The 115,612-nt window shown below is 54.4% G+C and overlaps 8 protein-coding genes and 2 long non-coding RNA genes across 15 annotated transcripts; 2 read left to right on the plus strand and 8 right to left on the minus strand.

Annotated features, from left to right (window-relative positions):
* Positions 1 to 9,033: 9,033 nt before the first annotated feature.
* MPV17L2 (MPV17 mitochondrial inner membrane protein like 2) lies at positions 9,034 to 12,005 on the plus strand. Of its 2 annotated transcripts, none has more exons than XM_067733237.1 (5): positions 9,034 to 9,297; positions 9,926 to 10,096; positions 10,798 to 10,874; positions 11,035 to 11,163; positions 11,367 to 11,498. In XM_067733237.1, exons 1-5 carry the CDS (start codon positions 9,111 to 9,113, stop codon positions 11,394 to 11,396), a joined length of 594 nt encoding a protein of 197 aa, XP_067589338.1. In that variant the 5' UTR covers positions 9,034 to 9,110; the 3' UTR covers positions 11,397 to 11,498. The 2 variants fall into 2 exon arrangements, with proteins under 2 accessions (XP_067589338.1, XP_067589336.1); XM_067733235.1 differs by having other exon boundaries at positions 9,040 to 9,297; positions 11,484 to 12,005.
* A 53-nt stretch (positions 12,006 to 12,058) lies between these two features.
* Positions 12,059 to 17,690, minus strand: RAB3A (RAB3A, member RAS oncogene family). The gene is made up of 5 exons (XM_067733234.1): positions 17,531 to 17,690; positions 16,157 to 16,384; positions 14,895 to 15,013; positions 14,140 to 14,264; positions 12,059 to 12,899 (listed from the first exon to the last, which is right to left on the minus strand). Exons 2-5 carry the CDS (start codon positions 16,382 to 16,384, stop codon positions 12,709 to 12,711), a joined length of 663 nt encoding a protein of 220 aa, XP_067589335.1. The 5' UTR covers positions 17,531 to 17,690; the 3' UTR covers positions 12,059 to 12,708.
* Positions 17,691 to 21,197: 3,507 nt separating this feature from the next.
* On the minus strand, positions 21,198 to 42,110 carry PDE4C (phosphodiesterase 4C). Of its 3 annotated transcripts, none has more exons than XM_067733238.1 (15): positions 41,912 to 42,110; positions 30,600 to 30,791; positions 29,876 to 29,912; positions 29,717 to 29,790; positions 29,434 to 29,486; positions 29,022 to 29,134; positions 28,848 to 28,941; positions 28,147 to 28,310; positions 27,849 to 27,947; positions 27,256 to 27,420; positions 27,071 to 27,170; positions 26,283 to 26,437; positions 24,276 to 24,398; positions 23,837 to 24,019; positions 21,198 to 23,310 (listed from the first exon to the last, which is right to left on the minus strand). In XM_067733238.1, exons 1-15 carry the CDS (start codon positions 42,079 to 42,081, stop codon positions 22,921 to 22,923), a joined length of 2,112 nt encoding a protein of 703 aa, XP_067589339.1. In that variant the 5' UTR covers positions 42,082 to 42,110; the 3' UTR covers positions 21,198 to 22,920. The 3 variants fall into 3 exon arrangements, with proteins under 3 accessions (XP_067589339.1, XP_067589340.1, XP_067589341.1); XM_067733239.1 differs by lacking the exon at positions 41,912 to 42,110 and adding an exon at positions 33,795 to 33,981; XM_067733240.1 differs by lacking the exon at positions 41,912 to 42,110 and adding an exon at positions 33,207 to 33,740.
* Positions 42,111 to 50,208: 8,098 nt separating this feature from the next.
* CIST1 (colon, intestine and stomach enriched 1) lies at positions 50,209 to 54,081 on the minus strand. Its single transcript, XM_067730257.1, is given in 3 exon segments — positions 50,209 to 50,381; positions 51,444 to 51,694; positions 53,984 to 54,081. Coding segments are annotated over 3 exon segments (522 nt in total).
* Positions 54,082 to 54,953: 872 nt separating this feature from the next.
* On the minus strand, positions 54,954 to 80,581 carry IQCN (IQ motif containing N). Of its 3 annotated transcripts, XM_067733242.1 has the most exons (6): positions 79,557 to 80,581; positions 76,702 to 76,803; positions 66,031 to 66,092; positions 62,499 to 64,483; positions 61,303 to 61,461; positions 54,954 to 55,936 (listed from the first exon to the last, which is right to left on the minus strand). In XM_067733242.1, the coding sequence occupies exons 3-6, from the start codon at positions 66,071 to 66,073 to the stop codon at positions 55,037 to 55,039; spliced, it is 3,087 nt and encodes a 1,028-aa protein (XP_067589343.1). In that variant the 5' UTR covers positions 66,074 to 66,092; positions 76,702 to 76,803; positions 79,557 to 80,581; the 3' UTR covers positions 54,954 to 55,036. The 3 variants fall into 3 exon arrangements, with proteins under 3 accessions (XP_067589343.1, XP_067589344.1, XP_067589342.1); XM_067733243.1 differs by lacking the exon at positions 76,702 to 76,803; XM_067733241.1 differs by lacking the exons at positions 76,702 to 76,803; positions 79,557 to 80,581 and adding an exon at positions 75,353 to 75,425.
* Positions 58,530 to 59,461, minus strand: LOC137222274 (cuticle protein 16.5-like). The gene has a single exon (XM_067733246.1). The coding sequence runs from the start codon at positions 59,458 to 59,460 to the stop codon at positions 58,678 to 58,680; it is 783 nt and encodes a 260-aa protein (XP_067589347.1). The 5' UTR covers position 59,461; the 3' UTR covers positions 58,530 to 58,677.
* A 139-nt stretch (positions 80,582 to 80,720) lies between the features above and the next one.
* JUND (JunD proto-oncogene, AP-1 transcription factor subunit) lies at positions 80,721 to 82,562 on the minus strand. The gene has a single exon (XM_067733244.1). It carries the CDS (start codon positions 82,420 to 82,422, stop codon positions 81,385 to 81,387), a length of 1,038 nt encoding a protein of 345 aa, XP_067589345.1. The 5' UTR covers positions 82,423 to 82,562; the 3' UTR covers positions 80,721 to 81,384.
* A 3,777-nt stretch (positions 82,563 to 86,339) lies between these two features.
* On the minus strand, positions 86,340 to 90,152 carry LOC137222275 (uncharacterized). The gene is made up of 3 exons (XR_010942396.1): positions 90,133 to 90,152; positions 89,069 to 89,407; positions 86,340 to 87,170 (listed from the first exon to the last, which is right to left on the minus strand). It is a non-coding gene; the product is annotated as an uncharacterized lncRNA (long non-coding RNA).
* A 6,535-nt stretch (positions 90,153 to 96,687) lies between these two features.
* On the plus strand, positions 96,688 to 98,674 carry LOC137222277 (uncharacterized). Its single transcript, XR_010942397.1, has 2 exons — positions 96,688 to 97,215; positions 97,900 to 98,674. It is a non-coding gene; the product is annotated as an uncharacterized lncRNA (long non-coding RNA).
* LSM4 (LSM4 homolog, U6 small nuclear RNA and mRNA degradation associated) lies at positions 98,426 to 110,519 on the minus strand. The gene is made up of 5 exons (XM_067733247.1): positions 110,391 to 110,519; positions 106,307 to 106,348; positions 104,096 to 104,194; positions 101,036 to 101,219; positions 98,426 to 99,080 (listed from the first exon to the last, which is right to left on the minus strand). The coding sequence occupies exons 1-5, from the start codon at positions 110,391 to 110,393 to the stop codon at positions 98,989 to 98,991; spliced, it is 420 nt and encodes a 139-aa protein (XP_067589348.1). The 5' UTR covers positions 110,394 to 110,519; the 3' UTR covers positions 98,426 to 98,988.
* Positions 110,520 to 115,612: the final 5,093 nt, after the last annotated feature.

Raw genomic sequence — 115,612 nt, forward strand, 5'->3', positions numbered from 1 at the left:
TAAGCCAGAGAATGGTAACTGGAGCCAGGCAAGGCCAGAGGATGGGGCAGGGACCTTGTCTGGGGAGTTTGAAAGAATATGTTCACTGGGGGGGGAATCATGGCGTTTCAGGGAAGGGGAACCAGTGTAAAAAGGCCCAGACAGCAGCAAAATCAGGAGTTAGAATGGCAGGCTGAGGGACTTCCCTGGTGGCGCAGTGGGAATCTGCCTGCCAATGCAGGGGACACGGGTTCGAGCCCTGGTCCGGGAAGATCGCACATGCCGCAGAGCAACTAAGCCCGTGCACCACAACTACTGAGCCTGTGCTCTAGAGCCCGCGAGCCACAACTACTGAAGCCCACATGCCCTAGAGCCCGTGATCGTCAACAAGAGAAGCCACCACAATGAGAAGACGGCGTACCGCAGCGAAGAGTAGCCCCCGCTCTCCACAACTAGAGAAACCCCACGCGCAGCAACGAAGATCCAACTCAGCCAAAAAATTAAAATAAATAAAAAAATAAAATCTCAAAGAAAGTCCTTCCTTGACAGGTTTCATGGGATTTGCCCTGATTATTTTACACAGGTGCAGCAGGTGTTCAGTTTGCTTTACTGGAAGTTTCTGTAAGGAATCTCAGGGTGGACTTCTAAAAGCCTCTATCATTTGTTAACTGGAGATAACAACTCGAGTTTCACCTGCAGTTTCATCTGTGCCTTTTGGTGAATTTCTCTCTTCTTTGATGTCCCCAAAGTATGGCAAGGATCTTGGTTGGCCAGGCTGGACCTGTAGGGCTGACCCTCAAGCCAGGGACAAGCCAGTTTTCCCGTGAGGGTTTTGTAAGCACTGGCTCCCAAAAGTCCAACTTAGTTTCTTGAAACTGGCTGGTGAAACTGTATCTGGAAACAGTCTGTCTTCCAGGAGGTGGAGCTTAATTCCACCCCCCCCCCCCCCAACACTCTAGCCCTGAGAGTGGACTGGATTTTGGAACTCAATTCCAAAGAGTAGGGAAAGGGAGAAATGGTAACCTGACAGTGGAGTAGAAACACCTGGCAGACGTCCCTTAATCACGTGAGCCAGCTGAGCCTCACGTGACCCTGGTTAACATCATGTGATCCGAGTTAGAGGCACTGGGGTAAATCATGTGATATCACACGCACCATCTGACGCAAGGAGGACACCACCTCTGTGGGATTCTCCCCAAAAACCCAGAACCCCAGTCTAACCACAAGAAAACAGCACCCGAACCAAGATGGAGGGACATTCTACAAAATGTCCCACTGGTCCTCTTCAAAAGTGTCAAGGTCATGAAAAACAAGAAAAAACCCAGAAAGAATCACAGACCAGAGGAGCCTGAGGGGATGACTAAACGCAATGTGGTGGGATCGTGGCCAAGTTCACACTTGAATGAGTAACTGGAATTAGGATTGATAATGCTGTCCTGTGGTTCCCTAACATCAGCCAATGCACCTTCAGGAATTTGCCAAATAGAATTGTATCACAGGGACTTCCCTGGTGGTCCAGTGCTTAAGAATCTGCCTTCCAATTCAGGGGATGGGAGTTCGATCCCTGGTCGGGGAACTAAGATCCCACATGCTGCAGGACAACTAAGCCCGCGCACCACAACTACTGAGCCCACGCTCTCTCGAGCCCACACACCACAACGAAAGATCCCACGAGCTGCAACTAAGACCCAAACGCAGCCAAAAATAAAATAAATAAATAAATACTAAAAAAAATTTTTTTTAAAGAAATGTATCACAGAGCTAAAAAATACAACCAAATACTGAATGTAACAAAAAAGAAGCAGAGTGGCATGGACATATATACACTACCAAATGTAAAATAGATAGCTAGTAGGAAGCAGCCACATAGCACAGGGAGATCAGCTCGGTGCTTTGTGACCACCTAGAGGGGTGGGATAGGGAGGGTGGGAGGGAGACGCAAGAGGGAGGGGATATAGGGATATATGTGTATGTATAACTGATTCACTTTGTTATGAAGCAGAAACTGACATACAATTGTAAAGCAATTATTCTCCAATAAAGATGTTAAAAAAAAAAAAAAAAGCAGACCTCACAGATATAGAGAAGAAGCTAGTGGTTACCAGTGGGGAGGGGGAGGGGAGAGGGGCAATATAGGGGTAGGGGATTAAGAGGTAGAGACTGTTAGGTATAAAATAAGCTACAAGGATATATTCTACAACACGGGGACTATAGCCAATATTCTTTTTAATTGTATTTTATTTATTTTATTTTTGGCTGCGTTGGGTCTTTGTTGCTGCACGTGGGCTTTTCTCTGGTTGTGGCGAGCGGAGGCTACCCTTCGTTGCGGTGCGCAGGCTTCTCATTGCGGTGGCTTCCCTTGTTGCAGATCACGGGCTCTAGGCGCGCGGGCTTCAGTAGTTGTGGCATGCAGGCTCAGTAGTTGTGGCTCGCGGGCTGTAGAGCACAGGCTCAGTAGTTATGGCGCATCGGCTTAGCTGTTTCGTGGCATGTGGGATCTTCCCGGACCAGGGCTCGAACCCGTGTCACCTGCATTGGCAGGCGGATTCTTAACCACTGTGCCACCAGGGAAGCCCAATCTTTTTTAAAAAAATATTTATTTATTTGGTAGCACCAGGTCTTAGTTGTGGCAGGTGGGCTCCTTAGTTGTGGCACGCAAACTCTTAGTTGTGGCATGCATGTGGGATCTAGTTCCCTAACCAAGGATCGAACCCAGGCCCCCTGCATTGGGAGCGGGGAGTCTTATCCACTGAGCTGCCAGGGAAGTCCCACCAATATTTTATAATAACTACAAATGGAGTATAACCTTTAAAAGTTGTGAATCACTATATTGTATACCTATAACATATCATATTATACAACTATACTTCAATTAAAAAAAAAGAAATGCATCACAGTGAGGGCACTAACCAAGCTCCTTTTTAATTAACTGACTAGGGTACTTATGCCTACAAAATCCCTTCTAAAAATTAACACAACACTGTAAATCAACTATACTTCAGTAAAATAAGTTTTTAAAAAATCCCTTCTACAATACAACATAACGTCATATTTGCATTTTATCATATTCACAAGTTCTACCTACACTTGAGGAGGATGTACTGGTGTACATCTGAGGCAGAAATCTTGGGGCCATATCTTAGAATCCTGCCTCTCACACCTCCTGGTGTAGAAAAATACAACAAAACATAGCGAGAAGTAAAAGCCTTCTGAATTACAGACCAATAGGTATGCAGACAGAGTTTAGTGGCTCCAAATCTAAAATTCCAACCATGGTTCAAGAGGAAACACGGTGTAGGGGAAATAAAATTTAGAATTTGATTTTGGGAAGTTTGTCCAGAATGTCAAAGATTTGAACACTAGGTTAAATTGAACACTAGGTTAAAGTAACACTAGGTTAAATGAAACAATACTTAGTTACCTATTTAACCAAAGTGACAATAAAAGATGTGACAGGCAAATACAGTAACATAATAAAAGAAAAAGCTCCAGCTCTTTTGAGACGACTCAGTTTTCCTAATTAAAGACTTGATAAAGACAACATTTTGATAAAACAGAATCTTTGTTTTCTATATGAATTACTTAACAGGTAAAGAAAAATCTCTTACAATAATCCAAGAAAATGTTATTCTTTTAACAGAGAAAGAAAGTCAAATTCTAGTTTTGCATAGTCACATTATTGATATTAAAGCTCATTGTTGATAACCAACAAGGACCTACTGTACGGCACAGGGAACTATACTCAATATCTTGTAATAACCTATAATGAAAAAGAATTTAAAAAGGAATAGATAGGTATATATGTATGTATAACTGAATCACTTTGCTGTACACCTGCAACTAATGCAACATTGTAAATCAACTATATTTCAATAAAAACAATTTTAAATAAAGCTCATTTTTTAAATTCTTATAATAATCCATTTAATTTTTGCCAATTTGACCACACAAGATAAGATTTCCTCTTTCTCCCTCTCCAACTTTCTAAATCCATTTAGGTTTTTCTCCTTTATTTTCCTCTTTTGTATTTTGAGACAATCACTAAATACCCTTAAACAAGGACAAAATTACTCTTCTTTTTCCTTCCTAAGAACGCATCCTTGGACTTCCCTGGTGGCTCAGTGGTTAAGAATCCGCCTACGCAGGGGACAAGGGTTCAATCACCGGTCCAGGAAGATATCACATGCCGTGGAGCAACTAAGCCCGACTGCCACAACTACTGAGCCTGTGTGCCACAACTACTGAAGCCCACGCGCCTAGAGCCTGTGCTCCACAACGAGAAGCCACCACAATGAGAAGCCCGCGCACCGCAACGAAGAGTAGTCCCCGCTCGCCGCAACTAGAGAAAGCCCATGCACAGCAACGAAGACCCAACGCAGCCAAACATAAATAAATTACATTAAATACTTGCTAATTAAAAAAAAAAAAGAGCGCATCCTTCATACCTCATACTCTTTCCTGCAGAAACACATCTTATTTTCCGTGCACACTTCACATACAGAGTTTTTTTTCTGTAACTTTATTATTCCTAGCAGTTTCATTTACTTACATTGATTATAATTCATAACCCTAAGTTCCAGTGAAAACTAGGAAGCAAGCAATTGTAAACTGCCTGTGGCCATACCAACATTCTATAGTAGATTAGCAAATTTATGAATACATCATTTCATAATTTCTAGAAGCATATGCTTCCTTATAATACAATTTTTTGATGTGGCAAAGGACGTGTTTACTAACGGAAACATCACTAGTCCCTTTGTAAAAGTTAAGAAGCCAACGAGATAAACTTATGTTTAGTGATTAATATTTCAGTATTTTCTCATATTTGAAGATTATCTACATATTCAATGAATATCCACCATTTCACTTAACTTAGTATAAGGTTTCAAGTTTCCAAAATGATTCTGGAAACTTTTTTTTTTTTTTTTTTTGCGGTACACAGGCCTCTCACTGTTGTGGCCTCTCCTGTTGCGGAGCACAGGCTCCGGACGCGCAGGCTCAGCGGCCATGGCTCACGGGCCCAGCCGCGCCGCGGCATGTGGGATCTTCCCAGACCGGGGCACGAACCCGTGTCTCCTGCATCGGCAGGCGGACTCTCAACCACTGCGCCACCAGGGAAGCCCTAGAAACATTTTTTTTTTAATTTATTTATTTTTGGCTGTGTTGGGTCTTCGTGGCTGCACGCAGGCTTTCTCTAGTTGTGGCGAGCAGGGGCTACTCTTCGCTGCGGTGCACGGGCTTCTCATTGCGGTAGCTTCTCTTGCTGCGGAGCACGGGCTCTAGAGCGCAGACTCAGTAGTTGTGGCGCACGGGCTTAGTTGCTCCGTGGCATGTGGGATCTTCCTGGACCAGGGATGGAACCCATGTCCCCTGCATTGGCAGGCAGGTTCTTATCCACTGCACCACCAGGGAAGCCCTAGAAACTATTTTTAAGGAGACATTATAAAACAAAATTATTGTTGAGAAGTTCACTTATAAACTTTTATCCTATTTACATTTATTACTTAACTTGTTTTTAACAATTATGCTTAAATTATTCATGAAAATTTCATGAGTCATTAAATAGCTAGCCACAATCTTGTTATTTTTCTTGTTGATAAATCAAGCAAGTATCAAAAATCACAGAAGAATGTAAAAAGTTAAATAGATGACCTCCTTTATTTTAAAATTTACTATTGTGCTTGATATACTTCAAGCAATTAACTTTTATTGTCTGTTTTGTTCTTAGTTTGAATTTACAGTTTTATAATCTAAACATCTAGTAGAGACAGTATGACTAATCAACTTACATAAGCACTTTTTTTAAAGCCAATTAAATAGAGCTCTTTTACAAGTTAATTTTTAGCAATACTTCCCAGAGGTAGAAGAATAGCACATGTATATAGACAAACATAAACCTAGAGACAGAAGCAGAGATCTTATAACTTTTATTTTTAAATTTTAGCCATGAGACAGGTACAAGAATTTTAAACTCATTATTGAAGAAAAAAAAAATTTGGATCCAAAGTGTGTTTCTGGCAGATGGATCAAGTTACTAATATTTGTGAAGAAGCCTTTTTAAACTTTTTTTCTTGCCGGTGTATTTCCAAATAGCCCTCTGAGTACATAGTTCCATTTTAGCTTAGGAAAGAAGAAGGCCTTGAAAATAGTTCCAGTCAGGCTCTGAATGTCTCCAATAAAGCCAATTTCTGACATCGAGTTCCTTTTAAAAAAAAAATCCTTTCAATACCTTATCATCAGGTTTCAGCCCAGACAAACAGTAAATTTTCCCGGCAGTATTGAACTCCCTTTTTTTTTTTTTTTTAACTTCTTTTTTTAACCAAAAGCATACCAAGTGATTCAAAACCAAAACCAATCAGGCTTCTATGACTAAACCATAGAGGGGTCCCCAAAGAGGGTGCAAAAAAGGCAGCTCTCTCAAGTTCCACAGCCACTCCCAAAGATGGGCAGAAGAGAGAAAGACTTAGACAATTCCCCTCAGAGGCTGGCAACAGTGGTCCAGTAGTCGGTAGGACCCTAGCCACAAATGGGGTGCAACCCACATTTCTTTCTGGCCATCTACATATTCTCAGGGCTCTCACCTGATGGTTGGACATGTAGGACCAAAACCAGCATGGCCTAGCAGACAGAAAGCCAAGCCAAGCTCTCGGCACACAAGTCTCTGGCTGAGACTGACACACAAGACAGATTAACAGGGGAAAAGCATAAAAAATTTATTTACATGTACGTGGGAGTCTTCGCAAGAAAAATGAAGACCCAAAGACTTGTTATTTACTAGGTTGAACAGAGCGTCAACTGCAGAAAAGCAACTAAAATACATGGGGGAGACTAAAGGAAGATAAGAGTTATTTCAACAAGACCTGTTTGTACAGATTTCTCTCAGCTTTGACTCCCTGTCTCTGGGGATAAGAGGGTTTCTTCCTCCCAGTAGAGGGAGGGCACCTTTGCCATGGGAATTTTATTTCCTGCTTTCAGTAAGAAAAAGGAAAGACCAAGAGCCCTTCTTGCATCTTGCAGTCTTACTAATGCCTTTAACTCAAAATAATCAATCTGCCAGAGGAGCATATTTTGCGGTGGCATGTTCTGAAAACTCCTTCAACAGAAACACCCAAAATCACAGGTCTAGACGTCAAAAGCTGTTCCTCCTGGTGGGCACTCAATTCTTAATGGATTCTCCATTGCTTTTCAGCCAGTAAACCAGTAATACATTGATAGAGATTGCCAAATGGTCAGACCATAAAGCCAAATTCCCAGTCCCTGATGCCTCTAATGCTGGTGACATTACCCATCATAAAAACATCAAAAACAAGGCACCTATCTAGAGAGAGGAAAACACAGATGAGAAAAATAGAGAATCAGCGAGATTCTCTTACCTCTTGGAGTTGCCAGGGCTTCAGCCACCATGAAATGCACTTCTCTGCTGAAAAAGTTGACCTGACTCTGTTTCGTGAATCATAATTTGACTTTTCCCCCTCTTTTAACCATTTTGGAGGTTTTCCACAAAAATGCAGTAAAATCTGGAACCTGGAATACCAGACTGAGTTACTTGACAGCAGTAGGAAGTGTTGAAGGATAATTTTCCCAAAAAAGGTAAAAATCACGACTCTCATACAGAAATAAAAATGAGCATGTGTTAAAAATTGTTAACTCGTTGTTAATAAAGGGAACTAACTGGTCAGGCGTTAAACCCAATTCAAAGAAGAACCAAACAACAAGACAAAACAAGCACAGTAAAATGCATGTGCAAATGAAGGCAAAAAAATGGGGGGTGGGCGTCTCTCCACTCAGCAGAATTCATTTGCATGTCTATAGGGAAGAATTATTTTTCCCTGTTATCAGTTATAACCACAGGGTTTATAAAATATCTCCCATAGAATCAAAATCAGAAAACCCTGAAGGGTGTCCTCTAACAAAGAGGAAAAAAATTTTTTTGTAAAGAGTCAAATAGTAAATAGTTTAGTTTTTGCAGACCATACAATCTTTGTTGCAACTGCTCATTGTAATGAGAGTAGACAATAAAGAAACAAATGGGCATGACTGTGTTCCAACACAGCTTTATTTATGGATTCGGAAATTTGAATTTCATATAATTTTCACATGTCCCAGAATATTATTTGGATTTTTTCACCGACCAATTTAAAAAGGTAAGAGAATTCTTAGCTCGCGAGCCTCACCACAACCGGCGCCGACAGGATTTGGCCCACAGGCTACAGTTTGCGACACCCTGTTCCTGTAGGTAACGCATAGATTTCCATTGAAACTCACATTTTCCCCTCCAGGAACACAGGAAATAACAAGGTGATAAAACTGTCCCTGCAGCAACACAAAGTTGCTGTGAAATGTCTTAATGCACGTCATGTGCCCAGAACAGTGCCTAACGTTTTAATTATATTATTCTTGAACTGAGGTCAGATACCCAGCAGTCGTCAGGACCAAGGTCAACGTCTACACAAGGATCCCAGCGGCCTGCGCGCGCCGCAGAACTGTCGCCCCGCCCCCACTTTCTCGAGTCTCTGCGGGATTGGACTTCCGCCCCGGTAGTCATGGCCACAGTCCGATCCCCTTTTCAGGAATTTCGGGAGAATCTGGAAATCTGGAGGGCAACTACAAGAGAGAACTCGGTAGAGTTGTTCAAGATTGGCCATCTCAATGCGGGACGCAGGACGACAGTCAATGATTTGCCAGCCTAACGATAGTCAGCGAGGGTCTCCGATTGGCCAGTTCAGTACTGGGCAGGCAAATAAGGGTGTGGAGGCGGTTACCCATAGGCCAGAGCTGATAGGGGCGGGAAAACGAGGTTAGAACGACAGCAATTGGCATGCGCGGTGTGACACAAAGCCTATTTGCGATTGGCCCGTAAGGCGCGGAAGGCGGTGTGCGGCTTCGTTCGGCAATTAGCCTCTAGACGGGATACCGACTTTTGATTGGCTAATACCTCTCGGGGCGGGCAAAGTGAAGAGGTAAGCGGTCGGCGATTGGCTGCAGTGACTTGGGGAAAGCATGCAAATCACGAAGGCAGCGTGCGATTGGGTAGCACGGCGCGAGGCGGGGATCCGGGACGCGGGGTGACTGGAGATTGGCCGGCATGGGCAGGGCGGCCGGGTGTGCCGGTTCCTAGGTCCCGGCAGGCGATGGCGTCCGGCGGCTGGTGCTGGCTGCGCGGCCTTTGGGCCGCGGGGCAGCCCCTGTTCCAAGGCCGTGCGTTGCTCGTCACCAACACGCTGGGCTGCGGCACTCTCATGGCGGCCGGGGATGGAGCGCGCCAGTCCTGGGAGATCCGCGCCCGGCCCGGCCAGAAGTTTGACATGCGGCGCTCAGGTGAGGGGGCGAGTGCTGCTGGCCTTTGACCCCAGAGGATTTTTGGCCCCAACCTCAATTCGGAGACCTGTGACCCGGACCCGCGTGCCGTGACCCATGACCCGTGACCTCAGTCCCTGGCAAGACCCTTGACCTCAGCGTGCACCCTAGACAGCCCCTCCCTGATCTCTGTCCCCTCCCCCCTCGGAGGTCTTCATCCCCTATCATACGTGGGGTTTCTGTTCGCTCCCATCCTGAGGGTCAGGTCCCCGCCCAACCCCTGGTCCGCTTCCCTCTCTCTTGCACTGAGAGATCTAGCGTTGAGCACAGGATGCTGCACCCGGGGTAGTCAAGGGCGCAGCGTCTGGCCCCAGCCAGCCTAGGATCGCGCCCTGGTCCCACACTTCCCTACCCGCTGTGCCTCTGTTTCCTCCTCTGGAAAGCGGGGCGATGGTAGAACACTCTGCCACGGTGGTGAGGGAATGAGGGAAGAAAATGCAAACGCAGCTCTTGGAATGGTACGTGGCAGTGGGGCTAGTAATGGGTTGGGCTCTGGGAGAGTGTCAGGCTTACCCAGGTCTTAGGGAGGGAGTGAATTGGGGGCTTTGCTGGCCTAACATGCACCCCCTGACTCTTGGACTGCCCACAGCGAGCATGTTTGCTGTGGGCTGCAGCATGGGCCCTTTCCTGCACTACTGGTACCTCTGGCTGGACCGCCTGCTCCCTGCATCTGGCTTCCGTGGCCTCCCAAACGTCCTCAGGAAGGTCCTCGTCGACCAACTGGTGGCCTCTCCCATGCTGGGCGTCTGGTACTTCTTGGGTAAGGAGCCCCGTGAGCTTGGGTTTTGCCCCTCATAGGTCGGGAGGGACAGAGCCAACTTTGTGTTAAGGATGTGTAGACCCATTACTGATGCACCTCCTGAAGGCTGGGGTACAGTGGTGATAGGACAGACTCAGTGGAGGCAAGTGTCAATGGCAGAATCACAGAGAAGGATGCTAAATGTAGGAAGGATGAAGACAGTGTCTGATGGGGCTGCCCTGGGTTGGGAGAACGTCCCAAAGGAGAAGACACTCAGCTGAGACTTGAAGAAGGAGCCAGCAGGCAGGGGGAACAGCCCACGCAAAGGCTCTGAGGCTGGAGGAAGGGGAGCTGAGACTGACGTTGACAGGGCACAAGCATCCTAGGACCGGTAATAAACTAGCCTCAGCCTCAAGAAGGGTGTGTGGCGTACGCATCCCTCAGGGTACGCGATTATTCACGACAGACCTCTCTCCTCTCACTTGCATCCCTCAAGGTACGCGATTATTCACGACAGACCTCTCTCCTCTCACTTCTCCCCGACTTGACTTGTTCTGTTGTTTAGCCACCCTGCTGTGCTGCCCTTCCCACTGCAAGGCTTTTAAATGTCCTGTTTCCTCTGCCTGAGACACTGTTCCTCAGGGGTCCTACCCCACCCGCTCTACTGTCGTACTCCGTACTCCCCAGCCTCTGACACTCTCATCTCTTGGTTTCCTTCCTAGGCCTTGGCTGCCTGGAGGGCCAGACCCTGGGCGAGAGCTGCCAGGAGCTGCGGGACAAGTTCTGGGAATTCTACAAGGTGGGCGTGCCTGCCCAGGCCCCGCCTATCCTTCATCTCCGCCCCCTTGCATCTGTCCCTCCTCTCCCTTTCACAGGCACCCCCTTTCAAAGCCCCACCTCTCACAGCCACCCGGCCCCGCCCGGCCCCGCCTCTCACTGCATTCCACCCCTCCCCGTAGACTGACTGGTGCGTGTGGCCTGCTGCGCAGCTGGTGAACTTCCTCTTCGTGCCCCCCCAGTTCCGAGTCACCTACATCAACGGCCTGACGCTGGGCTGGGACACATACCTCTCCTATCTGAAATACCGGGTAAGCGCAGTGGGCAGACCAAGTACCCAGGGGACTCCTGGGGGGCCACATGTGTGAGCCCCAAATGGCAGTACAACTACGCTCCAGGGTGCGAGTCTCTTGTGCCCGGGACAACCTGCACCCCATGGTGGGTGGGTGGGTTGCTGATCAATAGCGGGGTGAAGACCAAGCCCACGTCTTCTGTCTGATGTGACCTCGGCCAGGTCCCTGCCGCATCTGTCCGGCAAGGCTGACCCCAGCCCTGACGGGTGGAGGAGGGTTCAGTGAGGAGCCCAGAGGGATGAACAAATGCCTGTAACCAGATCCTCTTGTGTGGACAGATCCCAGGCCCCCCAGCGCCCCCAGGCTGTGTGGCCCTGGGCACTGTGCAGACTGAGCTGCCCCACACTGCCACCACATGCCAGCCAGGGCAAGACTGACCCTCAGCTGACCAGCCGCCTGGGCAGGAAGGGGAACGGACTGCTGGGCCCAGTCCTAGGCCCACCCTGATTCCTAGGCATCCGGTTGGGCTGCCCCTTCCAAGCCCACTGCCGGGCCTCCGTTTCTCCATCTGGAACACAACCATGAAGATGGACCGTCATCCCCCAACCCTTCTGGGAGAGCCTCAAGTGACTGGTGACAGACGTTCCACCCTCAGCACTGGGCCTCAGCCAGCCAGCTAGTACCAAGCCCTCAACACTCCTGCGGGCTGGACTCTGGGACCAAGGTGGGGACATCGCCCATACACTTGGAGCAGGGCCCCCAGAATTTGGAGCCTTGGGTGGGGTATGTAGCCTCCAGTCTCATCCTCTGTTCGTGGACTATGGAAGTATAGAGAATTAAATTCTCTTTGTAATTGAAAATCTTGTGGATGAGCAAAGCCAGCACTGGCAGGCCGGCGCTCATAGGGACACTGTGTCGTCCATTCACTTTATTGGGTGTGTGTAGTGTTGTCATGACATCTCCTGGGGGGACTGGGGGGCATGTTTGACACTCATGACATCAGAACAGGTCTGGTGAGAGGTGGTGTCCCAGGGTGGTGAATATCCACAGCAGCCCCCACCCCCCTCCAAAAACAGGTACAACCTTGGGGGCGAGGAGCCAGGCGGGCCATTTCCTGGCTCTGACACACCCCGTGGTCCACGTCGAGATGCCTGCAGTCACCTGGACCTACCGTGTCACAGCCAGGAGGCTGGCAGGTCTGGCTACCTTGCATCATGCAACCAGACTGCGCTGGGGTGTCATCCGGCCCCCACTTAAAAACTGATAACTGTTGATGGGGGTGAATTTATAAAAAGGTGGGGTCTGGAGAGAAGGGTGAGTGGTGAGTTCACGGGGCCACAACACGCCACTGCAGAGCGGGAACAGGGCTGTATGTACAGGGTGGGGCACGGAGCAGGTGGGGTGCCCGAGCCCCTGGGGGACATCTCCAATAAATAAATAAATAAATAGCTACGATAATAAATAGGGTGATGGGCTAAATCAGGGCAGGGGACTCACGCCCATGGCCAGTAGGGGCCCTGGCTCAGGCCCAGAGGGCGGGGCCAGGATGGGGCGGGGCAGCTCTCAGCAGGCGCAGTCCTGGTGCGGGGGCGCCTGCTGGTCCGTGAGCTGTGGGCCCTGCTTGGTGCCCGTGACTGCAGGATCGGCTGTGTCCAATGATTCGGACATCTTCTCGCAGATGACATCCACCAGCCGCTCAAAGGTCTGCTTGACATTAATGTTGTCCTTGGCGCTTGCCTCAAAGAACTCGAACCCTGTGGTCAGGGAAGGGAGGGGTGAGGACCCTGGTTCCCCCACGCCCAGAGACACTTTTCTGAGGGCAGGTAACACCTGGAGATTCCCAGTGCCAACTGCATGTTAAAGGCACTGACAGGTCCCTTGGGGAAGCAACACTGGACTGAGTCAGCCTTTATTTCCTGCACTCCTTTCTTCACCCTAAAACTATCCCCTCTCATTGTCCCCAGAGCCCTGGTAAGACCCACTTCCCTGCTTCCACCATCCAGCCTAGCCCTGGCCCTGGCGGCATCTGACATTCAGACCCAGGCCTTCCCCTGCTCACACACTCTCCATGGCTCCCTATTGCCCTCTGAAAGGTCTGGCTCCTCAGCTCGTGCTTCAGGCCCTGCGAGATCAGCCATATTTCCTCCAAGTGACCCTCATGCTGCAGTCACATAAAACTTTGCCAAAAGGATCTTTCCCATGTCTGGCCTTTGCCCACACTGTTTCTTCTGTCTGAAAGACCTCCTTTTTCTTTAAGTACCAGATCCAAGGCCCACTTCCAGGAAGACTTACCTATGCCAGGCAGAGCCTGGCTCCGCCAGCTGAGGTCCTTTCCTCTCTCACAAAGCTGGAGGCCTCTCAGGGGCCCAGCAACACCCAGCACAAGGCTGAGCAGTGAGAGTATCAGAATGAATCAGAAACTTCCTGCAGAGCAAACTCCTAAGCATCCATCAGACTCAACCTCAAGGGGCTTCCCTGGTGGCGCAGTGGTTAAGAATCCGCCTGCTAATGCAGGGGACATGGGTTCAAGCCCTGGTCAGGGAAGATCCCACATGCTGCGGAGCAACTAAGCCCGTGCGCCGCCACTACTGAGCCTGTGCTCTAGAGCCCGCGAGCCACCACTACTGAGCCTGCGTGCTACAACTACTGAAGCCTGCGTGCCTGGAGCCCGTGCTCCGCAGCAAGAGAAGCCACTGCAATGAGAAGCCCGTGCACCGCAACAAAGAGTAGCCCCCACTTGCCGCAACTAGAGAAAGCCCGCGCACAGCAGTGAAGACCCAATGCAGCCAAAAATAAATAAATAAAATAAATTAATTTAAAAAAAAAGAGACTCACCTCAAATGGCCCCTGGATCAAGGCCAGCTTGCAGAAAGTATGAATCATCTGGACTCGAATCCTGGCTTTGCTGTGAGACTTTGGGTGTGTCTCCTCCCCTTTCAGGGCCTCAGTGTCCCTTTCCTAGCCTGTGGGTGTCCAGCCTCACTGGGTACTCACCCAGGTGGTCAGCCAGCTGCCGACCGCGTTCCGACGACACCACCCGCTCATCCTCCATGTCACATTTGTTCCCCACCAGCAGCACCTGGGCATTGTCCCATGAGTAGGTCTTGATCTGGGTTGACCTGGAGGAGGTGGTGACAGAGGAGGGTTAGGGCTTGGAGAATCTGAGCTCTGCCCCCCTCTCCCCCTTCCCCCCATCCTCCCCCCACTCCAGCCCCCACCTCCCATTAATTCTTTAATTCTTGAGGGAGGCAGGCTCGATCCTCCTCCCTGTCTTTGTCCTGCCAGGAACACTCTGCAGGTGTCTGCTCCCACAGTTCACTGCTCTTGAGAGTCCCTCTTTCAAGCAGCTTTTCCCATCCTTCCCAGATACCCCCCACCCCCAGAGAAGGATTCTCGCTCTTAAACAAATTCAAACATTTTCTCAAAATGTATCATTACTCTAGTCAGAAAATGTCAATGTTTATATCCTCTAACCTATGCAAACTGTCTTCATATTTTCTGTCCCTCCCAGATTTTTTTTTCCTGTATGTTTACAGTTTCATTTTTCCACCTGAAACCCTGCTTCCCATTATTTTGAGCTGATGCCACACTGTTTTAATGATTATAGATTGATAGCAGGGCTGGGACCCCAATATTGTTATTTACATTTCTGCCAAGCAGCTGGGGCTCCCTGATCTCTGCCTGTACCCCAGGCTTTACACCAAGCCTAGCTCAGAAGACCATCTGCGAGCAGGTGGGGGCACGCTCACCAGTCCTGCACCGCATTGAAGGACTCCTCGTTGGTGATGTCGTACATGAGGATGAAGCCCATGGCGCCCCGGTAGTAGGCTGTCGTGATGGTCCGATACCGCTCTTGCCCCGCCGTGTCCTGGGGAAGAAGAGACAGGGTGTCAGAGAGGACACACACGGAAACTCCTCAGAGTGGGTATGAACTCTGAGATGGTCAGGTCCAGCGCCCTCGAGGCCCAGAGGAGCAGGGGCTTGCCCAGAGGCACAGTGGGTCAGGGAGAGTGAGCTGGCTGCCTGCACTGGGAATGTGGTACCCAGTCATCCTAAGGTACCTACAGAATCGTTCCCTCATTCAATCAACACATGTGTACCTGTGCCACACCCTGTGCTGGGCACTGGGGACACAGCTGTAAACAAAATGGACCAAAATCGCTGCCCTTGTGAAACTGACAATCCAGTGCAGGAAACAGACAATAAACCTGTGAAAAGGTAGAAAATGTATCGTCAGAGGGTGGCAAGGACTGAGGAGAAAAAAGCCCGACAAGGATGGGCAGCGTGGGCTGCCTTCAATTTTAAACTTGAAGGATGAGGGAGGGAACCATGTGGGGATCAGAGGAAGGACGGTCCAGGCAGAAGGCACAGCCCGGGCAAATGCCCTGAAGTGGGACTGCATTTGGTACATTTGAGGAGCAATGAAGAGGCTGAGACAGAGATGGAAGGAGACATGAGATGGGGTGACAACAGGGGCAGACTAGGCAGGGTCTGGCTGCCTGGAGGGGTGCAGGTTTTACCCGGAGTGAGGTGGGAGCCGCGGAAGGACTGTGGGCAGGGAACGAGCAGTTCTGACTTGGCATTTGGCAGGCTTCCTCAGGCCTCGGGGGCGTTGAGGAAAGTGGCCAGAAGACCCTGACGGAGGAGCCTGCTCCTGTCCCAGGGAATGAGGTTGGGGGTCAAGATCCCTCTCAAACCTGATACAGACACACATGGAGGAACTTGAACACGGGGAAACTGAGGCACCAAGCAAATGATGCATCTGATGATGTCAGGGTCAGGAGAGGACCCAGAATTTGCTCCTTCCCCACCCCTGAAGAGCACTGATTAGGCACTGATGGAAGAACAGGGGCACTCTCTTCAGTGCCTCTAGCCCCTTGTACACAGTAAGTGCTTGATAAATGCCCAGTGTGTAATGAATGAATCTAGACAGGAAAGAAATAGGCAAAGCTGGGGCTGCTATTCTCGGGAGGGAGAGTGATGAAGCCAGAAGCCCCCCAGCTGGACCCACCCAGATTTGCAGCTTGATCCTCTTATCGTTTCGGTAGATGGTCTTGACCTTGAAGTCAATGCCTACAGTGCTGACAAAGGCAGGCGTGAAGGAGTCGTCTGCGTAGCGGAAGAGGAAAGACGTCTTGCCCACGCTGCTATTTCCAATGATGAGGATCTTGAACATATAGTCGAAGTTCTGGTCCGAGGACTCCTTCTGCCCATAGCGAGAGTCTGTGGCGGATGCCATCTGGGGGTGCGGAGCGTAGACGAGCGTGAGGGGTCTCCCTCCACCCCCAAACACTCAAGCCCAGGCTCAGGATGGAGAGCTCCCAGAGGGGGGCGGAGGTTACCCTTATCCCATCAGGAGCCCCAGTAGTAACGGTGCAGCCCACGGCAGAGGGCGGGCCATGACCTTGAAAGGCCCGAGGTTTCAGGGGAGAACCTCAGAACGCAGGGGATAGAGACACCCCTGCAGCCCCCTCCAGCACGCCTGTTCCCCAGGTCCGGCTGTAACCTAAGCACTACAGCTGCGCCTGGAGGGGTGACTACGGCCGGCCCCGCCCCCCATCAATCATTCATGTTCCTCAGAACTGAGCCACGCGGGCGCACGTGCACACGCGTGTACGGTACCACAGGGACGCGTGTCCGCAGTCCTCCTCCCAGACTCCCAGGCTGGGAGAGCTCGGGCTGAGACAGCTACATCACGTGATAGGAGCGGGGCGTGCACACGCTCACGTGCACACAGCAGGGCACACACTCGGACACGCTCGTGCATATCTGAGCGTCGAACACACTCGGTGCACGGGACGGAGCCTGTCTGCTCACCGACATGCATATACAAATGTGCAAACCCACCCGTGCGCACTGCGTCCTCCACCCGTGCAGCCGAGTACACGTCACCCACACGGGCACGCATCTCCGTGCACATATGCACATTGCTGTGCACGCACACGCACAGTCCACGCGTCTCCCTCCACATGCCTGAAACACGCACAAACTTGGATCGGGACCTCCAAGGGGTCACACGAGAATACCCTGGTACACAAGCAAGGGTACACACAGATCCGCCCGCACAGGCGGGCGCGCACACGCGTGTGCACACCACACGCACGCGCACGCACGGAGCCTCCCGCGCGCACAGCTTCCCGCAAGGCACTGGTCTCGTCTCCCCTCCCCCTCCGCCGCAGAGCCGGGGGTGGAGGGATGGGGGTGGGGGGTGAGGATAGGGCAGGTAGAGGAAGCCGGGGCCCTACCCCTCCCCAGGCTCGCGACCGCCGCATCCTTCCCCTCATTTAACGCCGGCCAACTTCGTCCCCCTACCCCAGCCCATCAGTCAAATGAAGGTTATGTATGTGCTCCGAGAGGGAGCGCACCGGACCGTCCGGGAGCTCACCTTGCCCTACACTGATGCGGCGGCGACCCTAGCGGCAGCGACTTTTTTGGCAGCGGCGGTGACAGGGCCCCCAGTGCGCTGATGTGGGGCTGCGTGTCAGCGGAGGCGACAGCAGCGGCTCAGGCCCCTGCAGTCCGCGGTGACGTCCTGCACAGAGGGGCGGGGCTTCATATGCAGATGAGGTCGTGACGCCATTCTGGGGAGGAGCCACAGATGGGGAGGTGGTCCACGGTCGCACGCAGAGCCGGGAGGGGCGGGGTTCTCACGCAGATTGACATGAGAATGGGGCGGGGCCCAGCGAGCTCATCCAGTAGCTAGCAGAAGCGGTGCGGGAGGGGTGGAATCGCCTGCCGGCTCCACCTCTCTTTAGCGTTAGGGAGGCGGGGCTACGCGGCGCCTCCTCATTGGCTTAAGTTCTCGAGCGACGGGCTAAGTAGCCAATCAAAGATTGTCACGCCCTCCTCCTGTCCAATGGCGGTTCCCGAGCGGTTGAAGGGACGAGAGGTTGAGGCCTGGGCTGAGCCTGGGTCTTCTGGGGGTGTTCCCCTTCCCCGCCCCCATGCACCCAGGTCGGAGACTCAGGAGGTCCCCTTTCAGTCCAGGGTGCTGTGACCTCTCCTTAAACGCTCCCTATTCCCAATTTCAGAAAAGAGGCACAGAGGTTCGAGAAGATGCTCCACGTCTCCTATTTATTGGGTTCAACATAAGTAGAAAAGAAGAAAAAGCGGAAATAGGGGTCAAGATAGACTCCGTCTAATTTCAGCTGTAAGACCCAAAAAGAAAGAAAAAAAAAAAAAAAGAAAGAAGAAATTGGGATCAAGAGAGTCACCCTTCCCCACCAATTTCCAGAAAAAAGGAAGGGGCTAACGAACGCTCCAGGAACCCCTTTCCTTCCTGCCCCCCATTTTCCAGAGAAAAATTCAACGAAATGCAGGAAGTAGGGCAGAAAAACGGCCTGTCCCTTAAACTCGCAAAGTCTGCGGTAAAAAACCTGGGAAACAGGGAGGATACGAGCGAGGTTCAAAGACCCAACAATAAAGACAAGGGGTGGGAGATGCTTTACTCCTCCCTGGTTCCTGAGTTTAAAAAGACAGGGACAGAGAGTCCTCCCTCCTCCATCCTGGCAAAATGAGACTCAGAGATGGAGACTTTGGGGTCCAAGGTGACCTGTCACATCCGTCTTCATGTGAAAAAGTCAGAATTGGGGGAGGGGAGGAAGAATGAGACCTTGGCCTCCATTCCAGGTCTCTGCCCTGACCCCAACTCCGGTCCCCACACCCGGCAGGGGGCGTGTGGCCCCAGGAAAATTCTGATCTCCCTGATTCCTCCTCAGGAGACGAGGGGCGGGGCTTGTCTTTTTTATAAAAAGCTCGCCAGCTGCAGAGGCGCCTAGAAACCAGAATAACTTAGCGCCTGGAGGCCGCCCACTCCCCCCACCCCCGCCCCCAGCGCCCCGGAAGTGCGGAGACGTCCCTCCAGCTCTCCTTGCAGTTGGGAAATCTATTTTTTTCTAAGGATAACATTTTTGTCCCTCCTCTTCACTCAGACTATAAAAGTATCACAAACCCACTGCGGAGAGCTGGGAAGATTCAGAAAAAGATAATGAATAAATATAAATCCACCTCCAATCTCTCCCCACGGGAAGACCAGCAGTCGAGTTCCCGCTTTGGGGTGGGGGATTGGGGGGGGGGGCTCCAGGCGCTGCCCAGGTGGAGGGGAGGGCGTGCAAGGCAGCTAGGCTCCCTGACCTCCCAAATGCATGCTTCCGGGTTTGTACGTGGGTGTCGATCGGAAATACCCACTTATTTTTTTCCCAAAGGGTAAAGGCCCACACCAATGTATACGAGCTTCTGCACAAAGGATTTTGTATTTTATTTTATTTATGTATTTAATCATTTATTTATTTGGCTGCGCTGGGTCTTCGTTGCTACACACGGGCTTTCTCTAGTTCCAGCGAGCAGGGGCTAATCTTCGTCGCGGTGCGCGGGCTTCTCATTGCCGTGGCTTCTCTTGTTGAGGAGCACGGGCTTTAGGCGCGCGGGCTTCAGTAGTTGTGGCACACAGACTCAGTAGTTGTGGCAGACGAGTTTAGTTGCTCCACGGCATGTGGGATCTTCCCGGCCAGGGCTCGAACCCGTGTCCCTTGCATTAGCAGACGGTTTCTTAACCACTGCGCCACCAGAGAAGTCCCAGGATTTTGTATTTTAAAATAAAAATAATGGAAGGATTTATTGTTAAGAATAAGCATAAGGCTCTGGAATTAGGGATGGTCGAATTGGAGGTGAGGACTACAGACTTGAGGGGAGATGTTCTGTGTGGTCCGAGCAACAGAGCTGCATAGGAGAAGGGCCCCAAACCCTCTCAGATCCCATCCACTACCTCATCTTTCTCCTCTCCCTCCTCGAGGTTCCAGGTGCAACCTTGCCTCAGGGCCTTTGCACCTGCTGTGTCCTCTTCCCCAGATATTTCTGTGCCTGGCTCTCTCATCCCCTTCAGATCTCCAATCAACACCCACCTCCCTCCAGAAGTTCTGATTTCACCATGTCACCTCCTATCATGTCACCATAGTTTTCCTTCCTGATACCTCCCCATTAGAAATGATCATGTTGACTTATTTATCCAATAGCCAGCTGTGAGCTTTGAAAGGCGGGGATCGGTGTCCCCAGCACCTACACCTTTGGACACAGTAGGTGCCCTGTGATGGTATGACATGAATGAATGAACAAATGAATGATTGGAAGGAGCGTGACTTTGGCCACTGAGGTTAGGGAAGACCTCTCTGAGGAAGTGACATTTGAGCAGGAATCTGAAGGAGGAGAATGAGCTGGCCACTGGGAGAAGTGGGGGAACAGTGCTCCAGACAGCAAGAACAGCAAGTTCAAAGGCTCTGAGGCTGGAACTCACTAAACATGCTCGAGGGACAACCCCTCTCCAGCTCTGTGAGGAAGGGGGGCCAGGCAATATTTTCTTCCTCAACAGAGGGCAAACTGAGGCCCTACGAGTCACCCTAGGAGTTCACAAGGGCTGAAAGTTCCCAGGGGCCCTAAAGATCTTCTCCCACCCTCCTCTTTGGGTCTAGAGTGGGCCACAAAGGCAAGGATTATGTCCCTCCGGAAGGACCCTAAACGAGAGGAAATGGGAGACCTGGAGCATGTGAGTGACTTCTTCCTCATCCCCTCTGTGAGCCTCAGTTTCTATACCTGTGAAGAAAGAGCTCAGGACATGCTTTCCTCAAACAATACCTGTTGTTACAATTCTGTGATCCTCACGAAGAGCACATTTTACCCGCGAAATGACAAAGGCTCGGGGAGGTTAAGAGATTTGTTGACATTGGCAAAGACTGCCAGAGAGCTTCCACCAGTGTCAGCCTGGGGTGGGAGGGGGAGGGTCAGGAAGGACTTCCTGGAGAAGGGGATGCTGAGCTGAGACCCAAAGCGGGAGGATGAGGGAGAGAAGTATTCCAGGTAGGGGGCACAGCATGTGCCAAGGGCCTGAGGTGGGACTGTGCTTGGGGTGTTAAAAAAACAGTGTGGGTAGCGTGCAGTCAGTAAGGGGAAGAGGGAGGAATACCTGTGGCCCAAAATGAAGGGGGACATATGAGTGTTCTTATGAATGGGTAGAGAAAAAAACAGAGGGAAATAAGGTGAAATGCTGAAGGCAGATGATCTGTGGGTGAGGTTACAGCAGAATTTTATTTTCGTCTTTACATGTTTCCATTATTTTCGGATTCTCTACAGTGACATGTATTACTTGCAAGGTGGAAAGGATAAAATATATATATAAATAAAAATCCCATAAATCTCTGCCTTTTAAAACTCCCATAAATCTCTGCCTTTTAAAAGTGTGGAAGGAAATGCACCAAGTTCATGATCCAGATGCCTTTAATTCTCCCTCTGTGGCATTTGATCATTAATTGTGATGACGATGAATCATCAATGGAATGAAATTATTAATGAAATTATTTAGGAATGAAGCCTGCTGTTCTTGAAGCCAGGGGCTGCTGTGATGACTTGTGCCATGTATAAATCATTAGACACGCGGGGAGGGAGGCTAGGGGGTGGGGGGTGGGGTGGGATGGGGCGATAGTGAGGCCTCCGGAAGCGAGAATTGAATCTGAGACTTGAGCACAGAGCCGCCTCACCTGCTCTGCGCCAGGCCGGCACCCTCAGGGTGAACTCAACCAAGCTGGGTGCGGGAGAGACTTCTGGCAAAGCGAGGAAGGGCCCCGAATTCGCCCCGCCTCCCCGCTGTGCCTCCAGCCACCAGGGGGCGCCGCTGGCTAACGTCTGCCCCCCAGCTACAGGGCCCTGAGCCCTCAGGCCACAGGACCTCTCCGCTCCTGTTTCCCCATCCGTGAAACGGGCACGGTACTAATTATGGGTGATAGAGTTTATTTAAACCCAGAGAATGCCCCATATTTCTAAGATATTTCAGGGAGGTCACAAACACCACCCTCCAACCAAAGTTTACCCAAGTACTAAGGATCAGGCCATGGAGGGGAAACTGAGGCCCAGAAGGGGCTGTGACTCGCAAGAAAGCATCAGAGGCCTCCTTTTCCCTACGGGGAATCTGATACAGCCTCAGAATCAGAAGATCGAGAGACCTTCCCTGGGGGAGAAGTCTGTGTTGCTGTTCTAGAGAGGGAGAAAGTATAAGGGAGCCAGCAGGGGGTCCTGGGACCAGGGAGAACTAGGATCCTTAGACCTGAAGACAGAAACCACAGCAACTTAAAGCAACAGCCAGTGCACAAGCAATGAAGGCTAAATCAGTCTTCAGAGACAGTTCCTGACACACAGCCCTCTCTTTCATGGCCCCCTATCACCCCCCACCAGAGCTCCAGAGCCAGAACTGGGTCTGGATGAAGCTCTGGTGCTGAGAATTCTCCCATTCAAGTTCTTGTTCTCTTGTAATGCGCTGCCTTGCAGATGAAGGGGAGGTGTCTCGGGGAGGGGGGAACTCCTTGAGGCTGACTCCCCACCTCCTTGTGCAGGGCTAACCCAGAGGCACATAAGAGGCACAGGCCTGGCACACAGTAGGTGCCCGGTAAATATCGGATAAAGAATGAAAAAATAAAGTGATTGACGTGGCTGAAGAGTGACCACTGGAGAAGATGCACAAGGGGCCTGGCAGATACTCCCTTTCTACACCAGGGGTTGAAGTCCAGGAGGGAGAACTCAAGGGCCCTGGAAGCGGCTGCCCCCAGCCCAGCTCCTTGGAGAGCTCTCTCAGCTGAGCTCAGGGTCAGAATGGATCCCGCCAGGTGCCTCCAATTCAACCCTGAGACCTGTCTGTGGCTAAAAGCCTGATTGTCTCCCTCAGTGGGTGGGGAAGGCAAAGCAGGGGCCACCTGGGACCTCTTCCTGGAAAGTCTACACACCCTTCAGGGGCCACTAGGTGCCCAAAGGCTCAGCCATCACATTGCCCTCATGGTCCACACAGGGCTTGCCCACGGTCCTCTGGTTGTCCAGGTATAGGGCCCCAGGGTCTGGGCTGGCCTCAGGGGACAGGAGCTCAGTGTCAGGTGACTCTGAGGCCTCCCCACCCAGTGCTCCCTCCTCAACTCCCTCCTCCTCTTCTGCCTCCTGCAGAGTCAGCTGAAACTGGAATCTGTCGGGACCACCCTGCTCGGGGCTGGTGGGCTCCACAGGGCTGCGGGGGATCTTGCTCTGGTACCACTCGCGGTTGTCCTCCAGAGTGTCCAGCAGGTCCTGTGCATCTGGGTGTACCAGGTCAGCCCACGTCTCCCACAGTGGGTGGGCGATGTAGTCAATGAAACCCACCTGTGGGGTGATACAGAATTGGGGGATAGAGGTTGCTGGGTGGTGAGTTACCATGGAACCTAGACCCAGTCCAGCCCCCAGGCCTTTGCCCAGGTTGTTCCCTCTGCCTGGAATGCCATTTCCCAACTCCTACACATCCTTCGAAACCCTCTTCAAATAACCCCTCCTCTTGGAAGACTCCTCTGCCCCTTTTGAGCTCCCCCAACCCCTAAGTCTTTCCCTCTACCTCAGCTCTGACTCCTCAGAGCTGGATGAATGTGTCCCCCAGACTGGGAGCACCTCAAGAATATCCTATGTCACTCAGAACAGATACTTCCAAACTCCACAAGTGAGTGAAGATCTCTCTTTCGACAGCCCAGAGGAAATACATACCAGGCCTGACTCTGCACAGCCCAGTGCAGACCCTTAGGCCACATCCCCTCATTTGCCAGCCAGGGGTCAAGCCAGGACTCGTGGGGTCAGCTCAGCCACTCCTTTCCCTCCCACCTCCCCAGTGCCCACCAGCTCGGCTCATTCACCCTCAGACCTGGGACTTCTCCACTGAGGCCGTGTGCTTATCGCACATAGGGCTGATGTCCAGGCCTGATTCGCGCTCACGGTCGCCCTGCTGGAAGAACTCAGCCATGATGCGGTCTGTCCACTGGCGGTAGAGCGGCAGCGGCTTGGTGGGGTTGCTGAGGTCGGCACAGTGCACCAGGCTCTGCAAGACCTGGTGAGACCGAGGCTCGGGAAGGCTCAGGCCAGGCCACCCCAGGCCTGGTACCCACCCCAGAGGCTGGCGCCATGGACATACCCATCTTACAGGTGGGGAAACTGAGGCTGGGCAGGGGAAAGGGTGGTTAAGGCACAGCCACGTGACCGTATGTGCCTCCATTTCTCCAAGTTGGGCACGCAGTTGGCACTTCATAAATGCAGTTGAATGAGAGTGTGGAAACCAAGACCTTAGGGCTGGCCCAGCCACACACCTGGATGTGGTCGGAGTAGTTGTCTAGCAGCAAGACTCCAAGGCTTGTCACCTTCTTGGTCTCCACCATGGTCTTGAGGTCAGCCAGGATGTTCATGTGTTTGGACATGTCTGTGGCCAGCACCTGGGGGAAGGTGAAGGAGGATGGCAGGTATGAGGATAGCGCCTGCCCCACCCCCACTCCCCACTTCCCAGATGCCACACCCACTTGGATCCACAGCCCTCTGAGCCTCAGTGTCCTCATCTGTCAATGGGGGCATGTATCAAGATTTGCTGTAAACCCAGCTCACAAGAGAAGCTGAGTCAATAGTCCCTTCTCGGGCTTCCCTGGTGGCTCAGTGGTTGAGAGTCCGCCTGCCGATGCAGGGGACACGGGTTCGTGCCCCGGTCCAGGAGGATCCCACATGCCGCGGAGCGGCTGGGCCCGTGAGCCATGGCCGCTGAGCCTGCGCATCCGGAGCCTGTGCTCCGCAACGGGAGAGGTCGCAACAGTGAGAGGCCCGCGTACCAAACACACACACACACACACACACAAAAAGTCCCTTCTCCAAGGTTGCTGGGCTTGTGGGGTGCATCCCACATGTGGGACAGGGCATGAGGGAGGGAGATTAGACCTGGGGGTTGACATGAAACACGCCTGAAGCCCAGCAGATGACTTGGCCAGTGCAAAGGTCCTGAGGCTGAATAAGCTGAGGAACATAGAGGAGAGAGTTGTGGCTAGAACAAACGAGTGCAGGAGCAACATGGGAGCAAGTGAGGGTGACAAGAGTGGGGAGGGCCTCAGGGAGGAGCGGGGGATTTATCCAGAGGGCTGTGGGAGCCACAGGTGGACTGAGTGCTCCCCAAACCTTCCTGTGGCTGCTGCGTGGCCGGGAGGGCTGTTTTTAGCCACCGGAAGGGAAGTTCAGCTCTGAGCACAGCTGCTTAAAAATCATTTAGCTGGACCCATGCGGACCCAGCCCAGGAATGACCCACGGGCTTCTCTGAGAATCAGACCGAAGTCTCAAAACTTCTCCCCAGGGGACTTCCCTGGTGGTCCAGCAGTTAAGACTCCATGTTCCCAATGCAGGGGGTCTGGGTTCGATCCCTGGTCAGGGAACTAGATCCCTCATGCCGCAACTAAGAGCCCGCATGCCACAACTAAAGATCCTGTATGCCACAACTAAAGATCCTGCATGCCGCAACGAAGATCCTGCACACTGCAATGAAGATCCCTCATGCGGCAACTAAGACCCAGCACAGCCAAATAAATAAATAAATATTAAAAAAATACTTCTCCCCAAACCTTCCATCTGGACCAAATGATGCTTCCACTGGGAGTGCCCACTGCCCAGAGCCCCCACTCTCCCTCAGCAAACTTTTAGTTCCTCTTCACTTGGAGCCTGGTTTCCTCTGAGCCCTCCCCACATGCTGTTCCCTCTGCTGGGAACACTCCTCCCCACCCCATGGTCCTCTACACTCTTCAGGCCCTGACTTCAGTGTTCTCTCCTGGGGAAGCCCTCCTCAACCTTGAGCATCTCTCCATCACAGCTCTGTCTACAGGTCCCCCATCATGGTTCTGCTTGTGGGCCCCCCATCATGGCTCCCACCTATGTGTCCATCTCCCCCACAGACTGTGAGTTTCATAAAGGCCAGAATTCTAATGGTCACTATCACAGGACAAGCACAATGGATGCCCAATAAATGCTTGTTCAATAAATGAGTTGATGCATAAGACCCCAAAACGTACTGGTGTCTCCCAACTTGAAAAATATCAAATGCACAGACTTAAGGGTCAGAAAAGTTGCACCTGAAACCCCAGAAAGTTTCCACATTGTTTGCACGTGAATCACATCCAAGACCTGATTAGCCTGACCAAGGGCCTAGTCACCCCTACCCAAGGCTTGGACAGTCATTGCCCCATTTTACAGACCAGGAAGCTCGGACTCAGAATGGGGACATGCCCTGGTCCAACTGAACCCCCAGCCATATCAAGATCGCCCCACCCCATCCATCGTTGTTGTCTCACCATGTCGATGACCATCCTGCGCAGACTCAGCCGCTGCTTGGTGGTGAGGTTCTGGAAGATGTCACAGTTCTCTGCCTGCAGCAGCTTGAAGCCCACAGCCAGGTGGTGGTTCTCCAGCATGGAGGTATCATTGTACATAAGTGCAAGCTCTGAGTCTGTAGGGGAGGTGGAGCACCTCAAGACCTGCCCACCCAACCCACTCCACCCAAAGGCCGGTTCTGTACATTCTCGGTAAACTCCTACTCATGCATTGAAGCCCCAACTCCAATGCCCCATCCTCCAGGAAGCCTTCTAGGACCCTGTCTCCCCCCGTGGCCCTGCCCTGACTCTGCAGGGCTGGGGGCATCTGTGTTTAGCTCTACCTCCTTGAGACTGGTGACTCCTTGGGGACTTGGCATGGCAGGAGACAGTGCTGTGTGCTGGTTGAGTGAACTACCAAGTCTTTGTCTTATTAGACCCTGGGATCCTCAAGTGAGAGGGCTCCACTCTTATCTCCAGCTCTCCAGGGATGTATATAAGAGGTACCCAATAATTGCTTGTTGACTGAGTTTTTCTGACACCACAAAGGATCCTAAACTTTAAAATCTCAGTGGGCCCAAATCAGCTCTGTCACATTTGTTATTCTCTCATTTACTGAGTATCTACTGTATATCTGGGTCTGCTCTCAGCACCTAAGGGAGGGAAGATTGTGGCAGTCATTTCACAAACAGGGAGACTCAGAGCAGGAACGGGACCACCTAACATCACTTGATTGACAGGTGGCGGCAGGGCCCAGCCCCCTAACTCACTGGTGTTAATGAGAAACTGATTGGAGACCCCAGGATGATCCACATCATGGATGGCGCTTGCAAAGATGGCAGCCAGGACTTCCAGGTCAGTGAACACGGCCTGAGTGGGCACGGAGCATAAGAGGTGAGGGGCAGGCTCTCTGTGCCCTGCACGCACCAGGGCTCCTGCAGCTGTAGGGCCCTACCTCAAGCGCAGGTGTGGCCAGCAGCACATGTGTAGACTGGGCCACGTCAGCGGCGTGTAGGCTATTGTGGTAGGCCACGTCGTTGTGGTAGTGACCCTCCAGTGTCAGTAGGTAGGTGGCAAGTGTGTCTGCTGGGATCCGAAATGTCTTGAGCAGGTCCCGTTCCTGGTGCATCACAGGGCCCCAGTCAGGGCCTCGGCCTCTGGGTGGCAGCACACACTATTCCTATGCCTTCTCTCCTGAATCCCTATCCATCTCTCAAGTGCCCCCTCTTCCAGGATGCCCTCCCTGCTCTCCCTCTGAACTCCCCTGGTCTCTGTCCTTCCCCTCTGGCTCATCTCTGACCCCACAGTTGTTCCCTACAGACTGGGTCTCTTCAGGCCTGGCCCAAGGCTGAGGCTTGAGTCTTGTTGCCAATCAGCAGTGAACTTTTAAACCTAACAAATGCCTATCCATCCTTCAGTGCCCCTGCTCAAATGACCCCATTCAGGGATGTTAGGGAGGATTTGAAGAATATGTGTCCCCTGAGGTCCTGAGGTAGGAAGGAGTGCAGGAAACACAAGGGTATTAGAAGCCAAGGGCAGGGGAGGTACCTGAAAGATGCTGAACATGATAGCTGTGAGGGGCCGGTTCCCACTTAGCTCTGCCACCTTGAACACATCAAGCCCCCACTTCTTGGTGTCTTCCAGCTCCTAAAATGTGAAGGACTGGAGCTTAACTGCAACCCAACTTCCCCAGACTCTGGAGCCTCAACCCCCATCCCCAGGCCTCAGGTCCTACGCTGAGCCCCACCTGGTCAGTATATAGGTGGGCAAACTGAGGCCCCAAATAGGGTAGCCACACAGAGCCAGGATTCAAACCTGGGTCTCAGCATTCCTATTGTAAACCCACCTTGGCCAGTTGTCCCTCCTGATCAGTCTGGACCCCAAAGCGTGGGACAGTGGCTGCAGAAAGGCTGGTACTGTGGGGGAGTCCACGCAGGCCGCTGATCTGGGACATGGGCCTTGGGGGCTCCGTGGGGGTCACCCTGGGCAACTCCACCTCAGTCTGCTGGTCTGTAGATGGGGCAGGGTAGGGCTCAGAGAAGTCAATTCACCTGCTAGGGTTGGCCTGCGTGGCCTCAAGTACTGGACCTTGCCAAGCCTCAAGATCAACCTATTTCCTTTTTACCTGGACCAAAGTAATCTCAGAGTAAAGTCCTTTCTGGCCTGTAGATACCCTTCTCCTCTGTTCAAGGCTGATCTCAGTGACCTCTTCTGCTGGACATGGCCCCTGGGCACCTGGAGCTTAGTATTTTTCCCAAAACAGTCAAATGTCCTTTCCGTCTCCCAAGCTGGAGACCCAGCTCTGTCGTTCCCTCTATCTCCTCCTTGGCAAACTTCTACTCACGCTTCAAAACCCTAACTTTAATGTCCCCCTCCTCCTGGAAGATCCTTCTGTCCCTCCCTCTGGTCCAGCCCTGCCTCATGGGGCTGGGGGTGTCCGTGTCTGGTTCTATCTTCCTCAGTTGAAGTCTGTAGCAGAAGTCTTTCCTTCCCTTCCCTCTTCCTACCTCTGTAATGTGGCCTAGTCAGTGACCCACCATAGCTCACCCAGGAAGGTTCGGGATATGTACTCAGACACTTGGTTCCCAGAGCTGCTGGCTTCAGACAGGTGAGTCAACTCCCGGTTCAGCATCCACTTGAACTGCAGGGGAAGGTGATGTCAGTGATGATGGGGGCACTGTGGACATAGGCAAGTGACCTCAGTTATCTGGCCCTACTAACCTTGTTGGAGGCCATCTCCCCCACCGAGTGCCGCGCCTGCAGTGTCTCCAGTTGATCCAAACACCAATCCAGCTCGTCCAGTGTCTCCAAAGCCAGCTTCTGCCCAGTGTCCTCTGGGGGCCAAGCTGGTCAGGGGCCTGCCCCACCCCTACTTGGGAACCCTGTGTCCCTCCTGCTCCCATCTGTGCATCTGGACCCTGGATGCCTTCCCAATGAGAATGAGGCCACTCAGGACCCCAGGATCTCCGCATCCTCAAGGGTGTTTGGGCGGGGTGGGGGGGTGGCGGGGTGGGGTGGGGGGGAGGTTTACAATTAGCACAGCCCAAGGATTCATGGGCTGGGGAGGTCCCCATAGAGAGGAAGTTCACAGCTGTCCCACAGTGGAAGGAGGGGATAGCAGCAGGCGCATTACCTGTTGGTGGAGGGGGCTGACTGCCAGATGGGGTGTTCCCGACGCATGCCTGCCTGCAGTACAATCGGCTCAGGAGCGGCCTGCCCCACCCATAGGGCCCCGCCCCCCAAGACCTCCTGGCCCCTGCCCCTCCTCCTCTTCCCCCATCCCCGAATTGCCAGCCGCGCCCCTTCCGCCCGTGCCCCGCCTCTGCTTCGCCCACCTTGTCTTCTGATCCCGCCCCTCTCCGCCAGGCCCTGCCCTTCTCTCCGCCAGGCCCCGCCCAGCCCCGCCCCCTGCGTACTTGGCTGCCCCGCGGCCTTGCAGGTGGGCAAGGGTCGCAACGTTGCTCCGAACCGTCCTCAGACTGGCCAGGACCTGCGAGGGGGGGTGGCCAGCGTTGGGAAGGAAGGGTCGGCTCTACCTGCCCGGCACACGGGAGAAAGGAGAGGTGGGTACCCACCTGGGCAAAGGGTGTCACAATCACGTCTTCTCCGTGTCTGCGGGGAGACCAGACATCGAAGGGCGGTCAGAGGGAGCCCTCCCACACGTTCCCATCTTCCAGTTTTTTCTGGGTTTTTTTTTTTTTTCCTTTTTTGCGCCACGCGGCATGCAGGATCTTAGTTATTGAACCCGTGCCCCCTGCAGTGGAAGCGCAGAGTCTTAAGCACTGGACCGCCAGGGAAGTCCCCCATCTTTCAGCTTTTACCCACACTGTGCCCTCAGCTGAGGGCATCCTCCTGTCCCGACTCCCTCTTTTGGGTGTCTTCCTAGTAGTTCCTGGACTCCCCTCACCTGACTCTTCTCTGAAAGCAGCCACAGCCCCTCTGACCAATCACTCACTTTATCCCCATCTCACAAATGGAGAATCTGAGTCCCAGGGGCAACAGGAGTCTTAGTAGAGGCAGGAAATTATTGCTACCAGAAAGCTCAAATCAAAGTGTACGTTCGGTTGCTGTTAATTGGACTTAATGTCACTGGATTGCCACCCAACCCCAGCCTAAAGTGAAGCACAGAGGATCACTGGATATCATTCTTAGCATGTCCTACTGAACAAGCAAATAGGCAAACTCCTACATAAACTTTAAGGCCCACCTCAAACGGTCATTTGAAGGAGGTGTGCCGAATGGAGGAATAAAGGAAGGAAGGAAGTAGAAAGCGGTATTATCCCCCAGCCTCAGACTCACAGGTCGCTAGCCACAGAGGAGTTCCGGGACATGGTCTTGGACGAGAGTTCGTAGTCACTGTCTGAGCGGTACAGGAAGGACTCCCGCCTCTGGCTGTGCTGGGCAGGAGCTTGGATGACCCGGCCAAGGCCAGACCCAGCCTGATGGTCCAGGGCGCTTCTTCCGCATGATAGCCCATTTTCCAGGTCCAAGCTGAAGGAAAAGGAGTCACAGTCAGAGCCGAGGGTCCTGGCATATGGATGCTGGGTCATGGCCTATATCAGTTTTGTCACAGCCTCCCTGGGGCCACGCGGTGGGCTGGGCAGGAGTGGCCTGCAGCTTGTCCATCTGTCCCACGGTCACACCCCCACTCAGGGACACTGCCGCGTCCCTCACGCCTCCATCTCCACCTCTGTACCCCAGAGTCTTTTCCACTGGGACTAATCTGGACTCCAGGACGTGAGGTTCAGATCTGTCTCCAAGTGGCTGTTGTGACCATGGGTAGGTCTCAGCTTTTCTATGGACATCAACAACTTTGTTTCTAATATGGGTGTGGTAGTCTTCATCCCCAGGGTGCTTTTAGGGAGCTTTTTAGGGTGCTTTTACCGAGCACCTGAGGAGAGCGACAGGGCTCCCGTATTACTAAGGAGTAAACTGAGGTCCAAGTCGCAGGGTAAGTTCATGGGGATTGGAAACGACTTCCTGGGCTTTCCTCTCTGGAGGGGACCTGGGCCCCGCCTAGACGGGGCACACACGAAGGCTCCTCACAGCCAGGAGAGGCCCCATCCCCAGCCAGCTTTGGCTACGCCCTGGACCACCTGTCCCCTTTCCCCAGCTCCAGCCCATATGGCCCCACCCCAATCTCACCAACCATGCCTCCAGCTCGCTCTGGCCCTATCCTTAGCTCCCCAGTTCTTCTGCTTTATTTTTGGCCTGAACGCTCTGCCTGTTCTCTTCCACCTCTGGGCCTTTGCACAGGATGTGTCCTCTCCCCAGAGCACCGTCCTCCTCCTGTTCCAGGCAATCCCCAATCGCCCCTCCCATCCCTCCCTCCAGCCACACTCTGACGGAATAAGGGGGATCTACTACTCTCATCCTTCGAGTCAGAGGTCAGAGAAAGAGTGGCAGGGGGCATGGGGCTAGAACAGAAGTGTGGGAGGGCGAGTTAGCAACCAGGGAGAGGGGCTGCAAGTGAGTCACAGGTTTCTGAGAAGGGAGCGGGCAGGAAAGACGGAGACAGGAAGACGCCAGGGGCCGCCCCCTAGACACGCCCCTCCTGGCCGAGGGCCAGTGTCCACCTGGTCCCCCTCTAGGTCACCCCATCCCAGTCCACGGATGGGATCGGCGCCTGCCGGAAGATTCCGAGCAGGGAATTCGGCTCAGACCGGGTTGGGGGTGGGGAATTCGGCAGGATTCTGTCCGGTTCAGCTGGATTCGGTCCGGCTCGGTCAAGTACGGCCAGGTTTGACTAAGCTGGGTCTGATCGTACAGGATTGGACCTCTTCCCCTGAGTTCTGTCGGGTGAGTTCGGTAGAATTCGGCTACAACCGACCGCATTCGGGTAGGTTCGGATGCGTTCGGGCGTGTTCGGCTACGTCCAGTCGCGCCAGGTTTTCGAGCAAGTCCGGGTGGCACTCGGGCCAGGTCGGGCATATTCGGCTTAGTCCGGCCTCACTCGGGTGTTCGGCTATGTCCGACCGCTCTCGGTCTGTTCGGGTTCTGGGTCTCCTGGAGAAGCCCCTCAAGTCCAGCGTTTCTGAGTTCCCGCTTCGTGACGTCACCCGGAGGGGCGGGACTTCTTAGCTCTTACCCGGCCTCCGAGTGTGCCCGGTGACTGGAGGAGAGACACTCTTGGGGGCGGGCTAGTGGCGGTGGATACCCTAAACCTGTGCTCAGAGGGGGAGGCCTGGGAGTGGCTACCACCTACCCCTCCCTCTCATCTCCCCAAAAGTTCTGGGAAAAGCACACCTATGGATGAATAGGGAAACTGAGGCCGGGAGAGGCCACAGCGTGCTGGGTTCGAATCCAAGTAGCGAGCACGGAGAGTTAAGGGCTGAGCCGGGGTTTTGTCGCTACGGGGGAAGCTGTTTTTCTTTCTGCTCTAAACTTAGCCGAGAGCTGCTGGGTCAGGCCGTGGTTCCATGACGCGGGCAGCGGGGAGGAGCTCGCACCGACTGTGGGAACGGCGCGTCTGTCCATCTGTTAGACAGGTAAACTGAAGCACAGGGGCCTCGGAGAGACCTGCCCTCGCCCAGCCTCACGCCCTTGACGTCCTCGACGCCCCTGTGCTCACTCCGGAGCCCTCGGCGGGGACCCCTCTTCGCAAGCTTCTGGTGCTCTGGGGGCGCTCTCCCGGACCCGGGACCCCAGTCTCGGCCTGAAATGGCCCATCAGGGACCACCGTCACAACTGCCCCCCTCTCCACCAGCTGCCACTGGCCGTGTGACCTTGGAGAAGGGACCTTTAGTCTCTGAGCCGCAAGATGCCAAATTACCAAGTGAGAAAACCGCACGAGCCAAGCGCAAGGTATGAGACCCAGTCGGCGCCCACCAGCCCCACCTCCAACCCCAGCCTCTGCCCTGCGACCCACGATGTGACAGTCGCTTCCTGAAGGGCCTGAATTCGAACCTAAAGCGGCGGAACGAGTCCTTGGAGAACGCAACCGAGTGGGGCTGCGCAGAGGCGGCGCTCTGCGCGGGTGCGCAACAAGCTCTCTTTCACCGCGAACACCCTGCCTCAAAGGCCTCCATCAAATCACTTCTTCCTCCGCGGAGATCGAGGGCTTAGTGTGAGGCCACCAGGCCATCCCGTTGCTGGCGCCAGAACGGATGGCGGGGGCAGACCAAGGGGAGGAGTGACCCTCTTCCCTCCACCTCCAGGACTCTCAGCCCGCCTGCCCCGGGTTGGCGAGGGTCAGAAGGAGACGTGAGCCTCAGCCCGTCCTGCTCCAGGCCGCACAGCTGGAGAGGGACAGACGGCTGGTCCCCTGGGCGTGTGTCCAGGCGGTGGGTGGAGGGAAACAGAGATGGAGAGAGACAGTCATCAACTAAAAGAGACAGAGATAGGACAGAGGGAGAGAGATACCGAGAAAGGGCAAAGAGGCAGAGCCTTTATGCCCTGACCCCCAACCTGGCCCCAGCTGTCCTTGACTCTGCCCTTCCCACCACCAGCCCGGCTGTTCCCATGAGCCATGCGAGGCCCACTGTCTCGCCTCACCACAGCGGATGGGCCACGGTGAAGCGCCGCTGCAGGCGGATGCTCTGGTTCACCAGGAGCTTCCTGAAGAGCCCGGGGGAGCCGCGCGGGGAGCCCCGGGGGGAGCTGGGCACAGGGGCCGGGGCGGACGCAGGGGGACCCTGCATCGCCAAGACCGCGTGGAGGCTGGACGGAGTACAGGCTGCGCGGGACCTTTTCTGGACAACCACGGGGGCGGGGCCCGGCGGGGAGAGGGCAGGAGGCGCACCCGCCCCGCCTTCGCCGCAGGACCGCTCAGGGACGCCCTCACCGGGACAAATGGGGAAACCGAGGCACTGAGCTAGACGGGACACTCTCTGCTTCCCCTTTGGGGGAGCCCAGAAACCGCATCTTATACCACTTCCCTCTGCCACCATGGCCCCCAGTAGTGCAGCTTGCTCAACTGATAACTCGGCTGAAAAGAGATACAGAAGTCAAAAAAGGAAGCGCTCTCCATTATCAGGGAGTCACCGAGACACAGAGTTTGCCGAGGGGCTGCCCAGATCCCACACAGTGCTTGCAATACCCCTCTACCCATTTTCCAGATGGAGAAACGGAGGACTGAGCCACCAAGGGGCTGCTCAGAAACTACAAACCCTTAATCCTCTGTCAGGTGGGGAACTGAGGCTTGGAGAAAAGCGGTAACAGACGCGTCTTCACGGCAAGGCAGCTCCCCCTCTTCCTGTCCCCCTCCACAAGTCCCCACATGACCTCCACCTGCTCTGACATTCCCCAGGCCCTGTCTCTGGATCGTTTCCCCTCTCCCGCTGTCTCTACTGGACAAACATCCGTACTCCACTCCTGCCAGGCCTTCCGGTCCTGTGAAGCTTCAGCTGCCACCGCCCACCCCAGGAAGGACCCTTGGAAAGGGAAGCCTTGCCCCTGGTATCAGGCGGGGCTGTTCAGGGGTCTGTACCAGCTGGCCTACCCTCAGAATGCTGGGGTTGGGTGGTCTTGCCCCATTCTTCAGAAAAGGAAACCAAGTCTCGGAGAATGTCACACTTGGAGGCAAGACCCAGGACACCCACCTCTCAGGCAGAAGCAACCGAGGCCCACCTGAGGCCACACAGAAGCTATGGGCCTGACTGTGTCCTGCTGTGGGATAACAAGCCCCCTGCCTGGGCCTTGCCCCAGGGGATGGCACTAGTTTTGGGAGTCCCAGACAAATGCCACCCAGGTTTCTGGCAATCCTGGGGGGATGTGAGATACTATTTCGGGAGATCAGGGCTTCCGTGGTGAGACCCTGACCCTCCCCTGACATCTCAATCATACTATGGTCCCCGTTGCATAGATGAGAAAACGGAGGCTCACAGAGGAGTCACACTGGGGCTCAGAAGGACAGAGAGTCTCAAGGGTCTGGCTGGGAACCCCCTTCTGTCCCTGTGGCCCTGCAACCGGACACCTGGTGGGAATCAGACTCTCTGTCCCCAAGACAAAAATACCATCTGTAGCTGCTGTGGCTATACCTAATTATAGCTTGTCCCCAGGGGATAGAGGCCGCCAGGATCAGTCTAGTGGAGAGACTGGGGCTGGGTCCAAGGAGCCTTGACACCACCTCAGCCCCATGGGGGAGACTCACAGCGTTCTCATATCCCCAAGGAGAGACTGAGGAGATGCAGTCCTTCTCCTGAATTCACAAACATAAAATGGAAGGTTAAGGCTAAACACATGGGTACGAACTGAGCACTCCTTGCTCTCCCGGTGCTGAGCCAAGGGCTGTGCATGTAAAAGTCATTTTATTTTCAGAGCAACTCTATAAAGTGGGGACTATTATTCCCATTTTGTGGATGGGGAAACCGAGGCACAGAGAGGTGTGCTCATTGCCTGAGGTCATTCAAGCCTAGGTTGGCAGCCTCCCCAGCCTCTCCCAATGGCTCCATCTCCTCTGCAGTCCCAGGTGCTACTCTGACATTAATGCTTTATCAATAGTTTTAATATTAATGTTTCATTAATAGATTCAACTTTAAATACTTTATAACCAGTTTTAACGGTAATGCATTATCAATAGCTTTTTGGATGGAGAAACTGAGCCACACAGCCAAGATTCAGCATTCAAAACCTGGCCTGCCTGACGCTGGGAGATGACCCCAAGCTTCACTCAAGAAGGGGCAGAGGCCAAAGGAGGGGTTGACGTGACTTTGTTTCACCCTAACTTTGTCCCTGCACGCTATGTGACCTGAGGAGGTGCCCAGCAGCCTCTAATGTCCTTAACATTTCGGTGTCTCAATTTCCCCTATTTGAGCCTCTTCCCTGGGCAAGCACTTGTCTCCTCTGCCACCAGGTGGCCCCCGTGAGACAGGAGGTGGGTGCTGTTACACCCATTTTATGGACAAGTATACCATAAGTCTGACGCTTTGCACATTCTGTTCCTTCTGCTTGGCATACCCTTCCCTGCACTCCTCCCGGCTGACTTCTCTTTACCCTTCAGGCTAAGCTTAGATGTCACCTCTTCCGAGCAGTCCTTCCTCACCCCCTACCTCCAAAAGCTGGGTCAGAAGCCTCCTCTGGGCCCCACGGCACCCTGATCTCTCTCCATCACAGCACAGATCACTCTGTGTTGTCTCCAGCTGGTATGAGTCTGTCTGGAGAGGAGAGATGACTTGCCCACGTCCGCCTGAAGAATCTAGTTATCTTTTTCTGTTTTTCTAAAAAAAAAAAAAAGTTTTGGCCCCACTCCAGGACATGTGAGATCTTAGTTTCCTGACCACGTATCAAACCCGCACCCCCTGCCTCGGAAGCGCAGAGTCTTAACCACTGGACAACCGGGAAAGTCTCCCTTTGAAGAATCTAGATAGAGAGAGGAGGGTGGAGGCTGAGTCACATGTGCAGATGGTCACATGGGTCAGATCTCACCCTCCTCTGCTCCACGTCCTCCTGTGGCTCTCCATTGCCCTCACTTCTGAATCCATACCTCCCTGGACGCCTGTGTGGCCTCACTCCTGCCGGCCTCCCCAGCACACTCCTCTTGGCTCACTCTGCTTCAGTTTCATCATCCCCTCCCCACTTGCTGTTTTTCAAAGCATCCAGGCTCATTCCTATCCCATGCCCTTGCCTGAAGGCTCTTCCCCTGCTAACTTTTTTTTAAATTTATTTGGTTGCACCGGGTCCTTAGTTGCGGTTCACGGGCTCCTTAGTTGTGGCATGCGAACTCTGAGTTGTGGCATGCATGTGGGATCTAGTTCCCTGACCAGGGATCGAACCCAGGCTCCCTGCACTGGGAGTGCGGAGTCTTAACCACTGCGCCACCAGGGAAGTCCCCCCTGCTAACTTTTTTGTCTTTCAGGTCACAGTTGAAGCGTCACCCCCTGCAGGAAGCCCTCCGTGACCAGCCAAGTAAAATAAATATTCTCAGAACACCCTCCTCTCATGGGTACAATTTCACATTTACTGTCCTGATTATTTGATCTGTGTCTGCCTCACCTGCCAGCCCCTTGAGGGCAGGACCAGGTCTGCCTTGCTCCCAGTTGTGCCCTCAGTGCCCAGCACTCAGTAGGTGCTCAGTAAATGTTTGTGAGATGAATAAGAGCCTCCCCTCGCACCCTCCAGCCACACTGATCTGTGTTCATGTCCTCATATATCTGATCCTCTTGAGTCTGACGCTTTGCACATTCTGTTCCTTCTGCTTGGCATACCCTTCCCTGCACTCCTCCCGGCTGACTTCTCTTTACCCTTCAGGCTAAGCTTAAATGTCTTCTTCTTCCGAGCAGTCCTTCCTCACCCCCTACCTCCAAAAGCTGGGTCAGAAGCCTCCTCTGGGCCCCACGGCACCCTGATCTCTCTCCATCACAGCACAGATCACTCTGTGTTGTCTCCAGCTGGTATAAGTCTGTCTCTACCTTTAGCCTATGAGCACCTGCTTGCCCTTGGGCTGTGGCCCCAGTACAGGGCCTGGTACATGGTAGCTGCTAAATAAATGCTTGCTGAACAAGATGCTCAGACCCTCCCAGACCCATGTGATCCACCCGGGGTACTGGGGAGGAGGGCCACAGCTGAGGACCGTGCTCTGGCACAGACCGTGCATGACAAAATGCAGAAATTACGGGTTTGTGTTTGCATCTCACTGATGACACAGGCTCAGGGAAGCACCACCGCTTGCTTGGCAGTGCACAGAACATTGGCCTTGAACCTAGCTTCCCTGAAGGCTGAGCCTCTCCCACCACATCAGCACGTATATGCATGGGCAGGACACACACACACACTCACAGGAACACAACCCACCACTCCTGCCTTCCAGAGCCACGTGGTTCTCCCCCGAGATGGGCCCAAACCTAGTCTCTGTTTGTTCTTTCTTGAAGATGGAAAGTCATGAGTCACGGGGAGAGAGGGGAGGAGAAGCTGAGGGCTGGAGGGTGGAGGCAAGGGGCCTGCTGGGTCACCTAGGAAAGCTCCAACCCTTCTGGGCTGTGGGGCCCTTCTGCCCCAGACACCAGCCAGGGCTGCTGGAGGGCCAGGCTGGGGTGTTAGGCCAGGCTTGTTGATCAAGAAGTCTGTGGCCCCGGGAGGTCCAGGGACCAAGGCAGGAGAAAAGTCCAGAGAGGAAAGAAAGCGACTCACCCAAGGTCGCTCAGCCTGGCCTCAAACCCAGGGCTCTAGATCTGGCCTGATTTAGCTCCCCCTCCCATCCAAGGAGGGCCTGGGACTCCTGGATCCTGCTCTTTGGTGGCACTGAGGCCCCTCTGACCCCACTAAGGCCCTTGTTTTTCTGTGTTTCTATTCTGTCTTTGTCTTATTCTGCCCCCCTCCCTCAGTTTATATGAAACGGGAGCAGCCCCTCCCCCACCTCTACTCCCCTCTTCTCCACCTCATTCTTGTGTGGAAGAAACATCCTGTGCTCAGGCTTCCCAAGAGGCTTCCCTCTGACAGCAGGGGACACGTGAGTGTGTGCGTGTGTGTGTGTGTGGACACGCCACAGAGGAGGCTCCTCCCCCAGCACAGCAGACAGCTTGCCCTGGCCCTCTCATATACCCAACCCAAGCTCCCCTGAAATGCTTGCCGTGGCCACAAACCCACAAACACCCGAGGACACTCCAGGGTCTGGAGGGCCCTTGGACACCGAACTGGATCAGAGCGAGGACAGTCGCGCCCAGCCACACACACGGGCACCACAAGGGGAAACACCCAAGCACGTAGGTAACTGGTATACACACACCTGAACACATCCCCATCACCCACAGACACACAGCCAGCTGTGGACACTCACACAACAGATAGGAGCACACACGGGGTCGCAACTGCTCAGATTCACACGCATTCGGATGCAACGGCACTTGGGCACACCAGGTCACACAGACCCATAAGCGATCATGGCACTGCCACCCCCCAGCTCCACCCTCCTCTAAAGCGCCAGCCTCAGTCAAGAGGCAGAGACCCCCGCCCCTGGAAAAGCAAAGACCCTCCCCTACTCCCGCCAGGCCCTGCGCGCCCCTCCCCCACTCCGCGGGAGGGGCCTGCCCCCGCCCACCTACCGCCTGTGGAAGGAGGAGGGCCAGGAGCGCAGCGACTTCTCGAGCGCCGGCCGCGGGCTCAGGTCCCGCTCCCTGCGGCCCACAGACTTGTCCGGGTCTGAGTGGAAGCGCCGCTGGATGAGGATGGGGTGCCGGGGCTGCCGCCACAGGTGCATCGGAGCCCTGGCTATGCCTTGGCGGCTGCGAGCGCGGTTCAGCTCGCGGGATGTCTCTACCCCTTCTTGGACCCCTGGGGTCTCCATGCGACCGAGCGGGGGAGCAGGCAGAGAGCAGGGCGCGGGAGCGGTCCCCGGGAACGAAGTGTCTGAGCCCGGGTCCGGCCAGAGCCGGGGGTGGAGAAGACAGAGAGGAGCTGTCCGCGCCGGAGGTGCTGAGGCGGGAGAAGGTAGACCCAGGGGCTCAAGGTGGGGCTGACACCGAGGAGCTGTCCTTGTTGAGAGGGTGCTGAAGGATAGATAGCAGGGGAAGAAGAACTTGGGAGTGAGGGTTGAAGACAGGATCTGGGGAGATCCCCAGCGCCAAGGATGGCCTGAGGTCCCTTCTGGTGCTGAACGAAATAGGATCAAGACATGGACTTGGAGTGAAGACAGAAATTGTCCTCCCGATTGCTGCTGAATGGAGAGCGGGAAAACAGGGGCTCTGGAGACCCCCAACACCAAGGCACTGCCCCGACTCCTGATGCCGAAAGGAAAGAAGGCAGTAGATTCAGGAGCTCCGGGTGGCTGAGACAGAGAGGAGCTGTCCGCGACCTGTCGGTTCTGAAAGGCAGGGCAGACTGACCAGGAGGTGCTGAAAGCAGTGGTGGGTCCTCAACCCTCCCCCATGACTGTAGCAAAGACGAGTCTGGAAGCAGAGTCAAGGGCTCAGGTCTTCAGTGGTAGGCACAGATGTCAGCCTCTGCTGAGGAAGGTAGGCTTAGTGGTTCAGCCCCAGATGGGGTCTCTCTGGGACCTTAAAACGCCCATACACGCAGGGCAGGAATCCGGGATGTAAAGAGAGACGGGGGAGGGCTGTGGCAGGGCTCTCCAATGCCTGGGATGGGCACACAGAAGCTGCCTCTGGTTGGGATTGCCAACAGTGGGGGTGGGTAGAGAGGGGCACTTATTTATAGCCACACTGACACCCAGATCCTCAGCAGAAATGGTAGGATTTCATTTGCCCTGTGACACCCTGGGCCCCACCTCACAGTCACAATTCCTGCCCTCAAATCCCAGGCCTGCCCCTCCCTTCCACAGTTCTAGAAACTCAAGGCCCTGCCCACAAGGCATTCTAATCTCAGGGGTAATTTCCTGGGAAGTGGCAAAGGGAGGGCGAGAATATTTTAGATCACGGTTAACAGAAATAGACATGGACAAGAGCAGGGCTGAGAAGGTGGGTGTGGCTGGGGAAGGGAAGCATTTGCAGCCATTTGGGAGCAGAGAGCTCACAAGGACATCTCAAGGATATTTCCCATGAAGACTGTCTACCCTCTACCCCAGTTCTCAAGGCTGTTTCCCATGAAGACTGTCTACCCTCTACCCCAGTTCTCAAGGCTATTTCCCATGAAGACTGTCTACCCTCTACCCCAGTTATGTCCCCAAGTTGGAGGAATGGAAAATGCTTGGGCCAGGGATTCAAGCAGACTGAGCTCCAGCCCCAGTACTACCACATCTTGCTGGGTGATGCGAAACAAACTGCTTCTCTCTGTCCTACATATGGCTCAGTCCCCTACCCTCCAAAGCTGACAGTGGGAGACAACTTGGTCCAGTGGTGGGAGATGTGGGCTCTGTCACTGGCTGGCTGGCACTTTCCCTCCACAACCCTGTTTTCTATTCCAGAAAATGGGGATAATGATGGTGTTCCCACCTCTTGGCATTGTTGCAAGGATGAAAAGAAATGTCCCATGTGAAGGGTCAACGACCAAGAGCTGCCCATACCAGTCCCCGCTCTCTCTCACCCCCTGCTGGTGTCCACCAATGCCTGATGTGTCTACTTCAAAAATAACCTACTTCTCTCTAGCCCATGGCTCCTGTCCTGGTCCAAGCACCACTGCCCAGGCCTCTTCGTTGGGCTCCAGCTATTTCCACTCCTGTTCCTGACACTTCTTCCTACAGCAGTCACAGGGAAGTTTTTTAAATGCCAATCTCACACCCCTGAAAACCCACCCATGTCTCCCCATTACACCCCATGAAGTCTTGTGTGGTCAAGCCCCTGCCCACCTCCCCAGGCTCCCCTCCTACCCTCCAGCCGCAGTGCACCTGATCTTCTTGAGTCCAAGACCTTGCACATCCTGTTTCTTCTAATTGGCACACACTTCCCTGTGCTCCTCCTGGCTGACTTCTCTTCATCCTTTAGGCTAAGCCTAGATGTCACTTCTTCCAACCAGTCCTTCCCCCACCCCTGCACCCCCCCGCGCTGGGTCAGAAGCCTCCTCTGGGTTTCCACATTGCCCTGATCTCTCCAGCTAGTGTGAGTCTATCTCCACCATCTCCCTGTGAACACCTACTTGCCCACGGCTGTGTTCCCAGTACAGAGCCTGGCTCACAGTAGGTGCTTAATAAATGCTTGCTGAACAAGTTAAAGAAAGGTTCAGCTAGACAGAGTACTCTCCCTCTCCTGGGACAGGGCCTCTTGACCCCCCACATGCCTCCTCACCTGCCTGGGGCCAGGCTGTGGCTTTGCTCATTCCCTCCAGCCTCGATGTTGAACACCACACAGGCACTGGGCTCCACGTCTCCAGTGGTCCCGAGACGGCTCGACAGTGGTGGCAGCAATGGGGTCCCTGAGAAGCACCTCCGGATGACACCACTGCCAAGGGGATTCATGGGGGCCAAGCCAGAATCCGCCGACTCCCAGACTGACTGGGGAGAGAGTGACAAGATATGAGCCGGTTCCCAGGCATGAGACCTCTCTGGGACCCTGGGGACCATGAGACTCTGAGACGCCCTCACCCAGATTCCTGGACTGACCCGGAGAGTTGTGTATCTCAGTCCTACTTATTCCCTGAATGAATTTCCTTCTCTGAGCCACAGTTTCCTCATCTATGAAATGGGGATGTGGATCTCACCTTTGCAGGATATGAAGAATGCCTGGCCCACAGTAGGCTTTGCAAAAATACTTATTTATCAATCAATTAATACACAGTATATTCATTGTTTATAACATTATATAATATATGGCCAGTTATTATAATAATACGCACTGTAATTGTATTCTAGCATAGTATATTATTTATTAAAATATAAAAATAAGATATGCAATAAGTAAACAAGTGAATAATGGCAGTACCAATAGGTAATCTTTCTTGTACACTCATTCCAGATAAGTGGTGTTCTAAGGGTCCCTCATGGGTCAGCTCACAAGAACACAACGAGGCCATTTTATACAATTATCCTCATCGTACAAACAAGAAATACCGAGGCTCAGAAGTTAAGTAACTTGCTCAAGGTTGCCGTTGGTAAGTAAATGGTGGAGATGGGATTCTGAATTCTGAGCTTTGGTGACTCGTTTCTTGAAGGAAGGACTTAACAGGAAAAATTAAATGAGATGGTGTTTGCAAGCATGTGCTGGGTAAACACTTGGGACATTTAAAACTCAAACAGAATCGGGATGAGTTGATGAGTCGGGAGTGTGCGCTCTCCAGCCCAACAGATCTGGATTCAATCCATGCCATGTGGTCTAGACCAAGAATGCCTCAGTGTCCCCATCTGTGAACCAGTGATGAAATCCAAACAGATTCCTTGGGGTTGTTGATAAGAAAAGGATTCGGCCGGCATGGGCCAGTCGTAGGCTGGGAGCTGTCCGCAGTGCTGACCCCAGGCAGTGGCACCAAAACTGGAACCCACAGCCATGGGGGTAGGAATGGGAGTCAAAGGAACAAACATGGGAGAGGCAGAGCTCAGAGCCAGCCTTCTCCTGCTCTGCCCCTGCACCTCACAAGTGAGTCTGTCTCCACCATCAGACTCAACATTCAGATGGGGAAACTGAGGTCCAAGACCACAAGGCTAATCAGGGAAGAGCCAGGGTAGGGGGGTGGGGAAGAAGATGAGAGAAGGGGACATCAGTTGAACCTCTACTATGTTTATTTCCTTCCTTGTGAGGTGGATCTTCTTATTCCCATATCACAGAGGTGGATGTTAAAGCTCAGAGAGGAAATGACCTGCTGAGGGCCACACAGCTGGGGGCGGCTCATGTTCCCCCTCTCCCTTCAAATCTTTGCACGAATCTTCTCCTCCTAGGACCTAGGATACCTGACTTTTCCCTGACACACACCCCATTTGAGCACTACCGTCACCACCCTCTCCCAAGGGCGCCTGAATTCTAACGCGAAAATCGAAGTGTTCCATCCTAGACCTCCCCAGGGAGGATTCCTGGCAGCCGGGAGGATGCGCAGGGAAAGCTGAGGGTGGGGTGTATGGAGACAGTGGGCCCCTCCCAGAACAGGAGGCTCACTGAGATGTCAGCTGTCTGTTTTCTTCTTGAGGAAACTGAGTTCCAGATGGGAAAACCACTTGCCCACATGTATATTCATTCATTTATGCATTCAGTACAAAAAGATAATTCGTATGGTGCTGGAAAGAAAATTAAACTATGTTAGAGCCTGGAGAGTGATTGGGGGAGGGGCCAGTAATATTGCTCAGGGGTAGTTAGGGGCCCTTCTGAGGAGATGACTTTGAGCTGAGACTGGAAAGAGGAGAAGGAGCTGGCCAGGAGAGAACTAGGAAAAAGCATACCTGGCAGAGGGAACAGAATGTGCAAAGGCCCCGAAGTGGGAACAAGCTGGTGTGGTTTGATGAACAGTGAGGGGAGGCCGGAGCGGAGTGCGGGGAGGTGGGTTGGTGGGGAATTGATGTGGGACCTCAGGGGTGGTTCTGGGAGTGGATTGAGAGCTTTCAAGAGATGCCACTTGTGGGACTTCCCTGGTGGCGCAGTGGTTAAGAATCCGCCTGCCAATGCAGGGGACACGGGTTCGAGTTCTGGTCCCGGAAGATCCCACATGCCGCGGAGCAATTAAGCCCATGCGCCACATTAACCTGCACTCTAGAGCCTGAGAGCCACTACTACTGAGCCCGTGTGCCACAACTACTGAAGCCCACGCACCTAGAGCCCGTGCTCAACAAGAGAACAAGAGAAGCCACCGCAGTGAGAAGCCCGCGCATCATAACGAGGAGTAGCCCCCAGTCACCGCAACTAGAGAAAGCCTGCACGCAGCAACGAAGACCCAATGCAACCAAAAACAAGAAAGTAAATAAACACCGATGAGTTTTGTTTTGTTTTTTTTTTATATAAATTTATTTATTTTTTGGCTGTGTTGGGTCTTCATTGCTGCGCGTGGGCTTTCTCTAGTTGCAGCGAGCTGGGACTACTGTTCTTTTTCTTTTTCTTTTTTTTTTTTTTTGCGATACGCGGGCCTCTCACTGTTGTGGCCTCTCCGGTTACGGAGCACAGGCTCCGGACGCGCAGGCTCAGCGGCTATGGCTCACGGGCCCAGCCACTCCGCGGCATGTGGGATCTTCCCGGACCGGGGCACGAACCCGTGTCCCCTGCATCGGCAGGCGGACTCTCAACCACTGCGCCACCAGGGAAGCCCTGGGGCTACTCTTCATTGCGGTGAGCAGGCTTCCCATTGCGGTGGCTTCTCTTGCTGCAGAGCAGGGGCTCTAGGCGCGTGGGCTTCAGTAGTTGTGGCACGTGGGCTTGGTAGTTGTGGCTCGCGGGCTCTAGAGCGCAGGCTCAGTAGTTGTGGCGCACGGGCTTAGTTGCTCCGCGGCATGTGGGATCTTCCCGGACCAGGGCTCGAACCCGTGTGCCCTGCATTGGCAGGCGGATTCTTAACCACTGAGCCACCAGGGAAGCCCCCGATGAGTTTTTAAAAATTAAAAAAAAAAAGGGGGCTTCCCTGGTGGCGCAGTGGTTGGGAGTCCACTTGCCGATGCAGGGGACATAGATTCGTGCCCCGGTCTGGGAGGATCCCACATGCCGCGGAGCGGCTGGGCCTGTGAGCCATGGCCGCTGAGCCTGCGCGTCCGGAGCCTGTGCTCCACAGCGGGAGAGGCCAGAACAGTGAGAGGCCCGTGTAGCGCAAATAATAATAATAATAATAAAATTAAATTTAAAAAAAAAGAGATTCCACTTGCTTTATGATTTTAAGAAGCCTCCTGTGTCTGCATCAGGGACCATTGGGGGAGGATAGAGGCTGGGGCAGCATCTGGGTGGGACATGGGCCAAGGTCGGGCCCATGAGTGGATGCGGGACGTGTTTTGGTGGCTGAGAGATGGGCCATAGCCATAGCGTGTTCAAGAAGATTCAAGGGTAACTCGTGATTATGATGGGTGACTTGTCACACAGTTCTCTGGTTGGGTGGGGCCACCATGACTTAGATGGGGAAGATTTGGCAGGAAGCACCACGATCTGGTGAATTCAGGTTCCACATGGCCTCCAGGGGGAGCCAGAGGAGGCAGTTTGATGTTTGGGTCTGGGCTTGTGGGGAGCCTGGCTAGTTTTGGGGTGAAACAGACAAGACAGGCCCTAGGGGGAGCAGTCGACAGCATCTGCAGGGGCTTGGGTGGTGGATTCTTCAGCAAGCCCCGACTCCCAGGATCTAGCCCAGCTGCTCCCTCACCCCCGGGGTAGTGTAAGGTAAGGATGGGGGCTCTCAGAGCTGCAGGTGGGGAGTGGAGGGTCCTCCGGACCTCTCAGCTGCAGCGTTAATCAACCTGCCACCCCAGACTAATTGCTTTCCTCCTTGAGAGTCTGGAGTGGGGACAGAAGGCCTGGCGGGATGGGTGGGGAAGGGATTGCAGGGAGGCTGAGAAGCTGTCTTTGGATTTGTCCATCTCTCCTGTCTCTGAGATCCTGATATGAGCTAGCTCTGGCTGCAACCCCAAGTCCTGCCTCTAAGACAAACCCTAAATCTGTCCCTTGACTGATCCTAACCCTCCCGTGGCCTCCAGCACCCCTAGATCACAATCCACACCCCTCACCGCAGCCCCCAAGACCCCACGTGCCCTAGTCCCTGCCCTCCATCACCTCTCATCTTCCTCTTCTCCCCTCACTCAACCTGCCTCAGCCTCACCAACCTTGTCGTAGCTGCTCCTTAAACCTGCCTCAGGGCCTTTGCACAGGCTGTGCCTTCTGTAGGAAATTCCCTTCCCCCAGCTCTCCCCATGGCTGGCTGCTCGTTTTCATCCATTCTTCAGCTCAAAAGTCACCTCCACAGAGAAGCCCTCTCTGCCCGGCCTGGGCAGCCTTACTCACATTCACCCACCTCCAGAGGTTATCCTTTTTCTTGGTTTAATTTCTGTCTGCCCAGCCTGTGAGCCTCCATGTTCCCAGGCCCAGCACAGTAGGCACTCCACGTGCAAGTGGAAGGACTGATGCTGTAAACTGAGTGTTTGGAGGAGCATAGTGTGGTCCCCACTTTGCAGAGGAGGAAGGTGCGACTTGGAGAGGGAGTCAGCTGCCTGGTCACACACCACATTAAACAGGGGGGCCAGGGCTTGTCCTGGGTGGTTGGAGCAGTTGGGGGCTCAGCTCAATGGCAGGGGTTCAGAGCACAGACAAGGGTCCCAAAGACTCAGGTTCAAATCTTGCTCAACCATTCACCTTAAGGGAGAGGTAGCCTCTCTGGGCCTCAGTTTCCTCATCTATAAACTGGGACTACCCTTATCTTTCTCCTCCTTCCACAGACAGCTGGGGCGTGACTCAATGAGTTAAAAGCATGTGGGACCTTGCCTGTTGCCGGGGCCCACCTCACCCTGACTTCTCTCCAGCCACAAAATTTTAGCCCCCACCTTTTTTTACACAAGCATATAGAGTCCCAGAGAAGTTAGCAGCCACTCAGGCATCAGCCTGGGATTCAGATCCAGCTCCTGCCCAGTTCCCCACTCACTACTGTCATTTTCTTCTGCCTCAGTTTCCCTGCCCCGAATGTCTGGCCTCACACCCTCCCCACCCTGGACTGAGGGCATCCAGGCCCCCTTTCCCTGGGCAATCAAAAACCTTGCATCCATACCCAAAGGGTCCCTAGCGCCCTCCCTCCCCCATGCCCCCCACCCCGGTCCCCTGCTCCCAAAGCAATGGCTGCAGCCCGGGACTGGATACTTGGATCGAGGCTTAGTGGCCTTTATGGGCCTCAGTTCCCCCATCTGTAAGTGGGTTTCCAGGCAGCTCTGGGTGTTTCCAAGTACTGGAACCCCCCCTCCCCCATGGCCTGGACAAGAGCACCCCACTTCAGTCACAGCCCTCTCCCCACTGCTCACCTCGTTTAGCGGGAAGGAGAGCGCTGTTCTGCTGCGCCTCATGGCAGCACGAGTTGTCTCTGAACCTGGGGAGATGGACGTGAGACCTCTGGGCTCTGAGAGCCCTGCTGTACTCCTGTGAGAGCCCCCCCCTAGACAGGGAGCCCACTCCCATACCCTGCATCCTCTCCTGGAGCCCGCAGACACTCAGTCAAGGTAACCTGGGCCAGACCACAGGCACCAGTGTGGGGCAGCCACCCGGTCCTCTGCAGGGGCTTCCGTCTAAGGGCAGTGGGCTCGGTGCCCAGACATACTCCCCAAGCCCCCTCCCAGCTCCCTGCCCAAGTCAGCAGCTTTGGAGCATCCGGACCCTCAGGAGGAAGTCCCCTGCCCCCATGGGGGATCCATTTAGCTCCCAGCCAAGCTCTGGAGGGTGCAGAGACCCCAGCCCACTACTTGAGAACCCCCCAAACTCACACCAGCTCTGCGAGGCCTGGGTAGGCCTGACGCTCACTGCCACCACTGAGTCCTGCCTGAGTCCTGTGACCTCGCAGGCAGCGGGGGAGGGGAGGACTTAGCCTGCCCAAGTGGCGGCCCAGGGTCCCCACCCAAGTGGAGCCCCTTAACTGTCTGAGCGCCAGGCCTGAGCAGGATACACCCAGCCGGGAGGTGGGGGGCAGAGCGACTGGGAGGGTGTGAGGGTGTCACCAAGAAGGTGTGAGAGAGAGTGGCCAGAAGCGAGTGACCACGTGTGTTTGCAGGGGGAGGGAGGGTGGGGCGAGGAGCGGGCCCAGAGTGGGCAGGTGTTAAGTTGAATTGTTCTAGCGTTTGCTTATGAGAGATGGAGGGAGCCAGAGAGAGAAGAGGAGAGACGGGGAGAGAGATGGAGAGAGACAGAAAGATGGAGACAGAGACAGAGAAAGAGAAGCAGAGAGACAGAGAGGCAGAGAGAGGTGCAGTTTTGAGGTCAGAAGAGGAGGATTTTACCAGCTTGGGGTCTGGGACATGGGCTTCACAGCCAGAGCCCATGAGGTATGTCTTCAGGAGTTTGAAGATGGCCTGCAGGAGGTCCCTGGAGGCTCCGGGAAAGTTGCCCACCGTGCTCTGCTGCCCCAGGCAGATTGATGACCCTCTCTGGTCCTCTGGTCAACACTCTCTACAAACAGTGGGGGCTGGAGCTGCAGCAGGAACCTGGGGCCCCCAGGAGGGGTTGTGGGGTGAGGAGGGCTGTGGCCAGGGGAAAAGGGTTCATGTGACATTGCCACTTCCCAAGCTGCCATGAGTTAATGTTTCACCAGACCTGCTGCCTGCCTGGGAGGCCCTGCTGTCCCCTCTGCCCCCAAGAATCATCAGAGCATGACCCTCCCCTGGGCGGGCTTCACCTCGATGTGCTGGGTAACTTTGACCCCCAGCCTCTCTGACCACCCATCTCACTGTGGGTTAAACTCAGCCTTGAGGGGGCAGCTCCAGGCCGGAGTCGTGGCCAAGCCACACGGTCGAGACCCAGCCTGCAGCCTCGGTGTCCCAATCTGCTAGAGAAGCCTGGAAAATCCCTGGGGGCGGAGTGGGTAGAAAGAAGAACCCACAGACCCGCCAGGGTCCCCAGTCCCAGGCCTGCCCCTCCCCAAACTCAGTTTTCCATCCTGTACAATGGGAGGGAAGAGAGTGGACGCCCATGCTCAGACCCTGGGAAACAGAACTGAGACAGTGGGAGTCGAGGAGGGGAGGGCATTTTGACTCCCTGTTCTCTGCATGCTTCTGGCCCTTTCCAGTGTCTAAGCGTTTGCACAGGCTGTCCCTGCCTCCTGGTTACCCCTGCTGATCTGCCCTCCTAAAGACTTGAAAGAAGACCGGTCAGATTCTGGAACTTGCTGGCTGGAGACTCCCCCATGGTGTTCTGGCTAAAACTCACACTTCTTCCCGTAGCCCACCTGGTGCCCCACAGATCCCTCCCTCACCCAGCTCTGACCCTGCTCACCTCTTTGTTGTTTCCCAAACACCCCTAGTTTTTCCTACCACAGGGCCTTTGTACTTGCCGTGCCTGCTTCCTGGGACACCTTCCCTGGTTTTCCCCAGGGTGGCTCCTTCGCCCTTTCAGGTCTTGGCACAAATATCACCTTCCAGGGACTTCCCTGGGCGGTCCAGGGGTTAGGACTCTGCGTTCTCACTGCCGAAGGCCCGGGTTCAATCCCTGGTCAGGGAACTAAGATCCCACAAGCCTCGTGGTGCACCTTCCAGAGAGACCTCCCTACCCTCTCTGCAAACCTGGACACATGGGACCCTGGGATCCAGCCACAACCCCAATCTGTGACTTTCTGGCCCTCAGCCATCTGAAATTATGTCACTTGATCCCCTGGCTGTTGTCAGTCTTTCCCCTTGAGACCGTTGGCTCCGTAAGGGTGGAGAAATGGTCCCCACTGTGACCCCAGCACATAGTACACACTCAAGAATGTTTGTCAAATGAATCCATGATTCAGGATGCCTCAGAGGAACAGCAGGGGCTTTATTCCCAAAAGCCTTGCCCCTCTCCAGACATCCCAGCCCCATCCAAGCCCCCCATCCCAGCCTCTTGAGGATCACTCGTGTGTGACAGGCAGAGGATGACCTTCAGCTCACAAGCCTCTGAAGGAGGAACACACACAGGAGGTTGTTCAGGCACCAGTGGGCTTTGCAGCAGGGGCCTGCCCTGCTTGGGAGGGCCATCCCCCCAGCCTAGCCTCCCCCCAACCCCATGGATACCTCATCCAGCTTCTGGAACTCAGACACGCCTTTGTGGCAGCACCTCACGGCCATTATCACACATCAGATGAGCAAAACACACACCAGCAGACACACGGCCACCACCACACCTGGGTTCCTGTGCAACTCGGGGGCTCCAGTGTCACCTGGAGGGGAGCTCTGAGTCAGCCCTAGACCCCATCCCTTCTAAGGCTGAGACACCCACCAGGGCCCAGTGCCTTTTAAGTCCCCTCTCAGGAAGCTGTGCTTAATTCCCTCTCCAGTCTCTGCTGTAACCATTTTTTCAAGCACATTTTTATTCTTTTACTTTTGTTTTTCTTTTCCTTTCTTTTCTTTTTGCTTTTTCTTTTGAATATATTTGTCTACAAGCAATCAATTTTGTTCACTGTGTTTCCACAGCCATTGTTGGCCACTTCTGGGAGTTCTTGCAAAGTGAAAAAAATAATCCAACCTAGAACTCTGTTCCCAAATGCAGCGACTTTCTGAGGATACGTGCAAAATTTGACACTTCGTGAAGATGGTTTATATCCTGTGACTTTAAGCAAAATGTTATTACGCTTCGTGTTTGCATTCTTCTTTGCATGTTTTGGAGACAATGTATTATTTTGAACGACAGATTTTTCTAGACCCTCTGAAAATGCTTGGCCTCTATTGGACCCCTGGGGCCCTGTATGATCACACCCTGCAACTTCCTCACCCTCACTGCTCCCCACTAGTACCCCCACTCGCCCCATTCCAGCCATCTCACTCTTCTTCAGATGCACCAGGCGCAGTCCTACCTCAGGGCCTTTGCACTTGCTGTGCTCACTGCCTGGGCTGTTCTCTCCCTAGCTACCTGCGTGGTTCCCTCCTTTGCCTCCTTCAAACCAAGACCTTGGCTGAATAGTGTTTAAAAATTTCAAAACCTTTGCACTCACGTTCCAACCCCTTATCCTGCTCTACTTTGTTCTTTTATAAACAAATATGTAATTTACTTATAACCTGTCTCCCAACATAACTGTGTCTCACAGGGCCCGACACAGGATAGGTGCTTAATAAAACGTGCTTGGAATGAAGGAGGTCTGAAGAGGTTTAGGTGATGCTGGGGTGGGAGAAGAGGCCCTTCCCAGCATATTCTTAGGACTGTGTCTCCCCCTGGTGGCCAACCTCAGAACTGCACCCTGGTATCCGCAACCATCCCCCATCTGCCCAAATGTCCCAATACTCACCAAGGTCAGAGGCCACGGATGTCCCGTCAGTGGTGGCCGGGGACACGGAGGAAGGCACCGTGCTGGGATTGGGGTGAGTGGGGCTCCGATGCAGGGTGGTCAAGGAGATGGAACTCAGGGGGCTAGAGTGGGAGGTGACGGTGTGCTCTGAACTGGGAGAGCCGGAGCTGGAGTGGGTGACTGTCTCTCTGCTTGTGAGGAGATGGGCTGCATGGTGGAGGTTGCCCCTGAATTTGAGGGGGTTATGGAACCTGCCTCTGAACTAGGGGTGCTAGGGTGAGGGGGTGGAGCCTGTCTCTGGGCTCTCTTGGCTGTTGTGGTTTTCCACTGAAGTAGGGGAGGGGTGGCTGGACGGAGAAGTCAGAGATTAGGAAGTCAAGTTCTCCATCTCTGAGATTGTAACGCCTGAAAAGAAAACACCATTGGGGCGCAGGGAGAAGCTGATTAGGAACAAGGGCTTGTGACCCTGGCCCAGACTCCCCTCTGGACGCCTCTTTCCCTATTACGTCAGATAAAGATGATTAGGAACAAGGGCTTGTGACCCTGGCCCAGACTCCCCTCTGGACGCCTCTTTCCCTATTACGTCAGATAGACGACACCCACCGCTTAGGGAGACTTGGAGCATTTAGTGCCCCACGTGAGTGCTCGGTGGGAAACTGAGGTGCCCTCGTCTGAATTTCCTTATCTGAACTCCCACAGCCAGGGTTCCAGTTCAGGGTGGACCCTCCCTGCCCCTTACTCTTGCTTCAGGGGTCTAGAAATCTCTGGATGTGGGGAATGGCTGCAACCCAAGCAGCATGCTGAGCAACTCTTTTAAAACCTCTGGGACTCAGATTCCTTGTCTGTAAAATGGACATCACAGGAAGTCAGAGTCTCTGAGAGCTCACGCAGGTCTGGTACAAGGTGATGTTTGACGGCAGAGATCCACCTCTGAGCTCCCAAGGAGGATCAGCCCTAATCTGCTTCCCCAGGCACCTGGAAGGTCCCCATGGGGGGGCACAGAGGCCTGGGCTCTCAGACTCTGGAACCCCCACTACCTTGCTCCAGCTGCTCCCTAGCTTCTACCCCATCCTAGACACGGAGGCCAGAGGCCAGGCTGAGGGTAGGTAAAGACTTCATGGGCTGCCCCCCCACAATTACTTCCTTCCCAGTTCCAGGCTGCTGGGCACCTTAACTGCTTGCAAGTTCATTCATCAACCACTCCCTGCCCCACCCCATCCACTCTGCCCTGGACCAATCTTTGTGCTTCCTCCCCTGCCTCACCCCAAGCAGCAGAAATGCAGAAATAATATCTGGCACTGGCCCCAGGAAGGGGCAGGGTCCGCATGCAGACCCTGTTTCTCTGTCCAGTTTCCCAGGCCCCACGGGGATGACAGATGAGTCTAGAAGAGGCATGGTGCGCTGGCCTGACTTCATCCCCATTTTACTGGTGGGGAACTGAGGCTCAGAATGGTAGAGAGTCTGGCCCCAGGTGACTGGAAAGTGGGAAGAAGGCCCCTCAAAGACCTCCGAGGAGTCAAGGACTAAGAGTTCAGCCTCCCCAAAAGGCCTCCCACCATTATTTGAGGAAGTATACAGATGAGAAGAGTTATCTGCTGAAATGAAGATGACTCAGGGGCCACAGTGGACCCCAAGCCAAGCTAGACCTCTGAGGAGTTGAACTTCTAAAGCAAACTGAGGAAAACTAGTGGGCCTGCAAGGAGGAGGTTGTTGAGGACATAAACTCTACTGAGTGCCTGGCACAGAGCAGACACTCATGAGCGGCTGGAGAGTTGACCAGAAGGTAAAATGGGGCTGTTTCTATGCACTGTGCCAGGAGTTTGCTTTGCCCAGAGACTCCTAGACCAGGAGACTGGCATGAGCCAAGTCAGCTGGTTCTAATCTGGGTCTGGCACAGGCTGGGAGGCTCGGCTTGCCTGAGCCTCAGTTTCCAGAGCTATGAAATGGGGATAAACGTGGTGCCTTCTGAGTGAAGCCCTTGTCTGCTATAAGAGTCTCACGTGTGGTGGCCTCCACTCTGATATTCCAGGTTTGGGGCTGGGACATGGGTCAGAGAGAGCGATGACTTCTCCACCCTGGGAACTGTCTTATAGGGGAGCAGAAAGAAATTAAGTCAGGCGCCAAGAACTTCTTCTGGGAGCCATCGATGCTCAGTGACCAGGAAGTGAGCCCTTCTCCCGCCCGCACCCCCATGGTCCTGGGGACCTCACACTTCTCCCTTTGGGGTCTGGCTAAGAAAAACTGAGATTTGAAACGGAACCTCAAACTGGGTATGAGGCATTCACCAGCCTCTCGCTGGCTCAGGCTATGCTGGGGTGGCCGAACTGGCAGCCTCAGGGCTGGGGGTGGGGGTGGAAGGGTGGTGGTGCTCCCACTGTTCTCACGACCTCCCCACCTTGCTTCTGGGAGAAGGAGCAGCCCTTTTGGGGGGAGGGATGGAGTGCCAGAGCAGCGTGGCCTAAGGGAGGAGTCCAGATGCCAGGTGTGTGGCTAGGCCATATGCCCCCTCCAGCTTCCTGGAAGCTGGATCTCCTTCTTACCTGTTCTTACCTGTAGAGGTGACACTGGCAGTTCCGGAACTCCCACCAGGTTTCAGCAGCAGCAACAGAAGCGGCTGCGGCAGCTGGGAGCCCGCCATTCCTGCGTGGGGAGGGGGGACTGCGGGCTCCGCGCAGGTGTGTGGCCAGGTGCCTGCTCTTTACACCTGTGCGCCCCCTGCTGGCGGCACGCGGAGCTGCTTAGGGGCGAGGCGGAGGCGGGGCTTCCGGACGCAGGGCCTCTGGGAGGCGCTACGGTTCACCAGGGGCGACATTCCTGACCCCCTCTCCACTTGGACCCCTCCACCTCTCCTAACAAACCCTCCTGATTCATGACCCTGAAGCCTTTACACTCTGCCTATCCCCTCAGGATACCCTCTGCCCCTTCTAGTTCCCCCTGGAGCCCCCATCTCTCTGTGCCCCCTCTATGGCTGCCCCACACCCACGCTGTCACCCCCCTCTACCCCTCCTCTTGGCCAGGCTGCCCCCCTCTCCCTCTCTGCCCTGTCCCTGATCCCACCAGCTGGGGATGTCTATGTACGGCTCTCTCTCACCCAGATTGGGGCCCCTTGGGGCTGGGCCCAGCATCCCCCCAAATCTGGATGTGGCTGGAACCCTCTAGTAATTCCTGAATGAGGCACCCATGCATGCACCTGTAGGATTTTCCAGGGCCAAGGGACCCATGGTGGCCATTCAAGGCCAGGTCCCCAGACACTGGCTTCTGGAGTACCTCCATCTGGAACCGACGACGCTGCCCTGCTAGCCGTGGATGAATATGATGGTACGTGTGAGGCCACGCTGGCAGCCCTGACCTCTGGGAAAGGCTTGGGGTCCCCATCCCAGCCACAGACCCTAGGTGCCAACTGCATGGTTGGAAGTTTGGGGCCCCTCCTGTCCAGGATGTTCCATATCCCTCTCATTTTCCCTCGCACCATGCCCGAGACACCCCCGTAAGCACAGGTAGACCAAGACCCAGACTGTGGAGGGCTTTATTCATTAGACCCAGAGAGCCACATGGCTCCTCCCCTGGTGTTCCCCCACTGGTAAGCCAAGGTCCTAGACACCTAGCCACGGCATGTGCTGTGAGTTGTCCCACGCCGCTGGTCCCAAGAGCGCATCCGTGGTGAGAGAGGCCCGGGTGCAATGGCCGCGCCAGGTGGCTTGAAGCACCTTGGCTGCTAACCGCCGCTGCTTCAGCTGGCAGCGTACAGCGAAGCCCCTCCAGGCTGACTGAATGGCCGTGGCTGCCTTGCTCTGGCTCTGGTGATGGGGTTGCCAGGGGCTCTGGGGGTTTGACCGGGTGAGGCAGCCCCGTGGCATGCCGGCCTGGCCCGCAGCACCCTGGCCCGTGCCATGCAGCACCCGGGTGGGCAGGGTATGGCCGCATATGTGGCATGTGCGGGAGCTGGAACCCACAAGCATCACCACGATGGGTGGGCTCCCCAGTCCGGAGCTCAGTGACTGGCAGAGACTACAGACACGTGGGTGGCAGGACTGGAAGCAGCGGTGATCAGACGTGGTCCTGGCCCTGCTGCCCGTCTCAGCCCACATGCCTGGGAGCAGCATCTGCTGGGTGCAGCTCCGGCGGATGCAGAAGCCTCGCCACGCAGCCTGGATGACTGTGGCGGCTCTGCAGAGCTGGGCCAGGTCCCGCCGTAGACGGTAGCCACGCCAGGCAGCCTGGATGGGGATGGCCCACTGATGCCACACCTTGATGGTACGGCGCACCAGGAAGCCACGTGTACACGCCTGGAGGATGACCACCGCATGCACGATTATCTCCTCCACAGCCTGCGCCGACGACGTCACCAGCTCCCCCGGCTGTCTGGGATCCACCGCCGCCATGACATCCCACGCGCCCCCAGGGGCCGCAGTGCCGTCTCTGGGCCCGACCGCTACGCTGGGGACAGCAGAGTTCCACGCTTGGCTGCCAGACACGCCACTGTCCTCAGGACCCTGGAGTACAGCGGGAGTCAGGGATGCCCCGTGACTGTCTGCAGGAGCCACGGAGCTAAGGGAATTCCGAGACACCGGCGGCGACTCCTGGTTAAAGAGGGGCCGCCGGGAACCACTCGGTGAAGGCTCAGAGCCCAGAGGCACGCTCCGAACCCCCGGATTCAGCCTAGGGAAGACCATCCGTGGTGCCACCTCACCAGTGTAGACTGTTGGCGCTAGGGCCAGCGGTGCGCCTGTGGAAGGTTTAGGAACTTCCTGTGAGGACCTGGGGGCATCCTTCTGCTCCTGATGGGCGGGGCCCGTCCCAGCCACAGAATTGTCCGGCATTTGTGGGAAAGGGACATCATGCGTGGCCCCGAAGGATTTTCTAGGGCCGAGGGACTCACGGCCATCCTGCATCAGACCCCCAGACACTGGCTTCTGGAGCGTGCTGGATGCCACCCCTCTCACCAGGGGTGGATGAAGTGGCACGTGTGAGGCCACGCTGGTGGCCCCTGACTTCCGGGAAGTGCTTGGGGTCCCCATCCCAGCCACAGATCCTGGGTGTAAACCGGTTGCCAATAGTACTGCCATGGGCCAGCTTGGGTGACCCTGAGATGACAGTAGAAGCCATCGTCCCACGGGAATGGCTCCGGGACATGTGAGCCGCCGAGGGGCTCTGGGGCACAACATAAACCATGGAGGGGCTCCGGGGTACAGCGTGAGACACTGATGTCTGCTGATGAGCCAAAGTGCCCTTGACAGACCCTGTCTGCGCACCAGGGACCCCACTAGCAGCCACAAGGTGGGAACTGGGGGCCCCCCAATTGCTGGCTGACCTCTGATGCAGAGTTGGGGTGCCACCACTGGCCACGGAGTGCTTGGCAAACCTCGGGGACTGTGGAGGGACAGAGGCCATGCCGCTGGTCATAGACATAGCTTAGCTGGGAGCCACCTCCTCCAAGAGTGGCATTTGGTCTTTGGGAAGAGTCTGCAGGGAATTCTTGACTGTGGTCGATGTCAGTTGCCAGGGGACTATGGGATATCCACGGGTTGCCTCAAGGACCTCGGGCTCCCAGTTGGATATGGACCCCTGGGGCAAAGCCTCGTCCAGGTCCTCTGGCTTTATCACAGTCTGGTGGCCTGTGGTCTCAAACAGCATCATCCCAAGAGCTTGGCTCAACTCTGAGGCTCTTTGCAGAACTGTAGGCACTTGGTACACTCCCTTGGCTGTGCCATTAGCTTCCTGGAGGTAAGCTTGGGCCAGGCCAGGAGCACGGGATGCCTGGAAGGAGGCTGTGGACGCTTCTCCTGCCAGGGCTCCGTGATATTGATGAGGAGAGAGCCCAATCAGCATGGACCCTTGGGGCAGGCTCTGGGCCACGCCTCCAACTGTGGAGGGTGGACCAGCTGTCCTAGCCATGGACTCCAGAACTAGGTTCTGATCCAGTCCCCCAGGCATAGATGCTGGGTCCACCCTAGAGGCCACAGGACGAGGAGGGGTACTTGAGCCCACCCCACTTGCCGCTGAACCTAGGAGCAGGCTTGGAGCAGTTAGACTAGCTGACGGTCTTACAGAGAGACCTTGCCTCTTCCCACCAGCACCGGATGCTGCATTCAGGCTGGGGGACACTGCAGTTGTGACAGAACTCAGAGGCAGGGTTCTGGCCATGCCATTGGCCCCAGAACCTGGAGGAAGGCCCTGACCCATGCCACTGATCATGGACCCTGGGGGAAGGGTCTGAACCACACCACTGACCATATAACCTGGTGGAAGGCTGGGGCCACACAACTCATCATGGACCCTTGAGGAAGGCTCTGGCCCACACCCCTGATCACGGACCCTGGGGAAAGACTAGGGGTCATACCACCGGCCCTAGTACCTGAGGCCACAGCTGTGGTCATCCTACTGGCTACAGAACCTGGCAGCACACCACTGGCCATGCCCATCCCAGGCTCCTGGCTGACAGCATCTGCTTGTTGGTAACTGGATTTGGAGATTGGAAGCACAGAAGGACACTGTTGGTCCAAAGATATTGGGAGATCGACATTGACCTGAGATATGCCGGGGCCCACATTGGTGAGGGAAAACTTGGATGAACTCACATCCAATCCACCGGGCACTGAAGCTGGAGAGAAGCCAGGTCCCGCCTCTGAGGCTGGTTCGTGAATCAAGGGGGCACCAGCCGCAGAGGTCCAGGATGTAATGGGGGCCACGCCCCCGGTCACCTGAGATTGGCTTGGGCCCATACCAGTCACCACACTTCTCCACCCCATACTCCCTGACATGCCAGGGGATACAGGTACCCGAGACATACTTAGGAACACACGAGCAGCTTCCAAATGTGGAAGCATGCCAGCAGCCACGGTGCCCTGGGACATGCTTGTAGCCCTGCCCCTGAACAGAATCCCCTGAGATATACTAGTTCCCTGGCCCAGACGAGAGTCCTCTCCACGGGCCACAGATGCCTGGTAGAGACTTGGAGCTGAAACAGTGACAGCAGACTGTTCAGTTATGCTTGGGTGTCTCCCACTGATACTGGATGGCTGATGGAACCCAAGGGCCACCTTGCGGAGCTCAGGGGCCTGGGGATGTGGGGTCACCCCACTAACCATCAGAGGATCTTGACACGGGTCCACCCTAGTAGACACAGCTGGCTGGCTCAGACCCCGGCCCACGCTGTTAGCCACTGATGGACATGGTGCACACGAGCTGACTTCAATGGCAAAAGAGGAAGGACGCTGACGGGGAGCCACTGCACTCACCCTTGAGGACAGTAGATTTGAACCCATGCTACGGGCCCAACTTGGCTGACAGAGTGCACAACTGATACACTAATCACAGACGGCTGGGCCAGGCTGGGCATCCCCCTCCCAGCCACAGATGGCTGGCCTAGGCTGGGGGCCACCACATAAGCCATGGGAGGTTGGCCTAAGCTAGGAGCCATCCCACTGGCGAAGGATGGCTGGGCTAGGCAGGGGTTTATTCCAATGGTCATAGATGGTTGGCCTAGGCTAGGGGCCACCCCAATGGTCATAGGTGACTGGGCTAGACTGGGGGCCACCCCACCAACCCTACATGTCTGGCCTAGGCTGGGGGTCATTCCATCAGTCATAGGTGGCTGGCTTGGGCTAGGGGCCCTGCCATGAGTCACAGGCAGCTGGGCTAAGCTGGGGGCCACCCCACTGGTCACAGGTGGCTGCGCAAGGCTGGGGGCCACCCTGGTGGTCATAGATGGCTGGGCTAGGCTCAGGGCCACCCCACTGGTCACAGGTGTCTGGGCAAGGCTGGGGGCCACCCCACTGGTCACACGTGGCTGGGCTAGGCTGGGGGTCCCCCCACAAGTCACAGGCAGCTGGGCTAAGCTAGGGGCCACTCCACTGTTCACAGGTGGCTGGGCAAGGCTGGGGGCCACCCCAGTGGTCATAGATGGCTGGGCTAGGCCCAGGGCCACCCCACCAGTCACAGGTGGTTGGGCTAAGCTGGGGGCCACCACACCGGCCATGGATGGCTGGGCTAGGCTGAGGGCCACCCTACAGGCCATCAATGGCTGTGCAAAGCTGGGGACCCATCAGTCACCAATGGCTGAGCTAGGCTAGGGGCCACCCTATTGGTCCTGGATGTCTGGCTTAGGGTGGGAGTCATCTTACTGGCCACAGATGGCCCAGATAGGCTGGCGATCACTCTACTGGCCACAGAGAGCTGGTCTGGATCTGGGGAGACCTTACTGGCTACTGTAGGCTGGGATAGGCATGGGGTCAACCTACCGGCCACAGATGGCCGCCAATAGACCATAGGGACCACATTACTCAAAGACAGACTGAGGGTCAACCCAGTCCTATAGGGTTTCTGGGACAAGCTCTCCTTCAGATTCATGGAGCTTTGGCCTGAGGACATATCTCCCTCATCATCTGAGCCCCAGTGGACACTCTAGGTCATGCGACTGGCCACTGAACTGTGACGCAGAAGGGGGATCAGTTCTGAAGCTGCAGAAGACTGATCGTGGAGGTTTGGGGTCATGTGCCCATGGCCTGCTCTCTCAGACTCTTCCATGCTCCCAGGTCCCTGGGACCTCTCCACAGGCGCCCCAGAGAGGAGAGGATCTAGATGAAGCTCCCTGTCCAAGCTGGCTTCCCAGGACTACTCCTCCACCAGGTCAACAGCGGTCATGCTGGCCACAGACTTGGAGGAAAGGCTGAGTGAACTGCAGTTGCGCAGTGAGCTCTGGGAATTGCTCACATTGGAGCCATAGTCTGTGGAGCCCTGGGAGAAGCTTCTGGCCAGGTCACTGTCTGGACCCTGTGGCAAAGTGGACACCAGTTCATTAAGTATATGGCTAGTCACCAGCTCCTGTGGGCAGTGAACACTGGAAATGGTACCCCGTGCTTGATTTTTCTCCTGCCCAGGGATGGCTGTACGGGGAAGGGTGGGTGCCAGCCTATTGCCTGGGGAGGCTTGGAACAGACGGGGATCAACCTGAGTCTTGAGTGCCCAGCGATGACCAGGAGCTACGGAGCCGGGCCGGAGATCTGGGGTTATGACACAGGCCTTGGGGGCCTGTGGTTGTGCTTTGCTCACCGTGGAGGCATGTGGTGGACTTGGGGTCACCTTGTTGGTCATCTCCCTAGTGCCCATGGAGGCTCGTTTAGGATCTGGGGACCGAGTTCTCTGCATGGTCTCCTCAGGGACCATAGATGACTGTTGCAGACCTCTGGCCACTGAGGGTCGACACACACCGGGAGGTACCCTGCTGACCCCGGAGGGTTGACACCCGCAAGCCGACCCCACATAGGCAGCGGCACACTGGTGGGAGTGGGTGCCCCTCCCACGACCTGCAGTGACGGGAAGCTTGCCCGGTGCCACTACCCTGCCCTCCCCCGACGACGCCCATGGACGTGGGGCCGCCCTGCTGACCTCGTGTGGATTGTGGGTGCTTGGGGTCATGCTGCCACTGGCCAATGACGGCCGGCTCATGCTTGGGCCCACGCCATTGGCAATGAGTGGCTGCCACAGACTGGGGGGCGGCTGCTGGTGGGGCGAGTTGGGCAAATTGGGGTCCACATCACTCACCATGGGACTGAGATCTGAGGCCAGTTCACTAGCCCTTGGGTGCAGGCACACATTTGCCTCACGGACCTTGGGGGTCAGGTACAGATTTAGGGTGTCTCTGCTGGGTCCCATCTCCTGTGACAGAGTGGGGTCCAGGGCAGCAATCAGGGGATACTGATGAATGGTCAAGGGGTCCAGCAGTCAAGGAGGCACCCACAGAGACCACCGAGGAGCAGGGTGACCCCCCGAGCATGGCTCCATCCCCCACCTCTTCCAAGAGCCTGGAGGGCCAGCCTGTGATGAAACCCTCCGAGGCCCCACCCCAGTGAACCCTGACCTTGCTGGGCTGTAGTCTCATGGGGCCCAGGGTGGGACCCCATGCAACCGACGGGCTCCTCCTGCAGTCCACCTCCACCAGGGTCGGCATCACAGTCACCCCGCTTCCCGCCGTTTTCGCGGCAGCCTTGGGGAGGACGACTCCAGACCTCAGGGCCACCTGAGAAAAAGACTGGCTGAGGACTGTGCCCAGCTCACCCTGACACAGGGCCTGGTTCAAGGTGGCCCGCTCCCCCTCCATCAGGGCCTTGCTGAGCACGTCCGCCAGTCTGCCCTGAATGGCCTTAGGGAGCTCTGCCCGCAGCTCGCCCCCGGCCAGGGCGCAGGACAGGCTGGTGGCCAGCTTGCCCCAGGACAGCGCCTTCACCAGCGCCGTGCCCAGGATGCCCTGGGGCAGGGCCTTGGCCATCGTGGCTCCCGAGACCTCTTTGGATAGGGCCTGGTCCAGGGCCGCCCTCACTTTCCCCTGGGAGAGGGCTTTTGCCAGCAGGGCGCGGAGAGGTTCTCCTGGGAGCCCAGCAGGGCAGCCAGCTCAGCACATAGGGAAGCGAGCTGGGAGGCTGCCAGCTCCTCCTGGCAGGGCGGGGCTGGGCTGCTTGTTGACAGCTGGGCCCTGTGCCCCCAGGATTCGACATTGCACGTGGTGTGCCCAGCAGAGGCCAGCAGAGGCACCAGCGTGTTCTGGCTCTCAGAGGCCCCCTGGCGTGGGCCCTGGGTGGCCTTGCCCTGCACGTAGATGTGGGACAGGAGCTGGGTCAATCTGTCCTCTGGCTTGGCTCGGGGCAGGGCGCCAACGTGCTGGCAGGGCTGGGTGGAGGCCTTGAACTCGACTAGGAGTGGTTGGGACTGGGTCTTCCTGTTGAGCTCAGCGGCCTGGCGGGCTGCATGGAAGCTCTTGGCCGTTTCTGTGGCCAGATGTGCCTGGGACGGTGCCTGGGTCAGCGTGGTGGGCAGATGTGCCTGGGACTGCACCTTGGACAGATGTGATTGGGCTAGGGCTGTGGTCAGCTCAGGGGGTGGATGTCCTTGGGACGGGCCCTTGGTCAGCTTGGTAGAAACATGTGCCTGGGATGGGGGCTTGGTCAGCTCGGCCGGCAGACGTGCCTGAGGCGAGCCTGTGGTCGAACACGGGGCCGGTTGTGCCTGAGGCAGACAGGTACCCAGATGTGCCACAGCTGTTTCTATAGGCTCACATACCTGGGATAGGGCCTTCACGACATCCGTCCTCAGGTGTGCCTGCTTGCTCCCATCCTCAGCCACTTTTGACCAGGACGACACCACGGGCACTTCCGTGGCCTCACTGATGTTAGACGCTGTTTCTGTTTTCACCCGTTTCTGGGAGAAGTCCTTGATTTTCTCACCTTCCGAAGGAGGCCTGGCTGTAGGCTTGGGATCCCCAGCCCCCAGATGTGATGGGGGGAAGCATTTCATTTTTCCCTTAGTCAAGTACGGGTGGGGTGAGACCTTGGTCACCCCTGCTGCCTGCCTCGCGTTCACCACAGCCTTGGCCTTCAGTCCACTTAGACATGTGTGGGATGAGGTGTCGGGAATTCCAGCTGCCGCCAATGCTGAAGGTGGAGGTTTGAGATTTTCAGCTGCTGGAGGGGGCAGGCACAGGGTCCTGAGGATGGCGGCTACTGAGCGTAACTGAGCTGGGGTCTTGGTTACCATGGCCGCCAGGCGTGTCTGGGCAGGAGGACCTTTGGTCACCGAGACGCCTTGGAGTGTCTGATGAGATGGGGTCTTGGTCATCGTGGCTGCCAGGTGCACCTGGGGTGGGGTCTTGGCCGTCACGAGCGCTGCACACGTCTGGGGTGGGGCCTTGGTCATCGTGGCTGCCGAGCGTGTCTGCGTTGGAGACTTGAACGTTGAGGGCAACAGGCATAACTGGGGTGGAGTCTTGGCCATCATGGCTGCTGGTCGTGTCCGGGGTGAAGTGTTGGTCATCGAGGCTGATGGTCTCATTTGAACTGAGGTCTTGGTCACCGGGGTCGCTGGGCAGGGCTGGGGTGGGGTTTTGGTTATTGTTATCACGGGCACTGGGCACGGCTGGGATTGGATTTTGTTCATCGTGGCCGCTAGGCATGACTGGAGTAGGGTCTTGGTCACTGTGGCTTGTGGGCACGTCTGGGCTGGGGTCTTGGTTATCACGGGTGCTGGGCCTGTCTGTGGTGGCCCTTCGAGGACCTCTGCTTCCATGTGGGCCTGGGTCTGGCTCTTGAGTTGTCCTTGAACTGCCTGGGCACGTCTTCCGGATGGTGGTGGCCCCGGGCCTCCTGCCTTGTTAGCTCTGGCAGTAACTTGCTTGGTCTTCATCATGTCCCCCTCTCCGTGGACAAGGCAGGCATTTCTGATGGTTCTTGTCAGCAGGCATGGGAGGCACTTCGCCTCTGGACTCACAGGACACGGAAGTCTGATGGCAGCGGTCTGGTGTGGAAGAAAGGCGACGCTGGGGCCTCCGACAGAGCACGTACCCGGCTGTGACATGCCCTGGGACTGCAGCAAGGCCAGCTGGTGGGTACAAGCGGCCAGGCCGTTGGAGGAAGGAAACTGGGTCTCCTTGCTCACCATGGTGGGCTGGGCCAGAAGGGACTTGCCCTCTTCCAGATGCTGGAACCGCACCTGCCGGGGCGAGTGGTAAGGGATGTCCCTCTCCTCCACCTTCGCTTTTTTCTCCACCGTCTTGCCAGACTGGAGGAGGCACCTGGTGCTGAAGCGTCGCCAGGCCTCCTGGATGGCCTTGGTCACCATCACCTGAGAGATTACCTTCTGCCGGAGCCGGTAGCCCCTCCAGTTGGCTTGGATGAGGGTGGCTGCGTGGGACAGCATCATGTCCATTTCGTCCACCAGGACATTCTTGAAGGTCTGGCTCTCCACCGCAGCCCGGAGGCATGGGACATGATGAGCCACCGTCTCGTCCTTGTCTGGCTGTTGCACAAGGGTCTCCTCGGATGCAGGCGGCTCATGCCGGGGCCGTGGATGCAGTGTCCCTGCTTTGCCTTGGAGATTGGGGACGGGCTGATAGGAGCTCTTCCCGCTGGGTGACACCTGTAGCTGCAGACGCAGTGTCCCCACTTTGTCTTGAAGGTTGGGGACGGCTGATAGGAGCTCTGCCCACTGGGTGACACCTGTAGCTGTGTTGCTTGCTGCCTTGCTTTGGTTCCTAGGCGGCTCAGCTCTGCCTGTGGGGGGTTACAGGGAAGTAAGCGGTCAGGGAGCAGTGTAATGTACACACGAGGCCTCCTGGCTGGGGCGGACACTCACCCCAGAACCTACATCTTCTTGCTCCTGGCACCTTGCCATCTTCCTCCTCTCCTTGGCAGGCCCTCTCTCTCCCAGCCACATGCCCAGGTGGCCTTTGGCACCCATGTCTCCCTCATCACCCTGTGGCTACTTCAACACCAGCACACATGGCACGTTCTCACCTGAATGTCTGACCACCTGCTTTTCGACCTTCCTCTGTATCTGGAACATACTGTGAGTACAGCACTGATCACAGTATTTTGGAAATATCCTGTTTGTGTGTGTATGCGCCTGGTGTTATTATTTGCTTTCCTCCATCGACTGTGAATTCCTAGAGGGTGGGAACCAAGTCTGAGTCACTTCTGTGGCCCTATCTCAGTCACAGGGCTGGGCTCCAAGCTTTGAACAGGTATTGGCTGGGTGGCTAGCTTGACCAATAAATGAGTGGATGAGTGGACTGAAAGTTGGATGGATAGATGGTCTCATGGCTAGATACTGAATGGATAAATCAGGGGACGCATGAATGCTGGATGGGTTGGAGGAATGGATGAAGGGTAGGGCTGCAAATGGATGAGTAAATGAAGTTGACGAATGAATTGATGAACAGATAAGTAAATAAGGAAATGGACACATGGATGGATGGATGAACGGATGGATGAGTGAGTAAACAGATAAATGGATGGATGTGTGGGTGGATGGAGGAATGGATGGCTGGAGGAATGGATGGATGGATAGATGAGTAGGTGGGTGGATGGATAGATGCGTGGATGGGTGGGTGGGTGGCGGGATATATGGATAGATGGAGGGAGGGAGGAGAGATGAGTGGGCAGAGGGATGGATGAAACCTGAGTAGATAAATGTGTGTGAATGAAGAAAGCTGAAGGAATTGGTAAAGAGATCAATGAATAGGAGGTGGACTGATGAATGGCTGGATGGATCAGTGAATGAATGGGGGATAGCGTAGATGATGGATAGATCAATGACAGATGGAAGGGTGGTAGAGGGAAGAATGAGGGCATGACTGGCTTTCAGAAGTACTTTGACTACCTGCTGAAGACAGAACCAACTGACCTTCCTGATGACACATGAGGAACCAGTCCTTAGTACAATCTAGCTCTCTCTTACTCATGAGCAGTTAGGGCTGTCTCCCAGTGGGAACGAGGCCAAGGCTGTCTTATCTTTAGATTGTCTCAGTTTTATGGCAGAGCCTAGCCTAGGTTGGAGGCCTGGCACAGATCTTCACGCCACCTCCAGAATGGCGCTGGGATCTTTCTTGTCTCTGGATTTCAAGTGTTTTAATAGTACACTCAATTGTCTTTCAAGTTGCTGAGATAAATGAAATCTTTTTAGATGTTAATGTTAAGTAAATAAATAAATCTTAGTCCATCTGCTCTTAAAAAAAAAAAAAAAGAAGTACTTTGATGCAGAGAGAGTTCAGACACTGTCAAGCAGCCCTGATGTATAACCTGGAGCATAAGACACTTACTTTGCAGAAGTATCCCCTTCTGGCTGGACCAGTCAGACTTCATACCTTGGAGGGTCACAGACCTGGAGGAAAAGCAGGAAGAGAAGGCGCAATCTCAGAAGCCAGCTTGCAAGAGGAAGCAGCCTTCATCCCTTCAGCCCATGCATTATGCAGCTACACTGCCCTGGGTTGGCTCTGTCCCCAAGACCAAAACGAAAAGAGATGTTAAAAGCAAAAAAACTAAATTCTCTTTAAAAAAAAAAAAACCACAACTTTTTTTTTTTTTCTCTTTGCAAATCTCGCTCATTCAGAGGTAAAACTAGAGAAATACCAGTTAGGCCAAAGGGTAGGATAAAGCCACCATCAAAAATTGGCACTTCTGGGGCTTCCCTGGTGGCGCAGTGGTTGAGAATCTGCCTGCTGAGGCAGGGGACGCGGGTTCGAGCCCTGGTCTGGGAGGATCCCACATGGCACGGAGCAACTGGGCCCGTGAGCCACAACTACTGAGCCTGCGCGTCTGGAGCCTGTGCTCCGCAACAGGAGAGGCCGCCATAGTGAGAGGCCTGCGCACCGCGATGAAGAGTGGCCCCCGCCTGCCACAACTAGAGAGTCCTCGCACAGAAACGAAGACGCAACACAGCAAAAATAAATTAATTAATTAATAAACTCCTACCCACAACATCTTCTTTAAAAAAAAAAAAAAAAAGGTACTTCTGGGCTTCCCTGGTGGCACAGTGGTTAAGAATCTGCCTGCCAATGCAGGAGACATGGGTTCGAGCCCTGGTCCGGGAAGATCCCACATGCCACGGAGCAACTAAGCCCGTACACCACAACTACTGAGTCTGCGCTCTAGAGCCCGCGAGCCACAACTACTGAGCCCACATGCCACAGCTACTGAAGCCCATGTGCCTAGAACCCATGCTCCACAACAAGAGAAGCCATCGCAGTGAGAAGCCTGCACACCACAACAAAGAGTAGACCCCGCTTGCCACAATTAGAGAAAGCCCGTGCGCAGTAACTAAGACCCAATGCAGCCAAAAATAAATAACTTAATTAATTTTTTTTAAGAATTGGCACTTCTGCTACAATTGTCAGTGAATCTCCTCCATACACACGTTTTTGGATTTAAAAAAAAAAAAAGATGAATGTGCAAGGAAGTCTATTCCAGTGGGGTTTTTAAAAAATTTTTATTGAAATATAGTTGATTTACAATGCTGTCTTAGTTTCGGGTGTATAGAGAAGTGATTCAGTTATACATACCTAAATATATATACATATATGTTCTTTTTTTACATTCTCTTCCATTATAGGTTATTACAAGGTATTCAGTATAGTTCCCTGTGCTATACTGTAGGCCCTTGTTGGTTATCTATTTTACATATATCCAGTGTTATTTTGTACCTAAATACAAAACTGGAAATAACCAAAAAGGTGATTGCTAGGGGGCAGTTACAAGTGCATAAAGAAAAGTACTCAAGGATGTTCATCTCTATACTTTTGAGAAGAGTCAAAACTGGAAACAAGCCAAATGGTGGTTTAAATTAATCAATTGAATATTCATACAGTGGTATACTATCCAGCCATTAGAAATGGTGTCCAGACCCACAAGAATGGCTAAAATTTAAAAGGTGAATATGTCACAACCACTTGCAGAAACGATCCATATCTTGACAGGAACTCCACAATTCCACCCTGACATATATACTCAAGAGGTCCAAGTGTTTATACTCACCCCAAACCAGAAAGCACCCAAATGCCCATCAACAGAATAATGAATATCAAGTGTATATTCATCAATATATTAATATGAACGAATAGGAATAGAAATACTGACTTATTTATACCCGTTCAACACATCAATGAGAATGAGGTCAGCACTATAGAGAAATCTCACATACATTGTTTTGAGTGAAAGGAGCTGAACATTAAAGAGGACAGATTGGTTATTCCAATTATAGGACATTTAAAAGGGAACAGAAGAAATTAAGGTCTGCTATTAAAAGTCTGGCCAGGGCTTCCCTGGTGGCGCCGTGGTTGAGAGTCCGCCTGCCGATGCAGGGGGCACGGGTTCGCGCCCCGGTCCGGGAAGACCCCACATGCCACGGAGCGGCTGGACCTGTGAGCCACAGCCGCTAAACCTGCGCGTCCGGAGCCTGTGCTCTGCAACGGGAGAGGCCACAACAGTGAGAGGCCCACGTACCGCAAAAAAAAAAAAAGAGTAGCCCCCGCTCACCACAACTAGAGAAAGCCCACGCACGGCAACGAAGACCCAGTGCAGCCTAAATTAATTCATTAATTTAAAAAATAATCATAAAAAATAAAAAAAAGCCCAGGACTTCCCTGGTGGCGCAGTGGTTAAGAATTCACCTGCTAATGCAGGGGACACGGGTTCAATCCCTGGCCCAGGAAGATCCCACATGCCGTGGAGCAACTAAGCCCATTTGCCACAACTACTGAAGCCCGTGCGCCTAGAGACAATGCTCTGCAACAAGAGAAGCTGCCTCAATGAGAAGCCTGGGCACCGCAAAGAAGAGTAGCCCCTGCTCACAGCAACTAGAGAAAGCCCGCATGCAGCAACGAAGACCCAACGCAGCCCCAAAAAAGGATATAGAAAAAATGAGGGAGTTTGGCCTTTTAGTCAAGGTGGCAGAATGATGTGATGTGGGAACCTGACCCCCTTCACTCCAACATAGAAATAACAGATAGAATATTTTAAAACAATGTTACCACATGGTGATCCTTTTTTAATGTATAGAAATATCAGATCACTACATTGTACGCCAGCAACTAATGTAGGTCAATTATACTGCAAAAACAAACAAACAAACCCATAGAAAAAGAGATCAGATTGTGGTCACCAGAAGGGGTAGGGATGGGGGCAGGGGAATTGCATGAAGGCAGTCAAAAGGTATACACTTCCAGTTATAAGATAAATAAGTACTAGGGATATAATGTACAACATGATTAAAATAATTCAAGCTGGGGCTTCCCTGGTGGCGCAGTGGTTGAGAGTCCGCCTGCCGATGCAGGGGACACGGGTTCGCGCCCCGGTCCGGGAAGATCCCACATGCCACGGAGCGGCTGGGCCCGTGAGCCATGGCCGCTGAGCCTGTGCGTCCGGAGCCTGTGCTCCGCAACGGGAGAGGCCACAACAGTGAGAGGCCCGCATACCACAAAAAATAAAAATAAAAAATAAAATAAAATAATAATAATTCAAACTGCTGTATGTCATATGTGCCATATGTTTAAGAGAGTAAATTCTGAGTTATCATCACAAGGAAACAATTTTTTTCTTTTTCTTAAATTTTGGATCTATATGACATGATGAATGTTCACTAAACTTATCGCAGTCATCATTTTATGATATACCTAAGTCAAGTCATGCTGTACATACACCTTAAACTTATACAGTGCTGTATGTCAATTATATCTCAATACAACTGGGGAAAAACGTTTTTGAAAAAAGAAAAGAATGAGACTTCAAAAACAAACTCGTAGAAAAAGAATAAAACCCTTGTAATTTCCTTTTTAAAAAAGAAAAAAAGGAAGGAAAAAAGGAAAATGTTACCACAATCTAGCTCTCACCGACAGATAAGATGCAAACATACTAAAAACGTGACCACTTATCAGAAGAATAATACTATACCCAAGTGCTATTTATTCCAAAGATGTAAAAATAGTTCAATTTCTAAATATTCCCAAGGTAATTCATTACACCTAGAAATCTAGAAGATAGCCATATGATTTTTCAAAAAGGGCCAAAGCATTTTGGCCAAAGCATTTTATCAAATCCAATAGCTATTTCTAATAAACATTTTTAAAAATAGATAGGATAGTAACTAAAATTGGTAAGTCTAACTACAAAACCACAGCAAATGTCATTTTAAATGGTGAAATACTGAAGTCATTTTTGTTAAAGGAAGGAGAAAGATGTTGCCCCACCCTTGCTGCAGGTATCATTATTTTTGGTGGTTACAGCAAAACAAGATGACAAGGACTTGAATAATCAGTGTAAATGTTTGAAAAGAGCAGCTCAGCAGGAATTGTCAACCTAGAAGACCCAAGAGATTCTAATTTCCTAAGGCACATGGCTGCATACAGAAACCCATAGCTCTTCTGTATTTAAGGTAAAACCAGCTGGAAATGGAAATGAGAAAAAAATACCATTCATTCATAGTGATGTCCAAAACTATACAATTCAGGGAATTCCCTGGCGGTCCAGTAGTTCGGACTTCATGCTCTCACTGCTGAGGGCCCAGGTTCAATCCCTGGTCGGGGAACTAAGATCCCACATGCTGTGTGGTATGACCAAAAAAGAAAAAAAAAAAAATATATATATATATATATATATGTATATACAATTCATAGGAACAAATATTACACAAAAGCCAAAGGGGTTATATGAAGGCCAGGAAAAGAGACAAAAACCATCTGAAAGATGTACCATGTGCTTAGGAAGAAAGAATTCCTATAAATTATTACACAGTATCACAATTCATAGAGTGTAATTCATGCCCAATTAGAATCCCAATGGGGAGTTTTTTGAACATGGAATGATTTCAATGCTCAGAAGGAAGAGTAAATGAGAGTAGCCAAGAAGATCATGAAGAGTAGTAGTTGGGACTTCCCTGGTGGCACAGTGGTTAAGAATCTGCCTGCCAATGCAGGGGACATGAGTTCGAGCCTGGTCCGGGAAGATCCCACATGCTGCGGAGCAACTAAGCCCGTGCACTACAACTACTGAGCCTGCGCCCTAGAGCCCGCGAGCCACAACTGCTGAAGCCCTCACACTAGAGGCCGTGCTCTACAACAAGAGAAGCCACCGCAATGAGAAGCCTGTGCACCACAACAGAGTAGCCCCCGCTCGCCACAACTAGAGAAAGCCCGTGCGCAGCAACGAAGACCCAACGCAGCCAACAATAAACAAATAAATTTATATATTAAAAAAAAGAAGAGTAGTAAAGAGGACTTTGACTTGCCAGATTATAGACATACTCAAAAGCCATCATAGGGCTTCCCTGGTGGCGCAGTGGTTGAGAGTCCGCCTGCCGATGCAGGGGACACGGGTTCGTGCCCCGGTCCGGGAAGATCCCACATGCCGCGGCGCGGCTGGGCCCGTGAGCCATGGCCGCTGAGCCTGTGCGTCCGGAGCCTGTGCTCTGCAACGGGAGAGGCCACAACAGTGAGAGGCCCGCGTACCGCAAAAAAAAAAAAAAAAAAAAAAGCCATCATAATCACAGTATGGTTCCCATCCAGGACTAGACAAAGAGACCAGTGTGACAGAAGAGTGAAACCAGGAATTAACACCAATGTACCAAGGATACATTGTATTTCAATTCAGGAGGGGAAAGTTCTGTGTTTAAACAAGTGGTACAAGGCAATCTATTTGGAAGAACAGAAGTTTGGACCTCTATCTCAAACCATATTCTAAAAAATTCCAGATGGATTGAAAAATGATAAGAACATTTATTAGTATGGGAGTATAACCTGTAAATCACTGAGCTGTTGTAAAACTAAACAGGAAACCCAGAAGCTTTGAAAAAGGTAAACATGTTTGACATCATAAAGACCAAAAACAATATTATGGCCAGTGATGCCATAAATAAGGCCAAAGTAAAAAAGACTGGGGGAAATGTTTGCAGTGAACGTGTTAAAGAGTCCAAGTTAATTGCCTGCTAAAATAAAAATACCCATACTTTTTGGAAGATTATGACAGCATCCGGTCTCTGCATCTTAACATTCACAATGTCTAGGTATAATCCAAATTGACTAGAAATATGAATAAACTCAAAAAAATGTAACTCATTCTCCTGAGAAAAATTTATCAATGGAGTATGACCCCAAGATGCCCCAAATGTTGGAATTATCAGTCAAGGATTTTAGAGCAGCTATTATAATTATGCTAAATAGAAAAATATACTCGTAATGAGTGAAGAGGTGGGACATCTCAGTAGAGAAATAGAAAAATAAAGATATTAGAAAAGAACCAGGTGGAAATTCTAAAACTGAAAATATACAATGTCTGGAATTCAAAAATTCTCTGGATGGGCTAAACAGCAGAGCGTAGATGACAGAAGAGTCAGTGAGTTTGAATATAAATAGAAATTATCCAATCTGAAGAACACAGAGGGGATAAAGAATGGGCCATAGAGCAAGCATTAGGGACCTGTGGGACAAGATCAAAAGGTCTAACATAGATGTAATTGGGGTCCCAGAAAAAAGAGGAGGGTATAAAAAGTATGTAAAGAAATAACAGCCAAAAGTCTGTTGGAAAAAAATTTATAGGTTTAAAAAGCTCAGAAAACCCTACGCAAGATAAGCACAAAGAAACACACACCTGGCTCAACACAGTCAACATCCTGAAAAGCCAAGATCAAATCTTGAAACCAGTCAGAGAAAAATAATACATAACATACAGTGGAGCCATGATTCAGCCAGCTTCTCATCCAGAAGACACTGCAGCAGTCTGGGCTCAATCAGGAGATCGAAACCACAACACAGATTAAATGAGGGAAGTTTAATACAAAGAATTGTTTATGATGATAAAACAGTAACTATGGACTTCCCTGGTGGTGCAGTGGTTAAGAATCCACCTGCCAATGCAGGGGACACAGGTTCGAGCCCTGGTCCGGGAAGATCCCACATGCAGCGGAGCAACTAAGCCTGTGTGCCACGACTACTGAGCCTGCGCTCTAGAGCCTGTGAGCCACAGCTACTGAGCCAGCGTGCCACAACTACTGAAGCCCGCACACCTAGAGTCCATGATCCGCAGCAAGAGAGGCCACCGCAATGAGAAGCCCGCGAACCGCAACAAAGAGTAGCCCCTGCTCACCGCAATTAGAGAAAGCCCGCGCGCAGCAAGGAAGACCCAGCGCAGCCTAAAGGAAACTCTAATGTGGTTTCCTAGGGAGTATCCCCAAGGAAGGGCAAATTTGGAAGAGGTTAAGCCCCCTTGGAGAAGATGTGGTTTGACCCACCAGATGGCAGAGATATTTGCTGGTTTGGCCAGACCGAAGCAGAGCTGGAGTTGCCAGGCAAGCAAAAGGCCACCCCCTGAAGTGCACGTGGAGGAACAGGTGATCAGTAACTGGTGATATGAGCACACGTCAGGAGTCCAGTTGCTGGTGTGGGCAGAAGGCCTGCAGAGTGTGTGGGCCACCGTGGGGGCTTTGGGTTTTGGGTCAAGAAGCCTACAGAAAGATTTTCACCAGGTCATGTCTGCAAAGTCACAAAGGGATGACGTTCTAGACCCATGAGTGGGGCAGGTTCACCAGGAATCTTCACACCTCTACCACTGACACTTCCCGGCAATGTTTCACCAGTACCCTCTACTCACTTGAAAGGAGACAATGAAAGGAACTCCTTGGTATATTACAGAGTAATGGACATATTGAAAGGTACATTTGGAGGCAAGATGTAATAAATTGAGAACTGACATGCACCCTAAGTGATGAAAGAACAAAAAAACCTGCCAACTGATAATTCTATACCTAGCAAAAATGTCCTTTGAGAGTAAAGTTAAAGACATTTTACAGAAAACAGAAGCTGGTCCTCCTTGAGTTGCATCTTTTGTTTTTTTTTAATTTATTTTTGGCTGTGTTGGGTCTTCATTGCTGCGTGTGGGCTTTCCCTAGTTGCGACGAGCGGGGGCTACTCTTCGTTGCGGTGCACGGGCTTCTCATTGCGGGTGGCTTCTCTTGTTGCTGAGCACAGGCTCTAGGCGCACAGGCTTCAGTAGCTGTGGCACGCGGGCTCAGCAGTCATGGCTCGTGGGCTCTAGAGCTCAGGCTCAGTAGTTGTGGCACACGGGCTTAATTGCTCCGTGGCATGTGGGATCTTCCCGGACCAGGGCTTGAACCCACGTCCCCTGCATAGGCAGGCGGATTCTTAACCACTGCACCACCAGGGAAATCCTTGAGTTGCATCTTGAATTGCCGCCTAGTTTTGGTCAATTTACCCCGGGGAAGTCCTGCAAGCCAGAACAGAGATGACTGTATGACACAAAGCATCACTGAAATTTTTCAAAATGGATAGGCTTTGTGGAATTCCCCCGCTCAGTGTGGGGTTTGTGGGCTAGGCACTCAAAGAAATCTCACGCACACCTTTCTCTGTAGACTCTATGAAGTAACAGCTGCGAACGGAGATACTCAGAGATTTCAAGCTGCATAAAAAGGTTTTAAACTCCTCAGAAACAAAAGTGGTTCTCTAAGCAGTATGCAAAGAATGAGAATCAATTCTGCCTCAGAGAGGAAGTAAAAGCAGCAAGATGATCAATATCTTGTAATAAACTCTAATGGGAAAGAAACTGGAAAAGAATATATATATATATATATATATATATATATATATATCTGAATCACTTTGCTGAAATTAACACATTATAAATCAACTATACTTTGATAAGAAAGAAAGAAAGGGAGAGAGAAAGAGAGAGAGAAAGAGAAAGAAAGAAAGAGAAGCAAGATGACACGTGACTGGTCGTCTCTGCTTGGTCCAAAATGTGCAAAGAACCTGGTTTATGTGGCTTGTGTGGCTCCTATGCCCTGAGAGATGCTTTGTGCCCGGACGGCAGTCATGGGTGATTACCTCCAAGATGACCATGCTAACTGGAGAGCAAGGGCTGTACTGCTGTGTCCCCAGCTCTATTGCCAGCCTGGCACATAATCAACCAACACAGATTGCTTGTTGGGTAAGTGCTTGTGGATGTGTCTTGTTATTAATCAGTTAGAGGGTCTGATGCCACCATACCTTCTCAGGTGTGTCCCTTTAGCTTTCTAAGAATCTAGGCGTAGGGGATTAAGAGGTACAAATTATTATGTACAAAATAATCTACAAGGATGTATTATATAGCACAGGGAACATAGCCAATATTTTATAATAACGATACATGCAGCATAACTTTTAAAAATTGTGAATCACTATACTGTATACCTATAACTTATTTAATATTGTACATCAACTATACTTCAATAAAAAAAATTATTTTTGAAAAAAAAAATAAATAAAGACATTTTCAGGTAAAAAAAAAACTAAAAGAGTTTGTCACCTGCACACCTGCATTACAATAAATGCTACTAAGAAAGTTCTTCAAGCTGAAGGAGATTTACACTTGAGGGAAACAGATCTTTGGGGAGAAACGAAGAACACATAAGAGATGATAAATACATGCATAAATAAAAAAGACTGTTATTTTCCTCTTTTAAAGAACACATATAACTGTATTAGCAAAAACTAAAACATTGTCTTGTGGCATTTATAATCTAGGTAGATGTCATTCATATGACAAAGAGAATAAAGGACAATGGTGAGGGTAAAAAGACCTCTACAGTTGGAAGATTTTTACATTTTAGGTGAAGTAGAACAATAGTAAGTCCAAGTCAATTGTGACTTAAGGATATATGTTAAGGATTGCAGTTCCTTGAGCAGCCCCTAAAAAGGAAAAAAAAAAAGGCAGTAGTTAATTTAAAAGAGAATTCTGAAAAAGATTCAAATAATCCAAAAGAAGGCAGAAGAGGGGGAACACAGGAATAAAATTCGGAGACCACAGAAAGAAAAGTAGTAAAATGGTAGATTTAAATTCAATCATATTAATCATTGATATGATAATGGACTAAACATCTCAAGACAGAGATGATCACAGTCGATTTGTTTTCAAGAATATCTGGCCCCAAGATGAGCCAGGCCCCAGGCACAACGGGCATCAATGTGAACTAAATTGTAACAGCAAACTGGCCTGAAGCTGGCTCCCTGGAGGCGGGCACAGTCACTGTCCCCATGTCAGAGGAGGCAACACAGTGCGTCTTTTTTTCTTTTTTTTTTAAATCTATTTAGTTATTTGGCTGTGTCGGGTCTTAGTTGTGGCATGCGGGGCTCTTAACTTGCGGCATGCAGGATCTAGCTCCCTGACTAGGGATCGAATCCAGGCCCCCTGCATTGAGAGCGCGGAGTCTTAACCACTGGACCACCAGGGAAGTACCAACGTACTGTGTCTTACTTCTTTATATCGTTTCCTATTTGCCTCCTCCGTTAGGCTGTGAGCTGCCCACCAGGGAGGACCCTTTGTTTGCCCTTGTCCCAGTGTCTAGAACAGTACACATAGTATGTGCTCAAGAGATATTTATGGATAAATGGAAGGATGAAAGGAAGGATAAATAAATGGATGGATCGACGGATGGATGGATGAACGTGGCCCAGGATTCAGAACTTGGTGACGGCCGCTTCAGGATCCAAATTGGTCCATCCCAGGTTCTGAGGTTTTCTCAACCACACGGCTCAGCCCTTTCGATAAACTCAATCAGAATAAGGAGACAAAGGAAGGACAGAGTGAGAGAAACAGGATGGCAGGAAATGCAAAGAAGGAATAGGAGCCGCGGACACATAAGCTCAGTGGGCAGCTAGGCAATTTTGAGCAAACCCCTCTGAGCCTTCCACATGTGTCACGTGAGCTGAGACCACTTTCCCAGCTTCCCAAGAAGACATGATAGGCTCTCCAGGCTGGGCCCCCAAGGCAGACAAACCCACCATCAGGCCTCTGGGGGCCCCTAGCACCCCTGCTGTGAGAGGCTGTGGAGCTGTTCCACCTCTCAAAGCAGTCTGGAGGGCCCAGGAGGACTGAAGGCACTGGGGGCCAGGGGAGAATGACCAGGTCTCCATGTACTGCCCCCCACCAAACGTGCCACCAGCCTCACTCACCTGCCTTTGAAGCTGAACCCACCAGGCAGATGGCCGGCCTTGGGGCACTGGTGTCACGGTGGCTTTGTGACTCACAGCCAGGTTCCTGGCCAATCCCATCTCCTGGGGGGAGGGGGTATTAGAAGGCTGACTCAGTAGGGTGGGGGAGGGGGCAGGACCCAGGTCCGGGTCAGGGTTGAGGGCATGGTGATTGCTACATCTTGCCTGCCCATCCTGAGTAGAAAGTTAGGGCTCTGAGCACAGAGGGGACCCCAAAATCTCCCCCTCCATGTGTCTGGAGGTGGCCTCAGTCTCATCCCTTGGGTTTTTGCTGAGCACTTACTTTGTGCTGGGACCTGATCTGGACCTGGGGACACAAACAACTCAAATAATCTAGGGGTGTGAAACTGTTACGACGGAACCAAAGTGGGGGTGGGATGGGCTGAGCCCCACAGAGAGAGAAAAAGAGTTGGCTGGGGGTGTGCTGTGGGAAGGGCATCCCAGGTGGACAGCAAGGCATATGCAAAGGCCCTGTGGTGGGAACAAGCTGGGTATGTTTAGGGGATATGGAGGAGGCTAAAGTCATTGGAGAGAGGGAGAAGAGGGCAGGGAGGGTGACTGTATAGGTAAGGCTTCAGAGAGGACTATATAGGAGTTTGGGTTTTGTTGAGAAGGTGAGGGGTAAGCCATGGCTCTTGTGCTCTGACTTACATCCTAAAGGGTTTAGAGTGTCTGGCTTTGAGGATGGGGGCTCCTTAGGGTAGTGCCAGGCCCAGGGCCCCTTGGGATCTTCCCACTGCCTGGCAAAAATGGGCACTGACCCTGAGCCACAGTCCTGGAAGGGGAAGTGAGGCCACCATCCCCGGTCACCTCCTGGGGCTGGGCCAAGGCCTCGTGTGAATCACTGCTGGCTGGGCCACGGCTGACACACTCTTTGGCCTCAGCTCAGCAGTGTCCTGCCAAAGCCACACAGCCTGGTCCAGAGGCCTCTGCCTGGCCTCCCTGGGAAGCCACTGGGGGGCATCAGAGCAAGAGGCCAACAGGGACGCCCAGCCTCCCTCTGCAAAGATCCTCTGTCTTCTCCACCCTGTGGGTGTGGCTTTGGGCAAAACTAGGGATATGGGAGTTGGACAAGACTTATGTCCTTTGTTTCAGCAGTGACCAGGACAGTTCCCATTCATGACCTGAGTAAGCCAAACACAAATCCAGGGTGATCAGGGCGATAATAGTGGAAGCACAGAGCACTGATGGAGCCCAATAAGGGCATCTGCAGCAGAGCTTGAGAGGTGAAGCTCAGCTGGGTGCCTGAGGGAAGAGGGGTATCAGGCTTGCAGCTGTGCCAAGGTCCCCAGGCCAGAAGGACAGTGGGGAGCTGCCTAGAAAGAGACACTGACCTGCCCAGGGCCAGGTGCAGTCAAGGCCTTTTTTCCAGAAAAGTGGCAAGTAGGGGCCAGATCTATGGTTTCCAAAAAGCCCTTCAGGTCACATGCTAGTGAAAAGACAGGGCCTCCACCTAGCCCCAAGGCTCCTTTTAGGCAGGTAAAAGGCTTGGGTTTGAGCCCCTGTGCTGCAATCATTTAGCAGGATCTTTGTCCCTGGTTCCTAGCACACAGCTCCTAAAATTTCTGTAAACTCCAGAGTGGTGCGGCCAGGGTCCTTAGATAGCTTCAGGATGGGGGCTGGTCTCCAAAAAGACCAAGGCATGATCAGAGGGTTGTAACTTTCTGCCACACCTCCCAGACCTCCTGGGAAGGGAGACGGGCTGGATATTGAGTTAATCACCAAACGCCAGCGATTTCATCAATCCTGCCCAAGCATTGGTGAACTCATGGGGTGCTGGGAAGATGAGGTGCCCAGAGAGGGCATGGAAGTTCCCTGCCCTTCCCCCATTTGCCCTTCCCCCATACCTTGCCCTATGCATCTCTTCCATTTGGTTGCCCCTAAGTTGTATTCTTTAAAATAAACTGGAAAGAGTGAGTCAAGTGCTTTCCTGGGCCCTGTGAGCTGTTATAGCAAATTATTGAACCTAAGGAGGGGTTGGTGGGAACCCTCGGGTTTATAGCCAGTGTTTAAGAAGTACCGGGGTGGGGGCGGGGGGGGGCAGAATTCCCGCGGAGTGGTTAAGACTCGGCGCTTTCACTGCAGGGGTCACGGGTTCGATCCCTGATGGGGGAACTAATCCCTGCATGCCCATGCCGCCCAGGGCCAAAAATAAATAATTTTTTTAATAAAAAGCAGCACAGGTGGCAACCTGGGACCTGTGATCGGCATCTGAAGTGGGGCAGTTTTGAACTCTTCACCTGTGTGGTCCGTGCTAACTCCAGGTAGAGTGTCAGAATTGAATTGTAGGATACCCAGTTGGTGTCTGCAGTTGGAAAACTGGTTAGTGTGGGGGAAAAAAAAAAAACCCCACTCATTTGGTGTCGGAAGTGCTGTGAGTAAAAACCTTTCAGGGGGTATCCGGTAGATCTCGTAACCTCCCTGGGCTTCCCCTTCTCTATAGGTTAGGGGCTGCACAGTGTACGCCTCGCCTGAATACTATTTCACTGCTGTTCATCTCCCAAGCACTTCCAACTTCTGACCTGAGACGTTACCTGGACACGGGAAACACATCCTTTTCACAGCACAGTAGGTAAAGGCCAGAACCGGGAGGGAACTTGGCTGAGGTTACAGCGGCAAATTGGGCAAATTGGCACCCAAGTTGGGACTCAAGCCTCCTGAAGAGTGAAGCTCTGACCCCCAAGCATGGTTCTTGGTCTCCTCTGTGTGGACACCCCAACCTCAGCATCAGCCCTCTTTTCACTTCAAACCCCTCTCCTGAAACATCTGCCTGAAGGTGGTACCAAAGAGAGGTCACATAGTTTAAAAAAACAAACCCCAAAGCAGCTCTTAAAGCCTTGAAAGGTGGGCAGCCAGGTGATCCGGAGGAAGAGGGAACTTGTATGTGGTGAAGCCCCACTCTTTCGATGGCTGAGGGACTGTGGGCACAAGGCGTTTCTTCTCTGCACCTCTCTGCACCTCAGTTTCCTCATCTGTAAAATAGGCATGATTTGCCCACCTTCCCTATCTGGGTTGGGTACACAATTGGAGTTCAAAGCTCACTTGCCCTCTTGCCCTGTGTCCTTGGCCACCAATGCTTATGTCCCTCGGGCCCCAAGTGAGGCAGAAGCCCAAGGTCCAGGGTCTTTTGCCCCCACAGTAGCAAAAGCCAAAGCAGGCAGGGGACGAGGGTAACCTGGCAGTCAAGGCGCTGGAAGTGAGAAACCCAAGGTGCAAAATGTCCCTGCACGGTCTCCTAAAAAAGGCTGTGTGACCTGAAGCCTGTCACTCAACCTCTCTGAACCTTAGTTTCTTCAAAATGGGAGAATAGGATGTTGGGGGAGGAGTGTTTCAGACAGTACTTGAAAAATCCTGGATTCCAAGTCAGTGGTCCCACAGAACCTAACCACACCTCCAGTCCCGGAGGCAGACTGCCTGGGTCAGATCCTACCTGTGCCAACCTTCCTTCTGTTCCGGAAACTCACGCTCCCCATCCGACAAACGATAATACAAGCTTACACTGAGCACCACCCGTAAGTCAAGAACTGCTCTGTAAACGAACTGTCTTAATCCTCAAAACTTTAGGAAACAAGTTTACCATTGCTCTGCCTATTTTACAGACAGGCAAACAGAAGCCCGGAAAGTTAGTTTCTGCCTTTTCCTCCCTGCCTCGGGCTGAAGTTGTCCCCCTTCCCTCCCGCAGTCCCTCCTCCGCAAAGGGGAGACAAAGGGGACACCCTCGGGCTGGCTAGTTCCAAACTCAGGTTGGAAACCCCAATGTCCCCCGCCCAACCCGGACAGGAGTCGGCCCAGCGCCCAGGCGCTCCTAGATGGCGCTCTCTGAGCGCCAGATGTGCAGGTTCTTCCGGACGCCGACTCCCTCCTCCTCTGAGCAGGGGCGGAGGGAGGAGGCGAAGGAGGCAGGAGGGGACGGGGACCGGGCCAGGCCCCGCCCACCCCGTCAGGCCCCGGCAGGAGAAGAAGGAGGCGAAGAGCCGAGCTGGCGTAACGAGACTTTACTGAAAACAGAACACCGGGCGAACCAAGGATTACAAACAGGAATGTGGACTCGTAGCAAAACGGAACAAAAAAACAGAAGAAAAACGGCGGGACGAGGGGGCGCCGGAGGAATGGAAGGGGAAGGGAAGCGAGAGCGAGGAAAGGGAAGGAGGGAGTTTTTTTTTTCTTCTTCCCATTTCTTTAAAAAACCCACACAAGAAAACACACACACACACAACCAACGTTTGTTCCCGAGTAGAAACATAAATAGGGCAGAATCGAACACTCTGTTCTTCTCTCTTCCAAAGTCAAAAAAAAAGTAAAAGAAGAGAAAACGCAGGGCTTGAGCCTGCGCCCCCTCGGAGCCTCCTTCGGCGGCGGTGTGTACAAAGGGGCGGCCAGAACGCGCGGGTTTGTGCAACACTGGGTGGCCGCGCGCCCGGGACAGAGGCAGCGCGAGGGCGGGGGAGGTGGGGGTCATGCGCTCGCCCCCCGGCAGCAGGGGGTCCAGCTTGTCAAGTCTGAGGCGCCCTCTCCGACTCCTGGCACCCTCAAGGGGGGGATCCCGGGGCCGCGCCCTCTGCGAGTCCGGGGCGCCCACGCCCCCCCAAACCACGCGAGCCCGCCTCTCTGGGAGGAGGCCGCGCATGCGCCCCGCGCGCGAGCTCAGTACGCGGGCACCTGGTGCTGGGGCAGCAGCTGGCAGCCGCTGTTGACGTGGCTGAGGACCTTCTGCTTGAGCTGCGCCACCTGCTCGCGCAGCAGGCTCGCCGTGGACGCCAGCTCCGTGTTCTGACTCTTGAGCGTCTTCACTTTCTCCTCGAGGCGCGAGATGCGCTCCAGCTTGCGCTTGCGGCACTTGGAGGCAGCGATGCGGTTGCGCAGCCGCTTGCGCTCCGCCTTAATGCGCTCCTGCGTGTCCATGTCGATGGGCGACAGCGGCGGGCTCTCGCCGAAGCTCGGCACGTCGGGCACCGTCTGCGGCTCATCCTTGAGCGCGGCCAGGCGCGGAGGCCCCAGCGCGCCTGGGGGTGGCGGCGGCGGGAAGGGCACGGGCTCCGCGGCGAAGGCGACCGTCGCAGCACCCCCCGCACCCCCGGTACCGCCCGCGTAGCTGCTCAGGTTCGCGTAGACGGGCGCCTCGGGCGTGGCCGCTGCCGGGGCCAGCTCGCTGGGAGGCGCGGCGCCCGCAGCCATGCCAGAGGGTCCCCCGGCGGCGGCGGCAGCGGAGGCCGCGCCCGCGCCCAGCTGGTTTTGCTTGTGTAAGTCCTCTAGGGCTTTGACGAAGCCCTCGGCGAACTCCTGCTCCTCGCTGGCCGCCACCTTGGGGTAGAGGAACTGCGTGCTTGTCGGCGTGGTGGTGACCAGCCCGTTGGACTGGATGATAAGGCGCTCGAGCTCAGGCGAAGCGAGCTTGAGCAGCCCCAGGTCGGGCGAGGCAAGCAAACCGTCTTGGGGCGCCGCGCCAGGGGCGCCGTCGGTGCGCAGAGGGGCCGGGGGCGGCGCGGCCGCGGGCTTGAGCGCTGCCGCCACCTGCTCGCTCAAGCTCAGCGTCAGCGCGTCCTTCTTCATCATGCTGCCGGCCGCCGCCGTCGGGGGCGCCCCGGGAAACAGACGACCCGGGGACGCGAAGCTGCCGTCACTACCACTGCCGCCGCCGCCCAGGCCGCTCAGCGCCTCATCGCCGTAGAAGGGTGTTTCCATCCTCCGCCTCCCCCGCCGCGCCGGCCCGGGGGGGAGGAGTGGCCGCGGCCGCCCGGGGGGCCCGCGCCCCCCCGTCCGCTCGGCCCTGCTCCCGCCGCGGCCGCTGCGCCCGGCCCTCCGCTGGCGGCGGCTCCTGAGCCGCGCGTCCCGCGCGCCCCCTTATAGCCTCGGCCGGGCGCGATGAGCTCACTGTCCCTGCTCGCCATTGGGCACGAGTGACGTTGCTCATTTGCATGGCGGGGCGGGGCCAAGTCACCAACGCCTCCCTCAACCCCCACCGACTGCCGTTGTCCGGGTGACGCGCGGTAAACGGCACAACAGCGCGTTGCCTTATGGGTTGACGTCATGGGGGCAAGCAGAGCGCCCGGCCCGGTCACTCCGCCCCAGGAGTGCTGTGTACGACCAATGCCCCCAGTGCCGCCTCCCGCCAAGGCACGTTCCGGGTGGCGTGATGGGCCCGGCCACCCGGCGCCCGCCCGCCCCGAGGCCCGGCCCCGCCCCGCGTCCGCGAGTGGGGCCCCGGCCGGGCGGGGGCGGTGCCGACCTCCGGAGCCCGGAGGGGGATGGGGCTCCGGATGGATAAATAACTCCCTGTCGCCTCCCGCTCCACTGTGCCGACTGTACCTTCCTTAGCGCACCTCTATCTAGGCTTTGTGCGGGCCTGAGGGAGCTGTGCCGGGTGGCTCGCCGGGGGCGTGCGTCAGGTCTGTCTCCACGTCACCGCCACCCCCACCCCAGTCCCCGGTGGTGTGTTTGCCCCAGGAAGACGGGGGAGGGGAGAGGAGGTTTCAGCCAGAAGTTGCTGGAAATGCTTTGATCCTGCTATTCTTCACTGGGTGGGGTCTAAAGCGCGGGAGTCCGACTTCCTGACTTTACAGACGGGAAATTAAGGCTCTGCGAGGTGGAGTGACCTGCCCTCGGGGCCAGAGCTGTGACCAGGCCTGAACTCTTATCCATCTGGTAGAACCCGGGCGTCCGTGCCCCTGGGCAGCCGCCTACGTTGTATCTCTGCTTCTGCCAGGGCCTCCTGTGGGTACCCCGGTGACTCCCGGACTGGGTTGTTAAGGCAGGAATCCAAGCTGGTAATTATTACCTGTTTATTACTACTATCATGACTGTCAGGTCAGGCTTAATGGGCCTCCATAAAGGCTGGCTGGCGATGGGATCTGAGGGAGGTGAGAGGGGCCCTTCCCCACACTCCCAAGAGATCCTGGGGACATTTGGATCCGACCTACAGCCCCTGCACAGAACCCCTCCATGGCTCTCACCACACTCGGGATGACGCTCAATCCATAAGCAGTTGGTGGAGGCCCCATACGCTCCTTTGCTCTTTCGGGTGACCCCCTCTAACCTTTCACCCTCAACCTCTCTGAGCTTTGTCTTCCCAACTCATTGCTGCCTCATCGATAGGTGCTATGCCCTCAGCCTGGTGCTCCCTTCCTCCCCCCACCATGCTTACACTTGTCCTCAGAGAGGCCCCTCCCACTCACCTTGTTTCTGTTATATTTTCAGAACCATCCAGAATGATGGGACGGACCATAAGGCCCAGGAGGGCAGGGACCTTGTCTATCTTGAGCCTGCTGGATCCCCAGCTTCCTGCATAGGGCCTAGCATCCAACAGCCAGTGTTAAAGGAGAACACAGGCTGGTGGGGTGGCTGTGGCAGTTTCTGGCCTCAGTTTGTCTGACTGGCCTATGGACATGAGCACCCTTTCTTCTATTTCCCTTCCTCACCTGGCCTTGCCCCTAACTGGGCTGTGGAGCAAGAAGGCCATGAGGGAGGTTGTCATCACAAGCAAGAAGCCTGGCCTGGCTGGCAGAGGGTTGGGGGTATGGGTTTGTGTCTACATACACACAAATGTCTGTTTGTGCCCACATGTGCCTGTGTGTGTTCATGCGTGGGTCAGTGTACCCAGATGTGTTCACACATGGGAGTGGGTGTCTGTGCCCGTGTGGATCCGTGCACATGGATCTATGTACCCGTGTGTGTGTATAGGTGTATGTGTCTGTGTTTCCAGGAATGTGGGTCTCTGTGCCCTCCAGACCTGTCCTCTTGGGTACTAGCCTGAGCAAAGGGACCCCTAAATGGAGTGGATGCAGCCCCCAGCCTGTAACCAGCCCTGCCCTAGGACCCTTCTCTGGGCCTGTGCAGTGGGGCTAGACTGAAGGAGATGGGATCATGCTTCTCCCCAAGGCAGGAGGGTGAGTGGGCGGCCTAGGGAGGCTCCACCCTGACCTTGGGCCTTGACTTTGATAGGTAGGGATGGTCTGGTAAGCTGTGGGCAGGGCCAGCTTGAGCTGAGCGGTCACCCAACAGACAGGCTTTGGGAAATGGAGGCACAGGAAGGCCAAGGCATGTTACATCTCTGAGTGTGTTTACTGCTTATGAAAATGGAGCAAATAATCCACCTACTTCATGGAGTATTGTGACTTTTATTGGAAGTATTTGAACAAATAGTAAGGGCTCAATAAATGTTCTCTATAATTGTTTTACTTTATTATCATTTGGCCAAACTTAACTGCAGTTCTTTGGAATACCCTCAGCCTGGAGTGCCCTTCTTTAGCCTCCTGGCAAACTCCTACTCATCCTTCAAAAACCACCTCCAGTATTCCCTCCTCCAAGAAGTCTTCCTTAACCATGCCTCCAGGGACTCCCCTAAACCCTTCCATCTGACTGAGCCCTGTCCACTCTGTGTTTCTGATTCTCTCTGCCCCAGGAGGGTCCTTGGAGCTAGGTGGGGAAGAGCTGTCTTGGCCTCTAAGTGTGGGGAGTTGCCCTTGGCAGCCTCTGCCATCCCTACTCTCCAATATCGACCCCCCTCAGGCTCCTCTGCTGTGCACTTGCTGTTCCCTGTGACCCAGTACCCTTCCCCATCCTCTCATTCCTCCCTCTGGGACACTCCAGCCCTGCTCCTCCATTTGGACCAGCGCTGACCCCATAGAGCTGGGGGATAGCTGTGTCCAGCTTTAGTCCTCCCAGACTGGGGACTTCTCAGGCAGGTCAAGGGGGGGGCCTGAAATCCATCAACAGTCCCATGCAGTGAACTAGGGAAAACTCCCATTCATTCATTCATTCCACATAAAATGATTGAGCACCTACTGTGAACCTAGTGATGGGGACTCACATGGGTGACACAAACACCGGCAACCTCTCAGACACACAGTGTGAAGGAGGGACCTGACAAGCACAGCTTCAAGGAAAATAAATGGTACTTCCTTCACGGAGGATGAACGGGGTAGTGTTTTACTTTTTTTTTTTTTTTTTTTTTTTGCGGTATGCAGGCCTCTCACTGTTGTGGCCTCTCCCGTTGCGGAGCACAGGCTCCGGACGCGCAGGCTCAGCGGCCATGGCTCACGGGCCCAGCCGCTCCGCGGCATGTGGGATCTTCCCGGAGCGGGGCACGAACCCGTGTCCCCTGCATCGGCAGGCGGACTCTCAACCACTGCACCACCAGGGAAGCCCAAGGGGTAGTGTTTTAGAGTGTGGTACTCTGGGAGGGTCACCCCAGGAGGTGATGTTGAATACCGGAGGAGCTGGAGCAAATCATGAGATAATTCACTTGAGGGCAGTGTCCCAGCGAGAACAGCAAGTGCAAAAGCCCTGGGGTAGAACCTGCTGGCCACACCGATGGAGAGTAGAGAAGCAAGTGAGGCTGGATTCACTGAGCCAAGGGGAGCCAGAGCGAGAGAAGGAAGGCAAGGGGGGCAGTGGAGGTACCTCCCCTGAAACCTAGGTGGTATTTGTCTCAAGGGCAGCAGAAGTGGCAGATAGGATTGAGGGACCAGAGGGTAACAGGGCTAGGTCGGGACTCTTTATTTTCGCCTTTACTCTCCCTGCAGCTTCTTAAGTCTTGGGACATTATCTCACTTCCCAGAGCAGCGTCCAGAGAGGGTGCGCGACCTGCCCTGGGTCACACAGCCAAGGCCTCAGCCCCATTCCCACCCCAGCCTGCCAAACGGAGGCTGAACGTAACGCCCCCTCGCCGGCGTTCAAATCTCCGCAGCTCTGCCCTCTCCCCAGCGCGAAGAGATTTGCTTTCTTGTTTAAAGCAACCTGCAATTCGATTTAATGTTTAGTCTTTATTTGAAGCTCCAGAGACCTAAAATCTACTTAATAAAACGGAAAGCCCCAAAGAAAAAGAGCTAAGCAGGAAGCCGAAGGGAGTGAAGCGGAGGGGGTCCTGGGGCAGAGGCTCTTGCCAAGGATGGTCCCGGCGTGCTCAGATCACCGCGGGGTTGGATGGGGCTTCTGCGGACAGTCCCCCGGCGCTTAGGACCCAAGGGCTGGTGGGGGTGGAACTTGCGGAGACCGTCCCCGGGTGGCAGAACCCCGCGGGTGGGCCGGGGGAAGGGCGCCGGGCTCGGGCTGGGGGCGCTTCTGGCCCCGGCGCATTCCTGAGGATCGGGTTACTGGCGCAGGCGGCGGCCCCTCCCCTCCTATCCCGCCTCCGCCCTCGCCTGGAGCAGGAACCGCCCTCCTCCCTCGTCCAGCGCAGGTGTTCGTCAGGCCTCTGGGAGAGGACTTAGCCCCTGCCCTCTGGCTCTTTCCAGTCTCACGAGACCATTTTACAGACGAGGAAGCTGATGCGCCGGCAGCCACCTTCAGCACCAGATGGACACCGGGCAGAGCCTGCTTTATGACCGGTGGCCCTGTTGACTCTTTCCCGAGGTTGTGGTGTCCCGAGGCTCCCGCAGGCTCAGAAGAGTCACTAGGTCCAATACTTGATTGATTGAATGAGTCCAGAAGGGCTGTGGGACAAGAAAATAATGTCTTATGCTATCCTGACCTCCACCCCCCAGGACAGGCAGGACTCCTGCACTCATCCAGTGCACATTTTGTGTACACTTGCTGTATACCCAGACCCAGGTTAGGTCTTTTCACAGGCCGACGTTGGGGAACCAGAAGATTTGGGGGTCAGAGGGCGGTGAGCTCGATTTCACAAGACCAGCTTCAGAAGTTGATTTGGTTTTGTTTTTTGCTTTTGGTCAAGTGCAAGCACCCTCATTCATCCATTCTACCACCCTCTACTGAACACCTGCTGTATGCCCAGGCCTGTGTGCTGGGGGAGGGTTTGGGGCCATCTCTCATCACCTCTGAGCTGACCAGACTCTCACACGGGATGGGAAACCACCACCATAACATAGAAGCCCGCTTTAGGTCAATGTCACAATTTTTTCCTTTAAGTCGACCCTTTTCTGTTTCTACTTCAGTAAATAAATTTCAAGAGGGAAGCTTCGAGTCACCACCAGGAATGGAAAACCAGTTTCTCTTGCCATAAATAGAAAGAAACCGAAAAACGATGAAATGAGAGCAAAACTCAGGCATTCACTCCTCAGGGACACTCTGGGCCAGTCCTGGACCCCGAATGTTCCAGTATCCAGAAAGCATTAAAAGCAGGGAAGCCCCAAACCAACAAGAGTGGGGCATGTGCGTCCACAGGGCAGGAGGAGCCACAGGGACCCACCCAGCATTCCTGTCCCCAAGGGAAGGACCCCAGCACGCAGTAGGAGCTCAATAATGTGCCCAGCCTTGGTGATGAGCACCTATGACGTGGGGTTTGCCTGCAGCAGCCGGAATCCTCCCAAGGCCCTGAGAGGTACCGACCTGTCTGGGGGAACAGGTGGAGGCTGCAGTGGCAGGCAGAGGCCTCTCTGAGGAGGCTTCAGGTTGGTTAAGTGGAAGCTCCCATTTCTGCCTCAAGACCCTGGGGCTGTCCCCACCCACAGTCCTGTGGACCCCTGAGGTCGCTCCCAAGCTGCCTGGGATTGGGGAGGGTGTGTGTATGAATCAATGGACACATTAATAAATAATTAAATGAATAAGTGGATGAGTGAGTGAAGTAATGAGCAGATGCTTCCGTGCTGCCAAGATGGGAAACTCACTCTCGACGTTGTTCCTTTAAAACCCCACAGCAGCACCGTGAAGAGTGACACCTGTCCCCATTTTTCACATGAACAAACTGAGGCTCTGAGCAAGGCATGGGTCCAATCTTTGGAGGGAAGACTGGAATCCAGGTGAATCTCTACAGGTAGACAAGGCTCAGGGAGTTGGGCTGATGCAGAGAGAAGACGGGGCTGGACGTCGGGCCTGCGGGGGGCGGGGCGGGGGAGGACCTTGTGGGCCGGCAGCTGGTCGGCAGCCCTACAGATCAGGCTCCTGTAGGGGAGTAGATCGAATGGGGGTGAAGCAAGCGGCCGAGGGAGCAGGGAGGAGGCGGCGGGGGCCCCCAGGGTGGGGAGGAGCAGGCAGAGTCCGGGTCGCTTGGGAAGGGGCCCCCCGGGAAGGAGCAGATTGCGGGGGGTGGATGCCTGCGAGGTATATATTAACGCCAGTCGTGCCCTTCCTGGGCGCGGGGCCAGGGAGACCCCCCCCCCCACTCTGAACCTGAGCCCTTTCCTCTGAACTCCCTCGCCCGTCGCCTCCCACCCTTCCCCCATGCCCCCTCCGCCACCGCCTCTCCCCGGGAGGAAGTGGTGAGGATGTGGGGGAGGGCCCCCATTCTCACTTCCCCTGGGGCAGGGCGGGGCCTGCAGGGTTCCCTCCCCCGTCGAGGGAATCGAGCCCCCGCCCCCTCAGGGGTGGGGCAGGGGAGCCGCAAGAGCTGGGGCTCGGCCAGGGTTACACGGCCCACCTCTGGGTGACTTACAAGTTCTCTAGGCTTCGACGGTTCTCATGTTAAAAATGGGTATAAGAAACTCGACCTTGAAACAGCGAATCGCTGGGTGACAGGTCCCCGCCCCGGGCCTGAGGAGCGCCCCCCATCCGGGGCGGGGAGACACAGCCGGACAAGGACACGCCCAGCCCTGGAGGGGTCAGGGCCGGGCCGGAGGGAGGGATGTCGCAGTAAACAAGGACTTGGGTTGGGGAGGAGGCACATTCCAGGCGCAGGCAAAGACCTGGATGCCGATCGGGGCCTCTCGCCTCTCCTGGCGGCTGGGCTGCCCAGGACCTGTCCCACGTCGGTCCCGGCAGCCTGGCCCCTCCTCTGGCGGGGGTGGGGGAGAGAAAGGTTACTGGGTGGTGGGGGGGGGAGGTCTCGGCGCAGCGGGTGGCAGCGCAAGAGTTAACCCCGCGCGGCGACCGGACTTTGTGGCTGCGAGGGGTGCGGGTGGCGTCAGCACCGACGTCAAGGCGAGGCGGAGCGGCGTAGATTCGGATGGTCTGGCCGCCCGGCCCGCGCCCCTGTAGCGCAGGAGACCGTGGGTGTGGTGGTGGGTAGGGTCCGGCCCTCCAATTTCCCCGACGTTGCGCAAATAGACTGGGAAACTGAGGCACGAGAGGCGTGGCCTAGGTGGGAAAACCCTGGGCCTCTGGGCTCCAGGTTCCTGCCCCTCTGCCCCAGCCCGCCCCTATCCCACCGGGTCACCGTCTCCCAAGCCGAGACCGCCCCCGGGGTCGCCTGGCTGGGACGAACTGGTGTTTTGGTTTTGTTGTCCAGCACGCAGACAAACGCGGATAAACGCTAGGCAGCCCCGAGCTGTGTCCTAGTTTAGTCGCCACATCTACGTGGGCCTCAGTTTCCTCCACCGGACAATGGGAAGAGAGCTGACATTTACTGCGGGCGCCCGGCTCGGCCTTCGGGAGGGGGGGTGGGAGGGGATTCCCACCCCGAGGGGCGGGGAAGGGAACCGAGAGCCCTGAGGTACGAGCTGGGGACACTAGCCAGGCAGGATTCGAATCCCCGGTTGGTTCCCGGCACCCCCTCCTTACCTCCAGCCCCCTTTCGTCCCTCTCCCTCCGTTTCTACTCCCCTCCACTTCTCCCCCTCCTCCTCTCCTCCCTCCCTCCCTTCCCGGCCCGGCCCCCCTCGCCCCACGCCCAGTTCGGCAGCCCCGCGGGGCTGCTAATTAAATGCAGGGCTGGGGGAAGGGGGACGGCACGCGGTTAACCCCTCCCTGCCGGGCCGTGAAGTGCTGTTGCAGCCGGGGAGGGAGGGACATGTCCGCTGCCAAACTCCCCTCCGCCCAGGACTTCAGGTCCTAGGACAAGCCCATTTGATGAATGGGTAGATAGAGGCTAAGGGGCCGTTCCCAAGGTTCTGGGCAAGGCCGGATTTATCAGGGCCTCCTAACAGGGGGGGTTGGAGCGGGCACATAGTGGAAGGGAAAAGGGAATTATAGTGAGTGAGAAATAAACAAAGGGAGAAAGGCAGAGATGGAGGGAGAGAGGGGAGAGGGAGGGAAGCAAAGTCTGGTGGAGAAACACAGAGACAGAGACCAGAGAGAAAGGAGGTGGGAAGAGAGACCAGCTTGAGAAGGCAGGAGACACAGGAAGAGACAAATGACTGTTTTTAAATCAAGCCACATTTTTTCACTGGGATGCAGGGCCCTTGGCTGGGGACTGGACCCAGTCTTCTGTCTCGCTGGCATGAAGAGAAGGTGACATTATAAATCTGTACAAGGAAAATACAGTGACTGTCTCCTAGGGATGATCAGTATGTGTGGTGATAAGGAACTCACAGGCCACCCCGGGAGCTGGAGGCCCCAACTGTCCTGGAGGCTCACAGGGCAGGATCCCTGATGCTGGCTGCGGCCCCAGCCTGGCTCACCCACTGCTCACTGACCTCGGACAGGGCTTTGTGGCCTGAAATGCCCAGGGAGCTGTAGGTCACTCCAAGTCCCCACCATGCCCCTGCAGCTCTGGGTCAGGTGGAGAGGACCCAGACACTGTTATTTCACTGCCTGTCTTCCCCTTCCCTCCGCACACTGGCTACTGCCATTGTCAAGCTGGGTAAACTGAGGTTCTGAGAGGGGCCCCCATTCTTGGGGTGGAAATAAGTGAAAACATAGATAATATAATATCTGGCAGTGACAAGAGCTATGAAGAAATCTCACTGGGAGGAGGGGAGTGGTGAATACAGAGGGTCCTTGACACCTGAAGACAAAGGGGGCTCCAAGAGGAGGCACCTGGGAAGGATGTGCCTGAAAGCTGGATCAATGAATGCAAAGGCCCTGAGGTAGGGCTGCAAGGTGTGTTGGAAGAGACTCAAGGAAGAGGCCTGGAGTGGGGTGAGGAAAGGGGAGATGGGAGAAGGTAAGGGGGGTGGGAATCGCAGGGGTATCCATGTTGTCAGCAGCTGGAGTGGGTGATAGTTGGAGTCCTTGCCAGCCCAGGTAGGGCCCGTGACTACCCTCCCTGCCTCTGTTTCCCCACCAGTGTCCATGTTCCAGAGGATGCAGGGGAGGCACAGGGGGCATAGGGACTGCCAAGGGTCACAGGGGTCCATCTTCTGCCCTCTGTGAGTGCCACCCTGGCCTCCTCACACTCTCTGTGGCTCCCTGCCCATCTCCCTGCCACCCCTTAGCTCTCTGCCCACTGCTGCCATCGAGCCACCCAACCCTTGCCCATGATGTTCCCTCACCAGTGCCCACCTCAGGAGACACCCTGCAGCTCCCCTACCGAGCAGAGCCCAGAGACTCTCCCTTGGCTGGCTCCCCAACGCCCCTGGGCCCCTCACTCAGCCTCCTCACCCCCAGTTTGGCTGCAAGCTCTGTAGGGAGGGGGTGGCTTAGGAGACAGAGAGGCTGATGGAAATGGGAGAAGGTGGGCATCAGGGTCCTTGAGCCTGGGTAAAAATAGCTGTCCTCTCTGCCCCTGCCCCCTGTGAGGAGGCGGTAGTGATGGTGGCTGCAGTGATGGGGGATGTGCCCAGAGGAGCATCCGGCAGGGCCCGTGTTGCCATGGTGATACTGACTCAGAGGCAGAGGCAGGTAGCGGCATCTGGTACCCAGCCGGCCCGCCTCTGCACTCACAGCACCCTCCCCAACCCCCACCCTGTAGCCTCCACTCCACTCCACTCATTTTCTGAGACTAGAGAGGAGTGGGTGAGGCCTGTGGCAGCTGGATAAGTTCCTCCACAACCCCCATCCAATCACCTGCTGGAAGGTGGGGGACAATGTTCTCACTGCACTGACTTGGGTACCAGGTCTTCCTCCCTCCATTCACCTGTCATCCTGCCCATCTGTCTGTCTGTCTGTCCATCCCTCATTCATACATCCGCCTAACATTTATGGACCACCTCCCGTGTGCCCACATCATTCTCAGCCCAGGGCAGTTACCTCATGCCCGTGCAGTCAAGGTATCAGAGAGGGGTCTGGGCTGGGAGGATGTGGGTGAAGACCCCCAGGCCACTTGGGTCCAGGCCTCAAGATGCTGAGGCCCCCTTCTCTCCCTCCTGCTCTCAGTCTCTCCCCCTCTTCCTGCGTCTTTCAGTCTCTCTCTCTGTCTCTTCATCTCAAGGTACAGCCCAGACACTTCCCCACACTCCGCAGGCCCCACAGCTGCTGCCCACCTCCCTCCACCCTCTTTACTTATTCCACTCCAGCCACACCAGCCTCTGCACTTTTCCTCCAGCACACCAGCTCATTCCCACCTCAGGGCCTTTGCACATGCTGCTCTCCCTGCCTGGAAGACCCTTAGGGTCTTCACCTGCGTATTTATCTTGTTTAATTCTTGGTTTCCCAATTATCTCTCTACCCCCCAGGGTATGCCTTCACTTCTCCAACTGTGAAATTGGCATGGTGAGCACAGTATGACTTTACAGTGGGGGGTGGGGATTATGTGCTTAGAACTGTGCCCAAGGCAGAGTAAAAACTCAACAAACAGCTCAGATGTCCAAGAGCTGATGAAGGATAATCAAAATGTGATCCATGCATACAACGGAATATTATTCAGCCAAAGAAAGGAATGAAGCACTGATACACACTGCAACATGTATGAACCCTAAAAATATTACGCTGAGTGAAAGAAGCCAGACACAAAAGGCTGCATAGTGTGTGATTCCGTTTATGTGAAATGTTCAGAACAGGCAAATCCATAGAGACAGAAAGCAGAGTAGTGGTTGCCAGGGGCTGAGGAGGAGGGAGGGGGTGTGGGGTTTCTTTTTGGGGTGATGAAAATGTTCTGGAACTAGATACAGGTGGTGGTTGCACAACATTGTGAATGTACTAAATGCCACTGAATTGCTCACTTTAAAATGGTTGATTTTATGTTAGTCAATGTTACCTCCATTTTTTTTTTTAAAGGACATTAGGTAAAAACTAAGGAAATCTGAATAAAGGGTGGACTTTAGGCAATAATGGTCAACCTCCTGTGTCTCCAAGACACCCAGCATGCACCTTCCCCAGGGCCTTTGTGCCTGCAGTTCCCTCTAGCTGGAGGTTTCAAGTGACAGAGAAGCTGGATCAGACCCCAGGGGGCCAAGGCACAGTCTGACTCCAATTGCTTCCCTCGCCTTCCTGTGGCCACAAGAAAGGTTAAGGGGCTCTGTGGTTAGGATGGAGTGTGCCCGGGAGGCTGAGTGGTTGGGATGACATCAAAGATATTTGGGTCCCTTGGAGGGGACGGTCTGTTCCCCTGGGGGAGGGAGAAGGATCTGTAACCTATGTGGGGTCCCGAAGCAAGGGGGCAGGGAAGGCAATGGAATTCAGTCCAGCTGGGGGCCCCGTCCTAGGGGCCTGCTTCTAGCAGCCTCATGAACACAAACAGCAAGATCCATTTTCTAATTTTTAAGGAAAACTGCTGAGTAATGAAGATCTCCCTGGACAGTGTTGCTGCGCCCGGGCCTCCCCATCCAGGAACCGAGACTTCTGGGGGTTGTGGAAAAGGCTTCGCCCTTCCAGAGAGTTCTGGGGAACCTTGTCGAGTCTCTCCATGGCAACAGGGAGGGAGGGAGGCCACGTCGCCACCCTTCACACGGACTTGGGCACTTGGGGACATCCCACAGCCCTGCTGGCCTTGGACGCTTAACGTGCTGGAGGGGTGCAGCATGGAGGGACAGGTCCTGGGGGTGCTTACAGGGACAGTCTTCAAAGGAACAGAGAAGGGAATGAGGGAGGGGAAGATGCATGAGGACTCGCCAAGTATTTTTAGGCACTGAATGCAGCCCTGAAATATTTCCATGGCCACTCCCGGAGAATGAGCTGGGTGACTATTTCGGTGCCTGGTTCCAGCGGGGGCAGAGTAGGGGTGAGTCACTGCTGGGTGGCTGGGCAAAGACCAGGAGGGGGCTCTCAGGGCAGGACCTTGGGCCTGTAAGGTGACGGCTCCCTAGCCCGGGGCCAGGCGTCTGGTGCTGGGCTCCAGGGTACAAAGGACAGTGGCCTGGCCACTCCCTGTAGCGTGGCACCACTGCCCAGGTCCCCCCTGGACAGCAAGCCAATCACATTGACCCCACGGCTTATGGAGGTAAAGAGGGTCCTCGGTGAGGTTTCAGACACTCCACAGGTGCTCGGTGAAGCGCCTCTCCTATGTTTTCAGGCACGTATGAGGGACTTCCCTGGAGGGCCAGTGGTTAAGACTCTGCGCTTCCACTACAGGGGGCACGGGTTTGATCCCTGCTGGGGGAAAAAAAAAGCACATATGGAGCACTGGCTGTATGTCTACCAACCACCCTCCCTTCATGTAATCCTCCCAACAATCCCTGTGAGGTGGAGTCCCCTACTATCCCTGCTGACCAGTGAGGAAACTGAAGCACAGTGGGGTTACACTTGCTGGCCCTCTGTGTGTTTCAAACTCTGTCCCTCAACTGAGGCTATAGCCAGGGGAGTGAATTTTAAAGCAGGTGCCGAGGGACTTCCCTGGTGGTCCAGTGGGTAAGACTCCATGCTCCCAGTGCAGGGGGCCCAGGTTCTATCCCTGGTTGGGGAACTAGATCCCACACGCATGCCGCAACTAAGAAGTCCACATGCCGCAAGTAAAGACCCCGCACACTGCAATGAAGATCCCGTGTGCTGCAACTAAGACCCAGTGCAGCCAAAAATAAATAATAAATAAATAAATAAATATTTGTTAAAAAAAAAAACAGGTGCCGACTTCACCTGCCCCCATTCCTAATTCTACACCTGACACAACTGACCTGAGAGAAGGTAAATGGATCCTCCAAGTTCAAGGAGGGGACAGAGGGAGGAGCTCAGAGGAGGCTCTGGAGCCGTGTGTCCTGGGGGCTGTGTGTCCTGGGGAGGGTCGCTCACCCTCTCTGTGTCTGCGCCTAGGCACTGCCTGGCACATGTTAGACTGTTGTTAGTTCACGGCCCTGGGTCTCTTCATCCTCTCTGCCCTTCCCAAGCAGGCCATGGAAGCTCAGGGGATTTGCACTTGCTGTTCCCTCTACCTGTTGTTCCCTGCTCTCTTTCCGAGGCCAGAGGCTTCTCGTTGTTCGGGAATTGGTTTGACCATGTCCTCCTTCGACTCTTTGGAAAGGACCCACCCCAGCATCCTGAGCTTCCTGCAGAACAACAGCCTGTCTGCCTGGGCCCTCATGGCACCCCTGCCCCTTCTCCTGTCACCTCTACAGCCTCTACCTTGGGCTGAGCCCCCAGCACTGCCTACTCTTGGTCTCTTGGCTTTCACCCTTGCCTCAGTCTGTTCCAGAACGTTCTGCGGCTTCCCATTTCGCTCAGGGCCTGCACCCGCCCCATTTCCTGTCCTCTCACTTTGCTCCGGTCACCACTTGGCACAGGACCTTTGCACAGGCTGTTTCCCTGTCAGGAACGCTCTTCCCCCAGATGGCTGGCTCCTCTGCCTCCCTCAAACCCTTTTCTCGAATGTCACCCCCTGGCCTGCCCAGACCACCTCTCTCCCCCACCCTTGCTTTCTACTCTGAATTTATGCATTCGGCTTGTTTGTTGCCAGCTCACCCCTGTGGAAGGTAAGGGCCACCATGGTGGGGACTCTCTGCCTAATTCACAGCTGAGTCTCCAGTGCCTGGGATGGAGCTGTGGCCCCAGTTCCTCCGCCCCCGGCCAGCCCTCTTCTCCCGTTGTGGCGGGCAGCTTCCCCCACTGAGATCGTTTAAGTGGACGTCAGACCATTTCCCACAGGCCAAGCGGCCCTTTGTCCACAGAGAGATGTCAGAGGACACCAAAGCACATGCTGAGCCGGTAGGGGCACACATGCTGCTGATGCCAGGACACGCGGACCCCAGGGTCCAGTTGAATGGGTGGGGAGGACAGCGGCCGTCAAGCCTGCCTGGAGGACGTGGGAGGCAGCAGTCTGGGGGCAGGGCTTCCCGGGGGAGGTGCTCTTGGAGCAGCAGGTGAGGCCCAGGAGAGGAGGAATCCGCGCAGAAGTGTGTGCAGGCGGGAAAGCAAGAGACACCCTCCCACCCACCACCAGCTTGCGGGGCTGCTGCTTGAGGCTGCCCACTGAATCCAGGTCTCTGAAATGGACTCATGGCCCCAGGGTGAGGCAGCAGGGCCATCCAGGCTGGCGCTGGCCCCAGGCTGAGTCACACCCTGGGTGTGTGGGTCTCCCTGACCTGTAGCAGCTGGAGCAAACTCCAAGGGGAGGAGGTCGGGGCCTACAGGAACCACCTACACTTAACCACCTACACTTAAGGTAGCCCGCAGGCTGCAGGTCATGCAGCAGTCAGCTGATGGGGGTGAAAATCCCTGGGGACAGACCATCAGAAGGGCAGAAAGAAGGAGGCCGAGTTGTGGGAACCAGGCCAGCACTTTTGGTTTCTCTTCTTGTTGAAGGGGTTGAGGCTGGTTTCTTGAAACCAACCAGGAAGAAGACTGGAAAACGGGCCTGTCCCGACACCCAGCTCAGGAGGACGACGCCTATGCGGCCAGGGCCGGGGAAGCGGCTCATATCACCAGCGGGCAAGGAGAGAAATGAGAGCCCGGACTGCCCGGCTGGAAAGGTCAGGGTTGCCTGGCGCGGGCGGGAAGCCGCGCTTACGCACGCCGAGGATGCGCCCCCGCGCGGAGACGGGGCGCGTCCGGGACCCACGACCCTGAGCTGCGAATGGGCCCTTGGGAACGTCTGAACACGTTCCTGGTCCAGAGCCGGGTGAGGGAAGAAAAACCAAACTGCGGAGAGCAGGAAGGGGCGGGGCTCCTAAAGGGCTTCCCATTCACAGCCGCGCAGGACACCAGAGCCCCACGGATTTCATCAAAGCCTGACTGGAGACGACCCGCGCCCGGCAGGGGGGAGACTTAGCCCCCCAGACCAAGGCCCTGGAGGCCATAATGGGACTCTGCGTCCAGGGCCATGGGGGAGGGGAGTTGTGAACACGGCCCCCTCCCTCCCCAACTGTCCTTCTCTTCTTGAGCCTTCATGTCAGCCGGGCCCCTGCACAGCCCACGTCTGTGATGAGGGAGGTGGGTTCTCAGGGCCCAGGTCACACTCAGACCCCACACCCCTGTCCTCAACCTACGCCAAAGTGTTGCTTTGTCACCAGGCAGGGATTCAGGCAGCCGCAGGTCCCTGGAGGGGGGCCCGGGGAAGAAGCAATGATGGGGGTGAGAGTGGCGGCAGGGTATGGCACTCTGCAGATAGGATGGGGCTGTGAAATCTTAGAGGTCTTCGAGCTAGCTAGGCCAGCACTTTGCAGACCTGATAAGTGGCAGTTCTACAGGCACCACCACCTTTTCTTCCGATCACCCCTCAGAACCGGTCTCAACCCCGTGACAGGTAGAACCCGCACCCACAGGAACCGGCCTCCTAACACCAGCCTGTCTCTGCGGTTCCCAGGAATATCGGTCAGCAGACCATGTCACCGGAAACATTTTCAAAAGTGCTGGCTCAGCGTCTCAAGCAAATCACCGGGTTGTGGAGAGGCAGTGCCCTGACTTGAAGAAAGAGGTAAAAGGTTCACGAAAACCTTCCTCACGTGTTCCTCGAAGCAGCCGCCTGTCATGGCTTCTCTCTCGGTGAACTCTGGTGTGAATGGTGCTTGCAAAACAGGGACGGAGGGCAGAACACTGGTGGCAACGCCAGGCGGTGTAGGTGTCCCGCTGGCTCCCACCTGGGACTTTCCTCCCCCCACCTCCCCACAAAGAGAAGAGGGGGTCGCCTACTGCCCAGAGCCCAGTCTTGCCTTCCACCTTTTGTTAAGAGGCTGCTGAGGGACATGGGAACCAGTGTCCCAACAAATTGCTTCCCCTCAGTGAGAGGCCACAGGGTACAAAAGACAACTTCTTGCATGGGGCTGTGATTTCCTGAGGACACTACCTACTAGATGCACCCAGTGGTTCAAAAGGAATTAATGGATTTACAGTTTGTAGTTGTATTTGTTTTTATTTTTGTAACACAAAGAGGGAGAGAGGAAGTGAAGGGACAGGGCCCAGCGTCGTCCCCCAGAACAGCTTCTGAGGCATACGTTCGCCTGGGTTCGTTTTGAAAAGGCAATTTTGGGGTCCGTGTTTTAGGAAACTCTCCAGGCTGTCAATCTCAGCGCAAACAGCTTAAAATAAAAACCTCCCGTCTGTTCGCCACACAGGGATCTAACACAAAATGCAAAACAAACCTGTTTGGAAAATGCCTGCCCTTAAGACAAGAGTGAGGGCTTTAAAGATTCATTAAACACAGAATCTTCAGGAATCAAGTTGGCTGCGACTTCACAAAACCAGAAGCACAGAATAACGTTTCCAACTGTAGAACTGCTGGCTGACAAAAAAAGAGGAGGATCACAGGATGACAGGCAGGGGGGTCCTCCCCCAACACCTGCCTCTTCTTTTTGTTCTGAACAGACTCATAAACTGGAGAGTAGAAACGCGGCCTTGCGGGTGGAAGCAGATGCCCGGTGGCGGTGGCTCAATCTCTGGGGAACAGAGGGGCGGCTCACTGTTTGCCCGCCTGTCTGCCTGGCTTCTTTTCTGGTTGACCTCTGCCGGTGCCTGGGATTCCACCTCGGCCCCGGCCCCCAAACACACCTGTGAGACAGGGGAAACGGGCTTTAGCAGAGCCGGGCTGGGAGGCCCACTGTGGACTGGGACCAGGAACTGGAATCCTTAGACTGTGGCCAAGTTGTTTAATCCCTCTGGGTCTCAGCTTCCACTTCTATAAAGTGAGGGCAGTGATCCTACCTCTGGCGGGAAGGGCAGGCTGAGAATCTGAGATGGAGTGTCGACCAGGGCTGGGCATGGGTAGTGCTCCAGAACATTCTCAGTGTGACAAGGGACCAGACCAGGCCCCCCAGGGGTGTAAAGGATGCCAGGGAGGACAGAGGTTGGCACCAAGTCACACTGGGGCTTGGGGCGGGCTTCCTGGAAGAGAGGGCTGGGGGCCAAGGTGGAGGGCAGTCACCAGGACAAAGCCAGAAGGGCTTCCAGGAGGAGGAGGGGGGGCACGAACTAAGACAAGGCCTGGACTCAGTCCAGGGATGGGGCAATGACCCCCTGCTGTGAGGCTGGGAGCTGCACCAGGGGACCTGGACCTTCCTTGCTCTGGCACCACCCGCATCTGGCCCAGGAGAGAAACGACTGGGTGGTTTGTGTGTGTCCAGCCTGGAGAAGGGGCAGGGGAGCCTCCTGAGCCCTGACCTCTGCAGTCAGTGGTGGGGCTGTTTCCAAAATACATTTTACGTGGAACAATGGCACTGCTGTTGGGGGAGGTGAGTAGTTGGAGGGAGGGCATGCCCCCGGCCCAGGGAGGTCCCAGAAGGATCAGGGCAGCATGGGGACATAGAAATGTACACACAGGCCCCCTTCCTCCACAGACATGCAGGGGGCCCTCTGGGGACAGAAGCCAATGCTGGCAGGGTCTGCCTAACCTCACGTCTCATGGGGCAAGACCAGCTTTGCCAAGGGGAGCCTGGCTATGCGGGGACCCCTGTGAGAGTCCCACTGGCTGTGGAAGGCCCCGTGGCCTCCGTTCGGAGCCGCCCGAGCAAGCCGCTCTCCCCGTCCTCCCTGCTCCTTCAGGCAGTTTACTTGACAGTGGTGGCCTCCAGTGAAGGGTCTAGCCCCGGGGACAGGTCCTGGGACCCCTGGGACCCTGCTCACCCCCATCCTAGGCTACTCTCCACCTGGGGTGCCCTCCTGCCCTCTTCCATCTGGCTCCTTTCTGATTGTCACGTGAGCCTCAGCTCATGGCTGGCTCCTGTGCCCTTCCCAGCCCTGCCCATGAGCCCCCAAGGTGGGCCCCGGGCCTGGCACACAGGAGGCCCCTCCAGATGCAAGAGACAAAGCCAGGTCCCTCCAAGAACAGGAGCCGGGCGGGGGAGGCGGGAAGGGCAGGGTCTGCAGATGGCCTCTGGGCTCAGGCCCCAGCTGACTGTACAAGTTTAATTTTATGCCAGATTTATAATCTCAGGGTGGTGTGCTGGGATCTGTCCAAAAGGCATGACCTTGGCTTTGTATAAAGGAGTCATAGCAGGGAAGGGTTCCATGCCGGGGCCCCGCGCTGGGGTACTCACCCGCAGTCTAGTGAGGCGGGCACTGTGGGACCCTCTCTGCAGAGGGGAAACTGAGCCTTGGCGAGGTGCCCAGAGCACCTGCCAGGAAACACAGGCAGGGCTCAAGTCCCAGGTCTATGTGGGCCTGGACCCAGACCTAAGGGAGCACTGAGAGCCACTGTGGGGCAGGAGGGCCCAGGTGGGTGAGGGTCAGCACTGACCACCAGGACTCAGCTGGGCTCCCCGGGTTGGGCTCCTGCGGTGGGGATAGGCGGCAACCAGCAGCATCAGCTGTTCTGCAGAGGAGCCCCATGAGTCACAGCCCCCCAGCTCCACGTAGGAGGGGCTCAGAGCCAGGCCCTCGGCACCATGACGGCACCAGCCAAGAATGTCAACACTGGGCCGGGACGGATGCCACGTGCTAGAGTCACCCCCGCCAATGGGGAGGCCCCAGCAGCCTGCTAGGGAGGAAGCAGGGAGAGAAGGGCATACCTCGCCCAGCGCCCCCCATTCCGCGGCCCTTCTGCTGCTTCTGCTGCTGCAGGCCACCGCGGCCGCGGCCCTTGGCCACCACCTCCTCCTTGACCATGTCGATGATCTCATCAGGGATGCGCAGGTACTTGATGGTGCTGCCGCGGATGTAGCACTCGGGCATCCGCCAGAATTTGTCCCCGTCCTGTGAGAGAGGGTGTGTGTGTCAGATCTTTTGGGGGGGTGGTAGGGTCCCTGCAGAGCAGGTGCAGATGGCCGGGGCAGCATCTGTCCCCTCAGGCCGCCTGCACCTGGCATCGCCCCCGCAGGCCCCGCAGGCTGCAAAGTTCTTCGTCCTGGACGGGACACTGGAGGGGCCGCACTCCAGCAGGATCTCTCCAGATCCTTGGCAGCCCTTCACACATGAGAGAGGGTGGGGCAGGGCCTCGTGAGAAGCCTCCGTGTCCTCAGCCTGTCCTCCAGTGGGGGATGCAGCCCGAAGCCTGGAGAGGGGTGAGGCTGTCCCACGCGCCAGGTGCTGCCACAGCCCAGCTCCTCCCCCTCCTGCCCCCAGCCTTCCAGAATTCACCTTCTGGAACCCTCTCTATGCACCCTGACTCATTCATTCACACAAGTATCTCGTGGCAGGGTCTGAGCTGGGCATGGGACACAAGTGAGCAGGACAGAGACCCTGTGTGATGGGTGAAGAGGGCCAGGACGGGGGTGGGGAGCCAGGTCTGGGGCCAGCCAGGGGCAGCTCCCAGTGATGCCAGTTTTCAGGAGAGCTATTGGAGGCTAGAGAGACAAGGGGCTTGTAAAGTTGCAGACTCCTGAGCAACACCAACCCTGCAGTTCTTAGGATGCTGACTGTTTCCTCCCCACCACCATATACCCTGCGACCAGCAAAAGGCCTTCCCTCCACGCTACCTCCTACTGCCCTTGGGCGGGAGCCCGGGGCCTCATCCATCAGATGAATTCTCCGGCCCCATCCCTGTTGCCCAGGCCAGAAGCCTGGTAACCCTCCCCCGCCACGCCTAGAAATCAGACCAAGACACCTCCCTGCTTAGATCCCAATCAGCGCCCCATTGGCCCAAGGACGAGGTCCAAACTCCTCAGTGTGGTTCCAGAGGGCCTGAGATCCAGCCCCACCCTGGCTGCCCTCTCTCGGCACTCGATGTGCCTTCCAGATGGAACTTTCTGGAACACACACGGTGGGCTTCTGGGCCCCAGCACTTTGCACACGCTGTTCCCACCTTTTCACGTCTGGCTAACTCCAGTCCTCAACAGGCCTTGCTTCCAGCCTCCCTGCAAGCCCCAGTCCTGCATGACACTCATCAGCGGTGCCTGGGCCGATCTGGCCCAGCCCAGTGGAGGTACTCGGCAGGGACAAATGGAATGTTTGCGGGCCAACTCTTCCCAGGAACACACACGAGAGCCCCCGACCCATACAGGAACCCCAAGAGGCCTCAGAGCATTCCTTTCCCAGAAATGGTAGGCGAGGGGCCAAGTCCGTGGGGATGCAAAGTACAGCCAGACAGAAACAATGATTGTGTGGAAGCTCAGGGCCGGGGCTGGGGCTGGGGCCGGGGCCGGTGGCTCAGCGCGAGGCTTTCCCTCAGCCAAGGGCAGGCCGAGCCCAGCGCGCTCCCTGTAGGAACAGAGTTTACTGTGCTTTCCATGGGGGCAGCTAAATGCCTCCCGACCCTTGCTCTCCCGTGCTTTCTCAGCCCCTGGGATCTCTGTTCAGCCACCTGCTACCCAAGGGAAGGAGGGGCTGCCATCACCTGTTTACAGATGAGGACTCTGGGTGGCCTGCGTGAGACGGTACCTCCCACCAGCCTCTCCTCCCAACCGCTGGGTCACAGAGGGGGACTCCCCAGGGGGAGCCACGTGTCCAGTCTCGGCTGGCCATGGAGGCCGGACGGACCTTGCCCTGAGACCCAGCGATTGGTTCTAGGTCCCAGAAGTGGACACAGACGTAACAGCGGCATGCAGAAGGACAAGCGCTCAGCTGTGCACTGTGGCATCGTCTGCCACAGGCACACTGGAAACGCCTGCCACCAGGAGTTCGGTCCTAAGAAGCAGGTCACAGAGCCAAGCAGGCGAGGGTAGGGGGTCACAGCCCTCTGTCTGCCTTTTGGGGTGTGAACTGTCCAGGAGCACAGACCGGGGTGAGAGTGGCTGCCTTGTGCTCTGCCGTATGCTGGCGTGGTGAGCCCTGGGGCACACTGCCTGTGGCTCAAGACAGCCGGGCCCTGCCTGGGCCCTCCAGGAGCTTCCTCCCTGTAACATGAGGGGCTATCTTGGGCAGGGGGACAGAGACTGGAATCAAGGTTAAAGGAAAGCTCTAGCAGAACCCAGTGCAGATTAGGGGGAGGGAGTCCTGCCTTCATCACCGTCCTCAGCACTCTGTGGATCATCCCAAGGCGGGGATGACCCTGGGGAACATTCTCCCCCACCCCAGCCCTGCACTTCCTGGTTTCAGGCCTCAGGGGAAACAAGCCCCGTGGTGGCCTGCACATCCCACAGTCACGCCACCACGGCCCACATGGTGGGCAATGCCCACAGCCAGGACCAAAGGCAGCAGAGGCTAACAAGGAGGGTGGGGCCTGCCCTGGAGCCCACCCCCTCCCTGTAGAGCAGGGATTTATGGCCAGAAGCACCCCCCAGGCCTAAGTCCTTCTTGGTCAGGGGTGGCACCCGGGGATGCAGGAGCAGCTCAGTGCCTGCTGGGCAGCATCCCCACAGGTGCAAAGTCCAGGGCACTAGAGAGACTTGGAGCCTTGTCCGGCTGTTCCCCCCAACATCCTGACTAGTCCCTCGGGCCCCGCCCCTGCAAGAGGCCCCGCCCCTGGCAGGATGACTGGTGGTATAGGCTGCGGTAGGCACCCTCCCACTCCTCCCACACGTCCAGGGAAGGGCTTTTACCCCACTTGGAGGCGAGGATGCTGAGGCTCTGTAAAGCCCCAGGTCCCAGTGCGCATTCCTGGCCACACGACCCCCACTCGCTCTGCCCACCAGACCGGAGCTGCCCCAAGGCCCCCAGGCAGCGAGAGCAGACTCGGGGTGGAGGGCACTCACCCTGGACGTGCAGATCACTTCACGCAAGTTGATGTTCATCCAGTTGTCGCAGCTCACCAGGTGCCCATTGTACGTCTCCCCGTTTTTGAGCTCCACCAACTGGAGAGAAAACGGGTCCCACGTCAGTCTCAGGCCCTAAGAGGGGTGCAGACTTACCCCGAAGAGCAGGCCACCACCACCAGGCCTCATTCAGACACATCCTCGTGTCTTCTTTGGACCCACTGGCCACAGCACACGGTGCCCAGGCCCCCAGGGGCCCACCTTACAGGAGACACGCTCTGCTTTCTCGCTACGCTTTGCTGGGCATTGTAGACTTTCTACGATGAAACCATTTTTTTGTGTGCGGAAGAAAGAAACAGACAAAACCCCCCCCCACATCTTTAAAGGAATGAGTAAGGGTGGCCGGGGGCCGGGCAGGTGCCCGGTGATGGCACACATGTGATCCTTGGTGGTCTGGAAAAACTGTTTTTCATTGCAATAACTACTTGCTTATTTTGATGTGTTTCCGGAAAAGCGCGTCATGCAGAAGACAGGCTTTTGCTAGGAAAAGGCTGAGACTTAAAAAAGAATCAATTTAGAGAATGAACTTATGGTTACCAGAGGGGATTGGTGGGGGGAAGGGATAGTTAGGGAATTTGGGATTGACATGTACACAGGACTATATTTAAAATGGATAACCAACAAGGAAGTACTGTATAGCACAGGGAACTCCGCTCAATATTATGTAACAACCTAAATGGGAAAAGAATTTGAAAAAGAATAGACACATGTATATGTGTAACCGAATCACTTTGCTGTACACCTGAAACTAACAACATTGTTAATCAACTATACTCCAACATAAAATAAAAAGTTAAAAAAAAAAATCAACTCTCAGGGCTGGAGAGGCACTGGGCTCCCAGCCGCCACCTCTGTATTGTTCCATGGGCTGGGCATGGGTGCAGGCGCCGGCATAATGAGCGCCAGCGGCAGCCTGGTCCGTGCCTATGACTTCCCGCTGAAGTTCCTGCTGGTGGGTGACAGTGGCGTGGCGAGGGTGAGATCTTGGCGAGCCTGCAGGACGATACAGCCGAGTCCCCGTGCGGCCACCTGGCAGACATCGTGCGCTCTCCTGCTGCCTTCTGCAGTGCTGCAGACATTTTCCAGCTACTCTGCCCGTTTCCCTTGGCAACCACTTTAAGATTTAAAATATGATTTGCAAAGTCATCACTTTCAAGTTTGGAAAAAAAAAAAGAAATAAAAGGAATCAACTCAGCTATCTGCCCAAGAGAAACGAAGACATACATCCATGGAAAAATGTGTTCACGGATGTCCCCAGCAGCTAAAATCTTCACGAATAGCCAAAAAGTGGTAACAACCCAAATGTCCATCATCAGTGGACAAATGGATAAATAAAATGTGGTGTATCCACACAATGGAATATCACCTGGCCGTAAGGAATGAAGCTTTGACACATGCTACAATGTGGACAAACCCCAAGAACATCATGCTAAGTGAAGGAAGCCAGACATGAAAAGCCACATGTTGTGTGATCCCACTTACAGGAAATGTCCAGAACAGACAAATCCACAGAGACAGAAAGCAGATTCGTGGTTGCCCGGGGCTGGGGCGGGGGGCGGGTGGAGGGGGAGGGGAGCAGCTGCTAATGGAGACTGGGTCACCTTTTGGGGTGACAGGATTGCTCTGGAACTACATAGAGGTGGTGGTTGCACAAAACTGTGAATGTACTGAACGTCCCTAAACTGTACTTCGAAAGGTTGAATTGTATGGTATGTGAATAACGTCTGAATTTAAAAAAAAGAAAAGACAACAGAACATATTGACAGATACTACACTTTATCACGAAAGGACAAAGCAGCTTAGGGAATGAGCATCGCATGAACCTATCCATATTTTAAAAACTCATTCACGCTTACACACATGTTAAAAGTCCAGATGTGTATATATCAAAGAATAGTTAAATTGTTGGGAAGATGAACGAAGAGGAGCTTCCACTTTCTCTGAATCTCTAGTATTTGACACTTTTAATAAGCATGTATTACTTTGATCAGGAGCAGAAATGACACAGGTCCTGACGCATGTGGGAGGGAAAAGAGGACAGGCAGGAAGTGACTTTGGCTGGAGGCACCTCACCCTTTGCCCAGTGTCCCTGTCCCTGTGCTGAGGCTGGTCCCCGCTGAAATGTGCCATCCCAGACCAGCAAGTACTCACCATTGGGTGATTCTGAGCCGTTTTCAGCAGTGACAAAGGAAGCTGAAAGGCAAACAAAAGCACATGACTTGTTTCATCAGCCAGCGCTGTGGAGCCCTGGCCTCTGGGCAGGGCTGAGACTCCAGGAGCACACATTCCCCGACAGAAATGCAGCTTCTGAACTCTGCCCAAGCCCAGGACACATACCTGCCTCCTAGCTTAGGACAGAAAAGTCTCAGGAACACCCCCACCCCTGCAATTGCAGAGGCATCTGCCCTCTGGTCTTGGCGCTGACCATTCCGGGCATTTCTTTGTAGCTCAGGCTGCATATAGTCCCACCCCTGACAGGACCAGGTGTAGCCCTCCATGCTTATCAACAGCATCACAGCACACAGGTTCTGCTGCTGCTTGAATTTTTTGCTCCACTGATGTTTCTGAGATACATCCAGGCTAATACATGCAGCTCTAGCTAGGCCTTTCATTGTCGGCATGGTAGGTGGTTATCATCACATCCACTTTATGGACGGAGATACTGCAGCTTAGAGACTGAGAAACTTGCCCGGCACCAGTGAGCTAGTGAGAGACGGAGCTTGACTTGACCCCATCTGTCAGAAGCCAGCTCACGCTGAGCCCACAGGGGGCTCAGGGGGCAGCTCTGATTGAACCAAGAGTGATTTGGCCAGGCGCAACTGGCCTCCCAATCAGAGGCCACATCTGAGCTGGGTGTTCATAGAGGAATTCACCAGGTGAGAGGAAGAAACATTTCAGAAGAAGCCTGTGGTCACTGCAAGTGAGAGCAGATAAAGGATGGGATTTAAAAACGCCCCCTGATAAGGTGAACTTTCAAGATAGTTCTTTTCCCATTATTGCTGAATTTCTTTTTTATAAAAAACATATAGTGTAACTGGGGAAAATAAGTCAGTTCTTTTCATTTTAGGTACACAAATCACAACCCATACACTGGGGCCTGTCTCTGGGTCTCCAGAACGGTGACTCAGGTGGCAGTGCTTGGGTCCAGGGTCCAGTGACAGCCTATCCAGTATAGTCAGGTGAAGGTTCTAGACCAAGGGCCCCACAAGATGGGAAACTGCCTCAGCAAGGATCACACCTTGCCTGAGCAACTTTGCAATCCTAAGTTGGCCTGAGCCCCAGGACTTCTTGGCAGGGGAGTCCCAGCCCACCCTCACCCTCCAATAGGAGGCAGCTGCTTCTCCAGGTGGTGGGGACTGTGTGGCCTCTCTCAGGAGGCCACAAGGGGCCCTCAACCCCCAGAGGATGGCTCCCTATGGAAGGGCTTGGTGGGGGGATATCTCACATCCCACGGGCCTTCCCTAAGAGCCACCCGGGGAAGATCCAGGGGCGGCAGGAAGCCAGGCCCAAGCCCACTTCCTGCACTGGCTTCCTGGAAGGGCACGATAAGGAGGAAGAAGGAGCCACGTGGAGAGGAGGTGGCTGCTCCGAGGAGGGTGGGCAGGCAGGCTGGGGTCCCAATGTGGCCAACCTGCAGCTCCTGCCCTCTCCTCCGGAATGCATCTGTGTGATGCTGCCGGGTGCGGAGAGCTGGAGGCTCAGCCGCGCGTGCACGAGCCACACACCCAGGGGGTATTTTACAACGGAGAAGCCTCACGCTTTGCTGGGCAAGCCTGTTCTCTGTGCCCACAATGGGAATCTGGACCAGGGCGATGACACACCTAGGTCCTCCTCCCAGATCAGCAGAGAGGGGACAGGACCAGCTTAGCCCTGGAAGGCGAGAATGAAGATGGACTCAGTGCTGAGAGGTGGAGGGAGGGTCACAGCAGTACAGTCAAGGCCCCTCTAGATGAGGCACCAGCGGTAGAGCAGATGGGACCTGCCCAGGGACATGGAGCAAGATCCCGCTAAAGCCGGGGAAAGTAGGCTGATGCCTGCCAGCAGGGGACCCACAGACGTCCTTCAGTGGCATACAGAGCCTCTATGCCAGTCCCTCTCAGGTTGCCACCCTGTCCCAGCTACCGGCAGCACAGCCCTGAAGGACCCACAACCTCCTTAGCTGTTGCTGGCAGTGTGCCCTCAGAATACGGCTGCAACACAGATGGGTCCAGCACCTGCTCACAACCCTCGCCTGCGCAGCCGCCCCCTAGGCGGGCCAGAGCCAGGCCTGACACGGTCCAGCAAACTGGCCCACTCAGCGCCTCACACACCATGCCCGGTGCTGCTGGCCAAGCTTTGTTCCTCGGTTCCCTCTGCCTGGGGTGCCCTTCCCCAGGCTGGCGGCTGCTCCCTCGGCCAGGCCCTCATTATAACCCCATGGAGGGAACACGGTTTCCACCTGGGCCACCCTCTGCTGTTTCTATTATAGGACGTAGCCAGTCTCTAATTAACTTGTTTATTTATTATGTCTCCCTGGCTAGACTGGAAGTGCCACAAGCCTCCTGCTAGACTGGAAAATTCAGAGGGTGTGGACTTTGTCCAGCACTGAACACCAGGGCCAGGCACACGTGAAGGACTCAGTAAATATTTTCTGAACAAATACAGCACACACCACCAAGGGAGGCACTTGGGGCAGGGGGGATTCTTGCTCAAAGGAGAGGCTCAAAGGAGAGGTGGCACTGGGATAGCAATGCCAAGCAGTGGTCACATCTTGCCATCTTCTACGTCCTTGTCCCCAAACTGTGCTGGAGACAGAGGCGAAGGGAAGGGGAGGATCCTCGGTGAACTTAAAAGCCAAGGGGAAGGGGCGGCGGCAGGGGTGTGGGGATGGAAGACACTTGAAGGTGCCAGGGAGACAGGAAAGGGCCAAACACCCAGTTCAGGGGGAGACAGGGTCATCTGGAGTCGGGAAAGTCATAAAAGAGCTTTAGGCATGAGAACTCCTTTTTCTGGCCTTTCTCAGAACGCCTGGGGTCTGACCCTCAGGCCTGGACCAATCCAGGACTAGACCTAATAGTATCCTGAGGCTCCCAACTCAGGAAGCTGGTTGCAGACCACCCACTCCCTCGCCCACACCTCTGCTTCCGGCCCTGCCCTGCCCTGACCACAGGGAACAGGCAGTGTGTCATGCCTTGTCCACTCCTGAACACTCCTCAGAAGGCGCGAACAGGTTGAATGAATGAATCTGTACTTCACACAGACACTGTTCTAGGCTCTGGGACTATATGAAGATAAAAGACAAAAATCCTGTCTCCATGCCCAGTCCCTCAGACCAACTCTACCCTCCAGCAGAGAGGAACCTGCTTCCTTCTCTCCATCCTTACACTGACCAGGAGAATTTAGCGAGCCCTCACGGTCGGCTCTGAAAAATGTGCAACCATCTCAGAGCAACTCAGGTGCTGATGGGCCAGGTACTCTCCCAAGAAGCTCTCAGCTCTCAATTCCTCTGTGTGGACCTCCGTTTCCCTGTCATACGCTGGGGGCACAGACACTCTCTGGGTTAGATCTACAACTTCCACAACTTGTGAGCGCCATGGCCCTGGGGAGGCTTCCTGTCAGGGCCTCAATTTTTCTTTTTGTGAACTGGGAGGGTGCAGTTAGTCCATCCTTAGCTCAAAATACCCCCTCTCCCTCTGAACGACATACTGTGTGACACAGGAAGAAGCAAACCCTTCTCTGGGTCTGTTTGTCAGCCTGAAAAAGAGAGGCACAGGAGGTTGTGCGGCTAGCATTCTAAGGGCCTTACAAGCCCTGAAATTCCCTAAACTGGTTTAATTTGAGAACGCACACCGGCCCCCTACTTCTTGGCGCTCTAGCTTTGCAATCTATGAGGTTAGACTGGGTCGGATGCACTCGGAGTCACTTCCCTGCCCGAAAAGTCACTCTGCGGCATTCACCGGGCCCTTCGGTGGGTCCCTTTCCTCGCCGGCCTGTTTCCCCACCTGAAAAATGGGAAGACTGCGGCTACACCGCTATACTATGATTACACGTTCGGTCAGTCCCAAGTTCCCCTGAGACCGACATGCTGGGTGTCCTGAAAGAAGCCCCTGCCGTCCCCGGTCTCAGTTACCACCCCCTCGGGCCGGGGGTGGGAGGACTCGAGGCCCGGATGGCACGCTCGCTCCGCATCACCCCCTGCCCCAGCACCCGCCCCGAGGGCCCTTGGCGGCCGGCTCCCCCGTCGTCTTGCCCTCACCATGGTGTCGGCGGGGACCGGGTTCGCCGGCCACTTCCGCCACTGCCGCCGCCGCTCACGTTCCCGCCGGTAGCAGCCCCGCTGCGCGCCACTAGGCTGAAATGGAGTGGCAGCGACGCGAGCCAGTCAGAGAGGGGCTCGTGGGAAGGACAACCAATCCACGCAGAGTAAGGCGAGGCCTACTAAGCACGAGGGCGGGGCGGGCCGTGTTCTCACAGGAGAAATGAGGGACAGACTCGTAAAGTGCCGCCGTGAGTGCTGCAAAAGGGGGCGGAGCAATGTGCGCAGGCGCAGGAGGCCTTGTGGGCAAAAGCGCATGCGCAGGCGAAACCCTCGCGGATCTCGGCTCCACGCCGTGGGCGAAGGCGGTTATTACCTCCAGTTTCGAGAGAGAGAAATGGAAGCTGTTTGGTTGTTATTGGGATGTGCTTATGTCTCCCTTCGGGCCCCTCCTCTCCTGAGTCTCATGATTGTAGTTGACCATTATCCAAGGCATGTCTTTTGGTAGGTTGGAATCCCGGCTGTGCCCTTTGAGCCTCAGTTTGCCTCCCTTTGAAATGGCCGTAATAATAGTGTATGCGCTAGAAGGTTGCAGTGAGGACAGAACGAGTTAAGCCACGGAAGAGCACGTAGAACAGAATCTGGCACATACTGACCACTTGATACACGGGTGTGCAACATTGAGCACCTACTATGGACCCGCTCCTAGAAACACATAAGTGAATAAACCAGACAAAACTCCAGGCCCTCCTGAGGCTTAGGAGCCCACTGAGGAGACAGCCGGTAAACAAAATAATTAGGAAAAGGTATTAGTTTCCTTGGGCTACCGTAACAGAGGGATCAAACTGGGTGACTTTAAACCATAAAACTTGACCCAGAAGTTGAAATCAAGGTGTTGGCAGGGTTCGTTCCTTCTGAAGGATCTGAGGCACAATTCATCCTATGCCTCTCTCCCAGCAATCCTTGTAGTCTTTGGTTTATTTATTTCTTTTTATCTTTTTATAAATGTATTTATATTTATTTTTGGCTGTGTTGGGTCTTCGTTGCTGCGTGCGGGCTTTCTCTAGTTGTGGCGAGCAGGAGCCACTCTTCACTGTGGTGTGTGGGCCTCTCACTGCGGTGGCTTCTCTTGTTCCAGAGCACGGGCTCTAGGCATGTAGGCTCAGTAGTTGTGGCACACGGGCTTAGTTGTTCTGCGGCATGTGGGATCTTCCCAGACCAGGGCTCGAACCCGTGTCGCCTGCATTGGCAGGCAAATTCTTAACCACTGTGCCACCAGGGAAGTCCTGTAGGCCTTGGTTTATAAACACATTACTCCAGTCTCTGACTCTGACATCACATGGCTTTTCTCTGTCTCAGATCTTCCTCTTCATTTCTATGAGGACACTCCTTTCTCTTATTAGACCCACCCTAAATCTAGGATAAATTTCATCTTGAGATCCTTAATTATATCTGCAAAAAGACTTTATTTCAAATAAGGTCATATTCACAGATATGGAGGTTAGAACTTATCTATGTTATCCAAGATATGCTAGAACATTTCTTTTTAGGGACAATACTCAACCCACTACATCAAGTATTAGCTATGATTCCTTTGAACATAGACATTTATTTGAATAGTTCATGTCTCCTAGGTGACCATGCATGTACTTTCACACACTCATGAGCATATCTGCAGCCTAAATTTCCAGGAAAGGTCCAGCTGGATGACCATCGAGGGTTCCTTCCTCTGCCTTGACTTTCACAGATGTCTTGACCTTCAGGTCTGTAAATGAGACATAGGTGTTCTCCTCCAGTGACTACCCTTTTCCAGGCCTCCTTAGTGTCAGCGCTGGCCCGAGAGCTTTTTCTTTTCTTTTTAATTTTTTGACTGCACCACGTGGCTTGTGGAATCTTAGTTCCACGACCAGGGATTGAACCCGCCCTGGCAGTGTCACTGACAAGTCCTAACCACTGGACGGCCAGGGAATTCCCGAGAGCTTTTTCTTACCAAGCCCAGAGCCAAGCTCTTCCAGCTGTAAAGTCCCTATTCCTCTCAGAGCCAGCTCAGGGAGCCCCTGATGCTCAGCTTCTCAATAAAAGATTCCGCTGCATCAGGTCTACCCTGATCTACCCTCCAGGACCTGGTGAGGGGAAAGGGGTCTGGGGACCAGCTTTGCTATGAAGGGACTGAGTGACTCAGGCATGTTTCTCCCTCTCCCTTCTCGTTAAAAACAGGAATACAGGAGCTTCCCTGGTGGCGCAGTGGTTGAGAGTCCGCCTGCTGTTGCAGGGGACATGGGTTTGTGCCCTGGTCCAGGAAGATCCCACATGCCGCGGAGCGGCTGGGCCCGTGAGCCATGGCCGCTGAGCCTGCGCGTCCGGAGCCTGTGCTCCGCAACGGGAGAGGCCACAACAGTGAGAGGCCCACGTACCGCAAAAAAAAAAACAAAAAAAAAAACAGGAATACAGATCTTCCTGGACTTACGATGGGGTTACGTCCCAATAAACCCATCATACGTTGAAAATATTGTAAATTGAAAAGACATTTAATACATTTAGCCTACTAAACATCGTACCTTAAACGTACTCAGAACACTCACATTAGCCTATAGTGGAGCAAAATCATCAAACACAAACCTATTTGATAAAATGTTGAATATCTTACGTAATGTGTTGAACACTGTACTGAAAGTAAAAACCAGAATAGTTTTAAGTGTATCAGTTGTTTACCATTGTAACCATATGACTGACTGGGAGCTGAGGCTCACTGCCAGCTGCTCAGCATCACGAGAGTGTATGTCTAGCCCCGGAAAAGATCAAAATTCAAAGTTCAGTTTCTACTGAATGATTGCTTTTGCACATCATGAAGTTGAAAAATCTGAAGTCAAACCATCATAAGTCGGGGACAGTCTGTGATCATCTCTGCAAATCAGGGTTACTGTGTGGAGTGATCACATGTGAAACCCATATAGAGTGCCAAGCACCTGGTAGCCTTGGACCCACAGTTGTCCTTCATGTCTTAGTTTGGGGTCTGCCCTCCCCCAGAAGCTGACCCTGAGATAAGGACTCAAGGACACATGGAGTATTCAGGGGGTGACCCCAGGAAGTCCCCACTGGGGATGGAGACCTGAGACAGGGAGGGAAGGATCCCTGCAGTGGATGCCAATGAACAGGTGACAAAGTGGGCACCTGAGGGTTAGTCCAGCTGTGGACCTTAGGGAGACAGCATAAGAGCTTGTGTCTCAAAGTGGTCCCACCCAGGGTCAGGGCAGAGTTTATTTTCCCCTCTATCATTGGCTTGGGGATGCTCCCAGGGTTGCTGGTGAGGTCAGGGAAGTGTGCAGGATGCTAGTAAGTGGCCAACAGTGATATGCCGATTGGGCTAGAGGAATCAGTGTGACCAGCCGAGACTTATTTGCCAAGGGTAAAGGCCGCTTTGATGTAAACAACATAAACTGGGCTACATGAAGTGCTCCAGCGTCAACATGGTGGTGGAAGTAGGAAGAAAATTGCATGCTGGTTCACCTCGTTCTGACTTTTCTAGACTTTTCTATGTTCAGTCCTTCTCCTTTTGCATAACTGACAAACTCCTGTTCATCCTTGAAAATTCTGCTTGGGTGACCCCGTGTGGCGGACTATGGTTACTGCAGATTTGGTCAGCTCTTTCAACACAGGGGTGGCCAATCGGAGTTCTCCGTCCACCTGGGCATAGTCGTTGGCCAAAGAGGAGCAAGTGACCAACCAAAGCCAATTAGACTCACCCTTGGGACGGATACTGAGGGCCAGAAGGGAGAAAAGTGCTTTTCATAGAGGTTTTTTAAAGTGCAATAGTGAAAGCCCAGTGCCATCCCGATTGATCTTCTGGAAGAAGCTCTCTGCAGGTTGAATCTAACATAGAACTCCTCTGTGGAAAAGAGGCACAGTTTGAGCCCCTGGATCTAGCTATAACTGAAGTCATAAGGTGCGACTTTCCACTTATATGAGCCCAACAAGTTGTCTTTTTTTTTTTTTTTTTTTTGCTGTACGCGGGCCTCTCGCTGTTGTGGCCTCTCCCGTTGCGGAGCACAGGCTCCAGACGCGCAGGCTCAGCGGCCATGGCTCACGGGCCCAGCTGCTCCGCGGCATGTGGGATCTTCCCGGACCGGGGCATGAACCCGCGTCCCTGCAGCATCAGCAGACGTACTCTCAACCACTGCACCACCAGGGAAGCCCCAACAAGTTGTCTTTTATTGCTTAATTCACTTGGAGTGTGGACTCTGTCCCTAGCAGTTGGCAGGCCCTTCACTAATGCATAGCTGCTCTGTGAATTCTTCAATGACTGCCCCCCCCAAATCTAATCATTCCTTCTCTTATACTTTGAACTTCAGTACCTTGCATTGATTTTCATCATTACCTGGTTTGTAATTGTACCACGCTGTAATTGCTCATTTGCACACTTAAGCCTTCTTGACCCTGACTTGTAGGAGCAACGTGAGAGTTTGCATGGGCCGCTATTTTAGGCTGTCAGCACAGTTTTTCCTTCCCCCCCATCATGGACACATGACCCGGGCTCAACCAATCAGAGGTCTTCCCTGGAAGTCTCCTGGAATTGCAGAGCTGGAGTAATGTGAGTCAGACATGGCCATCTTTTCACTTTAGAGTCTTGGCCGTGTTTAATCCTGGATCCAGCTGTACCTGATGCTTCAGAAGATCGTCATCCTTTCCTATCCCTTGAAAATACTCCTCTATTTTTTTCCAGTCCAGTTTAAATTGTATTTCTGACAGCGGAAACCTGAAGACTGTGAACCAAGATACCTATCAAATTTAAAAAGATACACTATCCTCCACTTAAAAAAAAGGGGGGGAGGGGGATCATAAAACTCAGTGCTGGTGGGGGATCATAAAACTCAGTGCTGGCAAGGTTGTCGTGAAACTGGTAGACATATATTTTCTTTTAAGTGGGGGAGAAATGGCATTATGTTTCAAAATCCATAAAAGTGTCACACCCTGCAACTCAGTAATTCACTTCTGAAATTTTATACTAAGGCGGTCTTGCAAATGAAGGGAACTGCTCCATACCAAGACCTTGCAACAATGTTGCCGATTCTAAAACAGCAGAAAGGATATAAATGTCTAACAGCAGTGGACTGGTTGAGTAAGCTATGTTTCCTCCACTAGACAGAATATTTTCCATTCATTAAAAAATTATATGTAAATCCTCCCCCACCCCCACCCCCCGGGAGCAGGCAGTGGGCTGAGCT

The sequence above is a fragment of the Pseudorca crassidens genome, chromosome 3 (genome assembly GCF_039906515.1).
Source record: "Pseudorca crassidens isolate mPseCra1 chromosome 3, mPseCra1.hap1, whole genome shotgun sequence".
Lineage (NCBI taxonomy): Eukaryota > Metazoa > Chordata > Mammalia > Artiodactyla > Delphinidae > Pseudorca > Pseudorca crassidens.

Bases quoted from the DNA above. Each gene is read 5' to 3' on its own strand.
- MPV17L2 (XM_067733235.1), top strand. From the start codon at position 9,111: ATGGCGTCCGGCGGCTGGTGCTGGCTGCGCGGCCTTTGGGCCGCGGGG. The intron at 10,875-11,034 runs GTGGGCGTGCCT...CCCTCCCCGTAG, and splicing joins AGTTCTGGGAATTCTACAAG to ACTGACTGGTGCGTGTGGCC. The intron at 11,164-11,483 runs GTAAGCGCAGTG...TTGTGTGGACAG, and splicing joins TCTCCTATCTGAAATACCGG to ATCCCAGGCCCCCCAGCGCC.
- RAB3A (XM_067733234.1), bottom strand. From the start codon at position 16,384: ATGGCATCCGCCACAGACTCTCGCTATGGGCAGAAGGAGTCCTCGGAC. The intron at 15,014-16,156 runs GTGGGTCCAGCT...CTTCTTCCCCAG, and splicing joins GGATCAAGCTGCAAATCTGG to GACACGGCGGGGCAAGAGCG. The intron at 14,265-14,894 runs GTGAGCGTGCCC...CACCTCCTCCAG, and splicing joins TTCAATGCGGTGCAGGACTG to GTCAACCCAGATCAAGACCT.
- PDE4C (XM_067733238.1), bottom strand. From the start codon at position 42,081: ATGAATCCCCTTGGCAGTGGTGTCATCCGGAGGTGCTTCTCAGGGACC. The intron at 29,913-30,599 runs GTGAGTCTGAGG...GTCTCCCCGCAG, and splicing joins TCCTCTGTGGCTAGCGACCT to ACACGGAGAAGACGTGATTG. The intron at 29,135-29,433 runs GTAATGCGCCTG...CTTGGCCCCCAG, and splicing joins TCAGCCCCCTCCACCAACAG to AGGACACTGGGCAGAAGCTG.
- LOC137222274 (XM_067733246.1), bottom strand. From the start codon at position 59,460: ATGGCCTGTAGGGTGGCCCTCAGCCTAGCCCAGCCATCCATGGCCGGT.
- IQCN (XM_067733241.1), bottom strand. The intron at 64,484-66,030 runs GTAAGTGTCTTA...AACCCCCCACAG, and splicing joins GAAGGGGATACTTCTGCAAA to GCAGAGCTGAGCCGCCTAGG. The intron at 55,937-61,302 runs GTCAGGGTTCAC...GCTGTACTCCAG, and splicing joins TGAGACTACAGCCCAGCAAG to GGTCCTGAGGACAGTGGCGT.
- JUND (XM_067733244.1), bottom strand. From the start codon at position 82,422: ATGGAAACACCCTTCTACGGCGATGAGGCGCTGAGCGGCCTGGGCGGC.
- LSM4 (XM_067733247.1), bottom strand. The intron at 101,220-104,095 runs GTGAGTGCCCTC...CCTCTCTCACAG, and splicing joins AAGTGATCTGCACGTCCAGG to GACGGGGACAAATTCTGGCG. The intron at 99,081-101,035 runs GTATGCCCTTCT...CCTGTCTCACAG, and splicing joins AATGGGGGGCGCTGGGCGAG to GTGTGTTTGGGGGCCGGGGC.